Source organism: Rhipicephalus sanguineus, chromosome 9 (genome assembly GCF_013339695.2).
Source record: "Rhipicephalus sanguineus isolate Rsan-2018 chromosome 9, BIME_Rsan_1.4, whole genome shotgun sequence".
Taxonomy (NCBI): Eukaryota; Metazoa; Arthropoda; class Arachnida; order Ixodida; family Ixodidae; genus Rhipicephalus; species Rhipicephalus sanguineus.
Window position 1 is genome coordinate 6101069 of NC_051184.2, and position 142527 is coordinate 6243595.

At 48.2% G+C, this 142527-nt stretch overlaps 7 protein-coding genes and 1 non-coding gene across 8 annotated transcripts; 3 read left to right on the plus strand and 5 right to left on the minus strand.

Annotated features, from left to right (window-relative positions):
• Positions 1-15688: 15688 nt before the first annotated feature.
• Positions 15689-18224, plus strand: LOC119404064 (extracellular globin-E1-like). The gene is made up of 3 exons (XM_037670678.2): positions 15689-16024; positions 17010-17226; positions 17950-18224. Exons 1-3 carry the CDS (start codon positions 15747-15749, stop codon positions 18076-18078), a joined length of 624 nt encoding a protein of 207 aa, XP_037526606.1. The 5' UTR covers positions 15689-15746; the 3' UTR covers positions 18079-18224.
• Positions 18225-40735: 22511 nt separating this feature from the next.
• Positions 40736-52418, minus strand: LOC119404497 (metalloendopeptidase OMA1, mitochondrial). The gene is made up of 9 exons (XM_037671017.2): positions 51961-52418; positions 51531-51619; positions 51028-51167; positions 49599-49772; positions 48333-48440; positions 45940-46068; positions 42593-42667; positions 42341-42481; positions 40736-41310 (listed from the first exon to the last, which is right to left on the minus strand). The coding sequence occupies exons 1-9, from the start codon at positions 52164-52166 to the stop codon at positions 41170-41172; spliced, it is 1203 nt and encodes a 400-aa protein (XP_037526945.1). The 5' UTR covers positions 52167-52418; the 3' UTR covers positions 40736-41169.
• A 4136-nt stretch (positions 52419-56554) lies between these two features.
• LOC119404498 (kelch-like protein 10) lies at positions 56555-72750 on the plus strand. The gene is made up of 11 exons (XM_049419344.1): positions 56555-57085; positions 60189-60338; positions 60530-60708; positions 61569-61827; positions 61928-61959; positions 63985-64201; positions 66560-66778; positions 68686-68872; positions 69232-69351; positions 70073-70216; positions 72639-72750. The coding sequence occupies exons 1-11, from the start codon at positions 56636-56638 to the stop codon at positions 72737-72739; spliced, it is 2058 nt and encodes a 685-aa protein (XP_049275301.1). The 5' UTR covers positions 56555-56635; the 3' UTR covers positions 72740-72750.
• A 5831-nt stretch (positions 72751-78581) lies between these two features.
• On the minus strand, positions 78582-78654 carry Trnar-acg (transfer RNA arginine (anticodon ACG)). The gene has a single exon. It is a non-coding gene; the product is annotated as a tRNA-Arg (tRNA).
• Positions 78655-79846: 1192 nt separating this feature from the next.
• Positions 79847-88324, plus strand: LOC119404499 (uncharacterized). The gene is made up of 4 exons (XM_037671021.2): positions 79847-80020; positions 82029-82060; positions 85140-85382; positions 88164-88324. Exons 1-4 carry the CDS (start codon positions 80017-80019, stop codon positions 88266-88268), a joined length of 384 nt encoding a protein of 127 aa, XP_037526949.1. The 5' UTR covers positions 79847-80016; the 3' UTR covers positions 88269-88324.
• A 4227-nt stretch (positions 88325-92551) lies between these two features.
• On the minus strand, positions 92552-99030 carry LOC125759900 (uncharacterized). The gene is made up of 10 exons (XM_049419345.1): positions 98943-99030; positions 98372-98475; positions 97391-97449; positions 97254-97305; positions 97079-97146; positions 95949-96079; positions 95320-95370; positions 94465-94566; positions 94227-94291; positions 92552-92702 (listed from the first exon to the last, which is right to left on the minus strand). The coding sequence occupies exons 2-10, from the start codon at positions 98467-98469 to the stop codon at positions 92552-92554; spliced, it is 777 nt and encodes a 258-aa protein (XP_049275302.1). The 5' UTR covers positions 98470-98475; positions 98943-99030.
• A 43-nt stretch (positions 99031-99073) lies between these two features.
• Positions 99074-117001, minus strand: LOC119404500 (uncharacterized). Its single transcript, XM_049419346.1, has 12 exons — positions 116642-117001; positions 111946-116033; positions 111185-111309; positions 110709-110774; positions 110537-110599; positions 109883-110035; positions 105670-105732; positions 105017-105219; positions 103922-104149; positions 102917-103029; positions 100687-100891; positions 99074-99223 (listed from the first exon to the last, which is right to left on the minus strand). The coding sequence occupies exons 1-12, from the start codon at positions 116999-117001 to the stop codon at positions 99074-99076; spliced, it is 5817 nt and encodes a 1938-aa protein (XP_049275303.1).
• A 15396-nt stretch (positions 117002-132397) lies between these two features.
• Positions 132398-134827, minus strand: LOC119404501 (translation initiation factor IF-2). The gene is made up of 2 exons (XM_049419347.1): positions 134644-134827; positions 132398-134391 (listed from the first exon to the last, which is right to left on the minus strand). The coding sequence occupies exons 1-2, from the start codon at positions 134825-134827 to the stop codon at positions 132398-132400; spliced, it is 2178 nt and encodes a 725-aa protein (XP_049275304.1).
• Positions 134828-142527: the final 7700 nt, after the last annotated feature.

Consider the following 142527-nt stretch of genomic DNA (forward strand, 5'->3'; position numbering starts at 1 on the left):
GATACGCGCTTTTACCGGCGTCGTCGTGAGCACGCATCCGTTTTCTTTGTAGGCCGTCCAAGCAGCGGACAAGAATTTATTTGCGTTTTTCCTTCCTCGCTGAGGAGTGCAGCAACGTCATTGGGTGCTAATGCGTGTGCGCGTTGCGCGCGCATGTATGTATAGGGACCCAGGGAGAACGCACGAATCTCATTGACCCCGCATCGCACGTTGTTATGCCCACCGTGCCACGGTATAAGCAAGAAATGCGCGTTGTACCGCATTTGCTCGATTGTATGCCCCCCTCGATAACCTTCATAAGTTAGAAAAGCAGACTTTCTTTTTAATATTAGCCGAATAAAAAATAATAAAGTAATTCGTGTTACAGATACCCGCCACGGTGGTATAATGGTCATAGCGCTCAAATGCTGACCCGATGGTCGCGGGATCGAATCCCAGCCGCGGCGGCCGCATTTCGATGGAGGCGAGAATGCTTAAGGCCCGTGTACCCATAGATTTAGGTGCACGTTAAAGAACCCCAGTTGGTCAAAATTTCCGGAGCCCTCTACTATACGGCGAGCCTCATAATCATATATTGGTTTTTTGCACGTTAAAGCCCAACAATTATTATTATTATTACTTCGCACAGATGGTAAACCAAACAAGCTGAAGCATGCGGTCCCAGTGTTTTTCACGAGACTGGGATCTATCGGAGTTTCCTCTGTTGCAGCTTTTGATTTCTCCGTCACCACGTTTAAGAGATGCGTGCTTTCAACTTTGCGTTTGGCGACGTTAGCTTAAAGGATATTAAGAACACCTAAATGAATTTGTGTGTAGCGATTAATGCTGCGGCAGGTATCATCCCTATACCTATATATGCCGACAAAACCCGGAGAGAAATTAGTGCAAGCGCGAAGACCCTTCGAGGTAGCGCATGCTAGCATTATTTCTTCGTCATAGTTTCTGCGCACCTACGGACCGCCACATTTTTTCAATGCTTTTGCCGCAGTAACCTCCAGCAGTGGCTGTCGAGCGCAGCAGCAGGTCGTCGTCAGTTGTTGTTGATTACGACACTGCTGATGTTCTTCTTGTCTCTGACTCGGGCCTAGCCAATCGTCGTCTTTCCTTGGTGGTCATTGCTAGTGTGCGTAAGTGGAGCAGCAATTTGCTACCTCCCTAGCCTTGCACCTATCATTGTTACGACCCGACTCTTTTCGTGACCTGGTACCATTGAACTGAAGTAACGTAGAGTACTGGGCGAGTTGGTATAGATTCATGTCGAAACGAAACACGAGGAAAACTTACTGTGTCCTGTTTTCCTCGCGCTTCGCTTCGACATGAATCTGGTACCACTGGTAAACGTATTTTTCCCGACATCGAAGTGTCTGCCTTCTTGCGCAGTACAGTGACAGCCAACAGCTATGCAGTAGAGTTGCTAACTTCGTGACAGGTTGTTACTTCTTCGTTGTGGCCGCTGGGTGTCATCAAGTGTCTGGCTGCTCAAATTCTACATCTCGATTCTTAAGCAAGGCCCGACTATCATACCTTAGTCTTCTGAAATAAAGCATCGGCCTATATTTGAGTATATGCGGTAAGTGTTGGTAGTGCTCGCCGACGTTGCCCTGGCGCGCGCGCACGCTGAACTTTCCGTTGGCTGCCTTTGCTTCCATGTATACCCGTGGCTGGCGCATTTCGAGCGAGCGTTCTTGCGCTAGCCTTCGCCGATGTCCGACTCGTTTTCCTCGACATCACGCCGTTCATTTCTGTGCGTTCGTACAACATCCATGCTCGTGCTAGGAGAGAGCGCTTTGAAGAGTACGAAGTAGTGTAATGAGCGGGGTCATATGCCACCTTGCAGTACAGCGCCCCCTTCCCGCGAATTACACGAGACCTGCTCTCCTCTTCCCGCATATGAATGTTACAGCAGCACGCATTCGACCTTTCCCTCTCATTCTATAAAAAAAAAAGTAAGGCAGCACGACACACGCGGCCCGTTGACGTAACGGAGTTCGCTCTTGCATACCATTCCCCGGTTCTCCATAATACGGTGCAGTACTGTAGCAGCTGCGCATAGATGCGGCCTGGGCGATACAAACAACGAGGTTAGGTAACCGTGAACGTAAGAAGCCTTCACAACAATAAAAAACCGGAGGAAAAAAAGTCGCACGGTCCCTTATGAATTTAACTAAGACGACGACTCGAAGGCGAAAGCCATCGTTGTCTTTTTTTTCTCCTCAGTCGATGTATGCTTTCTGCACTTTCTGCACCTAACATGGTTTTGCACTGACTCCGGGATCGGAGGCATCGAAAGCATTCTGCACCTCACGTGGTGACTCCGAAATCGACCCACCCTTTACCGAGCGACGACGCCGTGTGATGACGTCAGGTGACGGCAGGTTGCGTGACGTCACAGTGACGTCATGATGAAGTCATGAATTTTGGCAACCCGCGACGTCATGGTGACGTCAGCACGTTGTGATTTTTTTGCATCCCTCGTGTTGACGCTGACGCCGCCGACGGTGACATCGCGTTTCATGAGGCATGTAAAACGAAAGACCAGATGAAGAAGACGACTTTAAATGCATCTCTTTTACTTTCGTCTTTCCAGCTGGTCTTTTATTTCAGTTTGAAATGTACCAACCGGTCCAATGTACAGTATTATTACTTAAGTAATGCTGCATCTTCGTGTTCAGTGACTGCTTCAGATGAAGACGCAGGTGCTGTCGTCATACGTTTACTCCGTGCATTTCTGACACCGGTGTTCAAGCGAAAGCGCTGCACACTCTAACCGGAACAACCATAGGCGCGTGCACTGGGGGGTGGGAGGGGTGAATCTTCGCCCCCCTTAATGGAGAACCATGCGCACTAATACTGAGCACTGCACGAAGTTAGAGAAACCCCACGTAGATATACGAGGACGGGCTAGGCCTTGAGGAAACTAAAGAGTGCAAGGGCCACATATAAGCGTGAGCTCCGTTAGAGACGTCGAATTTTTCCTCCCCTCCAGTCAGCACGTAGCGCGGACGACCATGGCATAGCTTTATTAATGAAATATGCGGTATGCAAGCCTCTAGATAGGACGCTGCTGCTGCTTCTATGCGAGCCGAGGGTATGAAAAATGAAGTGATTACAGGGAGGGTATAGGCGTAGCGACTCTTACGCACCATAATATGCGAGGCATGTATAGCGTTTGTGGCGCCCTCTATGGAGGGCTTCCCACTTGAGCATAATGGCTCGCAGTCGCACCGCAAGAGCCGCGCGGCATTTTAGGCCTCGAACGAGAACAGCGGACTTGTACGACTCCCATGCGAAACGAAGGGCTCGCAAAGTATAACAAATTTAGCCTCGCTAATCAGACGCCTATACCCTCGGGTTATGACGTGTGCTCGACGAGAAGGGGGGGGGGGGTGCAAATAGCGTTTAAGCGGGCGCTTTAATGTATGCCTCAGTGTCTCCTATCCATCGGTGTATACACTGTTATGATTTCGCATAGCTGGTAAAGAAACAGAGAGAGAAGCATAAAGCGTGCCCAATTTTTAATACCGTTATGACGGCCAGCGTGGCATCGATTCAAGCTGCGGTGCCGGCGAACTGAAACGTAGACGGCCTGGATCCTTTACTGCGCATGCTCCGCTTCTCTGTGGGTTAAGTCGGGTCAATGTTGTACATATTAAGTCTATTTGTATATAGCAGAGAGGAGCCAAAGATGCGGAGGTCACGACCGATCAGCCTCGGACGACCCCTTGAAATAAGTCAAACGCCCGCGGCTCGGGGACTTGACGACGCCCGAGTAATAAATTCATATCCATGACATTACCACTGTTGTGAAGGTCCACGAGTTCGCGTGATTTAGTGCACAGTATTAGTATTCTAAACTCTTGCTCTTGTAAACGCAGTAATGTGTTACGCAAGTCTCCGACTGTTGAAGGGCCCTTAAACCACTCCGAGTTCAAAGAGAGAGTGGTTTCTTTCTCGCCTTCACTACCCTTCCTACACCTCCTCGCCACTTATTTCACCATAAAACACGAGGACAATGCCAGCACCAAGCGTTGAGCCTTTTAGAATTTAGCGCTTTTCGGCTACAAGCGGTAATCTCCGCTTGCGCATCGAAAACGCACAAAACGAAGTAGAATCAAATCAGTTGATCGCTCGCGATAGTCATGCTAGGCAAGGTAGAACACGCGTGCGACTGACTGCATGGCAAATCATGACAGCGACCTGCTCATCGGCGCTCCCCCTACGGCGGCGCGCGGTCCTGAAAAGTTGCGGATAGGGACCGAAAGTGCCGTCAGGTGCCGCCAGCACTTACCCCCACAGCAGACGATGCGGCGGCTTCGATTGAGCGCACGCTGGTCTTGGGTTCCTGGCGCACTAGTGAGCGCGTTATTGTCGCATTTTTTCGAGTTTCTAGCGTCTAGACTGACTGATTCACAGAGTTTTACCGTCCGAAAGCAACACTATGGCTATGCGAAGCACCGTAAGTGGAGGGCTCCTTACTAATGTTGACCACCTGACCAAAATCTAAGCGCGCGAAGGCCTTTGCATTATATATCCGTCTACGTGCGAGCAGCGGGAACGTGTAGGCAACAAAAAAATCAAACATAATATACAAAGAATGGCCTGCAGAATGCAGTCCTTATATTCCTGGCGTTATTTCTTGCAATGGTGCCCTACCTTATCGTTCTTTATAGCTGTATGTGCAAAAATAATTCGTCTAAGGGCTGATGGTGGGTTCATCCTAAAGCCGAGTTTCTGCAGGACTACGGAACACTGTATTCGACGCTAGCGGTCACCCGAATATCAACTAGTATATCAGTTGCACATATTTTTTTATCTACTCTCCTGTCTTCCTATATTTTAGTTTTACCCAGGGCTGGGCAGAGATACACAGAAAAGTATTCCTAAATACAGATATCAAAATACATGTGCTGGGAGCCTCAAGCACAGGTTCTGAGATACATATGTGTTTTTGACATAACGGGATATTTCCGAAATGCTTTCGCAAAAAGACGAAAAAAAATATACTTTATGAGATGGGCCATTCTGCACGCGTGAGGATCCCTTCGCCGCCCGCACAGTGTCACAGACTGCCGGCGTGCCTTTGCTTGGATTAGGACAAAAAAAGTCTTCCTTTCCCCTTTTGAACACATTGAGTTCAGTTCCGGCAAAAAAAAAAAAAAGTCACGATGTATGATACCCGTGTCCTGCACTAGCTGTATCGCAATATGACCGATACGTACATCGTACAAGTATATTTCACTACTGAGATACAAATACCAGTTTGCAAATCCATCTCAACACAGAGATACAGATACTCAAAAGTATCTCTAAAATACTATTGAAATACACTTGCTGCCTAGCTTTGGTTTTGCTCCTATCATTTTTCCTTCCATTGCATGCGTGGTTCTTAACTTCTGTAGTTTCATTGTCACTCTCCAAGTTTCTTCATTGTATGTTAGAACTGGCAAACTGGAATAGTTAATGTACACTTTCCCATTCTGTGACAGTGGTATTGTCAGCCATGGGTTAAGAATGCACCCATTCTAATTCTTTGGTAAATCTGCTAGACATGAGTAGGATATCTAGAGTGCTCTTCTACAGATTCTCGTATCGAGTTGTCTGTCGCGAACACTCTTTCGCTGAACATGTAGTATTATTTTGTCTTCTGCATATTCATCTTCGACGCTACTTTAACGCGCTCTCGGTTTAGGTCTGCGATATATTTCTTTTGCAATTCGTCATTATCATTGCTGAAAGAGCGCTCGACACCCCGTTCTTCAGAAATGACGGCTTTCGTAGTATCTCGTACAAATGTATACATAGGAAAATCGGGATGTCGCCTATTGATGCGCCGGGAACTCGGCGTACATAGCTGGTACGAGTTAAAAAAAAACCATAAACCTTTGAAAACGCAGCAGCGCACCATTGGGGGAATGTACTGCTACCGTTGCCTATAACGTTGCTTCTGATTGCGCAGTCACTGCGAGGTTATCGCGCGTCACTGATGTCATGCAATAACTTCCGAATGTCGCAAAGGCGAGCGCCTACTATACGCGCCGAACAGGCAGACCCTGCAGAGGCAGCAACCGATAGCGAAGCCCGCAAGATGGGGGTCAGTTGTGGCGCCGCGGCGTGCGGTGGCAGTTTGGGGAACTAAAGAAAACTGGCGACACGGGGAGCGGCGGCATGAGCAGGTCGGAAGTTTATAGAGGAGGTCGTGGACAGGAGACAATCATGACAGGAGACAAATTTTGGGACGGTGGCGCCACCTAGCGAAGGGTGAATGCGTTAAAAAAAGTGAAAAGAACAAAACCGAGAATGCTTGCCTGTATCCCCGCACGCAGCAATATTACTCCTTTTTTTAGTGAAAATAAAAGTAAATAAATATGAACTAAGCACCAAAAGCAAAAATTTTCATGTTACAGACTTGTTTACACCGATCTTCTAGATAGGCCTAGGGACGTTCGAAATGGGAAGCGATCTCAAAAACTACGCTAAGTTATCCGTAATACCGTGTCGTCGAAGCTACCTGAAGGCAAGCGAAGCAATTTCGCACAGTCGTTCGCTACGAAAGAAGTGGATCCGTCCACATCAACGCTAAATTCAGTTCGAAGCGGGCGTCGAAAACCGCCGCCATGTTTTACGTACACTAAGTTAACCACGCAAACACGCTAACGCTAAATCTGCGTACGGTAAACGCTACGGGTCACATACGGTACTGCGCATGCGCATTTCGGTCCCGCTATTCCGGTAAGCCCGCTATTCCGTTAAGCCCGCTAAACTATAACTGTCTAAAGCGCTCGCTCTTTGTATTTTCAGAGGCTGCTTAGGGGCCCTTTAAGAAAACATATCACGCATGCGTAAGAAACAAGAAGTTATGGAGATAGTATCGCGGCAGCTAAAGCGTGTCTAAAGAGACCATAAAGTCGGGCAATAAATAATTTCCAACTGATGAGTTATTCTTTTAGAACCCCATTGCTGTTAATTCCGCGATCATGTAAGTTCGTTATTAGAAAAATGCACGTTGAGGTTTCATTCTTGAAATTTCTTGAAAAGCTGTGACGTCACGATGAGAAGCACCGCAATGTCAGAGTGATATTCCGAATTTCAGACGTTTTTTTTTTTTTTGTCATTCTACGCAAAGTGTCCCAAATTATGGCAGTCGACGAAATCCGTTTCCTTCGATAAATTACAAAAAATTACAAAATAATACACGTGTATAAGCACTAGTTGCACAGTATTTTCCCAAAACGTTCTCAATGGAACAATAATTTAGTCACGTAAGGGCCATTTGAATTTCTCGAAATGGTGGACAACCGGGAGTGAAAAAAGGTTTGCTAAAGATCGACCGTTTGGCGTATTCTTTCAAATAATGCGTACTTGCGTTGTCCGAACACTTCCACATTCAGAAAGACGCATTTTCACAAGATACTTTTAAATGCGAAGCATTTCTTAGCGAACCTCTCGCACTTCGAGCGTTTCTATCTATCTATCTATCTATCTATCTATCTAGCCGCCTACGTCTAGGTGCTCTCATGATCGCCTCCTTAACTTGGTGTAGACCAAAATTTGCATGGGAGGGTAAGAGGTTTTGACGAATATGGCTGCCGGGTCATGACATGAATAACGTTAAAATCCTGTCGCGTACGTCGTCAAACCCTTTCCACTAGACACGTGTGGCACATACCCGTTTACCATGGGCCACGGTGTACGGGTATGCGCCACAGGTGATTGACAGTTTATATCTACCCAGGAGCGGCGAGAACAGACATTGGTAACTTAAATGCTAGAGCGTTAAAGAAAACCAACATACGCAGCGTTGACTCAACGAATGGAAAGAATGAAAATTAGGATCCCAGCAGGAATCGAACCCAAGTATTCTGCGTGGCAATCAGGTATTCTGCCACTGAGCCACGCCAGGTCTATAAACTGGTTTGGAAAAACAGCCTACGCAGGCGTAATATCGGTGCAACATCAATTGTGGTTGTGGTGCTGGCTATCCAATTTTACAAGAAAGCAACAAACACTACATGATACTCCTACGATGTGTACTCCTACGATACAGGCGTCATATCAGATTAACGTCTGTAGTTCCAGTGTTGGCTCCACTTTTATAGCAGTCTAATAAACATTACGTTTGTATTCCTGTGATTCATCAAGCTATATTGAAGCGTTGCTCGGCCTTGGAGGAACACGTTAACGAAAGTTACAAATGATATCCACATCACCGCACCGTAAAGTGCACTTCGTCCACCAGAACGACGCAGTGTCCTCTTCATTTCTTACGAGGCTGGGCGATGGCCTCATGCTGACCGAAGATGATGACAGATTGATTGACAGCCGCTTTGTAGACTAGGCTACGTAGGTCAAATACGCCGAGGTAGTCTAGGAATAGGACAAACACCATCCGCTGATGTTGGTCTACGTAGCACTATCCAGGCCTACCAGCCTCGACGGCCTATACCTCACCAACGCGAAGAGTGGCTTATGCCGCCGGCTCTGTCGACAGACAATTTTTTGACGAAATGGCCGAGGCATCCACGAATTCCAACAGCTCTACTATACCACATACTTCACTAGACATGGACCCCTCGTCACCACGACCACGACCGGATCCTATAACAAGTCATTTCCAGCTGCTGCTGCTCACTGATCACGGTGATGATGCCCTTGTTAAAGAACTGTCGAGAACTTCTTGCAAACATGCACATGGGATCGTGAAACGTGCGTGCGTTCTCGGGACACGTATAAGCACTACATATCAGCTTTCCGCTTCTGGTGTTGGTAATACCGACCTTGCCATTGGCAGCGTTACCCAACAGTGATCAACTGGTTATATAACACATATGCGGCTCTTCAACATATATATGTGTGCGTATAAAATTTATACAAATCTCTAGCGTCATTTTGTAACGTGTCGCTCAGTAAAAAGCGTTACGCCAGTCACCTACCCGCCGCATGCTTCGCAAACATCGACTCCCACGGTACGTGGGATCTGCCGAATTTTTTTATGCTTTTAACGCTTAACATCGATGTAAAAACGCGCAAATTATTGCATTTCGGGAAACTTGTCACAAACACGCACACACAAAAATTGGACACGGGGGAAATCTGGATTTTCTTTTTCCATAAAACGTTTTTCAAGAGGTTTGGCACATACCTTCGAATCCTCCCCTCCTTGTCGCTGGCAGCGATGCCATTCCACGAGGATGCGAAGACGACGCATGGGAAGGACGCTTGTCACAATCTGCGGGCAAAGAAACAAATGCGCTGATTGCCGAAGCTCTCGATTATAGGTGTTGGCATGGCCCACTCATCTGAAAACCAATGCATAATGTCATAAACGTTATTGGTCTCTTGTGCGAGCAACCTCTGCAGTGATCGTCAACGACCGTGCACGCCAGTTCATTGCTAACGTTTCCCAAATGCGTAGCTCGTGCGTTTGCGTGCTTCTACCATCCACAGCTCGACTGCATAACACTGTAAAGCGAAACAAACAGCCTTAGACAATCCACACAAAGCTAGCCCAAACTGCTGCGCGCCTCAATGCGAACGCATCCATTTAACAGCGTAAATAAGAGAAAAAAAAAACGCACACACCAGAGAAGACACGTTGAATGGACGAGAGCTGGACCATCAACTGAGTTTGTTCCCACACACGCAGAAACGTAGTGATAAAGTGCGCATGCGCAAACAGTACACAGTACACAAGCGAGATCGATTACGCACGCTTCACGATATCACTACGTGGTGATGTCGCCATGGTATCATCAAGTTTTCTAGATTGACCTTCAGGTATTCGAGTTGAGGTGCCCCCCTATTCACCTAAGAGGGGGGGGGGGGCGCAAATTTAGCCCCACACATTGATATAATAGGGAGGGGGGCGCAATGTCAGCGCCATACATTGACATAATTGGGAGGGGGGCGCTGCGACGAACCTTCGCCCCCCCCCCCCTGAAGGGGGACCCTGCACACGCCTATGCTAACAGCTAAAGCTTATAAAATTTTCCGGGCTAACCGACCATTGCCAAGCTTGCGTAGCACACGTGCAGCGTCGAATGGCGGAGTAAAGACGCACCTGCGGCAATGCATGGTTCATTTAATGCCCCCCACTGTCTGCTCGTCTACTACCACGCGGTGCTCTCACAATCTGTCATTTTTTTAAATGCGAAGCATTTCTTAGCGAACCTCTCGCACTTCGAGCGTTTCTATCTATCTATCTATCTATCTATCTAGCCGCCTACGTCTAGGTGCTCTCATGATCGCCTCCTTAACTTGGTGTAGACCAAAATTTGCATGGGACGGTAAGAGGTTTTGACGAATATGGCTGCCGGGTCATGACATGAATAACGTTAAAATCCTGTCGCGTACGTCGTCAAACCCTTTCCACTAGACACGTGTGGCACATACCCGTTTACCATGGGCCACGGTGTACGGGTATGCGCCACAGGTGATTGACAGTTTATATCTACCCAGGAGCGGCGAGAACAGACATTGGTAACTTAAATGCTAGAGCGTTAAGGAAAACCAACATACGCAGCGTTGACTCAACGAATGGAAAGAATGAAAATTAGGATCCCAGCAGGAATCGAACCCAAGTATTCTGCGTGGCAATCAGGTATTCTGCCACTGAGCCACGCCAGGTCTATAAACTGGTTTGGAAAAACAGCCTACGCAGGCGTAATATCGGTGCAACATCAATTGTGGTTGTGGTGCTGGCTATCCAATTTTACAAGAAAGCAACAAACACTACATGATACTCCTACGATGTGTACTCCTACGATACAGGCGTCATATCAGATTAACGTCTGTAGTTCCAGTGTTGGCTCCACTTTTATAGCAGTCTAATAAACATTACGTTTGTATTCCTGTGATTCATCAAGCTATATTGAAGCGTTGCTCGGCCTTGGAGGAACACGTTAACGAAAGTTACAAATGATATCCACATCACCGCACCGTAAAGTGCACTTCGTCCACCAGAACGACGCAGTGTCCTCTTCATTTCTTACGAGGCTGGGCGATGGCCTCATGCTGACCGAAGATGATGACAGATTGATTGACAGCCGCTTTGTAGACTAGGCTACGTAGGTCAAATACGCCGAGGTAGTCTAGGAATAGGACAAACACCATCCGCTGATGTTGGTCTACGTAGCACTATCCAGGCCTACCAGCCTCGACGGCCTATACCTCACCAACGCGAAGAGTGGCTTATGTCGCCGGCTCTGTCGACAGACAATTTTTTGACGAAATGACCGAGGCATCCACGAATTCCAACAGCTCTACTATACCACATACTTCACTAGACATGGACCCCTCGTCACCACGACCACGACCGGATCCTATAACAAGTCATTTCCAGCTGCTGCTGCTCACTGATCACGGTGATGATGCCCTTGTTAAAGAACTGTCGAGAACTTCTTGCAAACATGCACATGGGATCGTGAAACGTGCGTGCGTTCTCGGGACACGTATAAGCACTACATATCAGCTTTCCGCTTCTGGTGTTGGTAATACCGACCTTGCCATTGGCAGCGTTACCCAACCGTGATCAACTGGTTATATAACACATATGCGGCTCTTCAACATATATATGTGTGCGTATAAAATTTATACAAATCTCTAGCGTCATTTTGTAACGTGTCGCTCAGTAAAAAGCGTTACGCCAGTCACCTACCCGCCGCATGCTTCGCAAACATCGACTCCCACGGTACGTGGGATCTGCCGAATTTTTTTATATATCACAAGTGCTTCAGCTGTCTTACAGAAAACCGGTAAAGCCAGGACTAAAGGCACTAGCATGCACCTTACTGAAGCCCTGATCCCTGTTAAATATGTGCTCCGACTAAGCAACACGTACTTGGGCAGCATAAAATAAGGAGAAAGGAAAAAGGAGGCGCATTCGTACGGCATAGGATTCTTCCAGCTAAATGAAGGAAAAAAAAAAATTGAAGATTGTAAGACTCAAGTCGAGCAAGCGCAACATCGTACAAATAAAAAAGAATAGCACGAGCACACACTTCAACATAATCGTTGTGGAGAATAGTAAAATATAAACTGGCTAGCATATAGCATGGCACGGAAACAACCGAGGACAAAGACGAAGTAACAGACAGACAAAAGCGCTAACTTTCAACAACGAAATTTTAATTTCCAGGATCGGTCATATATACGCACACAAAAGCACGTGACAATGATAACATAGCTTTTTTTGTTTTTCAACTCATTGCACATAGAAATGAACCGTCGATCTAATCCGACAACGCATTGAAGAAAACAGCTTACACGCTGCGAAGGAAAAACAATTTCTTAGGGCATGCGTAAATATTCCATTCCTTTAGCGGACAATGGCAGTGACGGCTTGCTTATAGTGGTCGCCGGCAGAAAGGTTGCGATCGGTTTTCAGGTTCAGTCTTACAGATTCCACTTCTTGCAAGAATGACAGTGTTGTCTAGTAGTGGGTGAAAGGCGCACGTTTTGCAGTGAAATGCTAAAAAAACCGCCACCTTGCACACTGTTCACTTTGTGTGTTCTCTCAGCCGGTCGTTCATGCACCTTCCCGTCTGACGTATGCAACAATTTCAGCGCGAGAGGGGAATGCGGTAAACAACGCAAACAGCGCATCCGACAAACTGATCCTTGTGTTGTTTATCACAGACCAACAGTTGTAGTCATTACTGGATTAGTGGATCTACACAGGATACTTAGCTTGTTCGGAGCTAAAAAAAAAAAAAACAACCCTTACGTTTTCCCGGCCTCCTATCTTTTTCAAACTGTGAGATAACTGGTGGATATAACTCGTGCTCCCGGCCGCGCCGCTAACTTCCCCGTTTGTCCGTTTGTCTAGGGGCATCTGTTCGAGCGTTCCTGCTTATGTTTGGATAGCCCAGCATAGGCGTAGCCAGGGGGGGGGGGGAGGAGGTTCTAACTTATTCCCACGTGTCTCAATTTTGCATGTGTATAACATACACACACACATACAAACCCACGCATGAACATACATAAAAGATAGTAGAACACCACCTTCCCCCCCCCCCAAAAAAAACATTATATATATATATATATATATATATATATATATATATATATATATATATATATATATATATATATATATATATATATATATATATATATATATATATATATATATATACATGTCTCTGACATGGAGGTAATCACCCACTTGAAGTCGAGGCAGTATAACGGCTTCTTCTATGGCAGACTTGCAGCGTGGGTCGCTTACTGGTTTCTTACCTCGTCCCATTTCAGCCTCCAAGTCTTCTGGTGGCTGCTCTAGTGAAGTGGTGTGCGTTCATGCGCGACGTCTTCATTTCTGGAGAATCACCCCCACATATCAACGGGCGCACGCGCGCCAGCGCCTATGCACGCTTCGGTACCGGGCACGGATCATCGCGGTCATGTGACCAGTCATGTGACCTACACTGATCGCCTGTATAAACCACAGAGATGAAAGAGCGAACTCACTGCTCATCTGCCGTCCGGTGTTGCGTGTTCAACGATGGCTGCCGCACCTAATCCGAAAACGTACCTTCTGAAAGGATTCGACGACGTTCTCGATGGCCGGTGCATCTTGCTTGTTCACGAACTGCCCTCTAGCGTGCCAGCGTGTTCGCTTTGCTCAACGGTGTCCTCTGAGCACTACTACTTGGCTTGCGGACACGTCTACTGCAGTCCATGCTTCTTCGACAGCGTGCAGAAGCATGCCGCTTTCCTGCAATGCCCACTGGACAGAAAACACTTCCGTCCCCGCGTGGCCGTGCCACCGGCCACCACAGGTCCGGAAGTGCTGTACGGCCTGGCGGTATACTGTTGGAACAGAGAGCACGGATGTACGCACGCGGCCACCTTGGAAGACATGCTGATCCACTACCGAAGCTGCTCATTCTGCAAGGTGACCTGCTGCATTTGTTTGTCCAAGTTACTACGATCGGACCTTGGTTCTCACGTACAGAGCGCTCACTTGAAGAGGAGGTCGTCAAGAAGGCACAGTGTCCCTGCAATATCAAGTGACGCTGCTGTGTATAAGGACGCGGACACGAACGCCGAGAAGTCTGAACACGTCGAGTCGTCGAAACAGTCAGCAGCATCGGTGCCGCGCGTGCTGTTCAAGCCTTTGTCGGAGGAACGGTTGCTGCCGTTCGTAGAAGGCATCGCGTGCGCGACCGCCGCAGACGTCAATCAGCACAGCAAAGCGCTCTCCTTGGATATCTTAAATGGACTGGCACTCATCAGTGACCGCTTAGCGACATTTGCGTTGACTGCGAGTGCAACGTTTCACAGGTCGCCGATTATTGAGCCCTGGTATGCGATCGAAAAAACAAATGCGCGCACTTCCACGAGTGAAGAATGAGAGACGAACGCTGCTTTCGCAGGCTGCGTCGAGAGCAGGCTGTTGGCGGTTGCGCAGGTTATATCGCAGGCACCTCGCTGTTTGCCCAGACTGTGAATCTGCAGTGAAGACATGGTGACATATGCCACCGGGAGCAGCAACGCGGTTGCTCCGTCTGGCATGATTTTCGCCCCGGCACATCACTTCCACGCATTACGTATCGACTTAATCGTGACTGGTTGTGGCGGCGAGAATGCCGAAAAGCACTGATAACTACAATTCGCGTACTTATGCCGTCTCACTTTTGATTTTAAATACAATTAAAGATGCACGTACCTTCGAAATGATTATACATAGTGTGTGTGTGTGTGTGTGTGTCATTGCAATGCAGCCTTTGCTGCGGCAACGTATAGTGTGCCTCGACGACGTCGAGCTCGTGTGCAGACACACCCGCCACGGTGGTCTAATAGTTTTGGTGCTGGACGGCTGACCCGACGGTCGTGGCATCGAATCCCGGCCACATTTTCGGCGGAGGCGAAAATGCTTGAGACCAGTGTACTCAGATTTTTGTGCACGTTAAACAACACCACGTCGTTGAAATTTTCGGAACCCGCCAGTGACGTGATCACGTGACATCGTCGCTTGGTCAAAGGTGGGCCGATCATGGAGGCAGTGCGAAACCACGTTAGGTGCAGAAAGCTTTCGGCGGGGCTGGGGAGGGTGGCAGGATCATCACATATCGACTGGGAAGAAAAAGAAGATGGCTTTCTCTTCGAGTCGTCTTAGGCAAATGCATAGGGGACCCTGTGAGTTAGTTTCTAAAACCTCCTGGGCCCATCCCCCTTAGTGGGTGCGCGCCATAGTGGAAAGATTCATCGCCGTCATAATTCCCGTTACAACGGGACAAAGAAAGAAAGGACAGGACACCGCTTATTCCTGTCCCTTCTTTCTTTCTCCCGTTGTAGCGCTGTTTACCCATGGTTCAGTATGTACCGACAAGCCCGCATCAACACTCTGTATCAGTTTATACTTTCCGTATAAGTTGGTATACACCCACCAGAAGGGGAAGACGAGGACGCGTGCCGCATTACTTCTAATATTCTATCCTTGGGAGCCTCCTCATTAGGTCACTGTCACCGGGATGTCTGTTCCGCTGTACAAAAATTCTTAATTGAATTAGGGCGGTTTTAATTCGGAATTTTAAAGTAGCATTATGCATTTTTTCTAACTATTCTATAATTCATTAGTCATGGAAATCATATGTGGTCACTTCTACCTAAAATTAATCGTTTCTTGGCCAATCCCCCAGAGTGGGTGTGAGCCATGCATCAAGGAAATCATCATCATCATCATCAGCGCTCCGACGCGGAGGGGAGCCACGTGTGCTCCTCGCCGGTGACAGCAGCAGCAGCGAGCCATGGGCAACTCGTCGAGCGTTGACGGCAACGTGCGGGACAGCGTGACCAGCCTGACGGGTCACGACAAGCAGGTCATCAGGGACACGTGGCTGGGCTTCAAGAAGCAGCTGCGCACGGGCAGCGTCACCATCTTCGTGGTGCTCTTCATGCGCCACCCGCAGTACCAGAAGCTGTTCACGATATTCGCCGACGAGCCGATCGGCGACCTGCCCAAGAACCCGCGCATGCTGGCGCACGCGCTCACCTTCGCGTACGCCATCACCGCCATCGTCGACAGGTTTGTCTACTACGTCACAGGTTTATAGTATACTACGCATACTCCGGCGTCTGGGAATGCATCCCGCAATTAACACAGTTAAGCGGTGCACGCTCAAGCGCGTGCAGCTTTATTCGGTCCCATGGTCAACAACAATGCAATTGGAAAGCGTATATACAACGCAGTGCAAAGCACGGAGGCGCAGGGACAAAAGGAAGAAAACGGACAACGCTGACGTCCCTGTGCTTGCGCTGTGCTGCACTCTTTACTATGAACTACATTCATCTAGCCCGATTTTCAGTCCTAACTGGCCGCAAGAACATGGTTTCGGTATCGCGGGGAACGTCATAAAAAGGGGCTGTCCTGGGGTGTTTTCCTGGCCATTATAAAATCCTGCAACGGCGGTATACACTGTAGGGCAATCAGTACTGAAGCGATGCCGAATCGAACAATACGGCGGTACTTGAGTTTTCTACACTGCCGACTTAAAGGGGCACTATAGGGTGGAACAGTGATTCGGTTTAGATTGATAAATTGTACTCTGAAAACTCTAACGACGTCAATTACACCATCATAGGTTTATTAAGAGAGGGTAAAATCAAGGTCAAAGTATAACTTTTAAATTTCGCGCCAAAATACTCGCGCGTGACATCACGAATTTCAAAGTGTACTTTTCGTGTTTTCGCGACATCGACTCAACGAAATTTTCTAAAACTTGGTATGTGAAGTCTCTCGCCCGCGCTAAAGACAATGTACTTCATTTTTACTGATCAGAAACTATGTAGGCCCTCGTGGACGCAGTCAAAATCCATGACGTCACGGTGATTGGCGCGGGATTTTCAAGGTGGCGTCTCCACCCGCACTTTCTTTTCGCGAGTTTTCTCGCTTTCCAAGTGTCTTCTCGCGGCAAGCGTGGCAATCTTGGTATTGTGATAGAGTAATTCACCAATACGAGAAAAATCGTTTTTGCATTTAGTGTCCCTTTAATGAGTGCAACCCGACGCAGCTTGGAAGAGCCGGAGACCACGAAGGAGATCGTGCGCAAGGTGGCCATCGCGCACGCGAACCGCGGCCCCGACATGAAGACGGCCTTCGAGCACATGGGCACCGCGGTTGTGGACACGCTCACTGAGAAGCTAGGCACCGCCATGACGCCTACAGCCATAGCTGCGTGGAAGCAGCTCTTCACATTCATCGTTGCTCTCAGTGAGAAGACGTTCGAGGTGGGCTGCACATTACAGCGATACGAACTTTAATGCGATTGGCTGCTTCCTCTGCGAACGTCATCCGTGTTGCGACATGAATCTGTGTCTAACCTCTCTTTAATGTTGCCTCCACAATGAAAAAAAAAATCAGGAGCCCTTCCCTTATCGCGAAAATGGAGGCATGCAAAGCTCGGCGTGTGCGCGCCTGACCTACTATGTCTCTTTTCTTCTTTCTATCATTGTTTCTTTATGTCTTTCTTCCTATTCTCGGCAGAAGCGAAACGGCCCTGATTGGTTGTGGGCGCGGTGTGAGGGCGCGCCTACGCAGTTGGCATCATGCCTAATGACTCACGTTCCGGCGCCGGCACGTGAGATCATGCGTTCATATCCGGGCAGCAATGAAATGTGGCTACGTGAAGTGACAAGTGATCAGGATACAAGATCAGATTGCCATATCAGAAACGGCTGATCACCGGCAAGCCGACGATCGTGATAGCATCGATTACTGGAAGATCGCGCATACACAGATACGCACGTGACCGGCACAACTTCCACGGGGCCGCATTTCCGTGTTTCCCGCGTACGAGACGCTGCCGCATACTTACAACAATAGGCAGAACCTAACCCGTATCACGCATGTTCCTCAATCACAGCACGTAGATGCTTTAGTACGCTTGCTTTTTAAGCTGATATCATTAAAGTTGCGACAATGGAACTCGGTGCTTGTCCTCGGTTTCGTAGGAAACCCGAAGACGCAACGACCAGGGACACCAGCCATCGTCGTCGGCATCCAAGGCGCCTTCCTCGTCTGCCGAAGTCTCGAAGCCCACGAGTCCAGATTCACAGCAGCCACCAGCAGCGAAGACGTAGCACAGCATGGCTGAGACGACGAGGGGGAGTCCAAGTGGTCCGAACTGTGTTTTACGGGTGCAGAACTGAGCGCTGTTTTCCAACGTTCAACGCGTTCCCAGTCGTTGCGCCTTACATTGTGCCCGATAAATAAAGCTGGTATACGTTGTATTAACAACATTGTGAACAAGAAAAAAAAAATTGGCCGCGTATCTACGTGCTTCGCTGCAAATGTCGTGTAAAGACGATAGAAGAGGCGCTGTGTGAGATATGGACGCCATCTGGCAATACGTCGGGAAACATGAGTGCTGTGTTGCGTGCTGGTAGTCCCGGCGCAGCAGCAGGCGAAGACCTTTGCAGAGAAACGTCCGCACTCAACAAGTACTCTCCACACACTCTTTTATTTACACGTCGCCTGGGTAAAACAGGAACGCCAGAGCGGCGCCCACAACCGGCAGCCTGAAGGCCGCCCACAACGCTGCTTTTTCATTTTTTAAATATTTCTTTTTCACCTTCTTGGCCTTCTCAAAACTAAAGTTTTTCAACACCAACCCATGGCATTCGTACAGTGCAATACAGAACCGAAACCGAAACACAACAATGAGCTCGTGCGAAGGGCACGGAGGAAGGCAAATTTCAGCGCAGTCGCATTTTCAGCTTTGTTGAAACAGCGCTCACTAGACGACGACAAAGTAAAAGAAGGCACAGGACAGGCAGCGCCTCTCCTGTGCCTTCTTTTACTTCGTCGTCGTCTAGTGAGCGCTGTTTCAACAAAGATGAACGCATACCAACTCGCTCAAGCTTCCATTCTTATGCATTTTCAGCGCAGCTTAAGAAACTAGGGTCCTTAAAATTACGTATGTATGCATTTTCTATTAAAGGAACACGCCACCTAATACTTACCTAGTGATGTTGCACCTCAGATATGCATGATATTTACTTTTTGATCGACAACGTTCACAAGTATGAACAGCCGTTTCAGTTCAAGACGGCTGGCCCTTGGGCAAGTGGTTCAACTTTGGCCGAGTGGCTGAATCGAGGGACGTGCCGACAAACAGAAAGACAGACAGACAGAAAGACAGACCAAAATTTCTGCGTTTAAGTTCCCCAAGAAAGACTATCGTCTTTAAAATGAAGCTGGGCAGGCAATATAACACGTAGGCCAGATAACCTGGTGGTGCATTGGTGAGAGAAAAAGAGAACGAAGGCAAAGGTGTTAACCAGATTAACAGCCCGGATGACCATCCCGTACTGGAGGATGGAACAAGGGCAGAAAATATGAGAAGAAAATGTATTCACACACACTAGTTTTTCACGAAACACAGTGGAGCGCTTTCGGAGCAGTTCGGGACGGGGATGGCTGGAACCAAGGCTTAAGGATTCTGGCGCCGAATTCACAAAACTTCTCTTTCGTATTTTCCCATTGGTGAGCCAGCTTCACTCTCGATATGTCCCGCATCGTGATTGGCTGAAATATTCTCTTGCGAACATTTTAAATGCGAAGCATTTCTTAGCGAACCTCTGGCACTTTGAGTGTTTCTATCTACGTATCTATCTATCTATCTATCTATCTATCTGGCCGCCTACGTCTGGGTACTCTCATGATCGCCTCCTTAACTTGGTGTAGACCAAAATTTGCATGGGAGGGTAAGAGGATTTGACGAATATGATTGCCGGGTCATGACATGAATAACGTTAAAATCCTGTTGCGTACGTCATCAAACCTTTTCCACTAGACACGTGTGGCACATACCCGTTTACCACGGGCCGCGTTGTACGGGTATGCGCCACAGGTGATTGACAGTTTATATCTACCCAGGAACGGTGAGAACAGACATTGGTAACCTAAATGCTAGAGCGTTAAGGAAAACCAACATCGGCAGCGTTGACTCAACGAATGGAAAGAATGAAAATTAGGATCCCAGCAGGAATCGAACCCAAGCATTCTGCGTGGCAATCAGGTATTCTACCACTGAGCCACGCCAGGTCTATAAACTGGTTTGGAAAAACAGCATACGCAGGCGTAATATCGGTGCAACATCAATTGTGGTTGTGGTGCTGGCTATCCAATTTTACAAGAAAGCAACAAACACTACATGATACTCCTACGATGTGTACTCCTACGATACAGGCGTCATATCAGATTAACGTCTGTAGTTCCAGTGTTGGCTCCACTTTTATAGCAGTCTAATAAACATTACGTTTGTATTCCTGTGATTCATCAAGCTATATTGAAGCGTTGCTCGGCCTTGGAGGAACACGTTAACGAAAGTTACATATGATATACACATCACCGCACCGTAAAGTGCACTTCGTCCACCCGAACGACGCAGTGTCCTCTTCATTTCTTACGAGGCTTGGTGATGGCCTCATGCTGACCGAGGATGATGCCAGATTGATTGACAGCCGCTTTGTAGACTAGGCTACGTAGGCCACATACGCCCAGCTAGTCTACGAATACGACAAACACCATCCACTGATGTTGGTCTACGTAGCACTATCCAGGCCTACCAGCCTCGACTGCCTATGCCTCACCAAAGCGAAGGGTGGCTTCAAGTTCCGACATGTCTCCGGCTCTGTTGACAGACAATTTGTCGACGAAATGATCGAAGCATCCACGACTTCCCACAGCTCTACTATACCACATATTTCACTACACATGGACCCCTCGTCACCACATTCACGCCCGGATCCTATAACAAGTCATGACCAGCTGCTGGTGCTCGCTAATCCCAGTGATGATGCCCTTTTTCAAGAACTGTCAAGGACTTCTTGCACACATGCACACGGGTTCGTGAAACGTGCGTGCGTTCTTGTGACACGTATAAGCACTACATATCAGGTTACCGCTTCTGGTATTGGTAATACGCACGCTGCCATTGGCAGCGATACCCAACCGTAAACAACTGCTTATATAAAATGCGTATAAAATATATACAAATCATTAGCGTCATTTTGTAACGTGTCGCTCAGTAAAAAAAGTTACGCCACAGTCGCCTACCCGCCGCATGCTTCGCATAAGATCGACTCCCACGGTACGTGGAACCTGCCGAATTTTTAGCGTAAGACGTTTTTGTGAATAAAGGCCTTGTTTAGGTATGGCCCGCGACGGTTTCGCCTTTTAGATGCGAAGCAGCTTTTGCGCTGGGCTGTGTCCGTAGTTCCATTGGCGACCGTCCCACCTAGCATAGCCATCTGAGCGCGCGCTCGCGCCAAGGAGAAGTCTTTTTCCTCTTGTTCTTCGACCGCCTTGATAATTATACGTGCAGAGCTGTCGTATGCTGTCCTAGCTTGGCGTAACGCAAACAAAACCATGTGTGCAGGCACGCGCTAGTGCGTTCGGGCCTGTGTAAGGGGCAGGGTAAAACGCTGTGGCCTCTCCCCCTCACACTCTCTCAGCAATCATGTGATGGCGTCGGGGAACGAAAGTCTGCATACGCGCGATGAACCAACGCGTTGTGTCCTACTCAGAACGCGCTGGCAGGCGCTAGCGCGCTCGGGCCTGTGTAAGGAGCTGGGTAAGACGCTGTGGCCTCTCCCCCTTACACTCTCTCAGCAATCACGTGATGGCGTCGGGGAACGAGATTCTGCAGACGCGCGATGAACTCGCGTGGCGTGCTCCAACAAGAGTTCGGGACGAGCAACAGCAACTACAGTGAATTCATGGTGTGCTCCCCTTGCAAGGACGCGTTAACATCGGGCAAGGCGCCCTTGATGAACGGACCCATGCGCTGCCTCGCATCCCCACATGGTTCCCTTTGGTGGGAGATGGTGTTTTTTTTTTTTCTCATTTTCCTGCGCTTCCATGCCGTCTGTCGTTATGGTAGGGGGGCGGAGCTTCGCGGAGTGATCCGGGACAACCGGGCTCGCCAGAACAAAAACCTCCGAGATCGCAAGGCATGCGAGACCCTACCACAGGGTTTCGCGACTTTGCCGCTAGGGGAGGGGCGCATGCGCCGTAGCACCGTGAAAAAAAGGCGGATTATGTCGAGGGTGGCTTTACTTAAGGATCTTTTCTTGTGAGGTGTGTGCACATCCTGCAAAGAAGTGCACATCCTGGTATGTGCATTGAAGTGACGTCAATCGCAAAGAAGGTGCACAATCATTTTCTTGCGTCCAGGTACTTCGAATTTAGACTTCTGGCCACTCCGATGACGTAGAAGCAGGCATTGAAGGAGGCTACACCAAGACGACTAATCAGAGTTGCCTCCCGTTGTATTAAAGTGACACTATGGTTGCTAACGGAAGGTAACTGTGGTCAAGGACAGCAGATAATTAGGTAATGCGATGAAATTAGCCAGTGTGAAAGTATGATAAACGTGAAATCGGCTCGCTCAAGACCACGCTAATCGGATATATTCGGGAGCCTCTGTGCTACAGTGTACTGAAGGGTCGACCTCGTTTAGAGAAAATATCTCATTTGTATTCAGGAGCTCGTAGCAGCGCTAACGTTCAGAATAAAAATTAAGAAAAAAAACTATTATTTAATTCATCGACATTACCCGTTATATAGGGCCTATTGGCTCCGCGGATAAGATGCATTTTTCCTAAATGAGGCATTTTTCCTAAATGTGGAAGCCTCTGTACATAAATAGCATGAGGGTAACGACGACAATGATGATGATGATGATTATCGTTTCGCTTTTTTTTGTAGCGGCCGTCAAGTGTAGCGGTTCACAGAGGTCTGAAATTAGGAAACGTATGGCAAATATATTTTTGTAAGACCCAGTGCACAGCTATATCTAAACATACATCTCACCTTCCTGTGTCTTATCTGTTTCCATTTCGTACTACCCTCTCCTTCTATCCTATCCACGAGGAAACTTCCCGCAACAAAAAAGGAACGAGCAAGTTATTTCAGCAAAAACAAAAATATTGTCGATCATAGTAGCCGTAAGCTTGCGCACGGTTCTGCGCTGGGGGTGGGTGGGGGGGGTGGGGGGGGAAGCAAAGTTGAACATGAATTCATGTTCCACTTTGCTTCTATTGCGACGCTTGTAGGCCGTTGTGAGAAGCGCATCATCTGGTCGGGGCTACCTTTGGTCCCCGACTTTCCGGGTCTAACTGTGGGAAGCAGCTCGTTCTTGGAAGGCAACACTAGGGGTCCTCGGCGGCCATTGCCGTCAAAAACATGCATGGTCATTACCCTGCACATTAAACAGTGACAGGAGAGGTCCTACTAAGTAAAGATATGGGGCTGACTTGGCGCCCCCTTTGGATGATTAGGGGGGGGGGGGTGGCGCCCCCTCCCCCTCTCGCGCGCGCCTATGATAGTAGCATCAATAAACCTACAGTTCTTTCACGGTTTTCACAAGGTTCACTCAATCCTCTGAAGGCGGTGTCCACTTACAAACGTATGCGTAATAAACACACATACACCCAGGAAACTAGTCGAGCGAAACGTATATAGTACGCACACAGGGGAGCGGCACTGCAGCGCTGACCGAATTCCGTCTGAAATTACCGGGACCGAATTAAGCTTCGAGTTTCGAGAAACGCGTTCCCGCTTCCGACGAAGGAAAACAGCGCCCGAAGGAAGGCGCCGACGACGATTAAAAAGGAGGGGAGCGGACGTAACGAGTCGCACAGAGACTGCCGAACGACCTGACGACCATACTATGCACGACAAACGGAACTCTCATTCCTGTACCTATTGAAGAAGGAGGAGAGAGAGAGGCCCTCGACAAGAACTTATGTAAGTTGGTCGCAAAACAAGGGCACATATCGACGCACTAATGTACTGCAAGCGAAATGATCACGGCACCGACAGACCGACTCAGGGGAGAACGAAATAAGAAATAACCAAAAATGTTGGGAGATGCCGGGAGAGGCCCGGATCGAGAACGCGTGGCGCCTCGCTTGTGTGTATAGGATGACGGGGTGTGTCCTACGAGGAAGTGTATAACGTTACGCCTTCACGGCGATGCGGGAAAAGGCATCAAAACGTATACGCGGCGTTTTATGCCTCGCGGTGCCGCACACCGACGCTGCCGGCGCGCTAGGGGGATCGCTGTAACACCAAAAAAAATGTGACACCGATTCCTGCTGTTGTGCGTTTTCATTACGGCTGCCTGGTTTTCTCTCCCGTCGTTTGCTGTCTCGAAAAAAGCGTTATCTGGGCTCAACTCATTTCTTAATGGGTCACTAAAAAAGCGAGCATTGAACTAGACTGGGACGATCGGTTGTCCCAACAGCCGCGGCTTTCGCGTTTTACGGCCCTACGGTATAAACCAAGGGCGTTTTCGAATCGCGAGGATATTTTGTTGCAGCCGATTGCATCAGTGCTTGATGTAATGTCTCGTAGTATTAAAGCGAAGCTTTGCCGTGAAGCTCACACATTCTTTTTGTGTTGTCATCGCCTTATAATGAGCTATTCACGAATACACAGGGCAAATACTCGTGACAAAGAGGCGCGAATCTGCCGTTTTAAGGATTAGCGCACTACATAGCAGCGGGCTCGGAAAAGACAACGGAGTGGCTGTAAAGTGCGCAGGTTTCTGGCTATTCCTGCTTTCTTCGCAAAAGTAGCAACATTTCTTTCCTCTCCATTTGAGCCAAAGCGAAGAACTATAGATCAAACAGAGGACCTGAACTTAGATCTGTGCGGGATACATAAAATGTGCGCCACTATGCATGCGAAGAGGAACACCGCGGTTTTGCCAACCCGTTGCCTCGCAGGCACGTCAATTTTCCTTAGATCGCAGCACGGGCTGAATTAAGCGCGAATTCCCTTAAAATGTAAATTAACGCGTTTATAAACATCACACACGGTGCCTCCACTTAAATTCAAGTTACGCACATTAATTTGCAGTCAATCGGTGGCTTTCCCAGCTCTCTTGTTTCTTCACATCTCGTACATGTATGCGTGTCTGAATTAATCGAGATTATTTATTCCACGTGACCAAAGTTTTGCTGTAAAGCGTCGATCGCGATCACTGGTACCATTCTAAAAAGAGACAGGGCGTGCAAACACGGACACAAGAAAGAGATCAGGACACCACAAACGAATGAATACGTACCAACTAGCTCAGCTCTCTGTTATTCTAAGCTTCACTGGTACCATCTCTCGCGACTTTCCCCGCCGATCTAAGGTGTAATTGGCAAGTTGAACCCGCAATTACGTCGCTATAAGTTACGGCTATTTCAAGCCCACCGAAAATACCGTATCACATTACGGGCGGTCGCCGGCCATGCCATTGGGGAATTTCGCGCATTATTTCGAACACGGCCAGAACAAGTCACGAGTTATGAGCTATATTCGATATAGCGCCCGAAACGCAAGTAGAAGTCACACCGATGTGAGCCCCAGCTGTTTCCGGGCGTAGTACGCGTATACGACCATGCATAGGCGTGCGCAAGGGGGGGGGGGGGGGGTGTCAGATGGGGCGCCCCCCCCCCCTCCACCCCATGTCACCCTACTGAGTCGGACCTGTCCCGCCATTGTTTAAAGACAGGGTTCTGGCCACGCAAGTTTTTGACGATAATGGCAAACGAAGGCCCCTGATGCTGCATTCAAAGAACTGTTTACTTCCCACCTTTTTAAGCACGTCATCGCTCAATTTGCAGATTTGCATCCATGGCGGAGCTTGTTTCCTTTCGAACTCGACCAAGGGTGTGTGTGTGTGGGGGGGGGGGGGCGAGTTGCGATACCCCACTCTCCCCCCCCCCCCCCCCCCCCCCCGCTCTAATGGTAAACCCTGCGCACGCCTATGCGACCATGCGAATCAGTCTTCAGATGCGGATAGCACGCCTCAGCTCTGATCGCCACGCGCGACGTGCTTACGGGAACGGGGTGTGCCCCACGAGGAAGTGCATTCCACGTCGTCGTGTACACATATGCAGAAAAAAACGCGCGCGAACCTATTTCAGCCCCGAGCGAAGCGATCCGGACGCTAAACGCTCAATCTGCAACACCTTCTCGAAACTGTGGCTGCCGCGATCGCTGTCGCATTAATGCGACCGTTTCCGTATTCGTCGACCTCATCGAACCACGACTTAGCCTAAATCCCGAGTTTCACTTTGCTGTGTTACTTGTGTGCGCCGTAAGGAGTGTGCAGCGATCGCCCTGCCACTACCTCTCAATCTCATTTAACCTACACGTGTTCGCGCTCTACCCCATAAACTGACTCTCGAATGAATGGCTCGCATTCGATAGCCACAGGCGGCACCACTATATGCATATATACACCAAACAGCACTGCTAGCTGGAACGTTATGTCCCGTTAGAAGCGTGCAGCGAGCCGAAAGCTGTAATAAGTGCATAGGCAATCCCTACACTGAGCTCTCATAATATAGGCAGAAACTAAGCAATGAAACAGCTTGTACTGAGAACTCACTTTAAAAAAAGAGAATATGAAATAATCACTGAAGCACTCCGTACAGATTAACCAACCTCCGCTGGTTAGCCCGCTCCGCTGGTTAACCAACGAGCGAAGCTGAAACAAGACCCCGGCCTTTATCACGAACTGGGATCTATCGAACTGTCTTCTGGTTTAGTTTTTGGTTTCTCTGTCACCACATTTTGCAGTTGCGTGCTTCAAACTTCGCGTTTGGTGACGTTAAAAATTTTAAGAACACCCGAGGGATTTTATGGGTAGCAATTCATGCTGCGAAGAGTATCAACTTTAGGAATGTGTATATGCTGAGAAAACCTGCAGAGGCACTAGTGCAAGCGCGGAGACCCTTCGAGGTATACCTTATGCTACCATTGCTTCTTTATAGTTTCTGCGCACTCACGGACCGACACATTTCCCACCTCCTAGCCATATACAACCTGGCTGTAAAATACCACTAAAGATAAAAACAGTTTCGTATTACTAAGGTACCATTTCACAATGCCAAAGCACCACTCTCGCCGCGACGTGACGCTCGATAAGACAGAAAACGTACAAACAGAAAATACGGGTGGCGACGCCACCGTGAGTTCCGCGCACTAACCGACGCTTCGGATTTCAACGGCGTTTACCGGGGCCTGTTTAAGTCTTTGAAGCAAAAAACGAACTGCACTGTGTTCTACGGAAGCAAGGGACATAACACGGCAAATTTCAGGATGGAAATTGAGTTGATCCAATGTTGGCAAAATACGAACAAAGGCTCTGGATCTATGACACGTACACGTCGCTTTAACGATATTCGAAACTGAAACTTATTCACCTCACTTTTTTTTTCTCTTCTAATATTATACCTGCGATCACGATATTAACGACAACAGAGCCCTTATATAACAAAATCATCAGGGTAGACTGACTTGGTGTTTTACTTTACTCTCCCCTTTAAGCACAGAACGAGACGGTTAAGGCTGTTAAGACTACGGTTAAGCGAAATGCATGTTCGGCCAGTCAATCAGCGGTCTTATATGTCTGCTCATCGCTACATAGATCGGATGCAAGTAATAGCCAAACGTGCCTGAACAGATTTCTTGGACATGGCCGCCGTCGCGCAGCGGTTTAAAGCGGCCCTGCAACACTTTTCTAAGTAATCATCGAATGGCTTCATAAAGGAGTTCATTGCCTCGCGAATCGACTGCCGCAATATTTTTTTACAATACTTCAAGTACAAGCGGAGTTACAGGGATTTAGCAAAACGTTTTCTTGGGCTTGCTGGTTCATGACTTCTGTAGAAAAAGTATACGGCATAACAACACAAGGGCCGACAAAGGACACGGAACACAGTCCTGTGTTCTTTGTCGGCCCTTGTGTTGTTTTGCTCTATAATTTTTCTACAGAAATTACAGATATTTGTCGCACGCTTTCTGCGCTTTCTCTCTCCTTCGTACCAGTGAGCGCGCCGAAAGCTACGCAGCTAGGCTGGGGGGTATGACAAGTAGGCAGGAAGCTACGTCTGTCCGTCAGCGGGCGTCACGACCTTGAGAATATTCTTTTCTTCTTTTTCTTCGAACGTGTGGCTTACTTTCAGTGCGATCGCGAGCGAGCGCGCGGGCAAGTCGCGGCATCCCGCGGCGGCCGCGGTAACCATGCAGCTCGCGATGCTCAAATCAGGCAATGGCCGTGGACTTAGTGTTTATGGCATCATTTTTCGAGAGAACAGCCACCGATTTCTAGCTGACTTTGAGAATTCATTGTAAATTACACACCGCGCGCCTGGCTCCAATGTTTGGCTCACGTGTTCTCGGGAGCCTCGACTACCGATTCGCAGCGTTTTCTGACCGTGCTGAAACAGTTTTGAACGGCCCCTTTAAATCATCACAACGGCGCTAAGATTTCTCGTATCATCGAGGCAGCGCCACGTTGCTGGCTGTAGTTCCGTAGTGCGTGCAGCGAGTGCTCATATATAGCCTAGCAAAGTGGTGGGAAAGCACGGAACCACGCGCAGTTAAGTCACTCCACTATCACTGAGCAAAGGGCGCTACCGTCGTCAAGAACAGTGTGACCACTTCCGCTTGTTATGCAAAAAAAAATCCGCTTTTTCTTTTTTTGTTTTCTTTTAACCGAGACATGTGCAATGACATTGCCGTCGATTATTAAATTTTTTTGTTTTTTAGTTTTTCTGGTGATCACAAATAACGCTGCGCACCAGGCATCTCCAGATAAAAAACACGGCCTGCGCGCTGTCGGCTTGACTTAGCGCTATTGAGACGAGATTAGCGGGGGCAGAGCTTTTTCTTTTTCAAGAGTGGGCGCGGAAACGCAGGAAAAACAGATGACGACTATTGTTTGAGGACGAGATCAACTCTCAGAACTGTAACGAGCTGAATTTCAAACGAATTCTTCGCAACACACATTCCGCTGCTTTCGGAGCTATTTTTAGAGACGCGCACCATCTATTACGAGGCTCGTTATTACAGCGCCATCGGGGACTCGCTGTCCCAGATTCGTTTGGTCACCCACCCTGCACAGAAGCACGTGGCTTGCGGGCACACTGCAGGCAGCGGCTCACGATTGGCTAAGAGATCGAGCCGTGTACGTAGTGCCGTAAACGTTGCACGCTTCTACCGAGCACACTTGTGCGCGTGTTCAATTCTAGTCAACGCTGCGCTTCCGGTGTTCGCTTTCAGACGACCATAATTCTTCACGATCCCTCCCTCGCATAAAACGTCGCTAGAGGGCGCACCCTGCCTACGTGTTCCAGAAGGGTATGGGTGCCACGCGGAAATGAATTAGCGGGACGCGAGCGAAAATAAATAAAATAAATAAGCGCGCGAGCTATTGCATGTACTGCCACCTGCCTGCCTGAACGATGATGAATCGAGCGTATTAAACGCTGATATGTCTGAGCAATTAGGAGCTAATGCGGTCTTGTGAAGTCATGTAAACGTTAATTGTTTATATTGTGTTTCTTCTATGTGTTATGTGTATGTCACATCTGGTAAGTTCGTTTTATTTTCCGGTGGCACGAATACCGCGACACACCCTTTTTTATCTTCCAGACACCCCTGTTTAGACCCTGAAAACCTAGATTTTTATCTGAAAACCTAGATAAAAATTTTAAAATATACAAAAGTGATGGAGTGTTTTTAAGCTAAGGGTTGTATATGATAGAGTGGACATTTAGGTTTGTCATAAAAATGAAATTAGTAGAAATTAGTATACACAGCAATTAGTGTAAATGCTTCAGCAAACTGGAACGAAATTGATGGTTGTGGTTCAAGGGACTTTAAGGCGAGAACCTTAGATGCCTCATCGAACGAGAAAAGTGACCATCGGCGGCGCGTCAACACGAACTATGCAAAAAGTCACGTGATCAGAGATTACGGCTTGACGACGTCACATAAGATGAGTTCAAGTGATGACGTCAGCACACGAAATCGTCGCATGGTCCAAGGTGTGCCGATCCCGGAGGCAGTACAGTATCAGGTGAAGTGCTGAAAGCATGCAATGCTTCCGATCCCGAAGGCGTTGCAAAACCTGATTAGCTTGAAGAAAAACAAGATGGCTCACAGTTAGCCACAAGCTTACCAACACAGTCAGTGCGGGTACCACTCTCAGACCCCTATGCCATGCATTAGGGTCGCTTAACTTTTTCTTTAATTTTGCTTGTAGAAAGTATCGATGCACCAACGTGTTGTTCACATGTCTCGCGATAGTTGTTTTCGTACTCTTGCATTTCTAGTGTTTACATTTTCCCGCAACGCTGCAAGTCGACATCGCTGTATGGAATTTCTGCACTCAGTGTTAAGAAATTCGATGCTGCCAAATTTTCAACCCGAGCAGGACGCTCTGTCAGGCCTCGATGCTTTTTCCTCTTGCTGCCGCTTTTGTAACCGATACAGAACAAGTAAAATTTTCTGCTTCTATTTAGCTAATGCCACAGCCAACACCAGTCAAGATAAGCAACTACCTAGTAGTATTCGAGAAAATGCGGTAGGCAAAGACACGAACGCTCACCGTTTACAAATCGCGGCGATAAGGGTACGCAATCCAGGCTTCTTCAGTCATGCCGATTGTCAAACGCCCATGCTAAAATCCGGACATGTCCATCAACAAATCTGCTGAGTTTAGCGGACCGACTCGCCATCTGGGCGCAAGCCACGCTGTCTTCAGGAGTTAGGTTCTAAATCCCTTAAATATATGGAAGCTGCGATGAGCAAGCAGTTTCTTTGGGATCGCTTTGGTCACAGAGGCCATACACTGCAATATATCTCGATCTTGGCTATACACTGCCAAAATTTGTGACGTCATGGCCACGTGCATTCCAAGGTGACGTCACCACTCTTTCTTCGTTTATTTATTTTCTTGTTTCAAGGGATCTCACACGCCCCATGACCACTAAAACCAGCACACAATCAGGCCCCATGCGGACAATGCTCCCCATGGGGCCTAATTGCTCGCCATCGTTCGCTCCTTTTTTTTTTTCTAGAATCGTCAACAGCGAACTCAACAGCCGCGATTTATGGACAACCGTTGGCAAAAGGGGCAGTTAGTCTCTTACATTGTTGACTCTATAGCGTACACAACATGGGAAGATATATATAGCTCGTGGGCTGACAGGAACTGTCACGACGGTGACGCGAAGAAATAACTTTCCACACAAACGGGGCAGCAGCTCTTGAATACGCCTGCGGCAGGTGCAAGAGATATCCCGCCGCCATTCATAAATTTGAGCGAAATACTACGTGGAAAGTCGAAGAAACCCTGCGCACTTGGGGCTCAGTAGAGTGCCTACAACTCGCGCGACCGACCAGACGCTAAAGCCTTCCAGTCGAAAACGGAAAAGGAGAAACTCCCGATACTCCTACCTCGGCGTGAACCCTGGGGTTATCAAACTGTTCACGATCATCGTCAAAGAGACGCTAAACCTTCCAGCTGAGAAAAAAAGAAACCTATGCCCTGTTTTACAGTTTAGTCTTCAAACTCGGCGCAAACTAACATGTCTCGCAAGAACCGCAAGTCATCCAAGCGCCGAAGCAGCAAGAGCAAGAATTCACGCAGCGACGCCAACCCACAGACCAAGCCTTCAGAAAAGCCGACCGCCCAAGTGAAGCCATGCGTTGCCGAATCCAAGGCCCCTCCCCTCGTAGAGGTTAACGACAACGTCGCCCAAGCCCTCGTGAAGAACGAAGACACGCCAGCGGTTCCCGCTAAAGCTACGGCTTACAAGTCCCCGTTTGATGGAGACCCAGACGAGACATCCAACGACAGTTCGCGCTGGCCTCACCAGCGTGCCGCTTGGGACGCTAGGCAGACAAGCGGCGAAAACCGACAGTTGAACGGTGCTGAGGAGTCCTTGGCAGACAGAATGCAACGTCTGGCGGCGAGTCAGGACGTATCGCCCAGCTACTTGGGTCCCTGCTACCATCGCCACAACGACCAGCACTTCCAGAAGGGCCTCCCGACCCGCTGGGAGGAGGACGACGACGGCTTCTTGCCGTCGCTTCGATTCGGTTCGGCTCGTACCGCTGTGGGTACCACGGCTCTCATCGTGCCCATCGACGGTATCACGCAGGTCAGTTCTCGTGTTTCCTTGGTACTAGTGTGACGTTTACGTGAATGCAACAAGTGGCGCGTTGAATCGACATTCTAGTGCATGCAGTAATTGTCGGGCTTTTAAGTCCCAAAACCTCGATATCATTATGAGAGACCGTAGTGTAGGGCTCTCGCCGTAGTGTAGGGCTCCGGAAATTTCGCCCACCTCCGTGGGGTTCCTCTACGTGCACCTAAATTAAGAGTCTGGTGTTGGGCCTGTTGGTACGTAGCTTGAAAACGAGGAACCCAGCCTTCAACAGACACGTACACAAGAAAAGAAGAAAGACGACCACACGCGCTGGGTCGTCTCTCCCAGCGTGTGTGGTCGTCTTTCTTCCCTTCTTGTGTACGTGTCTGTTGAAGGCTGGGTTCCTCGTTTTCAAGTGCACCTAGATCTAATCACACGGGCCACCAACGTTTCGCCTGCATCGAAATGCGGCCGCCGCGGTCGGCATTCTATCCCGCGACCTTCGTATCAGCAGTCAAGCACCATAACCCCAAGACAACAGCGGCGGGTACGTCGGATACAGCTTAAATCGGCCCTGAAACACTTTCTCAGCATGGTCAGAAAGCGCTGCCGATCGGTAGTTGAGGCTCCTGAGAACACGCGAGCCAAAAATTACAACGCAGCACTCAACCTGGAATTTACAATTAATTATCAAAGTCAGCTAGAAATCGCTCCCTCCTCTCTACAAGTGATACCATATACCCAAACTACTCAAAGTCCACGGCCGTTGGCGGATCTGAGCATTGTGAGCTGCAGTTACCATGGCTGCCGCGGGATGCCACCACGTGCCCGCGCGCTCGCTCGCGATCACACTGAAAGTAAAGCCCGAACCGCACGTACGCTCCCAAACGCGCACGGGGCGCGCGTCAGCGCGCGCAGCCCGGGCGTCTCCGGCGAGTTATGGCGGTTTCCACCCACACACTACGCGCGAAGGCGCACGCGAAGCGCGCGCTTCCTCATACGTGCAAGACATCGCTTCGTACAAAATTACTGATAGTTCATCAGAATACTTACAAAACCTCCTTCTGTTACCTTTTTTATTGTTAAATGGATGCAAAAGTAAATAAGAACTAAAATTTTTCACATGATGTGTATCATCACCCGTCGGTCAAGCCGGTGCTGGTAACAGCCATGCCACAGTTGGGCTCCAAGCGCTTCCAAGCGCGCGCCGTCTCAAGGTCGATATCAGTCGCCGCAAACACTCGCGTACCGCGCGCGTTTTGCCGCGCTTGCTTCGTCTGCGCATGCGCGGCCTCCGGAGCGCGTACAGCCAACGTACAGCGCGCGCTCGGCCAGCGTACGTGTGGTTCGGGCTTAAGCCGCGAGTTCGAAGAAAAAATAGAAAGTGCTCAAGGTCCTGACGTGCGCTTACGAAGGAACGCATCTCCTTGCCCCCTTGTCATCCACCTCCCTGCGTAGCTTTCAGGGCGCTCGCTGGTACGAAAGGAGAGAGAAAGTGCTTAAAGCGTGCGGCAAATCCCTGTAACTCCGCTCGTACTTGACGGATCCTAAAAATTTTTGCGGAAGTCGATTCGTGAGGCAATAAACTCCTTTAATGAGGCCATTAGACGATTACTTGGAAAAGTGTTGCAGGACCCCTTTAAGAAGTCTGCGGCATTTCCTCCTCAAGGGCGGATGCACACACGCCTGTACCAATGGCTGCGCACTCTAGACCGACCTCATGAGCCGGACGGCCGGTGACGCGCCCTTCAGAAAACATAGCCGAGTGCGTGAGCGAGAGTATTTCTTTAGTTGCGAAAGCGATCGGCTGCCGCGCTTCTGTCGTCTGGGCGGGGCTTCTCCGGACTTAAATTGTACCCGACTATAGTGCATCAACGTAAACAGCGTCAATGTATGACATTCTCTAGGTGTCAGTGCCCGTTTAAGTTTTCCCGAATTGCAGTATCTCTGCCCGAACACAGGTGAGAAGCCTCAATTGCATCAGAGTCTCCAAGGAGCTCGAGACCATCGTTCCCGACGGCATACGGAGGGTGCGTCTCAACACGCACCTCAACCTCCTGGCCGTGGACACCCTGAGGACCGAGGTGACGGCCGCGCTCATGGGACTCCGGCGGCTGTGCGGCGTGGCCGTCGAGGTGCACGAGCCGCGCAGCTCGTTCAAGGCCGTCGGCGTCGTGTACGGCATACCGCCCGGCATGACGGCCACGGACATTGAAGCCGCCGTACGGTCACCCGTACCGGTGCTCAACGTACGCATACCACACCCACCGAGCCCGGCCATCATGACGTTCGCCTCGACGCAGCTGCCGGAGCACGTAGACATCGGGTTCGTCCAGCACAAGGTCCACATGTACGTCGACCGGCCGCCCCGGTGCAAGCTGTGCGGCCGCATCGGACACGTCATGGCTGTGTGCCCGAATCCGTCTCCAACCTTCTCTAAAGGGTGCGGGTTAATGTTACTCACCATCAATTTGTTGCATGTCCCACTGCAGAACGAAAGAATACGTCTCGGTGATGCGCAAGTAGCGCTGGCGTAGCCAAGGGGCTCAACCCTTCCTTCCCTCCCGAGCAAGGGTTTCGGGGACCAACTTGTCCTGCAAACTCTTCTTTTTGCAGCCTGGCCATGCTAGCTGATATCGAGTGGTCAAGCATACGTGCACACCAGGGGTGTAGCCAGAAATTTTTTTCGGGGGGAAGGAGGGCGGCATTTGCCTACACTTTACGTATGTTCGTGCGTGTGTTTGTACGTGTGCGTATACAGGGTGTTTCAAGAAACGTGTCCAACCTTCTCAAAAAATCAGGAAAATGCGATATTTGCTCGGGGCTTTCAGAATTGCTTTTTCTGTAGCGGCACGAATCTTAAGGTAGTTAAGGGCATCATTTAGTGCAGTAATTAAGAAAGTTACATTAATTAACTTTTATATTAGTGGAGTTAGGTGATTGTGTCAAATGGGAGAATGCAAGTTCTTCATGCGAGGAAACTATCCGAGCTTTGAGAATTCGAAAAACCGCCCTCTAGTAATTGTTGTGGCGTAATGAAATTCAACGAAATGCAACAGCTTTCAACAGCGAAAGCCATCGAATTCGGTTGAATTTCATTACTTCGCAATTATTACTAGAGGCCGCTTTTTCGAAATCTCAATGTTGGGATGGGTTTCTGGCACGAAGAACTTCAATTCCCCAATTTGACACAGTCACCTAACTCCACTAATTAAAAAGTTAATTAATGTAACTTTCTTAATTACTGTCTCAAGTCATGTCTCTAACCATCTTAAGATGACTAGCGCTACAGAAAACGTCATTCACTCATTTTGGACGTCTCAGAAGAATATGGCAGTTGCGTTCTTCCATGTTTCTGTTTAGGTTTCGCCATTGAATTTGGTTGAATTTCATTACTTCGTAATTATTACTAGATGCCACTTTTTCGAAATCTCAAAGTTGGGTTGGGTTTCTGGCATGAAAAACTTCAATTCTCCCATTTGACACAACCACCTAACTCCACTAATTAAAAAGTTAATTAATTTAACTTTTTTAATTACAGTCCCAAATAATTTCTTCAACCATCTTAAAATCCCTGCCACTACAGAAAAACCAATTCTGAAGGCAGTAACCAAATATCGCATTTTCCTGATTTTTTGAGAAGGTTGGACACATTTCTTGAAACACCCTGTATATATACGCATGGAAAATTGTAAAACTTCAGAGGGGAAATGAGCCCCCCCCCCCCCTGGCCACGCCAATGGCGCACACGTTCGACCAATGCAACTTATTGAAACAATTATACGCAGTGGAGGAACTGTGCTAGAACTTGTTTTTCCCTGGTACCATGGTCCACAAACTCGCTCGTGAGTGCTCACAGTTTCCTGCATTTTCTTCCGTCGTCATTGTCCTCTCATTGTCCACACGGTTGTCCGTCTTCCAGGACCTCCGGAGCGTCCAACGGGGACAACAACTCAAATGCGCATGCGACGGGGCGGCAGCGCTGTCTCAACTGCGGCCAGGAGGGCCACGACACCCGGTCGAAGACGTGCCCGCGCTGGCTCGAGCTGATCGAGGTGTCCCGATACAGGCGCGCCAACGACGTCGACACGCGGACGGCGAGGACAGCCGTGGCCAAGTCCCTGGAGGCCCGTAGCAGGGGCGTCATGGACGAGAGACATCACGTGATCAAATGCATCAACTCCATGCTGGCCAACCCGACGAGCGCGGACGGCGCATCGGCAACACCCAGAAACTCAGCACAGCAGGGACGGAGAGTCTACACCGTGGAAGAACTCTTGCGAATCGGTCTCCGCACACCCGTGCACAGAAGGCCCCAAAATTCTTCAATGGGTAGCCGTGGCTTGCTGGTACTGCGCACAGCCAGGAGCGCGGCCAGCGTGTTCCTACAGAGGACCTTCACTGCGTTGGTGAGAATTTTTGTCGAGCCAGTCAGAAGTTTCGTGACGACTTACTACGAACGATTCACCAAACCGGTCGGAAGCGGACTGTTCAGACCCTGGGAAAATCAAAGCACGGCCGACTTGCCCTTTGTGGTCAAACAGCAAAAGGAGACAACGGACTTAAGCGGCTAACCAGCACACGCATATCAGTACGGAAACCGAGCCGGCTTCTGGATGTCTTGCACTTGGATGCACGTCTTTTTGCACTGGTTTCAATAAATCACAGCAAATGTCACAACTTTGACGGCTACAACTTTTGAAAGAATGAGGAGTCGTGCTGCAAATGACAAACCGCATGGTTTTTCTTGAAGAGCAACAAGTTGGATGGAAAGATTCTCCACGGCGGTTGGAATTGAAACATAGAAGCACCGGTTACAGTGAATGGAAGACTTCCTCTCTGTGAATCATTCAGCTTGTGGATTTCTGCAGAACTAATTTGTGTAAGTGCAACATCTAACTAGCAGACTGTAGTTGAGGGATATAAAATAAAGGTTTTCTGGAGTGGATAATAAAATGTGATAGAACTAAATGCAATACACCCAAGCGTCATTGTTGTCATACCATGGGGAGTGTAATCTCCTGCAGTGTTCGCATTTATGGACTGCACAGGCACAAAGTCATGCATTTTTTTGTGCATTACAGCCCTTATAGGCTATGCCAAAATACAAGCAGCTCATGCAGATGCGCATAGTGAGATGTTGACACGGCAACGCCAGGAGCACGAAAATGATGTTTATGAAAGAATGAATGGTGAGAAGAGGTGTAAGCAAAAGAACGGTCAAGAGATGGTGGCAACATTGATCGCTGCATGTTTCATCATTTCACCATTTCATCGCTGCATGTTTCAGTGAATCTAGTAGCAGAAGCTTCCAAAAAGCTGATGGCTTGCAGCAAATAAGCTGTCAGAAAAGCCTGGGAGTGTTACAGTGACAATGTAGCTAGATCAAAACTGCACCCCACTTGAGAAAAACATTGCAGAATAGAGACGCAGGAACACATTCTATTCGAATCAACTGTTAGTAGGTGGCACCACTCATGTCAGCCCAAGTTGTGTCCAAGAAGGCAGGACCATAACCACAGCTCACGGAAAAATACCACGGCTTGTGGTTACGTTTAACCACTTGTAGTTCCTTTAATGCAGTGGCTGGTTAAGCTATTATGAGAACACATCCTGTAAGAGATGTGTCTAGGCGTTACTGTTAAGCACAGCAAAAATCATTTCATCTGTTCACTTTACTCAACTGTGAACACTCGGTAAACTATCAACTCTACAGCATCTAGTCTGATGAGCTCTGCTTCAGGAACCATCATAGCTATAAGAATTCGCTGGTTAATAAATGGACATTCACAGCAACCAACTCTTTCTTTTCTTTTTCTGCACCATGACAAGCAGTCAATGGTGCCCCACCTTAAACAGGTCGAAGGTTTGCTATCACAATGGATTTAAAATGTTGCTCGATTCCTTTCCCGTTTCCTCGCAGTGTCATTGACAAAAACATATTCAACAGTCAATTCAATAGCCAAAGCCGCTTTTTTTTTTTACAGAATGCCCATATTCGATCAATTCACAACATTTCACCATTCACACAGCTCTGCGATATGCCCGAATGGCTGATACAGTGAGTATATCCAGCTGGTACTGTGAGTGTTAGAGACAGCCACAGAGTCAATCAATGTATTCTGCTGTAACTAAAGTGTTGCAGTCGGGGGTTTGCCCAGCAGCTGCTACAACCTCCTTTACTTGGTACCGCTAAAGCCACCATGGGCACGATGCTCACTGCGCAAGCTGTCTGCAACGGGGCTATAGTAATGCTGTGGGAGTTTCAGATATTGTCGATGCCACGACACGCGCAGCTATCACTTTGAGCGACCTGTGACGTCAAATACCAGTAAGGTAGATAGTTTATCAGGGATTACTGGTTAAAAACCCACACTGAATGAGTGTAGTAACACAGTTACCAAGGCACAAGCTATTGTACATTGCTATTGGCTTGACAATCTCACAAACTGAACTGACATGTTTGCATCATGGGTCGATAATGCAGAGAGTAAAATGGTGGCCAGCTCAAAAAAGATTCCCAGGGTTGTGAACCAAGCAAAGCACTGATGGTCATCATGTGCATTGTAGAAGAAACCAAGGCAAGCGTGTATCATCACTTGAAACACATGCATAGACAGGCCACCAAAAGTCAAGTTTTTCTCGTGCGAGTACCAACAAGTAACAGGTCTATTGCTTTATTTGTCGAAGAAAGTATTAGATAATATGTAGACCTGAACTTAGTGGACCATTCAGAGTGATGTACACTTTTCTAATACAAACACAGTGAAGAACACCTGTCATGCTTACTTTAAACACACCCTGTGGCCCACACATCTGGAGGTCAGAAACACGCGCTATGGCCAATCTCCACCTTTTTGTCATTAAAATTTCACACGTTTGAATTTGCAATGCTGGAGACATTTATGCCTGACCTGCACCCCAGAGCATATCATGCAGTTATGAATGGCTTGCATGCAAATAAACTTGCCCATGCAGTAAGAGCGAGACTTGGAGCCTTGCTCACAATATATGTGATGGGCGCATTCTAGAAGCTTCTTTCAAAGCTGGAAAGCATAGCAGACAGCGCGTCATCAATCCTACAGCAAAAGAAAAATGGCACATTGTGCACGATTCCAGAAGGCTCTCACAGCTGCAAAGTCAGTTCGCAATTTGTGCTGCTGCAAAATAACCTATTGTTGTATCGTAAACTACGGAGCGCTCTTTCGCAGAACGGACCATCACTACTAGCCAGCCTGGTCCCATTTTGACACATCGAAACTTCCACGCAAGCAGAAGAGACAACACAGCAAAGCATGCCGATATGCAAAGTAGCCACGACTCAACAACACTGGCAGCCAAGAAAACATAGAAAGGCCAAACACGGAAGCAAGAAGTCGGACAAACAGAGGAACATTCCAAATTGGCAAAATGGGAATTCGCCCACGACAACAAAAGGCAAATCGCGAGACGACCAAGATGAAAATCGCCATACGAAACGATGGAGAAGCAAATATTCACAGAACAGGTATTTTCAGATGAAGGAAGATATTGAGCAACACACATTCGTTCTTCAAGAGGACGCCACTAAAGAAAATTCTGGAGTCGTGGCCAATACAGGTCCACAGACATCACTTCTTCAGGAGGACTCTGTTGAAGATGACTCCACAGCTGGGCCTAAAGAAAGGTTTGTCAAAGTTCATAACCAAGAGAAAGAAACAGCAAGATCTCATCTTCCGGCCAGTTATGACATCAAACAAGCAGGTGTGGTGCATAACGTGGGTACGTCAAGTGGCAAAAATGACACTGTCACAATCGGAACTTGCAAACCACAATCTGAAGCTTTTCTTGGCAGTGACGGTTTCAATAATGATGATTTTATCAGCCCGAAATGCCCTGCAGAGCCTGAAGAACAAGTGACCACTGTCCAAATGCAGCCGGACCAACAAGGACCGAAACCTACTTCCCGTTACTGGAGCGTTCCTGAATGGAGCTCACCAGTTAGTGCACTTCCTGAATCTCAACTGCCAAATGACAGTTACACTTGCTTGAATGAAGTGGATCAAAGCAAAACTGTTGTCTCCAGTGATGATGCACAGCCACAAAGTAGGACCCGCAAAAGCAGGCATAATTCCAAGGACTCATTCTTCAAGCAACAGAATCACAGACAACGCAACATTGGTGAGAGCCACGAAGTGAATGAACCGTGCATCAGCTGTGACCTGCCTCACAACCCGGATCTAAGCATGTGTCCTCCTTGGCTTGAAGCCCTCGAAACGGCACGATTTCGTCGCGTCAATGGCCTCGATCAAATGAACGGACCATCCTCGGAGATCTTACCAGTCAGTATCGAAGACTTTGAATGGCCAACCTTCCCTGGTGTTGGGTTTCCAAGAGCACGAAAATCGCCTAAACAAAGCAGCAGTGTCAGTTCTGCAGCGCAAACTCTCATGAATGCAATCTTGAAGCACATGAAGGCTTTTTCGCATCCTCGCACATACACGGAGACAGTCATGATTCCTCACAGTTATGCACCAGCCAAGTTAGACAATGGCAGCACATATGAAGATCAAATTGAGTCTCGCAGAGAACGCCCAACCAGCATGGCAGGTGCGTTACTTCATTATGTAGTAATGTCCTTTACCTGCATTTGCTATGCACTTGCATGCAAGCTGGGCTGGTATACTAAAAAGAAATGTTGAAAGTTAGCACTGTACCGAAAGCTACATAATCCCCAGGACGCATCAGCGGGTAGCAGCAATGCTGAACCCAGAAGGTTTTCTTTGTCACTGTAAACAGTACTCATTGGCACGTGACTTTATTAGATGACATACTTTTATTTTTCTTTTGCATTGATTCCTCTTGTACTCTGTTTGAATGCTTGGCCTCAAAGCTTAAATAAATTAGAAACGATGTGCACTGCTTCATATTTCCAAAACTTCAGTGAAGGCAAAACCCCTACAACCTCAACAAACAAAGAAATAGACAGCCAAACTGATACCAGGAGCTTGCCCAGGCATGCACCACAGCTAAATGCTGCTGCAGAAAGAGTACACACGTTAAGTGTGACTCTATGTAAACATCCGAGTTAGACTCAACTAGCATAACTAAAACTAGTGGTGCAGAGCAACATAAGAATAGCGGCTACGACTGTAGGGGCTTCGACGATAAAAGTGTAAAATCTGCCGAAACACCGAAAGAAGACAAAGATGTACCCGAAGACAATAGGACTGTCATAGCTCTTCAGAGAGGTGGCTGCAAGACAACGATTCCTTGCTTGCCAAGGCTCTCTTGCTTGACTTCTTCCTTCAACATGGACATGAGCACCCGGGGATCCTGGGGTGGCAACCTTGGGCAATGGCACTGCCTCCTGAGTTCAATAGCCTGCATCACAGGAAACAACTGCGTGTTAGGATTGCAGAATTACAGCTTCTGTAAACAGCAAATAAAGATGCTACTGCTACATAAGGCTACTGTCTTGACATTTTAGGGATTTTAGAAGGGCGTTCATAAAGTTTGTTCTACGGGTAGCATAACCTTGGACAACACACATACGACAGCTGTCAAAAGGAGCGTGCATCTCTTTCATTTTAGCTGAATATTAAAATAGCACTCTATATAACACCACAGACCACCACTATGGCATCAAAACAGAAATAGGAACTTCAGAAGGGGAAGTTGGCTGAAACATAAGCACTGATCTATTTACATTCTGTATTTCAAAGAACGAAATGCCAAACAGATTTTGATGGGCTGGTGGAGGTGTACCTAATACTGTACTATAAGACTGCCAGCTTTTGCAGAAATACAGAAAGTGAATCACTGCTCATTCCACACCAAACTTTCCTGATGGTCGCTGCTGTGTTTTGATGCCCTAGCGGATACCAACACAAAACAAGATTTTCACCTTTCACTAAAACTGGAGAGACAGGATTTCATTTTGATGGCTATCGTGTACACACACCTGTTCCGAATTGATGGTACTGGTAATAAGAACTCTGCGAGCGCTTCTCGTATGCTCGTTGGATTGCTTTTATGTAGGTAAAGGCCAGAAAGTTGGTACAGCAGTGAAATGCAATGACCTATCTATAATTGAAATCTTGCTTCAGTGCATCAAAAATGGTACTACAGCCATACCCGGACGTATCGAATCTGAAGGGGATCACAAAAGTGTTCTACCTATAGGTGATTCGATATATAAATTATTTTACCTAATATTTCAAGGGGACTTTTCAACTGTTTGATATACACAAGAACTCATTATACATATGTGGTTTCGACTGTAGTACAAGTTTTACATTACATTAATATATGTTGATGATCGGCAGTTCATTTAAGGAAAAAATCATGTGTTGGGTTTTGTAGCTGCCTCATACAAACATCATCAATTTTTACAGTGATGAAAAGAACATACTTTGTTCATGAGGTTGTCTAGGTGCTCTGAACGGTGTTCGTGGCTAGGGTGAGTAGAAATGAATTCTACATCATCCAAGGCATTTCCCATGAGGCTCATCTTTGTCCAGAATGCGCTAGCTTCCCGCACATCGAAGCATGCCTGGAAATAAAAGAAAAGACCAAAAATGGCTGCACGCAGTTCACCTGCTGCAACATTGTCAAGGTAGAATACAAATTCAACTAAATTGTGAATTACAGGACAAGTGCTCACCTTTGCTGCTAGCTGAAGACCAACTTCATCGGCCTCAAGCTCGAGCTTCCTGCTGTAAGGAAGCCTTAGCAGAAGCTAAGAAAGCAGCAAGATTAGAGACAACCACTCCCTGAACTCTGTGTAGTAAGAGCTTGCTTTTGCGCTACTATAAGAAAAATCACCTCTTCCATAAACTTAGCATCTGCGTATAAACAAGTTAGCAGAGAGGTGTACCAGATGCTAACAATGACATAGGATGATGCAAAGTCTAACAAAAGGCACTGAAAACAATAATACTGCAGTGGCTTATACATTCTTCTTTAACTGCTCATGTAAAGCGTAGGCAAGTGACATAATTGTTAACTTGTGGTACATTTATCAGTTTCCTTCATGGGAGCATTGAGGTGATGAAAATATTTCAAGCACACTGTAGCTGGACAAAACACCACTGAGTGCTACTACCAGTTCTGCTAGTGTCGTGCACAACTCCACTAACCCAGTAATCCGAAAACGGTAGGAAGTTTACGAACAAGCCATAACTCTCAATTGCTGAATGAGGTCAACAATGCATAAATGCAAACGAAGCAATAAAAATCTTGCAAGTAATCACTTACAACCTGTCGTGGTGGGTCTTAAACTGGTGGGATCGGTGCTGCTCCCTGTTGTTCAGGGGCTGTAGTCGCTAAGTCGTGCACTGCGGCCAAATAGTGACGACGTCTGCCTCGAAACACCGTGGTGGGAAAGCACGGCCCCATTCCTTCCTTTTCTTTTTAACGTTATCCTATGGATGCAGCACACAAATATAGTTCCGCGACTGTATACCAGTCACCATTCCCGTGGATCAATGGTCAAGATGCCTACCACCGCGGGGATGGGAGGTGGACAGGCCTACGGCCTCGGTGGTTATGTGAAAGCGTTACCCGTTGTCGTGGCTCTTAAACCGGTGGGATCGGTGCTGGCCCCTGTTGTTCAGGGGCTGTAGTCGCTAAGTCGTGCACTGCGGCCAAATAGTGACGACGCCTGCCTCGAAACACCGTGATGGGAAAGCACGGTCCCATTCCTTCCTTTTCTTTTTAACGTTATCCTATGGATGCAGCACACATATATAGTTCCGTGACTGTATACCAGTCACCATTCCTGTGGATCAATGGTCAAGATGCCTACCACCGCGGGGATGGGAGGTGGACAGGCCTACGGCCTCGGTGCTTATGCGAAAGCGTTACCCGTTGTCGTGGCTCTTAAACTGGTGGGATCGGTGCTGGCCCCTGTTGTTCAGGGGCTGCAGTTGCTAAGCCGTGCACTGCGGCCAAATAGTGACGACACCTGCCTCGAAACACCGTGGTGGGAAAGCATGATCTCATTCCTTTCTTCTTTTTTCACTATATACTCGTGATATAGTGGCTTTTACAGCTTCATCATCATTGGCCTATTCCCATTCATTGTAAGATGAGAGCCTCTCCCGCCAATCGCAAATTACTTGTTTCATTACAGTTGACCACACGTTGTGCCTGCAAATTTTCTCCTATCACACCACCTTCAAGCTTTGCAGTCCTCATTCCCACTACTTCCCCTTTATTAGCAGCTATTATAAAGTCCTAATGAGTAACCATATTAATGCGAACTATTGTGAACTAATATGAGAACTAATAAGAACTAATACTGTGTCCAACAAAGAAAAAACGAGCCCATAGAAGTCATCTTCTTTCGTTCATTAATGGGTAACCAGTTATACAACTTAAGCTTAACGTGGACAGCAATCTATCCCCATAGTGTCAACAAGGATATTGGCTACTCCTGTCTGTTCTGCAAACCACGCAGCTGTCTTCCTAACTCTCAATGTTACGCATGACATTCTTTGTTCAATCACAAACTTCAATATCCGTAATTTCTATTCAAGACTTATTAACCCAAGCATCTGCCCCTATGTTAGTGTCAGTGAATAGCAATGACTGTGCACATCTTTCTTTTAGAGCGCAGCTTTTAGGCGCCTGTTTCTGCGTCGAGCGGTGTCGCCGTCGCTGTTGCCGTCGGTGGCGTAACCAAATGACATGAAAAAATAAAATGAGAAAATAAATTACCCAAGATTGAATGGGATTTGAACTTGCACCCTCTGCGTGGCAGTCGAGTATTGCACCACAGAGCCATGCTGATGCTTGAAACTAATTTGCAAAAAGACCCTATATACAGGTGCTATGTCGGGCAAGAAATCGCATTAACCTGTGTAATATAGTGTGGCAGAAGAGTAAAATAACAACCAGTCATCACACAATGCTAATTGAGCAACGAGTGCGTGGTTTAATGCTTCCCACCCACTGCAAAATGCTCAGCCGTAATCCTTCATCGTCATCAGCCACATCCAGCATCAACAAAATACACATAATACCTTAAAGATGTGTAGCAGGTACCTTGCTTATCCGCAGAAAGACAAATAATGGCATAGTGGGTGCTGTCCTACATCACAAAAATTATGATTTATGGCGCAGTCGATACCTTGCGGAAAGCCCAAACTTCAAACGCAGTTAGTTAGCCTTGCCTCAACACGAAGCTGCGCTCAGAATTCACATTAGGCAGTATTGCGATCGTCGGTGAATTTTTTTTTAAAGGATAGTGGTAAAGACAGTGCATCACTGTTTACTATGTTCCAAATACTGATGAATAAAGTACAACAGTGGCTGTAGGTCTGCAGATACTTGCCCTATGTGATCTCAATGCAATTAACACTAACAGAAGCAGCCTTGTATTGAAAAAAAGAAAACATTTAAAGCTTAATATAAAAACAAAAAGGAAGCACTCTCTAAGTAAGACGACAGAGTTTGAGCCCAGTCAGAGAATACTATGACAGAACTGCGAAGTAAGATAGGAAACTTCGCCTTCGCTCACGTGGCCAAGTTCTGTCACAGATGAACCACACCCGGTGTTCCGCAGAAAAATGTTTTCAATGCACAGTACATCACCGGCAGTTAAAGCTGCCCCAGATAGTAGCAGTCGCATGTTGGTTCCACATAGTTCTGCCAACTCATGAACTGTGGCTGCGATTTGAAATCCCGTGTAACCAAGTTACTGGGTGAGTAGGTGACATTTAACACTGCATTCCATTCCCATGGAACCCACGTCGTGTCAGCCAACTATGGCCGATTAAAGCAAATGACACTCCCGCACAGCTATCTCTCGCATGCATGACAATGCACTTTTCCTCCTCATCATGTGCAACTCGATATAGACCACCAGTGCTGGCCACACTATTCCTCTCGCATAATCAGCATCTTGCTTCGTGGACAGGACTTTAAAAAAATAATACGAGTGCCTGAATGGGATCTCCCTGTAAATCTTTGTCACACTGTACAGAAAGCAATGAAAAAGCAACTTACACTGACAACCTTTTCAAAGAACCAGTGCGTTACAACAGCAATGCCATCAGTCGGCATGATGGCCCAAATAGCTGCCAGAAAACCGACCAAGGCAAAATCGATGAGATGAGCATAGCTCACTTGTTCTGCCTATGTGAAGAGAACATTGAACATCCATTTAAGTTATCAGAGCTTTCTTTTTTTTCACCAAAAGATAGCAACATCAGCAAATGAAGAGTACCAAGTAGATAATGTGAGACATGCAATAAGTGCAAGAAAAATATTTCATGAAGTAAGTTTTAAACTGTTGTGCCAAATTACAGATTTATGCTGCTATTTCGAAAACATAGCATCTTAGTAAGCATCTACAAGGCACAGCATTCAAAGTGACACAAAAGCAAACGTTCACAGTGCTGTCCATTTAAAAGCAACCACTTTCATTTTGCAGAGGTATAAATGTAACAATCTGTCAGCTTCACCCAAATGTGAAGGAGCAAGGGCAATAGAAAGTTTTACTGCTGTGCTTAATGGGGTACTGACACAAAGTTTCGCGGCCGAGATGGCCTGTGGGATCGATTCCCGTGAGCATGCGTATATCATCTGCAAAATATCAACAGCGAACATAGCTTGGAAGGTATTTTACATGAATTTTGAAGTCTGCGTGCGCGATCAAGCAACACCCCCTCAAAAGTGACCCACGGTGACCCCCCTACTTCCATCACGTCACCGCGCTGCAGTCGATACAACAAGTTATGAGGACATCATAGCAGTCATTTTTCTTTCTGCCGTGTTTGCTCCAGCAGACTACTATGCGGCGTCCGCTCGCGAGTCCGTGGCTGCAGCGCACACGTTGAAAGTTTTGTATTTGGCGACACTGCTGTCCTATTTCCTGTTCGAACGGACTTCTTGATGCGTACCTTGCGGAAGTGTGTCACAGTTCTGTGTGCTGACGTGTTCAAGGCGTTGCACATGCTAGGTGGCGATAGTTGCACCCGGCGGTTTGTCGTTTTTGTAGCTCTCTCAAACCGAAATGAAGACTTGTCGGTAATGACGAGTCTATAATTAATTACCTGTCGCGTGTGGCAGCAAACTATGTGCCGTGTTATGACTAACAGTCCCCAAGCAACACACTGCAGCAAAAAAACGCAGGGTCAGAATTTTTGTGTCAGTGCCCCTTCAACCTCTTCACATGGTGTTTTAGCAAAACTAGGAAGTGACAAGCTGTGACGCAGCATGCAAAACAACTTGTCACGACTTGTCATAATGTTGCTGCTGCTGTGCAGCAGTAACACTGCCGTGGCAGATACTGGACATGTCACAACACCGGTGTGATGAGGAACTATTGCAGCGATGTTATGAGCATCACACCTTGACGGTGCATGGCATGGCAACACTAATGGAAAACTGTTGGTGAAAAATGGATAGATTAGCCAACATGAAAAATTGGCTAAGAGCAAAAGAAAGGATTAAACTATAGATCTGGCTGACATTTACTGTCATTTCTGGTTAGATTAGTCTGCTATTTCAACCAGTGTGGCTTGCTCATAGCTGCTCAGCAGGAACACTTGTGTGTGTGTACACAATGCTCCTGCAAGCATGGAAGCCAGAATATTGCTCTGGCAGAACAACTCGCATGTCATGAAACTCTAAATTTGCTTGGCTTTGCTCTCTGTGTGTGTGTGTGTGTGTGTGTGTGTGTGTGTGTGTGTGTGTGTGTGTGTGTGTGTGTGTGTGTGTGTGTGTGTGTGTGTGTGTGTGCGCGTGCGTGCATGCGTGTGTGTGTGTGTGTGTGTGCGCGCGCGTGCGTGCGTGCGTGTGTGTGTGTGTGTGTGTGGGGGGGGAGGTCTCTCTTCAGGCTCCTTTACAAATTTCGGTTACACACTGGAAGTTGTAAGGCACTGCCTAGGGAGGGTTTTAGTAGAATTATTTTTCAAACCAGTTCATTACTTTGACGAGTAACAAGGAACATAAAAGTTCTGCTGCCAGCCTCCGGGGCCAAGCTTGGCTAAAAAAGTAAACGACCTCCTTTCCTGCCTCGATTAAAGAATGCCAGCCAAGGCAGAAAGCTTTCCTGTGTTTTATCAAGTGCTGTAGGCAAAGGAGTCCAAATATGTTCCTTTCATGTTGCAGCACCACACGCTCTGCATGAGGTAAACAACCAAAGTCCCGTGCGATGGTCAGTGATGCTTTGAAGAGCACCTCTTGCATAGGGCCACAAACACTTTGCCTATATTTGTAACCGTAAAATAAAAATGCATAAAGCTGCTTCTGTTTTCTTTCCAAATGGAGAATGAAAATTATCATAGGCAGTGTTGTGCAATAAGCACAAGTTCACTAACTGCTCTCTCTCTCTCTCTCTCACACACACACACACACACAACTGTGATGAAAGTACAGTTGGAAGTGTTCCTTACACCGTGACCCAAGACACAGTGGGCCATTTCATGAGCAAGCACGTTTCCCAGCTGTTCGTCGTTTCCACAGATCTCCAGCATGCCGGCAAACACAAAAATCTGTCCATTCTGCAAAGGACAATAGACAGGTATTTCAATGCAGTGAACAATGCAGTGAACAATGCAGTAATGTATCCACAGTGCATTCCGGCAGCTGGTGAAAGTGAGCAGTACTTGTATAAAGACAAGCTATAATCCTGCACTTTGAGCAACAAAAGTGGTGATGAAAACAGCACAAGTCTGTGTGTTTATGAGTCTATGATTCAATGTACAACTTAGGTCTGAGGTAAACCAAGAGGAGGATTTAACTCAAAACCAACTAAAAACCAACTTCACTGCCAATTCTGAATGCTGCCAACGTAGCACAAAGATCAATTTTATTTGAACACCGGAGTGGGTTTACCATTCTGGCCGCTGTATAAAACATTCGAAGTGATTACTGCGGGTATTCGGTGTCATGGCACAAATCTTTATCTTTTTCTTTCTATGTTTTTTTTCATTTTTGCTACCTTCAAAAAGTAGCTATGAATCTATACCTTCACGCTATATAAATGAGCAACATAAAATATATTTCCTATATTTGATTCATGCAATCAGGTATATGTCCTGAACCTGAATATCACTAAGGGGACAACTTGAGTTTGACGGTGATTCGTTATGAGCAGTAGAGGGAGCATGTTGTAAATGCGGGTAAAAGAAGCATCACTGCACTCCACATCAGAACCGAAGTGCTGTTCATTAAAGGCACCATTGAAACAGTAGAAACATACGAGGAGTTGATTCTGGTAGTGGCGGGTGCAAGTAAACGCAGTTTAACCGGACGAGACTGCATCCAAGCCTGACTTATTTTTTGCTAGCCGACATAACTTCCAGTGTTTTATGCCAACTAGCCACCTGGGTGAAATTTATTGCACAGGTGGAAACATAACAATCAAAAAATGTTTTTAAAATATTTGCATGTGTGATGACTGAACCTTGGACACCCTTAAAATTGACGAATTGACATACACACATGCACACGTGAACAATCTGCCTCAGAGCAGCATGTCTGACCATTAAATTCAGAGATAGAATGGAGTCTAGCTACAAGTCTGACCAGCTAAATGATTCATGTCTCTTTCTGAAAACTAATGCTTCATTCAACAAGTGAAAAATCAAGATGTCTGTACCAGAGACGACAAACAGCAGAGAGAAGTGAAGAAATAAAAAAATAAAGATGGTGCTCACAGGCATGACAAAGGCATTCTTCATGGGACTGTCAATGACTGACACTGACCATGTGACATCGTGAATCTCGGGAATGTCTTTGTTTCCATGGAGCAGTTGATTGGCCACGCGTACGACACGGTGGTACACTGGGTGCACAGCCGGCAGAAGGTGTGGTTTGAAGAGCTCGTATTGCTGCAGAAGAAATTGTCCAGTTTTACATCTTAAAACTGTGCTGTGGGTTGTGAGGAGCATTGTATGATGGGTGTCTACAGATTAACCTTGTTTGTCTGGGGTTTTTTAATGTGCAAATAAACCTACGTGCATGCACATTTTAATGTAACTAGCATTCTTAGCCCACTAACTCCCATGCTGCTGTCAAACTGTTACAGCGTGACTTCTTACATTGTTGGGGTTTTATTTGCCAAAACCACAATATGCCTATGAGACACACCTTAGTGGAAGGCTCCGGAAATATTGTCACGTGGTCGTGACGCTGACGAAGGCAGCAGTCGGCGTGTCCAAAATGAAACATTTTATTTGGCCACCTGGGGTTCTTTAACGTGCGCCTAAATCTAAGCACACAGGCCTCCAGCACATCGCCTTTGTCGAAATGGGGCCGCCAGAGCCGGCATTCGATCCCGCGACCTTTGGATCAGCAGTCAAGCACCATAACCACTAGACCACCATGGTGGTTTAGAGCATGACCTTTTACTAAACTTCTTCAATGGTTTGTTTCAGGAACAGTTACTGCAGCACACCAGTTCACTGTCTAACCGAAATCCCTAAGGAAGTACACCAACAAATTCCATACTATATCCTTACTGGCTTTAACTGTGCAAGCCTGACACGCAAGTCATATTGCATGGCAGCAAGTTACTGATAAAATTGTGTACTGTTCTAGTTGACAAGAGAAAAGCTTTAACCCTGAAAGAAGCCTCTGAAATTATGTCACAGTTAATTCACTGTGAGATACGCTGAACCCAAACTCCACATTGCTAGGAGAAAATTGGTCACAGTTGGGAGGCCGTATTTCGTGAAGTTTTCTTTCTGGTATCCAGATGTGTCACACACAAATGCAAGGTCATCCAGCAAAAATACTACTTGCATGTTGCCCCCACCGTGACGTTAATTCCAAATACTTACAAAACCTGTTAAAAAGCATCCCTTCCAGTTATGACATGCAACCTAAGCAGGCCTTTTTAGATGACAAGCTAGAAGAATGGACATCTCAGACATGGAAATCCGAGACACGGTGACAGACCCAAAGCAATGGAAATTTTAGAGTGGCCATTACATTGAGCATGTCTTGATACGGGGTGTAACTACCTGAAAGGTAATTGCATTAGTATTGACTGTTATGTGGTACATTCTGCCAGATTTGTTTGCATTTTGCCTCCATATTAGTGAAATATTGATAACACTTCAAATATTTACTTCAAACGCTTACCATTTCAAACTCAAAGTCTGATATCTTCCTAAACTGGTCACGAGTGAAGGCAACGAAGCGGCGTCTGTGCGTGATGGGCGTTTCTTGAATGTGACTGAAGTAATAGATTCCCCCAATGCCCCATGCAACGCCAAAGTAACCTGGAATTGAAAACTGAAGTGTTAGGAGTTGTGTTTTTCACAGTTTCTACTAGCTACTGCAGAAAAATGTATTCCAAGAAAATATACACATGCCACAAGGTTTAGAAACAATCATCGCGCAGCATTGTGATCTGTATCGGATCGTTATGTATGGTTGTTTTCTACTCGCTACAGCTGAATCATACTTAATTTCTCTGGCATGGATGGTACGATCAGGAAAGTATGGTGCAAAGCTATGAATTGTTCACAACAATGTGCTTGTGCATGATTAACAACCCTGAAATGTGTATCATAGATGGTGTAAGAGTCGGTGTGTAAATGTTGTCTCGCATGCATTAAAGCATAAGTGAATTCGCAACTTGCCTGCGATTTTCCATTTGTTCTTGACAGCAACCGATATGAAATAAGCTTTCTTGTCTGCCGGTAACGCCTTCCACCATTTTCGAAATCCCCTGAAAATATTCGTTGCGCTTTACTACAGAAGAGAGTAGAAACGGTGAAAATATGTGGAGGTAGTAGACACGACATAGGTAGGAGTCCTAAACAAAGACATGCAAACATGCACTCAGTTCTTGTGATACTTCGTCCTTCGTATCACCGTTATATATCCAAACCCCGCAATACCATTTCAAAGAAGCAGTGTTTATAAGTCATGTTCGCAGGTTGCACGCGTAAAACGATTGTGCGAATGCACGATCCCCATTAAAGTGTTGTAAGAGGCCGAAAATCCTAACAAAACATGCCGACACAACAGCATAGCGTGAAACAGTGTAGCCTAAGAAAACAAACTCACCTCCCAGTAATTATTGCCAGTCCCTTGGTTATTTGCTTTGCAGCTATGAGAAATATGGGATGAATACAGCGTTGCGGAGACGTGTGGAAGTTGACCGTTCTGGTCATTTGCTGACGTTGCAGCGGCTGCCAACATATTGCGGCTTTCCTCGGCGGTGCCGAAGCTGCAAGCCTGGCGGTACAGAGGAGTGTCCTAGCGGCCCACATGCTTTTTGGTTGCGGTGCTTTAGATGCAACGTTATGATGCAAGCCCACCGAAGAAAAGTGGTCGTCACTGAGTCGCCTCTGGGAAAGAATCGTATGTGGCACTCATCGAAAGCCCTTGCGCCCCTTCCAGAACGTGTCAAAATGTTCGCTAATAGCGGCGAAGACGCTGTGTGGCAGAAATAAAGCTGGCAATACGAACACAGACTGAACGAAACGTGCGAACATAAAAGCGTCTGCAACCGATTGATGGATCGCGTTGGATTGACTTGGCTAGAGGTGCACTTTCATTGTGGCCAACTCGTTTGTGATCTTTGCTAAAATTAATTTAAAAATAAATGAATGCATGGCATCAATGACGTTACCTTCGCTCCGCATGCAGCTTGCAAAAGCATAGCCTTTGAGAGCTAGTTTTTATAAGCAAGAGCAAGCAGTCTTTGAGTTGTGGACTTCAACAACACACTTTTCAGCGCTTACAATCACTTCTGCCACTTAGTTACAGTGTTCAAAGGAGCGGCTTTCAAGGTTAATTGTGAAAAGGCAGTTAATGTAAATCTCGAAGGCTATGCTTCTGCAGGCTGTACATATGCCTCAGAATTACAGAAACAAATTTACGAGGACGTGCTTTTGCTCGGTGCATAGGCCATAATGCCAAAAGCGCTCCAAAATCGGTGGTAGCCATCAAGAAAGCAATGTGCAATATCGGACTCGGAAGTGCAAGACCCAGGCACATAAATGCGCAGCAGTGTTATTGAATACAATGCTTGTATGGCGTCTAACCTGTATTACTAACCTGCATTACTAATTTGAGCCGCATGACGCAGCGCGGACAATCGAAATAAAAGAAAGCAGCAGAGAAGCCATATCTTATTTTTAGTCCCAACCAAGGGGGCGTAGCCAGACATTTATTTCGGGGGGGGGGGGGGGGGGATTCCGACCCGTCTTTATAGATGTTCGTAATAATGCAAAAATTTCTAGGTGGCCGGAATCGAACCAAGACCCCCCCCCCCCCCCCCCGGCTACTCTCAAGTCCCAATCATGTGAAGAAAGCAAAGGGAAATTACCTTATGTGTTTTAATCTATGTATAGATAGCTCAGTGTTTCTGATAGTACAGTGGCCCCGCCACGGTGGTCTAGTGGTTATGGCACTCGACTGCTGACCCGAAGGTCGCGGGATCGAATCCCGGCCGCGGCGGCTGCATTTTCGGTGGAGGCGAAAATGTTTGAGGCCCGTGTACTTAGATTTAGGTGCACGTTAAAGAACCCCAGGTGGTCGAAATTTCCGAAGCCCTCCACTACGGCGTCTCTCATAATCATATGGTGGTTTTGGGACGTTAAACCCCAGATATTATTATTATTACTGATAGTACAGTGATAGTACAGACAGTACAGTGTATGGCTGGCTTTCCCACACAAACGCATGTTCCTTTCACTGGTTTCAGGTCGGAAACGAACGTCCTAGTGAATTTCGTCAGGGATTCTGACATCGCTGCTTATTGCCTCACGAATCGAACGCCGCAAAAAAATTTTAGAATTCGTCAAGTACGAGCGGAGTTATATAGAGATTTGTCGCACGCTGTGATTGCTTTATCTCTTCTCTCGTCCCGACGAACGCGCTGGAAGCTAAGCAGGTAGCAGGGGCGTAGCCAGGAATATTTTTCGGGGGGGGGGGGGGGGGGTTCAACCATACTTTATGTATGTTCGTGCGTGCGTTTGTATGTGTGCGTGTATATATACGCAAGCAAAACTGAAAAATTTCGGGGGGGGGGGGTTTGAACCCCCCCCCCCCCTTGGCTACGCCCCTGGCAGGTAGGGATGGCACGGGGCAAAAGAACCCGCAAGTCACGCGCACGTCATGTCCTTGAGCACTTTTTCTTTTTTTTTTCTTTGAATGCGCGGCTAACTTTCAGTGAGATCGCGACCGAACGCACGGGCCCGTGGCGGACTCCCGCGGCGGACGCAGTAACTATGCAGCCAATGATGCTCAAATCAGCCAATGATGCTCAAATCAGCCAATGGCCGTGAATTTGGGTATATGGCGCGGTCATTTTAGTATATGCCATCATTTGCGGAAAGAACAGTGAGCGATTTTTAGCTGATTTGGATAATCAATTGTAAATTCCATGCTGCGCTATAACGCTGGGCTCACATGTTATCAGGAAGGAGCCTCGACTACCTATGGGCAGCGTTTTCTGACCATGCTGAAAAAGTGTTGCAGGGCCCCTTTAACTCTCAATAAGCGTAGCATTTACATTACCCGAGAAAACATACTTACGATTCAAGCGGAAACCAGCTAGCACGACTGTCTTTCAAGGTTGAAGGGCAGGCGCTTCGTGGTTGTGTATGCGGAGCCTAGATTTTTTCTTAGCTTCAAGGTTGCAACCGAGTATAGCGAATCTTCAAATATCTAGAACTACTATAGAACGTGCCGTTTCTTAGCTGCATGATGGAAACAGTTCACCCTAGGCGTGCGCAGGGTTCCCATTAGGGGGCCAAGGCACCTCGCATTGCCATGGAGCACTGCGAGATGCTTGGGTGATAGGGCAACCGCACAATGCCCTCAAGCATCCATTTCTTTCCTTCCGATCATCACTCATCCCAAAACTCTCATCTCCACTTACCAGTGAGCGGACCCCATAGTAGCGCACCGCAGCTATGCCGCCTTCTCACGAGTCCTGTAAGTAAAATAGCTCTAGGTTCCAACTGGAACCACTTGCTTCCAGTTCGGCTGGTTATAGGTACCAACTGGTACCGGCTGCTTCCAGTTCAAATTTCCATGGTTCCAGTTGGTGTTCAGTTAGCTCGTAATTGGAACCAGCTGCTTCCCAATTGATCCAACTGGGACCACTTTGTTTGCTTTGCCAGCAACTGGGACCAGTTGATCCCAGTTAATACCAGTTGAAACCAGTTGTGTTCCCAGTTAGACATTTTCACCTGGGTAATGTTTCTTTCTCTCTTCAATTTCGGTGTTCTATAAAAAAACAGAGTTGCTAAACGGCTGTAGTTATACGCGTGCATGTGTGGTATAGTTGGCACAGGACCGCGGCGCCTCTTTACCTTACCACAGGCCTTCTTACTAAGTTGAGTATGGGAGGAGTTCAAGCCTCCTGGGTAAGGATGAGGGTACCGTGCGTGCTACCAAAGCGCAAGAAAATCGAAAGCCTTAAATGGCTCATGAGGCGAAATATCTGACGTCCGTCATCACGGCACAGTCTGTCACGTGACGACGGCGCGGTACGCGTCGTGGAAAAAATTTCACCAGAGGCGGCGGCGCCGGCGTGTGCATAAAAAAAAAGGGGGGTGGGTGGGGCTACGTGTATGGCCATCAGCAGGAGCCCGATGGGGCGACGGGATAATGAAAAGCGGTTCTTATAAGGAGGACGCATGTAGCCGTGCCTATAGTATAGTAGTTTTAATACATCGGCGCTAAGGCTTTAGCCAGTTAGTCTTCTTATCGATAGTGTAGGAGAACCTGGATATTTTCCGAAGCACGGACAAATAATCTCGAATCTTTTTCGCCTGATTTTTTGTTTCCGCCCAGGTGAAAAACGTTCCATTTCCAGCTGGATTGTTGAGCTTTTCCAGCCGGAAAAATTTCCGGTTCTATGATTCAACTATATTGCACTATTATTCAGCCTCAAAGCCGATGAATCTCCAGCTGGAATATGGACAAATTCCTGTCGGTTACTGACATATGCGACAGCTGCATATTCATCTACTTCAAGCTGAATTATCAAACCGTAAGTCTTTCCCGCTGAAAAGATTTCCGGTTCAATAATCCAGCTGGAAATCGAACTTTTTCGTCTGGGCGTCAATTACCGCTGTCGAAGAACGACTGGAGTACAGAGGAGGGAAGCTCCATGACCGCCAGCAACACCATGATGTCCTCGTGTCGTGTGCCAGGCTTTAGGTTGGTTGGTTGGTTCCTCAGTACCTTGGCTCAACCCACTGCGGGGGATAGGCCATGAAGCGGACGGTGCTTTGCTTAGGAAACTAATTCACGTAGTGAAGGAAAAAGTTGAAATGAAATTTTAGCCTTTACATATAAACTCGCAAAATTTAAAGAGAAAAAAAAAGAAAAAAAAAACGCCTATATGGAAACAACAAGAACAATAAAAATATATATATACAGTTGCATATAAGACAACTGAGGCTACACTCAACATTCAATTCTTTTGGAGTCTCGTAAAAAATTAGAGACAGCGTTGAAAACGCTCCTGTGGCTCCGTGCGAGACATTCCGACGACGAAGATGAGGATGTCCGCGGGGGGCGGCACATTTCGACGAGCCAAAAGACGAAAAGAACGAAGCAACAGCGGCGGCCAGAAGGGGCAAAACGACCACCAGGGGCAGCGCGCGCGAGGAACCGTGGCCCCAGCGAAGGCCTCGGTGGGTCGGTTCCCCGGGGGCGTGTTCCAGCGGGCCATGACGACGTCCTAGCGGCAGCGACGTCGTGGCAGAGCCTGCATGGGATGGCCGACGTGTACTCGCAGGGCATGGTCAGCGTGCTGAACGACCTCCGGCGGCGACGGGTGTTCACCGACGCCGAAGTCGTATGCACCGACGATGGCAGCCAATTCCCGGTGCACCAGGTGCTCCTGTACGCCGCCTGCCCGCTGTTCCGTGAGCCGTCCCCGGGAGGAAACCAACCGGGCCCGGCCAACACAATCAACGTCGCCGCCGTCACACCAGGGGCGGCAGCGGCGCTCGCGCCCGCAGATGATGTGGGCGCCGCCATAGCGACGACGAAGCAGGGGCCCGCTGCGCCGACAGAGGCCGGCGGCGGCGAGATGCGCAACGTCCCCGTGGCCGGGGTGCGCGGTGACGTCATGGCCGCCCTGCTCGAGTACGTCTACACCAACAAGGTGACGGTGAACAGCGACAACGTGCTCAGCATGCTCCTGGCGGCGCAGCGGTTCCAGGTACAACTTCAGGGTTGGGAAGTGTTGTTGGGGGGTGTACTCAATGTGCCTGTCCTCAAACGGCGGCACCGCGTCTATACTATAGATGGCATGCAATGAAGTCGCTGAAATCGCCATGTTGGAGCACCAACATGGCGGGACGGGGAGTTTGTGATGTCACGTTAACGTCATCAGTACACTGTATGTACGTTCCTTGATTGTTCATGCACAGAGGCCAAAAACGTTCTCTACGGCGTAATCACGTTGAAGCAGGTTAAGCGCCTCGTGATTATGCTGCTTTGACGTCATCAAAGCCGCCATGTTGATGTGCAAGTACGTTACGAACCTACGTCTATGACGTCACGTGCAAGCTACCAATGGGCATACAACGCAAAACACACATCATATATTGCACATTAAGTTACGCTTTATTCAGAGAGAAAAAATACAACATGCAATATAATTATTGCTTATTGCGATTTGTAACCACAACGCTATAATACAGAATGGTGACGCGTGACAAACAGATAAAGCAGCGTGGAAAACAGAACAAATGTAGGACCAACTTGTTCCACGTTCACAAAGTAGTACGTTCCAATTTGCTTCCATGTGAAACTGCTAAGTGGTTATATTGTACCACGGCCGCTCGATGAAAAACACACGGTGTGTTCTTCATTAAGCGGCCGTGATTGTACATTTCGGTGTTAAGGTGATGTGCATATCAGCACGAGGTTAATTCTGTCAAGCGGTTCAGCATGATTTAAATACTTTTATACAAAATCAGGTGTTTTTTTTCTTTGAGCTATAGCTGGTTCGTAGCAAAAATAAGCTGCATTGATGGCTACAGTTGTAAAAAGAACATTCATCCTCGTGTTTTCGAATTCATCCTTGTTGAATTGAAATTTAGCTGGCTTGCAGAAAATGCAATTTGATTGTTTGTAGTGTACGTCACGGTCAACGAGAACACTCTGTGCTGAGCTATAGGACAACGCCAAGGCACATCGGAGTTCCACGTAATATCTCTTTGTGCAACTCTGCCTTGCGTTTGACGAAACTTGGCTGGTAACGCAGCCGGTGTGACACAGTGCACGTAGTGCGCATATAGTGCATAGTACTATTGATGTGCATTGTACACCGCTGCCATTTTTAACAGTATCGCGGGAGCGCTGAGCGCGGGATATGGCAGCGTCTAATATTCTCGAAAGGTAACGAGATCTACCGACGATGCGCAAGCGCACAAAGCACACTGAACAGCGAGTGTCGACTGCTACGCTGATGCTAAAAAAAATTCAACCAGCTCCACTTCGCGGACACTGATGAAACTGGTGGCCTTCCCTTCGTCAGGCTATCGCATTTCTACGTTTTGCAAGTCTTTCAGATATGTTGTATCACTGCTCTTTATTAAGCACTCTTTGTGAATCCTTGAGGTGGAAGTATAGTTCTATTGCATCTTGACCATAACACACTCACACACAGCTTTACAAAGAAGTCTTCGCTTAAGATGCACGTCAATGGCAACGTCATCAGGAATGTTTCTGGGAGGGCAATCTACAGTTGTCTGAACGTCAATCGGCACATTCGCCACCTGTCCTCTAATCCCATACTGGTCACTGCCGTGCGTTAGCCCGTTCCCGCGTCAGTTCTCGCTGACGCTCACGTCGGGAGGCTTCTTCATCGAGAGAACGAGGAGGCCTGACCATTCTGAAAGCGCAAATGTCGCAGAAACGCGAGGAGACCCCTGAGGTCTAGGCGAACGAAATCAATGTTCTTCTTTTTGTTATTCTGTTTATTACTACTGCGCGCGCCTTCGGTGCCCGCAGTCTTCTCCTTCCTCTTGTTGCGTCCTATGAGTTTCAACAGCTTCCGGCCCGCAAAAAGTGTTCTTCATTTTTAGTGGACCAGCTAGTGGTGATTAGTGGGATTTGCCCACTTTCTGTAGCACATACCATTATAAAATGAACCGTGTTTCTTCATTTTTAGTGGACCAGTGGTGAGTAGTGGGATTTACCCAATTGCTGTGGCACATACCCGTAAAATGACCATCTGCGTTACGCTAACATCGACACGAAAGACTCTCGACTAAGAAGTGCTTCGCTGTCAAAAGAACGACATCGGTGGACGTGTCTCGGCTTCCTCGACGCTCACGCTTTCCAAGCGGATGTGTCTGAGACTGATAACTCAGCAGAAAGCATCGGTATCGAGGGCGCCCAGCAGTACAGCACAGCCGAGTAAACTTGCACCTTGCTGCGCATAGCGCGCGCATGCGCATACTCTTGACCATTTCTCCGATGTGCTCCGCTGTACGGCTCTGTTCACTTAACGATTACTTAAAGGCATATATATTGTCACGTGGTCGTGACGTCGACGAAGACAGCAGTCGGCGCGCTCAAGATGAAACTGCTTATTTGGCCGAACATGTGGCCGGGAAATGAAAACTCAAAACTACAGCAATACACACTGTACACTGATAGCGGCGAACAGGGCGTCGGCCGTCGATAAAGTGCTCATGGCTGGGACGCGCCTATACATCACACATCGAACTTTCCAGTCTTAGCAGTGGTGGTCGCGCCAAGCTCTGGAATAATCTAGACTATTGGCGTCCTGCGCGCAATCTTAACAAGGCGATCTATACTACAATCGCGAAGCTTCTCGAACACTGCAGCGTGGTCAGCGTCGAGCGTTTCTAACCGTCCTTGCTGGCCAGCCAAACCCGAATACATCAAAATGAAGCAAGAAGCGGGCGCGGCAATATATATATATATATATATATATATATATATATATATACTGAAGTAAACAGCGTAGCAGATAGCGCTCGCAATTCAGTGTACTTTGTGCGCTTGCGCATTGTCGGCAAATCTGATTACTTTTTACAGAATATTAGACGCTACCATATCCCACGCTCAGATCTCCCGCGATACGGCTACATAGTTCAAGGGTGTGCATATTGTTCTATGTGTATATGCACAAAGTACATAGTCCACATATTCCTTGTGTGAAGACAAGCCGAGATTCCCATTGACGTACTTTTACTTCTGACGCGTAATGTTCTGGTGGAAGCATCGGAAGTGCTGATAAAAGCCGTTTACTGTTGCCTTTAATTTTTCTCTTTCCTCCGTTGCAGATTGAGAGAATCGTTCAAAAATGTCACGAGTTCCTTACCAAAGACATCAGCGTAGCCAACTGCGTCCGCATATTGGAGTTCGCAAGGGAACAGAAGCACCCCAGCCTCGTCGACATGGCTGTAAATTTTATTTCCGGAAATTTTAACGAGGTATGCCTCAAACTTGAACGAGAAAATTATCAGCTATCTTGTCCCCTCGAGGGTTCTTGGTTTTATCAGGCGTAAATGCATTTTCCCATACTTAAATTTCCGTTTTTATTTCTTCTTGTTTCTTTAGGATTTATTAATATCGACACACCTAACTCTCAAACATATTCAGCTGGACGTATTTTGTTCAACAGGTCACCAAAACGAACCAAGATTTCGTCCGTATCTCCTACGATGATCTCAAGGCTCTGCTAAGCTCTGACGAGCTCAACGTTGCCGACGAAGGCAAAGCGTTTTCAGCGGCTATAAAGTGGACCTCAGCTGATGCGCCAAACAGGCATCGCTTCCTACCAAGTCTTCTCAGTGCTATAAGGTAACATGGCGGTTTTTGTTTTGCACGCGTCCACTTTCAATCACGTCAGGGATGGTGCCAGGTGGGCACGGGGGGAGCCCCCCCCCCCTAATTTCCGCACCCCTTTTACCCCATTCCTAGATAAAACATAAACAAAACAGAACGCTTAAGTCCCCCCCCCCCCTTAAGTAAAGAAATCTTCCTGGCACTGCCGCTGAATCACGTCCTCATAATCGGAGCCTGTATGCACAATAAATACTCACGGTATATAATTATTTTTAGGAGAATTGTACAGCCAAACCTGACGCATATGATTAGCGAAGGCTGCCCAGCCAATGGAAAGGAACTCTTAAGCACGAAAAGTCTTGTAGAACCTGAACGTGAAGTTGTGCGATACGTGTGACGAATTAAATGTGAGGTCTTCGTTTATAACGGTCACTAACAAGTGCACATTTGACGATGAATTACGAGTAGCATTTCCTTTACTCAATATTGTAACAAGGATTGCTAACGAATTATTCGCCAACTGGGAAGCTAATATTTATGAGAAATCCGTACGGATTTCCTACGCAGCTTCGGCTGACAATTTTTGTCTTTTTTTGTCTTTGAGAAACTTGCAGTAACATCTCGTTTGTTTCTCTTCTACAACCGATTAAGATTTTTCAAGCTCTCGCATGAGAGAGAACAAAAGTTCTGTTCACATATATTTACGCATTTCTTCATCAGCAAGCGTCTTTGGTGTCTACGCGCTGCGTTATCGGGAAATTCTGGGCAGCGATCTTACGAAACGTTCTTCAATATTCCTTGAACTTACACGTATACAAAAATTGCAGACACTGTTACTTGGGCTTGACGCTTTCCCCGCTCGCTTTACGAAACAGATTCGGGCTCTGCAAGGTGTCGTTCCTCCAAGAGGAAGTCTTTCCGCATCCCATGCTCGATGACGTTGACTGCCGCGCCGTACTTGAGCCAGTACACGGACTTCTGGAACAGCTGGAGATCCACGAAGGTCCCAGGATGATCAACCTTACGCATCCCATGCTAAGGCCCAGGATACCAAGGCAAGTAAGACCTTGGCAGCGACGTAGGATGGCACGAGCAAAAGTTACAGCTCCTGGACCGTATTTTGGTCCAGGAGCTGTAACTTCTCGTCCTGGTCCTTTACTAAAACGACGTCGTTTTAGTAAATGTGAGTTTTCCCAGGCTGTTCGATGACCTAAAGATATCTTGTTTGATGTAGCGGCACAAAGATCACGTTCATGAACCGGTATCGTGAGATGATTTTACAGTGAGGCGATAGTATCCGCATTCAAACCCGTAGGAATGTTGGGAGAGCGGTAGTGCCGCTTCGATTAGCGAATGCAACATCTTCGTGATTAGATTCAGTCATGCACGATCTCGGATGCAATCGAGTCTGATTGGTACGAGTGTATAGTTGATGTCCGTCCAGCACATAAAACCGGTAGGAAGCTGCAATTCCTTGAAAGCGCAACAGAACTTACTTGGACTTGAAATAGTGCCAGGAATACCACTGCCTCTTCCGGAACCAATAATTGTACTGTTCCAAGGGACCTGCACACGAGAGCGATGCATTTTAAATGCGAAGCATTTCTTAGCGAACCTCTGGCACTTTGAGCGTTTCTATCTACGTATCTATCTATCTATCTATCTGGCCGCCTACGTCTGGGAGCTCTCAAGATCACCTCCTTAACTTGGTGTAGACCAAACTTTGCATGGGAGGGTAAGAGGATTTGATGAATATGATTGCCGGGTCATGACATCAATAACGTTAAAATCCTGTCGCGTACGTCGTCAAACCCTTTCCACTAGACACCTGTGGCACATACCCGTTTACCACGGGCCGCGGTGTACGGGTATGCGCCACAGGTGATTGACAGTTTATATCTACCCAGGAACGGCGAGAACAGACATTGGTAACTTAAATGCTAGAGCGTTAAGGAAAACCAACATCGGCAGCGTTGACTCAACGAATGGAAAGAATAAAAATTAGGATCCCAGCAGGAATCGAACCCAAGCATTCTGCGTGGCAATCACGTATTCTACCACTGAGCCACGCCAGGTCTATAATCTGGTTTGGAAAAACAGCCTACGCAGGCGTGCCATCGGTGCAACGTCACCTGTGGTTGTGGTGCTGGCTATCCAATTTTACAAGACAGCAATAAACACTACATGATACTCCTACGATGTGTACTCCTACGATAGAGGCCTCATAGCAGATGAACGTCTGTAGTTCCAGTGCTGGCTTCTCTTTTATAGCAGTCTAATGAACATTACATTTGTATTCCTATGATTCAGGAAGCTATATTGAAGCATTGCTCGACCCCGGAGGAATACATTACCGAAAGGTACATATGATATCCACATAACCGCACCGTAAAGTGCACTTCGTCCACCAGAACGACGCAGTGTCCTCTTCATTTCTTACGAGGCTGGGCGATGGCCTCATGCTGATCGAGGATGATGCCAGATTAATTGACAGCCGCTTTGTAGACTGGGCTACGTAGACCACATACGCCCAGGTGGTCTACGAATACTACAAACACCATCCACTGAAGTTGGTCTACGTAGCACTATCCAGGCCTACCAGCCTCGAGGGCCAACACGAAGGGTGGCTTCAGGTTCGGACATGTCGCCGGCTACGTCGACAGATAATTTGTCGACGAAATGACCGAGGCATCCACAAGTTCCATCAGCTCTACTATACCACATACCTCACTACACATGGCCCCTCGTCACCAAGATCACGACCGGATCCTTTAACAAGTCATGACCAGCTGCTGGTGCTCACTGATCATGGTGATGATGCCCTTGATCAAGAACTGTCAAGAACTTCTTGCACACATGCACACGGGTTCGTGAAACGTGCGTGCGTTCTCGGGACACGTATAAGCACTACATATCAGCTTACCGCTTCTGGTTTTGGTAATACCCACGTTGCCATTGGCAGCGTTACCCAACCGTAAACAACTGGTTATATAACACATATGCGCCTCTCCAACATATACATATATGTGCGTATAAAATACATACAGATCTTTAGCGTCATTTTGTAACGTGTCGCTCAGTAAAAAAAGTTACGTCACAGTCACCTACCCGCCACATGCTTCGCATAACATCGACTCCCACGTACGTGGGATCTGCCGAATTTTTTTGTTTAACTTCTGTTTCCCGCTAATTCTTAGAATGCGAACTAATACTATCCTGGAGCCTACCGTTGCAGGTGTATTGGCACATCCTCTCTTGCCAGTGAATGTTGTGAAATGGAATATGTTACAGGGACGTTCTGTTCGTGATCGGTGGCTGGAGTAATGGCAGCGCTACGAACCTCGTCGAGTCGTACGACTGCCGCGCCAACCGGTGGCTGATATTTCCCAACGACAGGGACATCATGCCTCGGGCATACCACGGACTCGTCGCGCTGGACGGCCTCATCTACATGATTGGCGGCTTCGATGGATCCCAGTGCTTCAACTGCGTCCGTTGTTTCAACCCAGTACGTGTTAGATGGGTCGTTTCACGAGCACTAAATATCATTCACGCAAGACGACGAGGTAGACTGGCTGGAATGTAAGCGTGTATTTCAAATGGTCGGCAGTGCAAGGAGTGCTCTTATAGAGGGTGCCTCACTGCACGAACTTCTTGAAGTACACCCACAAGAGTTTTCAAAGCAGAAATGTGGGCTAGTTGGTTGTTAAATTGTGCACCTTAACGAGCGGAAAGCAACGATCACAGAAGGGAGGGACACGTAAACAATACGTGCGCTAGACATCAACTGAAAGTTTACTGACGCAAAACGATGGTAATGTACATACATGCGCAGAATTAACCCACAAAGAGTTGCAGACGGCGCTGCTAACACAGATACCTGCAATGTCGCTTCCGATAAGCTTTTTCTTGGCACGCAAAGCCGGTGAAGGTGTGCTCACGCATTTATCTGGTTCTAGGCTAATACACAAAGCCTCACAGATTTCGAGAGCCTTCCGAGCAGCAAAGCTGCGCAAGATACGGGTCGAAGGAGCTTGATGTGGGCGAGCTGGTGTAGAATATTGGAAAATTTAACGCTGCGCAAAACACACGAGGACTAGAAAGGAACACATAAAACCAGACAAGCGCAAGTGTTCCTTTCTTGTCCTCGTGTGTCTTGCGCAGCGTTAAATTTTCCAACAAGATACGGGTGCCCTTAAAAAGTCAGGCATGCAGCCATAAGAGTTTAGTACCTAAACCCAGACTACGTGGAAGTGTACCCTACTGCGCTACAAGGTAATGAGTGTATCTAACACTGGGCCTTTATATCTTGCACAACAAGTTAAGCAGCAATACAGTTTGAGCGTCCCTGGCATGGTAGACAGTTCCTCGCGGTCGCGTGCGTGAATATATAGCATAATCAAAGTGACGTCACCGGCGTCATACGTTGTTACCCCGTTCACAATGATAGATATAAGCGGATCAAGCTTTGTTGGCTGTAAAACACTATGAAGGCTTTAGTGACGCTGCTGCATATGCACGTATTCAATCCGCCTTTTTTTCATTTTCATGTGCATCCCTCTGCCGTTTTGGTAGGGTTTTGGTACGGGCCTGGACAACCGGCATCGCCAGAATGAAAGCCTCCGAGATCAAGAGGCGTTTCCGCCAGGGGAAGGACGCATATGCGCCGTGGAATCGTGAAAGAAAGGCGGATTGGCGCTTATAGGTGGCTTCATTGTCATCCTGTTATTGTTTGAGCTGCTTGGAACAATGTTCCGCTTGCTTGTCTTGTCATTTCTTTTGCTGTTGTACACCTTTCATGTGTCAAGTGGTTTGTAACTACAACAGTTGTCTCGTGCAACATCTCGCTGAGCACAACGTATCGATGGACCTCAGAGCAGGGACGCTAATTCGGCGGCATCACTTCTATGCTGAGTCAGCGACGGACAGCGCTAGAATACGAAAGCCACATAAATCTTATCGTGGCGAGGAACGCAGGCACAAAATGTAGTGCACGAGCTTCCCGTCGACAATAGGGGACATGATCCCCGCAAGTTCACGGGATCTTGTTCCACGCATTACGTCTCGTCTCTTTGTTGACATAAAAGTCACGGCTGTTGGAACCCGTCATGGGAGACAGCGTGCCCACGATGCATCCCCGAAGCTGTACTGCGGCTCACTATTGGCGTTACACGTTGTCGGGCTCGCGATGTTGCACGGCACACAGGTTGTTCGATTCCGTCGCTCGACTCGGCATAACACTCTAAAGAAAAAAAAAATCGGCACTTTTTTATGTGTGCTCTGGCCACGCGACAACGATCGTCAGAATTTAAGTGCACAACATCATTCTTAAACATGTGTACCGGCTGCTTTCCTGCCAGTAATAGCAACTGCGCCTGAAGAACAACGTTACTTCGCTGTTCTGATTGGCTGCAAGGAAGCAGCATGATAAAGCTAGTCAGCAGCGAAGTCACGCGTCCAAGGGTGTTTTATAGCGGTTCTCAAAGCGAACCATTCGCTTGCTCTCCTGACTGGCCAGAATCGCCGTGTTTTTGAAGCCAGCGCAATTTTGGCCAATCACGCGAGAGCGATCGAACGAGTTAGCCTTTCCGAACCATTATAGAATAGCACCCCAAAACAAAGCATCGCCATGATGCATCTTCATATAGAAAAGGAAAGCAACTTGTACAACAAACCCTTAAAAGCAAGTGCACTGTAATACGGCGACGATTATTGTCGACGGACAAAGAGGACACCCGCAAAAAAGTACGCCTTTTTTTTAGAGTGCGTAAGTGAGAGAAGGCGAAAAACCGAGCCGCATTGGCGTCCCTGTTCTGCAGGCGTGGTGTGTCAGCGAAGAAGGGTGACAGAAGGACTGTCGCTGCAGCTCCTGCACCGCTGGACGGAGCGCGCGTGCATGCACGTGGCCAGGTGCTACGTCAGCGTGGCGGTGCTCGAGGGCAAAATCTACGCGCTGGGCGGCTACGACGGCGACCGGCGCACCAACACGGCCGAGCGATACGACCCGGCCTCCAACACGTGGTCGCTCATCGCCGATATGAACGACCAGCGATCGGACGCCTGTGCCACGGTCGTCGACTCGAAGGTGCGCACTGGGACACAATGCCGGAGGGGCTCGTTTGCGGCGATACGTTAAAGGCTCATTCACACCTGCGACTAGCACCGGTCGCGCGACCATTTGCGACTGGCGACCAGTAAGCGACTCGACGCGACCGACGTTCACACCTGCGTGCCACTTATAGCCGTCGGCATATCGAATTCATGTCTGCTGGCACTGCTATTGCCCCGCAAAATATGCAGACGTCCTGTTCCTGCGCATCTGATTGTTTCAGAGGTTTGCGACTGCAGTCGCGCAACTGAAAAATCGAGCAACAAATTTCTGAGCCAAAGCAGTCGCTTTGCGACCAAAGCGGCCATTTAATTGCGGCCGTTTGCGACCGGTCGCTTTGCGACTAACTTGGTCGTGCGACTGGTGCTAGTCGCAGGTGTGAATGATCCTTTATTCACAAAGTCCAACGCCATCGACGCGCATCCGTCAATGGAACAACGTCGAGAGTTTGGCCAGTTATTACACGACTGAAGAGGAAAAACAGCAAAGAAAACAACGGACACGGAAAAAGAATGCGACAGGACAAAGCTGGGCTCCAGCCTTGTCTCGTCGCCTTCTTTTTCTGTTTTCTTGCTGGTTTTCAACATCACTCTGTCGGTGAAAAAGTGGGACAAGGAGACGCACTAGATAATCCCTTGACGTAGGAGCGCATTTGTAGATTACGAGTTTCATCGGCAGCGGGTGCTAGAAAACGTCACGTGGCGTCGACGAGCAGATGTCATTGGAGAAGTCGGTAGATCCATCCTACAGTATAGGGCACGCATTTGGACTGGTTGGTTCATGATTAAGTGTAGAAAGCCTTGTGCGCCTTGCACTAAGGCGCACAAGGCTTGAAACAGAGAAGCTAGACGATTCTGAAGTCTAATCTGGCTGCTTCTAGGTTGTTGCTAGGCTTTACATAGGTGATGTTAGGTTATTTCTAGGTTGCTTCTCAGCGCAGAGAGGTTCGAGTTAAACTACAGAAAGTCAGACACGACACGGATGTCCATACTCCAGAGACAGAAACTCGCGCTGATACCGAGCGTTCGCACTTATAGACCTACGGGCGCGTCGTCGTTCGCGTAAGCCTTCCATCGCTTCGGGGTCTTCTTGCAGCCGCCGTTGCCTTTCCCGTTCCCTAGTATTCCCTCCTTGTACGTACCGCGGAAGCACTCTGTACAGATGCTTCAGCGAAGTTGAAACGTGCGGCCACGGTGTTTATCACTGAGTTAATCCCAACAGTTTATTAAAACTTTTCTCAATTACTGGTTTCGTCTGTTCAGAAACCTTAATTGGTGTTTGCTGCCCGTCTGTTGCCTTCATTTTTAGTCGACTAGCGGTGAGTAGCAGGATTTGCCCAATTTCTGTGGCATATACCCGTTCATGATGATGATAGTTCTTTGTACACACCAAAGTTATTACGACCTTCGCAATTTAAACAGCGCTAAAGCAACAGGATGGAAAAAGAACCACATCACCGTGGTCGGTGTCCTTTCTTTGCCCTGTCGTTTTAGCGCTGTTTTTTCTACTCGTTGCCTTCCTATTCGCTATTCACAGCATTCCTGTTTCCTGGATAAACGTATTAAGATAACAGGCAGATTTTCACCGTGCCGGTAGTGCTAGAATACGGCACTCTCGACAACATTAGTGTATAGGCGTCTCTTATAGGGCCAGAAGCGTATCCAAGAAACAACTGCCCCTCTCCACCCTCTCCATTCCCGAAATTTTTGTGTACCACAGCCTACCTTGCATAGTTCCAAGATAATTATAGCTTAAATTCCGGTAAACCACATGTTGTTAATGCGAGAAAAGCAGCGCTTAGTAGCGAGGAGTCTAGGCAAAGCTAGGTTTCCAAGACGTTGTAGGTCACGTGCCTCAACACACGCTCATTTTCGCTCCCACAGGTGTACATCGTAGGAGGTTTTACCGGGCAGCAAGTGCTGAACACGGCCGAGTTCTACGACCCCAAGGTGAACGTGTGGACCTACATCCGGGCCATGACCGTGCCTCGCAGCGGAGTCCGGGTCATCAACTACCAGGACACCGTCTACGTGCTCGGCGGCTTCAACGGAACCAACAGGCTTTCCACGGGTACACCACACTCAGATTGGAACTCTGTGTATATTGGGAACATCTGCTGCAATAAGCATTCGGATACGCGGCTGTATTAAGCTGAAAGTAGATGCTCAAGCCGTTTGCGAAGAGCCAGCAAACTCGATGTTCAAATCAACTAACTGTTAAGGACGTGACCTATAAGGAACGCGCCAGAGCTTTACCGTGAGTGTGCCTGATGAAACACTCTTGACTTTAGTGCAAACAGTCGCATGATGTTGCCAGTAAATATCAGTAGTAAGTGTCGAAGTTTAGAGCAGGCGGTATAACGCAGACAGCAAAACAAGCGTACTCGATTGATACGAAGCTCATGCCCGCTGTGCTCAAATTCGCCGCAGGTGAAAAGTACGACCTTCTGAGAGACCGCTGGCTCGAGCTGCCCAACATGCACACGCCGAGGAGCAACTTCGCAGTCGCCGTGCTCGACGACCTGCTCTTCGCCATTGGCGGATTCAACGGTCAGTTTGCTGTTGCTGGACAATCTCTGTACTTGTGGAACTGCAAATCGGCTCATACCTCCCCCCAACGCCACCCCCCGCTTCTTATATAGAGGTCAATGTACGATTTCTCTCTCTCTCTCTCTCTCTTTTTTTTTTTTGAAAGGTCTTGCAGGAAGTCTATAAATATAGGCTAGGTACACCAACTTTATGCTAACTGCCAAGAACGCAAAAACATGAAGCATAAGAAGCCAAGAAACCTTACTGTTTGGTTTTTAGTTTGTTTCGACTATAGCGCAGAAGAAACAAAATATCGATTTCACAAACATGCCTGCTGGCGGAGTTTGCTTCAGAAGCGTTCACTAACGGGCCTCTGTGCATTATCTTAAGTATCAAGTTTAACCACTCAACCTACATTTCCACGTAAACTGCGCCTAAGATGTCCTCGCACGCGTAGTAGCGCGCTACCAAAAAAAAAGAAAAGAAAAAGAGAAAAACCACTTTGTAGAGCTGGCTTTGCCACACTATGAGCTATTGTAAGGTGGAGCCAACTTCTGTGAGACATTCAGTGGTTTAAGTGGTAGATTCTATACCCGTTTCGAAGGTGCTGATTGATTGATTGATTGATTTATTGATTGATTGATTGATTGATTGATTGATTGATTGATTGATTGATTGATTGATTGATTGATTGATTGATTGATTGATTGATTGATTGATTGATTGATTGATTGATTTACAGGAACGACGACCGTGCCGTTCGTGGAATGCTACGACTCCAAAACCAATAGCTGGCGACGGGTCACCGACATGAACATCAACAGGAGCGCCCTCGGAGCCTGCGTGGCTGTTAACCTTCCAAACTCCAGGGAGTTCTCTGTTGTGGGTGAGATTCGAGATTACTCCGTAAAGCGCGAGTGATAGAGCACGCTGGTTCTTCCCATCCCATCGCGAAATCTAAAGGCGTAGCGATGGAATAGTAATATAGTGCATCTTAAAAAAACACAACGCGGTTGAGGTTTCCTCTGCGTGTAACGGGGCCAAACGTTATCACTCTTCGTAATGCATGTAATAAAGCTCGTTTCACGCACTGCAAATACTTTGCCGCCCACTGCAACGATTGCAAAATAAAGCAGCTATTCGCAACAACACACACTGTCGTAATGTTAGATCAAATTGAGAAGACTGTTACAGTCTGTCAAAAACAGCGAAAGTATGGCTACAGTTTTAAGCTAGTTTGTAAGCTCCTTTTCGAGCGACGGAGCCTACTAAGAAAAAAAAAAATCACAGCATATCCACGGAGTGAATGATGATGAGTGGGCGAAGCTGCGGAGGTTCATCGGTAAACCGTGAATCTTCCGTGAATTCTGCCCAGTACATCATCACCGACGTGAGATCGGGCGCGTTTATACTAAAGGTTCGATGAGTTATGACGACTTGCAGCTCACTTTAATTTTACATGCACGCTGTGAATTTTCATTGTTTAGAAAACCATTGCTTTAGAAAACATCTGGCGTCTTTCGTTAAGCAGCTGGCGTCTTTTCGTTTTGCTTTAGAAACATCTGGCGTTCTTTCGTTCTGCTTTTGCAAAACATCTGGCGTCTTTCGTTGGTTTATTTCATCAATCAACGGCGTTTTGAACAAAATTTTTATTGTTTAATCACGCACAGGAGAAATCTAACCAGGCACTACCTTGGAGGTAAACAATGGCTGCTAATGGGAATGAGAGACAGAAGAAGTCGGCTTTTAGCTAACACTTACACTTCTACTTCTACTAACGTTTCCTACTGGAACATGCCAATGGCTGCTAATGGGGAATGAGAGAAGAATTCGGCTTTTAGTTAACGCGCACGCTGCGAATTTTTTATTGTTCAACAACGCACAGGAACAATCTCCCACCGGCACCACCTTGGAGGTCAAGATCTGGTACTAGCGTTAGGACTGGTTACGCACTACTACGACTACGACTACGAGGGACGAACGGGTGCCGCTTTAAGGAGCTTCGCCCCTAAAACCTAAACTGAGCGATCAGAGAAATTTGCTGGCAGCAGCACCCTTACTACTGCGCGTGGTATCTTGAAGCTTACTATTATTGCCATCCGCCGTACTTACGTCACTCTTCTAGTGCACGTTTGATATGCTGTCAGAATACGCGTCGTCCTGTTTGATTGTACCAATGAATATGGATAAGTTGAAGCCTAATGTTTGAAACGGCTTTGTATATGTAAGGAGTGAATAGAGAATGGTCAAGAGTTGTTGCTACACTACTAAGCCTCCTCCCCCTCCCACTCTGGAGCATGCTGCTGACCAGTGTTAAGGACTGATTGGCCAGAAAAGTCGAATGTCAACAAACATGCTGTCCTTGTTAGCACAGCACTACGCTGCTTTGAAGGCCGTGGTAGAGACAGGGGGCGCGCCGATGACGATTACGCTTCCTCTGTCAGCAGGTGGGGAGGGGGAGAGGTCGATGCCACTTATTACGCGTACTGATGCTAGTACTTGACGTTGCATTCATTTCGCAGATACACTTGCGAAGACCGGACGGGAAAAAGTGTTTCTTACCACGGTCTTTAAGCAGATTTTTTTTTTAATTTCAAGCACAGATCAGAGCTCTATGGATGCAAAGCTCGCTGGTATATTCGGCAACACGAGTGGATAGAGGCGAAAAAGTTTGAGGCCCGTGTACTCAGATTTAGGTGCACGTTAAAGAACCCCAGGCGGTCTAAATTTCCGGAGCCCTCCACTACGGCATCCCTCATAATCATATCGTGGTTTTGGGACGTTAAACCCCAGATATTATTATTAACACGAGTGCCGCCATCTGTTGACCGTGTCGTGGAGCCATCACCTTGGGCTGACAAGGCCATGCAGTGCGGCAAGGTTACGCCGATAAATCGTAGTGTTCTCATCTGTCGTTGCAAGGGCCGTTTTTTCAATTATTCTATCACGCGGCACAACAGACAGATGCTTCTCTTCATCGACACAGATCGTCACCTCGCGCCACCCGCCATAAATGGCGCCACTGAAATTTTCGAATCTGGTAGCGGCACGCTCTGGTCGGCAGCGGCTAGGTGAGCACGAAAACAAACCGGGCAAAAAAGGAGGCCACACATTGGACAGGCGATACGAATTGAAAAATCTGGACGACGACCTCAAGGGGGCTTTTGCCTTTCCATACATCTCGGTAGCTTATCGGAAACAGCGTTATCAAAACAAAAAAAAAAAGCATTTGAGGACGGAGGAGGAGGCACGGTGGTCGTACTACCGCTGACGACCCTCCTTGATCTTGACTGTGCCCGCTTTTTTAGCCCGGTTCTCCCGCAAATCGGTCCGGCTGCTTGACAGCTTCCTGCCCGCCTCCATTCGCAAGAGGAGACAAATTTCCATAGCTAGGCGGAGACGGCTCTGACACACGAGTAAGGCTCCCGCTATAATCGATTTGCAGTGCCTTCGTCGCCTAACCTAACCTAGCCTAAGCTAACCTAAGCTAACCGTGGCGCCCTTGCGTTTGACACACTACCAATACGCATCCGCGTTTGCACGTTCGCTCTGGCAGCTGAGAAAAGCATGGCTCACGGTCTCCCAAGGCCTATGTCGGTAGCAACGTTGGTGGGTAGGGCATCTAAACAACAACAAAAAAAGACTCAATAGGCTTTACGTACTGTTTGCGTATACTCAAGCCGCTTACAAGGACACTAAAGGAAATTATGAAGTCGAGCTAGATTGAAAGATTATGCTTGTGTAATAACCAATTCACCACTCCTTGGGAGAAGAGCATTTGTAAGCAATAAAACGACGAAATTGAGAAAATGTAGTGGCGCCCTCTGTCACGATCGGTGGGTACCTCACTAAAATGACGGCAGGTCTTCTATTTTGATTACTCACTACGGCTTATAATGAACATTGCTGACATAAGTCCTCCTATATGCGCGGGCGATTCAAATTGAGTCATGGCACTAGGGACTTTCGGTGGCTGTTCTTGAAGCAAAAAAAAAAAAGATTGTTTATTGGCGCGCGGAAGTGGTGGTCTCCAAGGCAGGTAAAATATCAATATAACCAAACTTAATAGTATCGTTTAGTGTCTCTTGAAGTACCAACTAAACACCATGCAGACTTGATCTCTCAGGCAAACGCAAAATATAGCGTTTAGTGCTCGAATCTTAAGATAAAGAAACAGCGAAACAGCGGACAACAGGCGCTTGCTGTCCTTGTTCGCTTTCTTGTACGTTGTGGCCTGCTGCGTCATTTCTTGAAGATGGATTACTAACTAGCCCAGTCTCACACTTAGCCTTAAAGCACTTTATAAAGCACTCAAAGCACATTGTAAATGGAGCGCAAAAACGGAAGCGTCAACAAACGAGAAGTTTGGGACACGTACAAGCACTGCTTATATTCCTGTGTGTTTGCGTCTCCGTTTTTGCGCTGTACCTACACTGGATTCATGCTGACTGGCCCAAATTATTATACACTCAAAACACACTTAAGTGTAGTTATCATGCGTCCGCGCGTCTATTTTACTAATTTGGCTCTACCGTTCGCTCATATGCGGTGTTATTACAAGCGTTTATTGTTGCTTTTTCTTTTTCTTGCAGGTAATTCAGAGCGCGAGAACTGAGCGCAAACAGCGTCGCCTCAATAAAGGGATCGCTCTTCTTGCAAAGCACCTTCGCCTCTTCTGAAGAGGCCAAACTCAATCTCTGTCTGGTGCAGTCTCTCCTGATTCCACTACAGGGTGGACTCCAAAGTGGCGCTTTCGGGTAGACACAAACACCACCAGCGCGTGCTTGAGTGTCTAGTATGTCATGAAAAGCTCCAATAACTAAGCATGTTCTTAAGTACAGCTATTGAAACATACACAAGATCGAAGAAAGGAGGCACACGCCAAGCACTACAGCTTTCAACTACAGCCTATTAAGGCGAAGGCCTTTGATGCCTCATCAAACGCGAAAATTGAGTCGGCGTCGGCGTCCCGCATCGGCGGCGCAAACACGAGTGATGCACATATCGCTTGATGACGTCATCTCGTGACGTCGTCGCGTTGTCAAAAGTGGGCCCGATCACGGAGGCAGTGCAAAACAAGGCGAACTGCAGAAAGCTTGTAACGCCCTCGACGCCGGAGGCAGTGCAAAACCACGTTAGGTGCGGAAAGCTTTCAGTAGGTGGTAGGGCAGTATCAACACATCGACCGAGAAGAAAAGGAAGATAGCTTTCGCCTTCGAGTCGCCTTGGGTCATGCATCGGAGACCCTGCGAGTTTTTAAGAGCGGAGCTTTTCAAGCTTTTCGTTGCGCCGGGTAGTGCGAACGGAAACGATCATCATCATGAATCGGCACGCGCTCTCTTCGTTCTCTGCTTCCACCCAGTCCTCTTCTTCATCTTCTGCTTCGCTTCTAAAACACGTGTGCCGAATTTTTCTGATGGTTGAGAGAACAAGCACAGAGAGAGAGAAACAGGGCGAGAGGAAAAGAAAGAGAAAGTCTTGGCGAGGTGGGATTCGAACCCGCGTACCCACGATCCGAAGGCGAGCGTCCTAACCACTCGTCTATCCAGGCACGCTAACAGAGCGTAGCATGATAGCACAGTATAGTATAGTATAGTATAGTATAGTATAGTATAGTATAGTATAGTATAGTATAGTATAGTATAGCATAGCATAGCATAGCATAGCATAGCATAGCATAGCATAGCACAGCACAGCACAGCATAGCATAGCATAGCATAGCATAGCAAGGTGGCGAGAAAGAGAAGTGAGGGTAGAGAGTCAAGCACAGCATCGAAAGGAAGAGAAGGAGAGAAATAGAGAGGGGGAAAGACAGAAATTGGGCAATGACGTCAGGCAGCTAGCTCGGCAAGGCAACGCCGACGCCGCCCACTTATTATTTCGTTCGCATTCTACCTGCGTTTTGGGAAATGGAGCCCACGAGGTCACCGGTACCATTAATTGCACTAGTTCAATTCGCTTGCGGTAGACTTTAGCGACGCCGTCGTTATGCTTTGTCACGATCGGCCGTACAGCCAAATGGCAACAAAAATACCTACTTGCCCATCCCGTGATGGGATGGGCAAGTCCCACGACCGTTTGTAGATGTAGATGTAGATCCTGTACTGCTGGCTCACACCCTCCCAGGCATAGGTCGGCAAACTCACTCATGAGTCGACTCACTCAGACTCACTCAGACTCATATTGAGACGTGAGTCTGAGTCTGAGTGAGTCCGGGTGAATTATATTTTGGTGAGTCTGAGTCCGAGTGAATCCGGTTGAGAAAAATTATAGTGAGTCTGAGTCCGAGTGAGTCCGGGTGAGTAAAGTTTTTGTGAGTCTGAGTCCGAGTGAGTTCGGTTAGGAAAAATTTTGGTGGGTCTGAGTCCGAGTGAGTCCGGTTGATTAAAATTTTGGTGAGTCTGAGTCCGAGTGAGCCCTAAGGGCAAAATATATTGCATGAGTGAGCCTGAGTGAGCTCCACATTTTTTGCCGACCTATGGTCCTGTCTACTCAACTTCAGCATTACTATCAGCCTTATGTCGGCTCACATTTATACTCACGTGTAGCCCCGCATATGTCAACGCGCTACCGTTCATACGTCAGCCCAATATTTATTGATCAGAGGCGTGAGATGAGGAGGGAGAGGGGGAGGAGGTGCCTTGACCTCCCCCCGCAAACTTCTTCATGGGAAGTTTCTGATAAAAATATCTCGTGTGAGTCATCTCTTTCAATAAAACGGTCCCTATTGAACTACAAAGTCAGATAACTCGTATTTGAAGGTACGAGATCAAAAGGTGCTAAGTAGTGCACCGATTATGCGAGATACTGGCGTTAAAGAGCATTGACATTACGGTAGAAAAAGGCTAGCGGACTCATGAGTCGACTCACTCAGACTCAGATCGAGCCGTGAGTCTGAGTCTGAGTGAGTTCGAGTGAATTATATTTTGGTGAGTCTGAGTCCGAGTGAATCCGGTTGAGAAAAATTATAGTGAGTCTGAGTCCGAGTGAGTCCGGATGAGGAAAAGTTGGGCGATTCTGAGTCCGAGTGAGCTCTAAGGGTAAGATATGTTTCGTGAGTGAGTCTGAGTGAGTTCCACATTTTTTGCCGACCTATGCTCCCAAGGGGATTGGCCAAGATTCGGGTAGCTTAGAAAAAATTATTTAAAAACTAGTAATGAGAATAATTTTCTATTTTGTATAACAAAAAGATTTTTTACAAGTTGAGTTTGTGAGAATAATAATTTAAAAAAAAAGGAAAAAGGTGGGTGGAATTAATTTTCATCAAATAAGAAATACATAAATATAGAAACGAATGTTGCTGTACTTTGCTTCTGGTTACCTATGGAACTTTTGAACTGTGGTTATTGTTTAAATCTCTTTGACTGTTTTATGAAATCTTGCATGGCCTCGCATACTTTCCCGCTGCTGTGCCCAAGGGTAAGTGCACCTAGAGATAATAAATTTGAGGTTCTCAACTCTAATGCCATGATGCGTAACGGCGTTTCTAGAGATGTCTTTCGTAATGTAGAAAACTTCTGACCTGAGATCAGAAAGTGTTCTATTGTTTCCTCTTCCCTACAATAAGAACAAAGGGGTGATGGTGCCATACCGGCTCTATATAAATAAAAATTTAATGATGGAATACGGCAACCCAACTTCGTAATTATAACTTCCAGATCTCTGTTATGACATGTTGAACTTTTCCAGGGTGTCATTAGATGATTAAAGTCCGGGGAATTTCTTAGAGATGGTATACTGAGTTCTCGCATCATCACTTGCCTCCGAGATCTAGCCGCTACTATAAAAGCTGATGTAGGGGTAATATTAATAGCTGGTCCGTCTAACGCTGCTTTCGCTCATGTAACAGCTGTTTCATTTAGAAATAGACCTCTATGCCCAGGTACCCATACTAAACGAACATACGTTAAGTGATCAGGTGTTAGGGATTTGAACTCTTTCAATGTTTTCATATCACCGGATGCCGTGAGCGCACTGCACACTGATAAATAGTCCGTTATTATTACTGCGGAATTTATTGATGTGGGCAGTTTACGAAGGGCCAAGACTATCGCTAAAAATTCTGCAATAAAGATGGGTGTGTAATCTGGAATTTGGAGCGAAAAGGAGTAGTCGAGAAAAGGGCAGTATATACCGATGCCACACTTTTCCTCTCTCTGCGACGCGTCCGTCGCAATGACTACGTTTGCTTGCATTCTGACCAGGTAGTCCTGTAGGGTAGCTCTTAACATGTTACTCGGTAGGTGTTTTGCAGTGTTATGGAAAGTGTCATCAAAGTAGAAATGTCATCAAAGGGAAAATGCCATCAAAGAGAGTAATGCGACAAATTCTCAAAGAGAATTTGTCGCATTACTAATCGGAATAACCTCCCTTATTTGGACGGACAGTGGATCGAGAAGAGATTGTACAAAGTGACAAGTGAGGGCATTCTAGCTTTCATATACAAAACGTTATTCGCTACAAATTTAGGTAGCCTTAAGCACATGCGCAGTGCTTGCTTTTCCAGAAGAACAAGGGGACGAAGCTTCACAATGCTTTGTTGACTGCACCAGCTCGAGAATCGTCACGTGCTGTTACCTCGTTTTGATTTTCTCCATGGACCCACGACGTTCAAAATGTGCCGCCAAATTTTTTATTAGAACTTGTGGCGCCATCTCTCCGAGACTTCACAAGTTGTGTTCTACCGCTCATGGCCCCCGAGATTGCGCTCTGGCGCAATCTCGGGGGCTATGTACCGCTTGGCTCACTGTCGCAGAAACATTCGTCAATGAGCATTGGTAAGCGAATAACAGTAATTACTACGATTATACGACTGGTTCGCTAATTACAGTTAACTCATGCGAGTCACAAATACTACAGGGTTGCCGACCAAGACTTGAAACACCGCTCGCGGTAGCGAGATATGCCTTGTGTTTAAGCGGGCTTTTCAAAAGGAAACATACGGGGCATTCCTCTCAATGGCGCATTACATAACTTGTACGTCGCAGTCATTAAGCTAATATAGCTTTGTTAAAACAGCGTTACTGTTCCAATTCACATTATAAGAGTTCAATATCGCCGGAGAGTTCATTCAGCTCAAAACTTCGTTTCCGAACGTTGCGGAGCAGCAAGAATCACGTCTTTGTTTTTTCCCGCACATCGCATAATAAGTAGTCGAATGAAAACGTAGAGGCAGGTCAAAAAAATTCAAAAGTAATAAAATAAAATGTGTTAACACCAATCTTCTTAAAAAGGAAAAAAAAAAAAAGAAACGAGCCTGCCAGGATTCGAACCTGGAATCTTCTGATCCGTAGTCAGACGCGTTATCCGTTGCGCCACAGGCCCACGTGGCAGAAAGTTGCGTACAGGGCCTTATACCGTTTCAAAAGTAATTAAAAAAGGATTTTTTAAATATTATTATGCTCCTTTTAAGAACAAATTGCGTCACACTAATGTGAATATTTAGCTGACGTCAAAGAAGCAGCGCTACATATGTACTGCATGCAACTTTAGGTATGCAACTGATTCAAGATTTTCACGGGCTCTCGAGCCAGTTACACAAATACTACTACTACTACTACTACTACTACTACTACTACTACTACTACTACTACTACTACTACTACTACTACTACTGCACATACCACCACCACCACCACCAATAATAATAATAATAATAATAATAATAATAATAATAATAATAATAATAATAATAATAATAATAATAATAATAATAATAATAATAATAATAATAATAATAATAATAATAATACATCTTACACACATACACTTCTGAACCGAGCAATTTAATTTAAGTGCAGCTACACATAAACTGCGACAACACAACAGCTAACGGTATTTTTAGGATACGCAAAAAACGAATTCACTACTGCTTTATTTTCAGTGGACAGCTGGCTTAACTCGAATGCACTCTTGGATTGAGACGCAACCCCCCCCCCATCCCCCTTATTATCCATTCACCACAATGAAATGGTAGAAGATATATCTCCTTTTTGACAAGTGACGACCCGTACGGAAACAAGGAAGTTACACAAGACGCCTCCGCTGTCTTCCTCGTAACACGCATACGCGGTCAAAGACAACACGTAAATCGAGCAAAAAAAGAAATAATAAAAAATAAGGACTAAAGAAACGCAGCGAACAGCATAGCGGAAACATGCAAGCGGGATACGGCAACAACAACAAAAATACTGGTTGTTGCACTCTCTTGTCCGCTCGGCGATGAGACAAGATGCCAACGAAGACTGCGAGTTCAGAGATGCGATCACGTTCAGAGGGACGCGTTGCAGTGAGCGACTGCGAACACTACCGCTACACGCCAGTAACGCCAGGAAGTATGCAACAACCAGCGAGAGACTGAATCGCGACGCAACCTGCAAGCCACAGCCTCTCAACTCTTTTCGTTTCCTGCTGGGCATTCCGCAAGGAGACCTCCTCCCTCGACTCTCAAACAGGTTTCGGGCAAGGAGGGTTTCGAACCCCCCTCCTTCGGACGGCTCACCCAGGCGCGACGGGCCAGCCAGCTAGCCCGTTTGTCGGGGCCCACAACATATACGTCAGCGGCGGTAGAGCGACCAGCGCAAAGCCTTTTTCGGATTGTGCCCCCTCCGGACAGAGAGAGCCGTTGAAACGAGATTCGTCAATTCAAAGGATTGATACAACGACGCCTCTGCGCCAGGATACAAGATGAGTGAGTGAAAAACGATTCTTCGGTTAGTGATAGCGAGGTTTTGAAGTTTGTACACACGAATGCTGAAGGACCTACTCCGCGAAGAGCGCCTATCGATGTCAAAGCTTCTCGTCGTCCTAGTGTTTCTTTCGTCGGCTGATACAAACGTCGTCACTAGGGTTCGAAAGATGGTTTGACTGGAGTTACCCGCACTAATCTGATGTCGAGACGGAAGATGCGCTTAGCGAAGCTCACGGAATGGTCCGCGGTGATTCCAGTAGCGTTTTGCTTTTACGTGTTCCATCACTGGCCCTTTGTGCCTTAAACGCAAGGTGCTGACGATATCGTTGCATAGGCCTAAAAGCTACCTGTTATGAGTGAATCGTGGGCGAACGCTTGACTGCTGGCAAAACGGGCAACAAGATTTGTATGTGGCTAGCGCCACAGTGCTACTTGCGACGCTGCATGGCTGCCTGAAACTTGAGCCAGAAACGATACGTGAATGTACCAGCTAAACAAATACGTGAATTCTCTACGAAACGTGGCTCTTACTACATGTTTACTACAATCAACATAAAACACGTTTGAACTTGGCGAGTGGTGCAGAACGGACCCTTGGGAGCAGGTCAACCGTAAACGTTGCGTCTGTAACGTGCCGCTCGTTACGCTATAAATATTCGACGTGGCCTTGACACGATTCGACACTACAGCGTGGGCACGATCAAAGCGTGTAATTACGTGGTGCTTAGATTTCATTTTGACGTGACCTGCGTATACGCGAAGTAAAACAACAAACAGGGAAATGATTGCTTCAAGGAGAGCTGTAGCACAAAGCGAAAAGAGGAAGGGAGTGTCTAGCGTTACGTCTAGACGTAACGGTGCGAGCCGTTGCAGTTACGTCTGGACGTAAGAATAACGAGTCTTAAAAGTTACGTCCAGCGTGGCAATACAAATGCAGCCCGTTAGACCTACCGAACCGATTGGCCTCAGTGGCGCAGCGGCTAGCGTGTCGTGCTCGGAACTGCGAGGACGTTGGTTCGAACCTCGCTGCAGCCTTTTTTTTTCTTTTTTTTTTTGTCTCAGGTGTTGCTGAAGTCTGTTGCCAGAGAAGCGCGACGCGGCTCTTGGGTTACGTACGCCTCCGCCTGCCCCGAAGGGGCAGGCTGCGCGGGCTAAACAGCGCGTGGCCGCGACAGCGGCCAGTAGCGCGTGACCGTGATCCTGCCAACCGGCCATTGAGCGTTAGCGAAATGGCCGCACTCGCGAAGCGAGGGCGAAGCCACGATTAGGTTGCCGCGCCCGAAGGGCGCAGAGGGCCTTCACTGAGCAACAGGAAAATAATGTACTCACGTTTGTGGAAAGCCACATGACTAGAGTCCCTAGATTTTCCCTGCTCTTCAACAGGGAAAAATCTAGGGACTTTAGTCTGGACGTAACGATAGCGGTGACTACAGTTACGTCTGGACGTAACCCTAGCAACAGCCAAAGAGGAATCGAGGACTCATAGTCTCGCTCAAGTCAATCTCTGGCTTTCTCCTACTGATCACGAAGTCGTAAGTTCGAATTCCGCTCCAGCCGGGTTCGACGCAAATTGATAAAGCGGCCAAACGGTTCAACTTTAGCGCCGAGTGACGAAACTGCAGATCAAAATAAACTTTTGGGGACATTAAAGCACAAAAATAAAGATTCACATGACACGTAGATCGAGAGACGTAGGACAGGCGCTATGCAAATGTCTATTTTTGCATTTTAACATTCCCAAAAGTTTTGCACTATCTCGCCGAATATCAAGTATTATTAAACTTTAAAAATAAACATGGCGGCCTGAGAGGCAGGGCTCCTAGCGTCTACAAATGTGATTTGGAAATATAATCACCAGATTTTCGTCAATCAATAGTAATAATGCATATAAAATGGAATGATAGCTTATTTTTCAACGTAGCTCTGTCAGAGTATAGTTGGAGAGTTTCACTTTAAAAAATCTTCCATGCTAAGCTTTCTATGCTTGTCTTTTTTTTTTTTTTTTCAGATAAACTGCTTGTGATAGCCACCCTGTCAATGGTGAGTAGCGTGCAATATTTCTTGGTGATAACAAAGGAAGTGTTTGGTCACTTTTTTTTACCCTAATTGTAATTCGAACTCAAAACACGAATCAAGACGCAGTCTAACTCAATATATAAACTTGCTAACAACCTGCCGGACATCGAATTAGGTGCATGCACATGACTAATTTCACCACCGTGCACATTTCCATTTCCTCAACTAGTTGCGTTGCTTAATGGTTCATGTCCCTCCTCAGACTCTGCGAACATTTAGCGCATAAGCGGCTGTAGCGCTTGCACGTGTTTGTTGTTAATTGATAGCAGTTATAAAGACACCCAAGGCCTGATCACGCCCTCATGTTGTCCTGATATCGACGGCGCATGCGCGTCCCACACTTGGAGTGTTACAAGTCTCCCAGAGGCGCGCAGTGCGTTTGGCTACAAAAAAAAAAAAAAAAAACGCGAAACCAGGTGGTCGCGAGGTCACAGTCAGAGGAATGGTTCAGGTTTCTGCCGATAGCATGGGCGTTGTGAGCAATGGGAAGGCACAGTGTATACGCTCCCTACGTTTTTTTTTCTTCGTTTTTTTTTTCTTTTTTTAGCGTTTACCCTCCTTGGATGCATCATGTACAGCTCGTTTTTTTCCTTAGTCGGAAATGGCGACGGGCTTAGGCGGGTTTTTGCCAGATGGGCCACGCATGACTTCCAAACTGATCTCCGCTGAGCGTGGCTCGTTTGGATTCATGGTTCAGATTCGATACGTCGCCAAATCGCGACAACAGTTGAGACGAGGCTATCTTATACACAGCTGGCAGGCATTGCTCAACCCCCACAACCGCCCCCCCCCCTCATTTGGCAGTTGCCAGGAGTCCCATCTTTCTGCTCTCGGTGGTCGTTTCTAAGCACGCGAACTTTAAAAATAATAATTCTGGTGTCCGTTATGGAGACACTTCTGCGAAAGATAAGCGGCTGGCTTTATAGCGAAGTCACACCGCTCGCTGTCTTGTGCAATCGACACAAACGTGCCGAAGGAAAGTGGTGGACGCGCGCGTTGGCTGTCCAGCTGGAAAACAGCAATACTATACACGGAGAAACGTGATGGCGTGCTCAGTGGAGTGCTGCCAAGATCCGTGAGTGGGAACAACGCCCAGCCTCTTTACAGAGGATGCGGCACTATCGCAAGAGATGCAAAAATGGTTATAGATTAGCTCATGCAAGCGTGAGGAGTTTATGCAATTGAAGACGGTAATGGACTATACATTACTTATTACTGCTCAAACTCCGTCGATAAGCCACAACATTCTCCATTTCAAAGCTTCAAGGAGTCAAGCATTGCTTCATACCTACTTTGCCTTCAAACGGCCTATACAGACGACTATTTTTTGTCCCTCCTTTTTTATTTTTTTTCACGCAAAATTCAAGTTAACGCACTTGCAAGAAATATTCGCTGGATGATTATGTTTCCCAGCTTTCAGGGTAGAAAGTTGTTCCAGCAAACGTGGCGACAAGCCAGACACGTATGCACTGAAACGCGTTGAAATAGAGTAGATTAAGATTCAAGAGCAGCCGACTAAGTTACATTAAGTGATGTAACGCATGCAGCACACGTTTTACGCGAGTTATCCGCTATAGCGTCTAAGCGGCGCAGCTGTTTCTCGATTTCTACAAACGGCCTCAGGTATGGGCGTTAGCGCAACACGACAACGCAACGCGATACGGCCTTGAAAGAATTCATCTATCTACTTATTAACGCGATAGCGTTAAAGAGCTCTCTGTTTTGCAGAAACTCCGGTGTTGGCGTCGGTGTCGTTGGCTGAGAGCGAAAAATCAGCGTTGTCCGTGAGCGAAAGTCCGAGGTCAATGCAAATGAATAAATAATAAAAAGTTCGGTTCGAGTGGGAATCGAACCCAAGCCTTCTGCGTGGTAAGCAGGCGTTCTACCACAGAACAACGTCATTGCTTGGAATTGCTTCCGAAAAAAAGAAACCCACACGAATGTCATGCAACGCGTGGAGCCTCATGAACTGATGTAATGTTGCGTGGCAGAATCGCGCCAAGCGTCAAGACATGTGAATTGCACAACGAGTGAGGGGTTTATAGGCCCACCCATTACAAAGCCATTAAAGGGGGAGGCGGGGGGGAGGGGGGCCCATGTGCGTATATCTCACACTCTCTCCTCACAGTACATAATCCTATAAAGTAACGTATATGATCTCGTACGATAACCTACACGTTCCAGCATGAACATAAATGAATCATATGATCATAAACGATTATGGTACTTGGTCATATGGGTCTTTACTAATTCGGTTTCCCGCTGAAAGCACAGTGAATCTTTCAGTAGCCAGCCAGCTGCTGATGTTGCTATACCGATACAGCCCGCAGAAAACTCCAGTGACAGTGTCACGTGGTATTGACGGTGAAGGAGGCGGCAGTCACACTGCTCGAGACGAAACTCTTTATTGGGCGAACCTGTGCCCAGAAAACTAAGTAACTCAGTGTACAAGCGATGTACGTGGTGATCGATACTATCAGCTGATAGCGGCAATCACAGTCGTCGGCAGTCGGTAATATGATCATCGGCGGAACGCTTCGTCTCTTATACATGGGTTGTCGGAAATTCCAGCGTTATCACCTTCCCCACCTATTTCCAAACTGCGGCCGAGAGCCTTCCTCTCCTGCGAAATAAAGGTTCGATTCATTCTTTCATCGCAGGTGTTCGCGTTAGCTCCAGAATAAACTAGGTTACTCGTGTCGTGCGCGCAGCCTCATCGGAATGGTAAGATCTTATCAGAGTAGTCTAAAACAACCCAGAAGCTTCCCATACATTGTGGTGCGGCCTGCGCAGGGGGTTGGTTACAGTTTTTGTGGGTGAAACCCGATCACCTCAAGATAACGAAGTAAACGCGCATGGAAATAGCAACGTAGACATCGCACCGCGATTGTTTTGAAACATGCCCTGATTACACCTGTACATTAATCTGTATCGTAAAGAAAAAGTTACCTAACGAAAGTTTCGAAGAAAGTAGCTTTTCCTTACTACAATACGTATAGATCGAGTGTATAACTATAGCGAAGACCCCGCTTTTGAAACGCAGGTGGCGTGCGTCACACTGGGCGACATGATGCGCAAGAGCATCGTGTTCGACGCCAGCACGCCCAAGGTGTTCTACTGCCCGCAAGAGAAGCCGCGCGCCCTGGACAAGATGATCGTCAAGGCAAGGCCCGTCGAGAAGCTGTGCGAGTTCGAGGGCAAGGGTCTGCCCAAGGGGTACAAGTCGGACTGCTACAACGACGTCGACGAGTCCGAGTACGCGTGCGCCGAGAAGCAGCGCATCCTGGTGAGCATACTCAGTTTGTTTGCGGCACAAGAGTTTCCTACGATATTTACCAGATACAACTGTGGCGCTGTGACCGTTCAACCACCGTGGTAACGATGGGTAGTACGTGGACTTTCCTAGACTTCGTGCTTGCGGCTTCGAACGCACTTGCAGCTTTGTCTATTGTTGTGTTTTGGCTTTCGTTTCGGATAGAAGAATGGATCCTTGTGAATCTCGTAAGCTGATTTGATTTGGTCGGCCTAAAAAGGGTCAAGGTGGCGAAGTGGGACTGCTGAACGTTTACTGAACTTCGCCTTGCGCCAAAGCTGCTGCAGGCCACACGGAGCCGAAACAACGAATCTTAGGCAAATCCACGTACTACCCATCATTCTCATGCTGCCTGAAGGGCCATGCGTTGCAGCTCCCATAGACACTAGCACCACATTTCCCTATAAGTATGAAACTCTATGACTGGCCCCGCAGTGACCAGGGCCAGCCACTGACACTCAAAACATGGATAGTTATTCAACTCCTCGCAGAGCATTGCCTTTCAATCAAATTGTACGACGGTGGTATGACGTCAACAGCTCGGGTTCACGTGACCCCGAGCTGTTGAGGTGCGAGTAGACTACCCGCAACGTAAATAGGCTAGTACGCGAAAGACGACAAACGATGAAAAAAAGTTTACTAGAAAAGACAGTTGGGAGAGTTGGTTGTAGGATTCTTCTTAAACGGGACAGCGCCTGTCCCGTCTCGTTTGGTCTTCATTCTTCTTTGTGTTGCGTGCGCTTTTTTTTTTTTAAAGATGAAACGGTGAAAAAACGGAACTGCGTATTTGGGCCGGGGGAGGAGGAATAAACGTTCATTCGAAACAGTACATCGAGCACTTTTTTTTTGTCTTTCGAAGAAAAAGAAAGAAAGAAGGAAGACTGGCTATCGCTGTAAGACGCCCCCATTTATAAAAGAGGTTATCGTATTTTCCACATCAATGGGTGGCAGTTGGAGAACTTACAACGCATGGATCTCACGCAATCTAGGGGAGACTCCGCCAATACTCGTGCGAGAAAAAAAAAGATAAACATAAACTCCACACAACGCCGTGTCTTGCAGAAGCGGAAGCGGTGGCAAATGGCGATACGACGCGCAAAGAACAAAAAATAAGCAGCTGCTTACAAACGAGAGACTTCCGGAGCATTTCTCTGTCTATAGATAGCGCGCTAAGTCTAAGACAGGCGAGATAAAGCACAGGATGTCTAAGGTTGCGCGACCAAGAGCTGTTGAGGTTCAGGTAACTAAGCCGCGTCAAGAATAAAGTTCGCAGAGCCTTAGCCCCGTCTTGAATGTCACGTGTTCTCGTATGAAAGAAGGGCATTGTTCGACGGACTCGTTTTCGTTGTTAGACACAACCTACGCAACGAACAGACACTTAACCGAAGAAAAGCATAGGAGACGTTATTAAAGACGATAGTCTTTCTTGGGGAACTTAAACGCAGAAATTTTGGTCTGTCTTTCTGTCTGTCTGTCTGTCTGTCTTTCTGTTTGTCGGCACGTCCCTCGATTCAGCCACTCGGCCAAAGTTGAACCACTTGCCCAAGGGTCAGCCGTCTTGAACTGGTACGGCTGTTCATACTTGTGAACGTTGTCGATCAAAAAGTAAATATCATGCATATCTGAGATGCAACATCACTAGGTAAGTATTAGGTGGCGTGTTCCTTTAATAGAAAATGCATACATACGTAATTTTAAGGACCCTAGTTTCTTAAGCTGCGCTGAAAATGCATAAGAATGGAAGCTTGAGCGAGTTGGTATGCGTTCATCTTGGTTGAAACAGCGCTCACTAGACGACGACGAAGTAAAAGAAGGCACAGGACAGGCGCTGCCTGTCCTGTGCCTTCTTTTGCTTCGTCGTCGTCTAGTGAGCGCTGTTTCAACAAAGCTGAAAATGCGACTGCGCTGAAATTTGCCTTCCTCCGTGCCCTTCGCACGAGCTCATTGTTGTGTTTCGGTTTCGGTTCTGTATTGCACTGTACGAATGCCATGGGTTGGTGTTGAAAAACTTTAGTTTTGAGAAGGCCAAGAAGGTGAAAAAAAATATTAAAAAATGAAAAAGCAGCGTTGTGGGCGGCCTTCAGGCTGCCGGTTGTGGGCGCCGCTCTGGCGTTCCTGTTTTACCCAGGCGACGTGTAAATAAAAGAGTGTGTGGAGAGTACTCGTTGAGTGCGGACGTTTCTCTGCAAAGGTCTTCGCCTGCTGCTGCGCCGGGACTACCAGCACGCAACACAGCACTCATGTTTCCCGACGTATTGCCAGATGGCGTCCATATCTCACACAGCGCCTCTTCTATCGTCTTTACACGACATTTGCAGCGAAGCACGCAGATACGCGGCCAATTTTTACATTTATTTGTTGTTGTTGTTTTAACTGCAGTGTCATGATTATCACCTTAACTGAAACAAATTAAAGTGGACGAAAAAGCACCCTTTCCGTCGGTGGAATCCAAACCCACAACCTTCGAATTGGCTAATATTTACAGGAATTAAACAGGCATATATACACAACAAAGTGGACGAGGGATCGAGTGCCGTCCGTCGTAGAGCATCGGACGCGTAATTCGAAGGTTGTGGGTTCGGATCCCACCGACGGAAAGGGTGCTGTTTCGTCCACTTTAATTTGTTTCAGTTAAGGTGATAATCATTACACTACAGTTAAAAAACAACAACAAATAATGCCCCCTATGCTTTCCTTGATCTGTTGGTTTCACGTGTTCCCGTAAGAGCGTAACTTTTATTCTCGTTTTCTCAGCTCCGGATCAACCCTCCCAACGAAACGGACACCACCACCACGGAGGCCGCAACCACGGCTAAGCCTTCCAAGAAGAGCAAGTCCTTCAAGGTGCCCAAGAACTGAGCGCCACCTCGAAACCGGAAGCCGCAACGGAACCGGAAGAACGCTTCAATGGCAGCTATTTTGAACATGTTGATAGCGTTTTCAGTACGGGCTGTTTTCAGCGCGGAAGTCGCTGAAGATAACCAGCTTGTTTTTATTTTTATTTTTTATTATTATACATTACGGTATACGTCAGTGTGCTTGTTGACGAGCAGATATTGTCTCCAATAAAGATTAAGGTGACGGCGTCGCGAAGCAGACCGCTATCGCAAACAACTATCACTGCCACTCACTAGAATCAGAATACGCGGTTCTCATTCGCCAACACACTTTCGATTTCAGTAGGTAGTGTAGAAATATTCACAAGCTTAGCGAGCGCGGCCGCGGCATTCACGTTTCGATGGAGGCGAAATGCTAGAGGTTCGTGTACTGTGCGATTTCAGTGCACGTTAAACAACACCAGATGGTCGAAATTTTCGAAGTCCTCCACTACGGCGTGCCTTAATCATATCGTGGTGTTAGAAATTATTAAGTTTAGTGAGTCGTTTTCCAGATCTGTAAAAAACAAACGTGCCTACAGGAATGTGAATGAACAAGCTATAACTCCAGCACAACTTCCAAACGAACTAAGTTTGCCCTCACTACGGATGTCTACAAGGGCTGCCCAGACGGCACTGCAAAAACTGTGTCACAATTTAGATTTCGCATTATGGCGCCGCTTCGGAATCGAGCAGCCATTGCGCAATAAAGATTCTTTTTGTAAAATATTGTCTCGTGTTCTTGCATCGCTACCAGAAACTGAGTGGACCCTTTCCCGTAAAGCCTGCTATTAGAAGCGAAATACTCTAATAAGTACTTGCTGTTAAGCTATAGTCAGTGCATCTTTAGTACACCAACAGTAGACCAAGGCGTCAGGAACACGATCAATTAAGAAAGCATACAAAAGACGGGTGCACATCCTGGGTCATTGTTCTTGTGCGGTCGTGTTTTCTGGCGCTAATAAGTCTGCTACTGGAAGCGGCTGAACAAGCAAAGCGAAGCAACGCAAAACAAAGCAAGCTGACTAGGAAGCAGCATATAGCAGGCGACACACGCACAACCTCGCCGACTGGAGTTACCGCTGTGTCACGAGAACTTGCAGCAAATACGATGAAGAGTTAGAGAGAGGATGATAAGAAAGAAGAGAGGTTAACCAGACGTCGCCTTAACAAAAAAAAAAATATTCATCAAAGACTGCGACATCTTGAAGTACTGCATGGGGCTCTGTTTCGCTCAGAGACGCCATCTCAGCTAGCATAAATCTATTTACCTCCACATTATTCTTATATATCGTCTCCTCTGTCCATTTATTTTTTTGCTGTTCGCTATTATACCATAGTATTATAGCCTTAATATCTCGTCAGTGACATGACAATTCTAAAACTGCTAGCTTAATCCCGCGTAGTGGGTACCAGCCAGTATAAGAAGCAAGAACTACTTAGTCGGTGAACTAAACGCTGCCTTTCAAGAAAGTTCCGTTATCTCCGAAAGGTAAACTATCACCTCGTGCTTACCACGGTAATAAGCGCCAAGTAACCTGCGTGTTTACTGGCGCTGGCGGTACATGCGCCAATGCACTATTAAAACGTAACAGCTGGTAAAAAGAAAGTTGTCGATCGCCTTTGGCATTGGAGTCTCCGCAGCCCGCGCGTTGCTTTGGCACATTAAGTGCGATCAACTATCCCCATCAGCGTAGTTTTGGGAACAGTGGTACGGATGTAGTACATACTGAAGGCGGGATCAGTCAAAGTAATGGCGGCGCGAGAGCTGAGCCCGCTACAGTCATTTCGTAGTTTACGTTCCAGCACTTGTCCTGCGCATGCGCGGTCAGAATGGAGAGTCAGTGCTAACGAATTAACAATTCTATCCAGTTCTATGACACGTACTCTTATTTCACTTCCAGTGCCTTGTCCTGTGCAGACGGGTTTGAGCCTTCAAACGGATATAGCATTCAACGACTTGAATAATACTTTTGCTTCAACTTAAAAAATTCATGTCTCGTTCATGTACACTTGTAAGGTAATAAATGCGGGTTGATTAAGTGATTTGGCATTCCATGGCCACTAAGGTTGTGCTGGCTGTACTGCACGAGCCAGAATTACGCCGATATGAGACGAAATGAAGGCGGTGGAAACAAAAGTAGATGCATTACTTAGGCCTAAATTGGCGCGCTTCATCCCGTGAGCACTATACACAATAATAATGAAATAGTTTTCACATTCACGTATGCGCAATATACGTGTCTCCAATTAGCATAAGCTTCTTTTGCTTCATGGTAAAACAGCGCAAAAAGACGGCAACACGGGAAGAAGTACGACAAGGGCAGTCCTTCTCGTGTTGCCGTCTTTTTGCGCTGCTTTTAACAGTTTTGCACGCTATTGCCTTTCTTTTGCTGCACGGTAATTTCTCGGGCCTCACGAGAAAATGAAATGCGACATGCAGCGAATTCAAAACAAGGAACAATACTCGTAAGTGGCCGGCATCTGAAAAAAAAAATTTATATAACAGAACACTGTGGTCGGCACGGCACTTTGGTTGATGTCCAGGCACAATGGAAAGGGGTCCCATTTTCAGAAAAACAACTTTGTGGAGATTTCGCTTCGAATCCCGGCTTCATTTCTGTTTGCCTCGTGCGGCGTCTGTCGTCGGCGGTTCGGATGCGGAGAAAAGTTGGTGGTGATCATGATGCCGAGGTGTTGTTCAGGAGGTGTGCCACACTTGGCATCGATGCTCGGGGTTCATGGCGCGCTTCGAAGGGCACCGGAACGCGGCGTGGAACTCGGGGCTGTTCTTCAGTGCAGTGTTCACCCTGTAACGCCGGCGAAGGGACCTCGTTTCAAAAATGACGTGAAAAACTGGGAGGACGCTTGAGCTTCGTCTTCAAGAGTAGAACGCGATAGCGTAATCGGACCGTGTTCGTATCGCCTTCCCAATCGCTAGCCTAGCATTGCTTCTCGGTCGAGACCTAAACCGTGCCGCAAGGAAAGCCGAAGAGCGACATCACGGTTCCTACATCCATGCATGCGGGGTGGCAGAACACGGAAAGCGCGCCCGTGGGCCCTTTGCGCCATCTCGCGGGTTCTCTGTCATGCCGCTGAAGAACCTCCGAGATGTGCGTACCACCAAGGCTAAACGGCGTATATAAAAAGCTCACCGAGTGGCTAAACGCATCGCGCCACCGAGCGAGTCGAATCCCAGATCACACTCGAAGCGAAGATTTTTATTATTTCTTTATTTGCGTCTATCTCGAATTTTCGCTCACAACCAAAGACGCCGACACCGCCGACACCGAAATTTCTGCGAAACGAGCTGTCTAACGCTCTCGCGTTAATAAGACCAGCAGAAGCCTTTACTTCGGTAATTCGCGCTAACCACTGGAGAGTGTCCCAGTCAGGCCCGTAGCCAGGAGAGGGGGGTGGGGCTCGGCCTCCCCCCCCCCCAAAATTTTGGTGAAGTAGGTGTTTTTACCAAAAAATAAATAATGAAAGAAGGTGTTTTCTCAAATAGTCAAGGTTTTCAGCAAGTGCCCCACCCCCGAAAAAAATTCCTGGCTGCGGGCCTGGTCCCAGTGGTACGAAAACGTTAAAGCAACACTGAACAGACTCACCGTTTTTTTTTTTCTCGGTTTAGTAACTCGCGAAATGAGGGTATTGAAACGATTCGAACATTTGGTGCGCGTACTTAGAAGTCTGTAGTCCCTATGTGGCTTCCTAAAGCTGAAGCTCCCAATGTACATTTTATATTCTCAATTAATCCACTCCTACAAAAGCAATCTGTATACGGAAGAACGCACCGAAATTTGTTCGCAATTGAGTTTACGCCGGTAGTGTACACCTCGTAGGCTGAATTTGGCTACAAATACAAATTCCGATGAACAGAGTTTGCTGCAAACGACGTTTTAACTGCACCCGCTATGTGAACTATGCCATTTATAACCAAGCTATTGTGATAATCCGCATCAGGTTTCAATGAAAGTTTTAGCCAACAAAAATGTAGTAGGCCTATAAAAGGTTCAACGAAAGCTCCATCCGGTCACGCGTGGAGGAAGGAAAAAAATACGAGAGAGCATACCGCAACAGGGATGAAGAAAAAAAAAAGCATTAGGCATAACACGTGATCACCAGGTCAGAGCACGCGGGAAGTGCAGCAGAACTATTCTCGACCAATACGCAGTCTCCCCCAGGTCACGTGTTAGGCCTGTATTAAGGGCAAAACTTATTCAAAACCAATGAAAATGGTTTGTTCGATTGCGGGAGGCGGCGACGTTAGTCGGCCAGGAGCTCCTGCTCTTTAGCGGCTGCCTCTGGCCGCCTCGTGATCCAGATCTGCTCGACAGGGTCGGAGCTGAGCAGTGTGGCCCTCCACTGCTGCGTCGTGATAATATGCAAGCCCTGTGGGCTACCGTGGATACGTATACTGGGACACCCCGAAAGTATGTGAAAGAGGTCGGCCCGGGAGCTCGCCACAGCTAGCACTGAGGTGTACATGTAGTGGAATATATATGCAGGAGTAAAGAATTGGTGTTGGGAAGGAGCCCGTCTGGAGTTGTCTCCAAACAAGCTCCTGCCGTTTAGTTAGAGATTCGTACCCCGGGGATAGCGAAGTCTGGCCAACCTATAATGTTGCGTAATTACGTGATACGTCACCAAACGGTCGCGTGTCAACCGCCTAATTTCCTCTGCCTCATTCCCCGTTCCGACCTGGGTTGGGCCGTGGGGCTCGGGAGGCGAAAGCTCGAGCCTGATGGTGGTGATGTACGTTTCGGCCGTGTTGGCTATGGCCAGGCGATGGCCGCCTCCTCTGCCTCCTCTGGATTAGTTGTTTTGATTCATCTTCCCGATATGACTTGCCCTGCATAGTTCACCACGGCGACCGAAAAACCCAGGCGTCTGTGGACCTCGGCCGCGTCAACATACGCTGTTTTTTTTTTTTTACTAGTTTCAAAGCGGATGTACAGGACCTCGGCCCGTTCCATCCGCCTTTCAGTGTGAGAGGTGGGGTTCCTATTCCGAGGCATGGGGAGAAATTTGAAATGTGCTCTCTGAACGGAAGGGATGTTGGTTTTAGGAGATAAGGTAGGGGTGTAACGGATACGGGCTTCTGCAAGAGTATAGCGACCGGCTGGAGTTCGCGATAATCTCTCGTACTGCGCGGTGAAATGGGCCTCCACCATCTCCACTAACGTATTGTTGAGTCCCAGGGCGAAAAATTTCTCCGTGGAGGAGCGTACCGGTAGGCCGAGAGCCACCTTGTACACCTTCCGTAGGAGTGTGTCCACCCTGGACTAGTTCGTTTGCAAAGGCTGGATGCGTGACGTAACACTCCCACCTGATCAGGTAGGATGGCGAAAAATCACGGTCGCTTACGAAGTCAAGGAGAAAAAAACAAGCTATCAGACAAGCTATCAGGGACCGGTACGATTTTCCAAAAAATCTGTGTAGATCCCGAAACTTCTCCTTGTAATTTTTCAAGCGAAGCTCGTTATTTCGGTGACGGCTTAGTGCGCGAAAAACCCGGCGCCGGTGACCACACAGAAATGCGGTCCTCGAAGGTGGGCCGGACACATGCGTATTTGCATGCGCTGTTTTCAAATAATTAATCTCTCTCGACCGTGGGCTTGTCCGCGGTCAGCAGTTTCTGATAAGTTGATCTGATCTTTTATCAAGTTCACTTGTCATTTCACGTTGCCACATTTAATTGTTGACTGGATATGAATGCATAACCTCACGTTCCGGCGCCGGCGCAGGAACGTAATAAGGCCCGATACCAACTGCATAGGCGCGCCCTCAAGCCACGCCCGCAATCAATCAGCCACTTCGCTTCCGGCGGAAACTTCTCCCGGAATTTTTCACCTTAGCTTGGTTAGATGTGTGCCCACGAGTGACATCAGTATCAAGAAAAGAATGCATAGATAGAAAAAAGATTAGAGAAAACACATGCCTGTCCCGGGTGGTCAGCTCGCTGTGCTGGGAAGGCTTCACGGCCGGAGAGCTCCCGCAGTAGCTCTGACACGAAAGAAAATATCAACATTGCAAAATTAGCGCCTGCTAGCTGCGAAATCATTTGACTTGAACTTCTGTTTAGTTAAATGCATTCACGTTTTCTTGCCCTTCGCCTTCGTTCGCAACTGTATCACACATAACCGCGTCCGCTGCTGCCCCGCCGTGACGTCACTCACCGATGCGTAGGAAACGAAGAAAAACTGGTCCACGTTCATGTTGAAAACCTTCACGAAGCTCTTGCCGTCAATGTTCTTCTGGCTCACAAACTGCTTGTAGATCTGTCGCAAGAGAACAGTGGGGCGCTGTAAAACGTGCTCCGAACCGCAATTGATTTCAGAACGTAGAAACAGCGAAGAAACTGCGTTTTTTTTTTTTTTTTTTCGCGGGGGTTCACCCATTTTTAAGGACAGAATTCGCGGATCGAATTCGCTAATATCGCGAGATTTGTGTACGAAAGTGTACTTTCTCGCACAAATATAGGTACGTCGTCGGGACTGGCTACAGGAATTTACTCTTGCGAGGAACTTCAGCGTTACATCTTTGTCGAAACGAACCCACGCCACAACAGCACTACAAAGCGTGCGCAAGACCGCAAGATTACAGGAACGAAGCGACTGCTGCAACGCCCCTTGATGTTGAAACTTTGAAACTATTTCCAGCATTCGGGATGTTGTGAACCTCCAATGGGCTTGACTAGGACCGCGACCCCTTACGTATTGGCGGCGTAGGCAACATGTTTATTACAATTAATACGCACTAATCGAGCAAAACAGCTTTAATGACATAGTTACCACAAATCTAATAAAGCATAAAGAGTAAAAAAGAATAAAATGAAAAGTTCAAACTGAGATAAACAAACGATCTTAACGACTCCCTTAGTACTACATACGAAGCAAAGCCTTCAGACAGTACGACAATGCTAGAAATACAAGATTAGCTCAAAAACTTTTGCGAGCTCGAGGCTCAGAAAAGTTTTGTAGCAGGTATAGTTCTCCCAGAAATCCCGCGGTATTGCTGTACGATTGAAATACCTTGAAACTCGGGCTGATTGCAGCAGATTCTGCGACCACTGAGAGTATTTCCTGCGTGTTGCAAAAAAAAAAAAAGAAAAACAGAGTAAGTTATGAAAGACCAATCACTCTAGCCGCCAAATTGGACGCAACCCATTAGGACATTGCGCTGCTTTTATCCCATCATGCAGGACCGTTTTGAAAATTGTTTCCTCGCCCCACGGAGATGTTAGGGAAAGAATCAACGGCCCACTGAGCAATCTGATAAATGACATACTCAAGCGAATCTCGTTATGAGTTACACATATCGATGACGGCGTTGTACGCAAAAAGTCCGGCGCTGGCCGGTTACAAAAATGGGGCCCTCGCGCCGGTCTCATACCGTTTCCCAATAACTGACGCTCTCTTGATCGTTGGCTGGTCGGCGATCAGCCGTTTCCAATATGGCAATCTGACCTTGTGTTAAGGTGACTTGTCATATCACGCTGCCACATTTCATCGTTGCCTGGATATGAACGCATTACCTCACGTTCCGGCGCCGGAACCTGAGTTGCCATTAATATACGCGGTCAGGTCAGTTTCGTTAGGTTAGGTTAATCTAGGCTAGACTAGGCTAGGTTTGGGTAAGTTAGAAGACTGCAACACGATACCGTCTTTGAAGCGTTCTGGCTAGCGGTCTCGGAGAGCTGCTTGGCGAAGCACTGGCGCGTGTTCTTGAAGTGCTTCTTGGTGACGTCAGACCAGGTGGGCTGCGAGTAAGGGCTCGCGAGGTCGCCGGCTCCTGTCGATTCGGGAGGGTAAGAGGGGTGTAACAAAGCTAAAAAAGCCCTAAAATGGTGTAAAAAAACAAAACAAAACAAATATGCTGAACACACAACGACGTGTGACGGGCTGAAGAGAAACGACAGAATCCCACGCTCAAAATTTCGTTTCACGACGATATACACTTCTCAAAGGGTAATTTATTGCTCTAAATGAATTTAGGTCTTTGCTCAGCCACGGTGGTCTGGTGGTTATGGCGCTCGACTGCTGACCCGAAGGTCGCGGGATCGAATCCCGGCTTTGGCGGCAGCATTTTCGCTGGAGGCGAAAATGTTTGAGGACTGTGTACTTAGATCTAGGTGGACGTTAAAAAACCCCAGGTGGTCGAAATTTCCGGAGCCCTCCACTACGGCTCTCTATGATCATAATCATATCGTGGTTTTGGGACGTTAAACCCCAGATATTATTGATTTATCTTTTAAAGGGCCCCTAAACCACTACGAGTTCAAAAGAAAGTGGTTTCTTTCGCGCCTTCACTAACCTTCCTACAGGCGCGGTCTCCTCCTCGCCACTTATTTCCTCATAAAACACGTGGACACGGTCCCCGCGAAGCGTTCAGCCTATCAGGATTTCGCACTTTTCGGCTACACGCTGTCATCTGCGCTTGCGCAGTCGATAACGCACAAAGCGAAGTGAAACTTCGCTTTGTGCGTTTGTGCAGTCGTGCGAGACGAGGCAGAACGGGCGTGCGACTGCGCGGCAAAGCAGGGTGGGAGACAGTTCACAACCGATATCATTCGTATGTGAACCAATCGAGAGCTTATTTCCTCATGACGTCACGTGAACAGACTGGTGGCGTTACCAATTGTGCGGAAAAGACGGAAATCCCCAGGAGAGAATAACGCACTCGTTCTTTGCATTTTCAGAGGTTGTTAGGGGCTCCTTTAGCATTAGCGTCTTTCTTTTGTTTAATTGCGAGTAAATCTATGCGAAAGCTTCAATCGAAATACACCCGTACCTTCTCGCAGAACCTGAGACACCAGGCAACGAGAGATCTTGGGCAGAGTGTCCGGCATGTGCATCATGCTACAACATGAAAATAAAAAAAAACATTTAGTTACATTTGATAAATACGGTAGCTAGATAAATTAGTTAGCGTAAACGATGCTGCGCAACGCGAAAAAAATACGCACAGGAAGTTGTCGTGGGAGGGATGAGAGACGTTCCAGAAGGACACCGGAGCATCTGCGGAACAAAAAAACAAACACAAAAAAAAACATATACCATCCGCGCTGAAAGGGGGAACAAGAATGTTCACGCGTGAACTCACAGATGTTTGTTCCTTGGGCGTCGACAGAACACTCCGGATCGAGGATGGTACCCAGCCACCTGCGACGTCGCGGATAAGCATTTGTAATCCATCGGCTTAGCAACGAAGGTTATCCTCGCTCGCATCTATTCAGAACCGGCGCAATTCTACATGCACTACAGATTGACCTGTAGCTTCAGCTACCGAAAGCTGCGATAGGCGGTAAATCCGATACGCGGTCATCAACGAAGCGGCAAAACCGAACACGTTTCGTTATCTCGATTAATTGCACACCGCCGCTGAAGTTACAAGCAGTTCGCGTTGTTATTACTATATGCGTGACCACTTCTGTTTTTCGCAGAACACCAAGTTCTAATACTACGAGACAGTGGTTAAAAGAAGGAACTGTAAGAAAACGCTAATTAGACGACAACGTTGATAATTATTGGAAGTCACCCCTCGATCGAGGGTCGTAAACCGCGACCACGCGAAGCCAACAAATAATGAAGCCAAGCAATGCTTAGAAGTGTTGAAAAGACCATGGCAAGCGAAAGTGGACACAAAAGCAACTTGATGTCGGCTGAACCCACAGTCTTCACTACAGATTACCGCTGACCCGCAGGTCGCGGGATCGAATCCCGGCCGCGGCGGCCGCATTTTCGATGAAGGCGAAAATGCCTGAGGCCCGTGTGCTTAGATTTAGGTGCACGTTACAGAACCCAGGTGGTCGAAATTTCCGGAGCCCTCCACTACGCCGTCTCTCAATCATATCGTGGTTCTGGGACGTTAAACCCCCAAAAATTGTTATTACTACAGATTGACTACGAGCTATAAACAATACGCTATTATTCCTTTATTATAGGCATAGGTGTTTTACACGTAACGGTGTCACTATTACTCCTGCACCTATTTAATTTTTGCCTGCTTCGTACCCAAGACGTGCCAACTCGATTAACCATCATGATGATTGTCATCGTCATCGGCATTGTGTCCCGGCCTTACCTTTCATCGATGTGGGCTGCTTCCGTTTTGAGCGTGTTCTCGAAGAGCGTCTTCCGAATGGTCGCGTAAGAACGGAGACCTTCGTTCTCAGTCACCATCGGCACCTGATCAAAAGTAATAAGATTACAACAGAGAGAGTGACTGGTGTCAGTTACGATCAATGCGAGTAGCATTCGGGTGATCGTCAAAGTCTGGAGTAGCTCGCGTCCCAAACTATTTCACGTGCAATTAAAATATCGCAAGACTTTACTGTAAAACAGAGGCCAGGGGGTGTCACACAGAGCACCTGTCCTCCCCCCAGCCCCGGTCTTACGAAACAGAAAAAATTCCTGGCTACGTCACTGCTGTAAGACTTCATGTTTCTTTATGGTTAAAAGAAACGAACCATTCATTAACATACGCAGGCTCGTTAGAGTGATAGTAAATGCTCATCTTCGTCTCGAGGACATAATTTCAACTTGATCTAGCTCAACGCGTGTTGAAACGATGTTGAAGCGAGACTTTCCCGTCTATCAACGGACGGAGAAGTCTCGATTAAGAACAGCTTTGCTGTTAAGAGCAATGCACTTACGTTTTCGTGTTGGGCGAACACCTTGAACTTGTCCGATATCCAGGCGGGATGGAAGGTTCTTATGCGGCTACTCAGCACCTCGAATGCAGAACGATGATTCACACACACACAAAAGAAAATTAACGACGTTGCTAGTATCTCCCAATGCGCCGCTCGAGATAAAAAAAGATTACGCTTCTTACCATCTTCGCCGCCTTGGCCTTGGTCGCGTCATCCATCCAGCTTGTCTTCTTCACGAAGGAAGACACGGCGTCTTTCGTGGCTCCGGTGACGTTTGCAGCCTGATCGAAGAAGCGATCAACGATCAGTCAGACTCGAGTATAGGGCTTTTTGCTGGGTCAGTTGGTTGACATCTTACAGGTTAGTGCAAACTATAAACAGACTTGAGAAATAAAGAGTATGAAGCAGTCGACATTTTGCTTCCTACTCTATTCTTCAAGTCTTTGTTACTTTGTTTGCGCTAGCATGGTATTCCTCAAAATCGCGTCATTAGACTAGTCACGTCATAATTTTGACGTGACCCCTAATTTTTGCACCAACAATGAACGAAGACGGACTTTCCCAAGTCAGATGTTTATACATACATATGTCCACACCTGAAACAACGACAAGCTTGGTCGTTAGGCAGAAATTTTTTTCAGGGGGGGGGGGGGGGCACCTCCTTGATCTGAAGGGGGCCGGGTAGGCAGACGTGGTCGAGTGTGATTTTTTGTTCTGTGTGTCATGGCAAAAAAAAAAAAAGATTTGGGGGGAGCGGGGGGGGGGGGGGCACGGGCCCGGTGTGCCACCTCCTGGCTACGCCATTGTTACAGCATGAACAGGTTAATTATTAGAAGAGGAAATGAAGGTAAATATTTCACGTTTGAATATCGCACCGAAGCTTCAGTACGTGAACATCAGTGTGACGTCACAAATTTCAAAGTCTTTTGAGGTTTTTCGGCCACATCGGTTCAATTAAATTTTCTTAAAATTGCTATGTTACAACTTATAAAGCTGGTTCCCTTAGAACACAATGGAAATAATTTTTAGCCCCAAACAATAACGTAGGCCCTCGCAGACGCCATCAAAATCTATGACGTCATGGCGAGCAGGTGCGGGAACTTCAAGGCGACGTCGCCACCCGTGTTTTCGTTTTGCGCGCTTTCTCGTTTGCCAAACGTCTTCTCGCGGTAAGAGTGGCGCTCTCTGTATTGTGAAATTGTAATTGATTAATACGGGAAAAATCATGGTGCCAAGCCTGAAGAGCTTCGCTCTTCATGAACCGCCACGCGCTCTCTTCATTCCCTTTACAGTGAAACTGTTTAAGCTATCGGTAACTCGTGCTCCGTCGTGCAAACTCCACGGGTGGCTATGCGCCACAGGAATTGGGCAAGCCCCTCTACCGTGTACAGCAGGTGCGAGTGTCAAACGAAAACGAACACGTGAAAAAGAAAGCAAGAAAGAAAGAAATAGATAAAAATTAGAGAGACAGAGATAGGAAGAGAAAATTAGAGAGGAATAAAGGGAATAAAGACAAAAAGATATAAGGACAGAGAAAGACATAGGAGAGACAAAGAAAGAAATAGAAAGAAAAAAAACAAGAAACAGAGAGAAAGAGAAAGAAATAGAAAAATAAAGAGGAACATGGAAGGTCACCCAGCTGCGCTCTTCCTTCAGGCTTGGCACCCCTAGTGCGAAGCTAACTGCAGCTGCCGTAATTTATTTCCTCTTTAATGCCAATTTAAAGGCATCGCGTGACACGGACCTTGAAGTCGTGCAGCCCCTGTTTGAAGGCGTTGAATCCGGCGTAGAGCGACATGACGGGGAGTGATTCGGCGACGACGCCCAGGCAGATCTCCTTGCGCAGGGCCGGGGACCTGCCCAACGCGCTCAGCGCCTGCAGCTTGGAAGGCAGGAAAGGCGACGCCACCACCACTTCCCGGAAGCCCAGGTAGTTGAGCACGATGTGCCTGCGACGTCCGGTCACGTTGACAGCGAGGGCCCTACGTTACTGGCTAGACTAGTCGTTAAGTTTTAGTTGCTATACTGTACTGTTATGCTGAGGGATATATATCCGACCATCCCGCGTGTTTGGTTCCGTTCCTAGCTATAAAACTTGCGCAGTTAAGCTTCTTGCACAGTAACCGAATATCCCAAACATACGCCACTCTGGACAGCGTCGCCCAGTGCTCTTCAATCTAACGCAGTGGTCTCACACTCACTTCAGCTAGCCGGCCGCAGTCACGAAATTCAGTCCAACAAGGGCCGGGACAGAGGAAACCGGGAAGGGGGGGGGGGGGAGGAGTTTGAACACAATGTCCCCTAACATTGCCATTCGAAAGAAAGCCTTTCCCATATCTCATATATGGATCATATCTGAAGGGCATTTGACGCCAGGTTTCGAGAAAGATATCGATACTTCTCCAGAATGACAAATGCTGAAATCGAAGTTTTTGTTCTACGGTGATGTTTCGACACATAGTGAACGCATAAATTCCCCCAGGAAAAAAAACATTGGAGGACACCTGAGCCTGAGATGTAGAGTCGCGAAACGTCTCCATCTCGGAGGCTTCGCTTCTGGCAATACCGGCTGTCCCGGCCCCTACCAAACCCCTACCAAAACGGCAGAGAGCAGCACTGGAAAATGAAAGAGGCGGAGCCTGGCTTCGGTTCTCGGCGCATGCCTCAACCGTGCCGTAAGAAAACAAACGACTGTGCGCGTAACATTGTCCGTTTCAAGCTATCCTAGAATGCCTACTGCAAGTGCAGTTGTTAAGTGCCCACTACACCACAATTCTTCCTTTTGCGGATCAGGGAAGGGCCCACTACGCGTACGCAGCTGCCCACTTTGTTGATGCTTTTGCAGCTGATGAATAAATGAGCGCTTTGTAATGGGTGGGCCTTTAAAACACCCACTCGTGCCGCAATTCGCAAGTTTGGACGCCTGGCGCGATTATACTTATCTGCCACGCAATATTACAAACGTTAAAGAGACTCCTTCCACTACATGACATTCACATAGGTTTTTCTTTTTTTTTTTCGAAGTAGTCTTAAGCAATGGCGTGGCTCTGTCGTAGAGAACCTGCTTGCCATGCAGACGGTCTGGGTTCGATTCGCACTCGAACCTAAGATTTTTATTATTTATTTTATTTGCATCTTGATTTTTCGGTCACGGAAGAGATGATTTTTCGCTCACAACCAACGATGCCGACACCGGAATTTCTGCGAAACGAGCTCTTTAAGGCTATCGCGTTAAAAAATGCTCGAGACCAATCCCGTTCCTCAAGCTTACCCAAGGAAAGGATTATTAATCGCAATAGTCGAGAAAATAATGCGAATACCATTTAGCAATGCTCGAGACCAATCCCGTTCCTCAAGCTTACCCAAGGAAAGGATTATTAATCGCAATAGTCGAGAAAATAATGCGAATACCATTTAGCAAAGTCAGACAAAAGTTTATTCTTTGTGAACCCACGGGCCGCGTCTTTCACACCCCCTGATCTAACGGCATAGAAAGGGCGCGAGAATTACATAGGTCACGTCAATGTCAAAATACTAGAACAGTTCATTCAGCTGTTAGCTGGCCGTCTATATATACGTGCCACAGCATCCCGGAAACGCGGGCATTATTTGTGACCTATAATACGTGCGTAGTGCTCACAAAGTGCAATGCCTCCACATTAATTCACGTACTTTGCCCACCACAAGCGGATAACCCTGCGCAGGCCTATGCAGCCATAGATGTCGTTACCATGCTACACGGAGGCGTTAACATGTAATAACCGACGTAACGTGTGGCTATCTGGGGCAGCTCTCGACTACGTATGGGTCACGGGACTGGAACTTCCGGTACCATTCCGTTCTCATCCACTGCTCCAGATAGGCTGAGTTTGGTGACAGCGAAGGCAGGAAGGTGCGAAAAATCCTTGACCTGAACAAGGGATTGTTAACATTACTCCCGTTGAATGCTGACGCCAGAGTATAGAGTGACTCACGGAGCCGTCTCCTTGATGGCGCTCAGGAGGTCGTTGACGAAATCGACGTCCTTGACCAGGAACTCGGTGGACTTGGTCACGTGCGTGATGTTCTCGAGGGCGATGTTGAGAAACTGCGCGAAAGAAGTTGGTGAATCTCGAAGTTAACGCACACAAGTGTATCAAGAAAAGCCGAGGTGTCCAACCTAAATGCTCCTAATGCTGTCGAAAGCGCCACATTTGCGGAGCTTCCACATAAAGAATTTTGCCGTAGTCGTCGTATCGTAACAAAATAAACTTCGGGAGCCATACATCTTTCAACTTTTCGACGACTACTCGGCTATGTGACCGTCTGTGATTGCGCGGTGAACGCTGTCGCGTGCGCGCATTTTGATCAAACGCGAAAAGTGACCGTCGGCGTGATCACGGACTATGCAGAAAACCATGTGATGACGTCCCCGTAAGAGGCAATGATGACGTCACAAATCGCCAGAATTTGTGACGTCATCGCATGAAATCGTCGCTTGGTCAAATGTGGGGCGATCCCGGAGCCAGTGCAAAACCACATTAGATACAGAAAGCTTACGGAGTGGGGGGGGGGGGGAGGTTGAGGGATACAAAGCTCGACTGAGAAGGAAAAGAAAATGGCTTTCGCCTTCCAGTCATCTTGGGCGAATGCATTCCTCAGTGTGGGGATCTTTCTTCTTTCTTTTCTCCCTTTATTCATTTTATGCCCGGCTCTCCCTCTGTGTAGGGTAGCAAACCTGGTTAACCTCCCTGCCTTTTCTTTGCCTTCTCTCTCCCTCTCTCACTGTCGCAAGATTTCTCTAACGATGTGCAACAGAACAGATCGACTCAACGGCTTCGTTTAGCGTCCCAGCAGGTTTGCCGTGGGAGCCAATCGGACCCTGTGGAGAAGACGGCGAACGCCACAGCGCTCGCAACAGCACGGTTACTGTGGCCGCCATCCATTCGTCGAATATATACGCGAAAAGGGACATTTAGACGGGACATTGGAAGTGGAACACTCGCCTCGGTCAGCTCGGGGTGGTCGTCGAGCTTCTTAACGGCCATCTTGGGCTGGGCGCGCAGCATGTTGGCCAGCCGGCTCTCGAAGGTGGAAACCTCGACGGCGAACACTGGGATGACGAGGCGCTCGCGGAACGGAGACAGGGCGTGCATCACCGCACCGTAGTACCACTTCACCGACCGGTTGCCCACACGCGGAGGCAGCAGCAGTTCGGGATGGCCGATCTGAAACAGTGAACGATTGGGCTCGGTGAATTATTGTATTTTAAGTGTCAACTGACGGGCAGGCAGAGCGCCAATGTGCAAAATAATGAGGGGGGGGGGGTTCAATGGTGGGGACAATACAGACTTTTTAAATCGTGTGCGAGCCGACTAATCAATGTTATGTTCCTTCATCGCGGCCCAATAATCTTTTGCAGTTGTTTTTTTTTTCGGAGATATCTTTTCCAACATAATTAATCAGTCATAATTAATGAAAATGTTTCACATAGAAACGCAAACAGAACGGGCGCCATGTTTGTACTTCTGTACCATCGTTTAGTATGAACTGTATGAACTGACAAGTTTTTCTACACTATGAATGTAGGCGTGCTCAGAGCTCTGCATCAGGGGGGGAGGGGACTACAGCGAGACCCTCCCCCCCCTCCTTGTTGGTCGAGTCGGAAAGGAAAGCTTCTCAATGGATGCAAAAATGAAAATGGGGGGGTGGACGTGCTTCTCGGAAAGGCCTGCCTTTGGTCTCGGGCTTTCCAGGGATAAAGGTGTGGAGTAAACAGTTCTTGGAATGCAACCCCGTTATGGGGCGCACGCCCATTGCTATACCTCAATACCAACTCGCTGAAACCAAGATTCTGCATGGCCTTTCAATTGATAGTCCGACTCCGTGTTTTTAGCTTAGGTTAAGTTAGGTCATTGCGTCTGTTCAGCGTGCCTCATTTTCATCAACGATGCAGTTCTTCAAGCTCGCCCAGGCGTTAGTCTGTGGCCGTCAAGGCACTTTCGAAGCCGGGCTGTAGTTTACGAGTGAAATGTTCACCGCATAGTGAAATGTGCTATAGATCGAATATAGCCAGGAGTGCCGCCATATCTGACCGAGAGTATGCTGGCGCCTTGCTTGTGCGGGTGTTTCTCCACTCCGATGGAGAGGAGCGCGGGCAGGTTGAATCGGCGCAGCAGTCGAGCGGCGGCTCGCCAGATGAGCGGCTGCTGCACGGGGTCCGTGAAGGGCCAGCCCGACAGTTCCGTCGACTCTTGCAGCTCGGCAAGGGGGTCCCAGCCTCGCTCGCTGATCGCCTCTGAATGAATGAATGAATGAATGAATGAATGAATGAATGAATGAATGAATGAATGAATGAATGAATGAATGAGTTATTTTAACTAGCATGACGGCTTCAACTTCAAGGAGAAAAATGCAGCGAAGGAAATTTCAGTGACTAGAACAATGTGAGAATTTTATGGAAAGCTTCAGGTGCCTCATCAAGCACGATAAGAGATCGTAGGCATCCGTTTTTTTTCAGCATCATAAGATGACGTCGTCATGACGTCACATTCGCCAAAATTTGTAACGTCATCGTGACGTAACTATGATGTCACATAACATTACTATAAGGACACGTAATTGATGTTTTATAATTCGTTTGCGCGCCTACACGTACACATACAAACACACGCGCGAACATACATAAAGGTTGGTTGACGCCCCCCTGAAAAATTTGTCGCCCCTGGCACTGAAGAACTAAGCTTACCTTTATTCAAGCACTCCTTGTACAGGTGCCTAGCAGTCATCAGCTCCGGGTACTTATCCTGGGCTTTGAGCGGAAAGAAATGCGCACATTTAGGTATACCGCACCAATGCCGCAAAGCTGTAAGCTGCAGTAATTCTAGATGCGAATCAAGCGACAGAAAAAAATTGGCCGCGCATCTGCGCGATTCGCTGCAAATGTCGTCGAAAGACGATAGTCTTCTGCCGGCCGTACTCTGTCTCATCCGCGGCCACCCGTGATGCTGTTCTCGTAGCAATTTTTTCATCAAGCGGCCATTTATGTCTTGCCTTGCCTCAGACAGCGCCTCCTCTATTTTGAATCGGCCGCATCTGGCTGTCATTGATAAAAATAGAGGAGGCGCTGCGTGAGATATGGACGCCATCTGGCAGTGGCATCGGGAAACATGAGCTTGTGCAGAACCCAGGGCCACTGCCAGGTGGCAGCACCATATCGTCGGCAGAGGGCTTTTTTTTCGTGCATAGCGTCGCATTTTCGGCGCAGCCTAAGAAACGCTAGGGTCTTTAGAATTACGTATCTATGTATTTTCTAGTAAAGGAGCACACTACCTAATACTTACGTATTGATGTTGCGCCTCAGATATGCGTAATATTTGCTTTTTGATCGACAATGTTCACTAGTATGAACGCAGCTACCAGTTCAAGATGGCTGGGCGTTCAGCAAGAGCTTAAACTGTGGCCGGGAGGCTGAGTCGTGTGACAGACAGACCAAAATTTCTGTGTTCAAGTATCCCGAGAAAGAATATCGTCTTCAAAAAATCGATGTGATTCAGTAATAATAACGACTAGTAGCGCTCGCAAGTTCCGAAGTGCCGGCGGCTTAACACGCTTAGCGGGCAAACAAAGGTTTGTGTAGTGGACACCAACGGCAATATTTACACGAAAAATCGTACTCCGATGTCATCGAAGAGCATGTGCCCATATCGATTTACGAAAATCGATATGGGCGACATTTCCTCATTTACCGCTTAGACTCTTCGGCACCTTAAACACTCCCAATGCGAAGGTCATGAAGAACTGTACGGCCGTTAGGCTTGCAAGGAAAACCAATGGCAACGTTTTTATTAGGAGGCTACTGTGGTTTATAGACTAGTTGCGACCAGGCTCTTCGAACAAGCAGGCAAGGCAGCGGTTGAAATTAAGGGGGGCACACTGCTGTGTAAAACTTTTGAAAATTCTGGATCAATTTTGACGAAAACTTGCTGCGTTTATGTATATTTATGTGCCCAATTTCAATCATGTAATTATTGTTCTAGTACAATATGTCGCTTTTGAAATAAAGCATCTGATGTGCCTTTCTCGGTACCATTTTTCTGAAACTGAGGAAGTTAAAGTAAATCGTCATATCGCAATAATCTCTAATGAGAATTGTACGCAATAAAACAAGAATGTATGTTCTAAATCCATATGAACAAAAGTTATGGCATTTCGAACATTCGCGAGTTAGATGTTGTCACCTTGGAATTTCGCTCACGAAAGTTCAACCTAATATAACTTTTGTTAAAATGGGTTTACAAAATCCATTTTTGTTTCATCGCATACAGTTCTCGTTCTAAATTATCTCTATATGTTGATTTACATTAATTCTCTCTTTTTAAGAAAAAAGAATAGCCCCCCCCCCCAAAAAAAAAACGAGAAAAAAAAAAACCGCCAGGCCTCCGCGCCACGCGCAGCAGTCACAGCGAAAGCTCGAAGAGCGGCCTTTCTAGAGCCCGTCCCAAACTCTCTTGGGGCATCTAATACAAGAACACACGCGAGGCATCCACTACGCCATAAATCATAATTTTTGTCAAGTACGGACGCACCCAGTATGCCACTGTTCGTCTGTCTGCGGATAAGCGAGGTACCAGCTACACATCTGTGAGGCATTATGTGCCCTTTGTTGATGCTGAATGTGGCTGATGACAATGAAGAATTATGGCTGAGCACTTTGTAGTGGGTGGGAAGCTTTAAACCACACACGCGTTGCGCAACTAGCATTTTGTGACGCCCGTTTGTTATTTTATTCGGCCACGCTATATTAATAATATTACACATGTTAACACGATTCCTTGCTCGACATGACGCCTGTGTAGGGTCTTTTTACAAATGAGTTTCAAGCACATGCGTGGCTCTGTGGTGGAATACGCAACTGCAACGCCGAGGGTCTGGGTTCACATCCTATCCTGAATGTTTGTTTTATTAAATGCGAAGCATTTCTTAGCGAACCTCTGGCACTTTGAGCGTTTCTATCTACGTATCTATCTATCTATCTATCTATCTATCTATCTATCTAGCCGCCTACGTCTGGGTGCTCTCATGATCGCCTCCTTAACTTGGTGTAGACCAAAATTTGCATGGGAGGGTAAGAGTATTTGACGAATATGATTGCCGGTTCAGGACATGAATAACATTAAAATCCTGTCGCGTACGTCGTCAAACCCTTTCCACTAGACACGTGTGGCACATACCCGTTTACCACAGGCCGCGGTGTACGGGTATGCGCCACAGGTGATTGACAGTTTATATCTACCCAGGAACAGCGAGAACAGACATTAGTAACTTAAATGCTAGAGCGTTAAGGAAAACCAACATCGGCAGCGTTGACTCAACGAATGGAAAGAATGAAAATTAGGATCCCAGCCGGAATCGAACCCAAGCATTCTGCGTGGCAATCAGGTATTCTACCACTGAGCCACGCTAGGTCTATAACCTGGTTTGGAAATACAGCATACGCAGGCGTTATATCGGTGCAACGTCAATTGTGGTTGTGGTGCTGGCTGTCTAATTTTAAAAGAACGCAATAAACACTACATGATACTCCTACGATGTGTACTCCTACGATGCAGGCGTCATATCAGATTAACGTCTGTAGTTCCAGTGTTGGCTGCGCTTTTATAGCAGTCTAATAAAGATTAAATTTGTATACCTATGATTGAGCAAGATATATTGAAGCATTCCTCGACCCTAGAGGAATACATTGACGAAAGTTACATATGATATCCACATCACCGCACCGTAAAGTGCACTTCGTCCGCCAGAACGACGCAGTCTCCTCTTCATTTCTTACGAGGCTGGGCGATGGCCTCATGCTCACCGAGGATGATGCCAGATTGATTGACAGTCGCTTTGTGGACTAGGCTACGTAGGCCACACACGCCCAGGTACTCTACGAATACGACAAACACCAGCCACTGATGTTGGTCTACGTAGCACTATCCAGGCCTACCAGCCTCGACGGCCTATACCTCACCAACGCGAAGGGTGGCTTCAGGTTCCGACATGTCGCCGGCTCTGTCGACAGACAATTTGTCGACGAAATGACCGAGGCATCCACGAATTCCAACAGCTCTACTATACCACATACTTCACTACACATGGACCCCTCGTCACCACGATCACGACCGGATATTATAACAAGTCATGACCAGCTGCTGGTGCTCACTGATCACGGTGATGACGCCCTTGTTCAAGAACTGTCAAGAACTTCTTCCACACATGCACACGGGTTCGTGAAACGTGCGTGTGTTCTCGGGACACGTATAAGCACTACATATCACCTTACCGCTTCTGGTATTGGTAATACCCACGTTGCCATTGGCAGCGTTACCCAACCGTAAACAACATGCTATATAACACATATGCGGCTCTTCAGCACATATATGTGTGCGTATAAAATTTGTACAAATCTTTAGCATCATTTTGTAACGTGCCGCTCACTAAAAAAAGTTACGCCAGTCACCTACCCGCCGCATGCTTCGCATAACATCGACTCCCACGGTACGTGGGATCTGCCGAATTTTTTTATTTCATTTTTTTTATTTCGCGCGATAGCGGTAACGGACACTGGCGGCGGCGGCGGTGGACAACTACGGCACTGTTATTGTGATCTCATAACAGCTTTCGCTGTAAAACGCACATGAAATGTGTGTTTAAAAACTAAACATGCTACTTGTATTTGTATAATTGTATATTTGTAATCAGCAAGCAAATATACATAAACTCAGCATGTTTTACCAGGAATTCAAAAAAAATTTTAAACCCCATTGTCACCCTTAATAGAGAATCAAGTTAACCAATCAAATTAACCAATCAAGTTAAAGTTAACCGCAGCTACAGCGTTCACGTATAACCGTATAACTAGGAGTAGAATAAAGCCCGTTTCCGTGCCAGCGAGGGCACGTGTTCCTCGGGGATACCTTTGATGACGTTCAGCACGCCGTCCTCGAGGGCGCGGTAGGCGATGACGCGAGGCGAGTCGGTCACGTTCTGCTGGGCGCACACGAACTGGTAGAAATCTGAGCAGGCCGACTTCAGGTAGTCCTTGGACAAGTGCTTCACGGCCGCAGATCCTAAAGCAGGGTGAAAGGAGCAAGTGGCGACACGGCTAAAGCGATTAAAAGACGACGGTTCGGTCCACGATTCCAATCGTGAGCCCGGGGTAGCTGACACTAATTACTCCACTTAAGGTTAAAAAAAGTAAATTATGCCATTTGAGGCGTAAACAGAGTTTTTATATTATATAAGGTGTAGAGTATATACAGCATTCACGATGTAAACATAGTTTTACACCATTTAAAGTGTAAATAGAGTGCACGCAGTCCCTGGGGTAATTCGAATGTAAAGACACACACAATTGTCATCAAGAGCATTCCTTACACTTCAAAAGCGTACGCCTGAAATTGAGCTTGTTGGTGCGTGATCATAGTCAGCTTTTCGTCAATATAAGGGCTTTAGACTGCAGGGAATTTTGCCGATACAGAGCGCTAAGTGGCCACCCTGGTGCGCCGTTTAGCCGTTTTTTCTAGGCAATTCTACCGACTTTTGCCCTAGAGTTGGAATGCATTGCTTACCTCTAGTCAAGCACCGAGCGTCTTTGCATACGGGGGGAGCTGCATTCCAGAAGCCAGCATTGGCTGGAAAGAACAAGACAAACAAAAATAGGGCGGGGAGTTAGGTCGACAAAAGTGTATAGCGCGTCTTTTTACAAGCCATTGTTCGTGACAGTAGCTTCAAGGCGCTCACCTGGTCCAGCCTGGACTGCCTTGAACTTGGAAGCATTTAGGACGAGGTGGCGATCGAGTCCGAAAGCTGAAACGCGAAACCATGCCGTAGTGTGAAAAGAGCAAAATCAAAGGCAACAACAACAACAACAACAACAACAAAACATGTATTAAGCCGTTATAGGTTGCATGGTGAAGAAAGCCGTTATGGAGAATAAATTTCTTGACCATAGACTCTGTAGACATCTACGAACGGGCACGTTTGCAAACGTGCGCATTTAAAAACAACATATTTTGGCGTGTTAGTGGTATCACCTCGTCTCTTCATGCTCACCCTTAGATTTCTCTTTCCCTTTTTTCGTGCACATGACACATCACACAAGCAGCGTGTCGTGTTTCTACATTCTACGTAACCTCCTATGTTAGAAACTTTTCTACGCGTCGTAAGTAATGTGCCGTGGAATGTGCCGCTATTTAAGGATATATCGAATTACTTACGCTGCCTAGACTGACTCCTGTGGCCGTTCATGGTGATGAGCAGTGCGAGGCCAACCAGAGCGGCGAGAACCACCATGGAGTACGCCATCAGTTCCTTGTTCGGCATGCCGCGCACCTTGCGGCCCCTGAAGGAGGGAAACGACGTACGTAGCCGGTGTTCAGAATTAAGCTTTACGGTTTTCTTAAAATTCTGCACTGGCAAATGCGTGAATACCACCTTTGCAGATAAGTCATGTATCCAGAGGGACACAAAGTGAGACAGCGATTACGGCTGTAAGCCACCCAATTCACTAAGATTCAATAATGAACTTTTTACCGACCGCAGTAAGTGGGCCTGTTTGTACTGAAAAGTTCGAGGCAGTCGTACTTCTGCACAGTTCCAATTGGAAGAATTCTGGAACGTCCGTGCGCCGAGATAGTTAATTGCAGTTCCGGTGATTACGCATGCGAGACAGTGAGGACTGGCGCAAAGCTCCTCCCTGATGTGCCGCGACCGTTGCGTTTTGTTTTAGATGCGTACTATACCGCTGGAGTGATATATATAAATAAACCTCCACAATTTATCACCAGAACAATGACATATTTATGTTGTTGTGAGCCTCCCTGTATGCACAGTTAAGCTTCCAACCTCCTTTCATCCCATAATACTGCAGGTGCTTTGCTGGACAGTGAAGGTACAGGACCATAAGTTATAGGATTCGCCTCAGTCGCGCATACTGTAGTCTAAATAAATGATAGAAGAATTGAGGAGAGGCTCTTACCTCCTGATGAGCTTTTTGGTGGACCCGTGACCTCCATAGACTTGTCCGGAAGGCAACATGTCGTCGTCATCGTCATCGTCCACCAGGTTCTTGTCATCGAAGTTCTTGTGCGCGTACGAGACCACCATGTCGGCGGGCTGCCACGAAGCGGTCCCGACCGCCGAAGCTCCGCTGGACTTGGTCTTCGACTCGAGCGAGCTGCTGTTGTCCGAGGTGTCGCCGAAGTCCAGCCGAATCTGAACGTCGGGCACGAAGTCGTCATTGTTCCCACCACGTTCCGCGACGCGTGCCCTGGAACGGGTGGTGACGCGTCGCTGCTGCGGTGTCGACACGGACCGCACTGACGGCTGCTCTCTGTCGCGCCTGTGGAACGTCTCTCGCGATTCCCTCATGGGCATCATCGGGGCCCCGCGAGCGCTATTGGGTATGGGACGAACCTCACGCTGCCAAAACTCCTGTCCGTTGACCTCCATTCGAGTGGTAGTGGTCTCGAAGGCCACGGGCTCCTTGGATGGCTGGCCATCTGGAAACCTCAGCGGGCCCTTTACGGGACCTTGGTCGTCGGGAAACTTGGGCGCTCCGCCCAGACCTTTGTAGCGGTATGTACCGACGCGGGAACCGTCAGGCTTGATCTGTTCCTCGTACTCGTACTCGTGTCCCTGCCAAGGTAGGTTCACCGGAATCGGAGGACCGGGAGGATCTTTTTTCTTCTCTTCTTGCTTGTCCTTTTCCTCGCCTTTCTCGCCCTTTTCGCTCGCCTCTGGCGACTTTCCCTTGGCCTCGGCTTCAGACTCGCTACCGATGCCTTTTCTTTCGTCTTTCTTAGCGTCCTCCGATTTGCCCCCGGCGTCTTTCTTAGCGTCCTCCGACTTGCCCCCGGCATCTTTCTTAGCGTCCTCCGACTTGCCCCCGGCGTCTTTCTTGGCGCCCTTTTTGCCTTTCTTGCTGGAGCGTTTCCTGTCCTCGGTAAGCTCCTCGGCGTCCGTCATTAGGCTCACGTCCTCAGTCTGCTTCGTGTCCGGGTAAATCCAGTTCATGAATCTTTCGTACAGAGACAAGCACTGCACGCCCACAGCGGCGCCCAGGGGCTCTTGGTCCTCGTAGCGGTCTTGGGCCTGGACGGACCTGTCCCTTCTGACGTCGCCGCTCTTCGGGAGCAAGTACGCGATCTTGAAATTCTTCTGCCCGTCGTGATAGTGGTGGTGGTGCTGATGCGTGTGCACGGTTGTCGTCGATATGATCTCCGACAGCTGCGGTGGAGGCGGCTGGAACATGGAACCCATCGGAAACGGATATCCGGGTGGTGGGGCGTCGTAGTTGGGGTTTCTCGTAAAGTTAACGTGAGGGATTTCTTCGATCTCCGCCTGAGCTTCGGCGTTCTTCATGGACCCTGCGTCATGCGTCGCCGCCGCCGATGCGCGGGTCTTGACGCGCGCGTTGGTCGCCTTGGACAGCTTTTTCTCTTCGACCTGTATCTCCACGCTGCTCACGATTCGCTCTACAGAGGGCTCCTTCGACGTCTCGATGATCTCGTCTTTGGTTTTCTTGTCTCCGTCGTCCGCTTGGTGCTGCCTGCTTTCGTTCTGAATCTGATACTTGAACACGACGCCTTCTGCGCCCTCTACCTGCGCCTGCACGGGCATTACGGTGGTGGCGCTGCGGCGCTTGCCTCCTCCCTTCTGCTGGGTGAGTATCTGGTGGATCCTGCGATCCATGCGCATCGGAACGCGCCCAGATTGAGGGTCGTACTGCACGGGCATTCCCTGCATGGCCATGGGCTGCATGGCCATGGGCTGCATCGGCATTCCCATCATTGGCATTCCCTGCATGGGCATTCCTTGCATGGACATTCCTTGCATCGGTTGCATGGGTACCCCCTGCATCTGCATCCCCTGCATTCCTCCCATCTGCATTCCCTGCATCTGCATGGGGAGCATCTCCGGTGACGCGACGCGCTGCGGGCTTCTGTAACCGACAGCGGTCGGGGACAGCCTACGGTTCATAGAGTACATCCTTCCCGGATCTCCGGGACGTCTCGACATGCGCACCTGCGCGTACTGCTGGCCATTGGGGCCTTCCATCTCTAAGCTCGTCACTTGATACGTATCGGCGTTCTCGTCGTCGTACGCCTTGCGCCTGTTCGGAGAAATGCGCGGAGATGCGGACCTCGCCAGCCCACGGCGGCCCCTCACGGACCTGCTCCGGGACGCGGGCCTTAAAGTGCCATCATATCCGGCCGCTGCGCGGCTCCACCACTCGGTCTTGAGCTGCGGAGTATCTTCCACGTGTTCGTAGCGCTCTCCCTTCGGCCGACTAGGAGTTCTGCGAGGCATAGTCTGCATAGCGAAGACTTCGTCGCTGGTGGATGACTTAGGTCTGCTAGGCATGGCCTGCATAGAGAAGACTTCGTCCTTGGGGGGTGGCTTAGGCGGCGGGTTAGCCAACGCTTGGACAGTAAATCCGTGGTACTCTTCCGTGCTCTTGACCGGCTGAGGTTGCGGCTTCGCCTGCACTGTGAATGATTGGTAGCCGGCGGGAGGGTGTCTGTCTTCGGCAGAACCAGAAGCAACAGGCTTGACAACTTTCGCGATGCCCTTATTGGCAGCCACAAGAAATTCGTAGTCTTTAGGAGGGGGATGGGGGGTGTTCGTGCCCAGGATGAACTTGTGGTACTTGCCAACCTCGGCAGCCATTGCGCCGGCAGAGGTGCCCTCTGGGAGGACGCTGCAAAGGAAGTCCTGGTACCTGCCAAGTTCCTGAGCAACATTCGAAGGCGTCGCACGAGCAGGGTAACCCTGTCGTTTCTTGCCAGCCCGAACGTCTAGAAGGAAGTCCTGATACTGGTCTGGCGACAAGAATCTCGCTGGCTGAGCCGCGTCATCGGGGTTCTTCGGAGCACCCCCGTCCTGTGCTGGGGCAACCTCCTCTTTATTGACGACATCTCCCTTAACAAGCATTAACGGCTGGTTCTCGTACCGGTACAGCATTCCCGCTTCTATGAAGTTGCGGTCTGCCGTGGGCCGAGGCTGAAACATATCGTCGTCCCACCCTTGTCCCATCTGGCGGGAGCGAGGCCTGTCTTCGTCGTCGTCCCTTCTCTTCGACCGCGTCCGGCTGCGCCGCCGTGAACCGCTGCGCTTGCGGCCGTGGTCACTCGAATCGTGCCGCTTCTTGCGTCGGCGGTCTTCGGATGATGAAGACGATGAGGAGGAAGAGGACGATCGGTCCCTGCGCGACCTGCGGCGGCGCGGCATGTCATCGCCGTCGTCATACCGCGTCTTCGATCTTTGCCTTCTGTCACGCCGGTCGTAGTCGTCGCTGTCTCTGCGCCTTGCGTCCGTGTCATCTTCGTAGTCGTCCGTCGCCCTTATCATTGCGCGCATGGGCGCCGTTCGCGGTCTCCTTTCCATGCTGCCGCTGGGCTTGCTACTCGGAGCGTTCGTAGCGTCCCCCGGAGCGCCGTCATCTTTGTCGAATGCCTCGATGTCCTGTCGAATCTTCTGGATGATCCGTTCGGCTCGACTCTCCGATTCCTTCGTTACGGGTAACTTGGTCTCGGACGGTGCTCCTCTGGGAAGCTCGTCATAGTAGTAATCATCGTCCTTACGGCCGCGGGACCGTTCCCGCATTGGATAACGATCCTGGTCTGGTGAAGGGTACCTGCCCCGATCCGGGAAGTATCTGTCCCTGGGAGGAGGTCCGTACATATCAGGTGGTCTGTCATAACCGCCTCCATAGCCGCCTCCATAACCACCTCCGTAGCCACCTCCGTAGCCACCACCGTAGCCACCTCCCATGGGCGGCCTGTCGTAACCACCGTAGCCACCGCCTCCACCCATCGGCGGCCTATCGTAGCCTCCCATCATCTGGGGATACCCGCCTCCCATGGGTTGTCCTCCGAAGCCGCCTCCCATTCCACCGCCCATTCCACCGAATCCTACACCACCCATGGGTCCCGCCTCGTACTGCGGCTTACTCTCCAGGTACATCTTGCCGCGAACCAAGTTGCCGTCGACAAGTTCCTCGTACGACTTGACGGCCGCCACGTACTCCTTCTTGGCACCATCCTGCTTTGGCCCGAGCATCACCTATAAAAATGGACCGAATTGAATTTGCACCTGAGTTTCCAGGATGACCAGGTAAAAAAGCTGTAAGCGGGTTGAAGTGAACCTGACCACCTCATACACAGGGAAGCTTCATAGCAGGTAAACAAGACTGTCTGTAACGCACTGGAATATACAGGTTGTCTTTTTTGTTTTTTTACAATACAGACTTCTTTTACTATGGCAGTCAGACACCTGTTGTCTTTGCACACGAACTCTACGTCGAGGCCGAAATACTTCGCTGTGCACAAACTACGACAAGTTAACGAAATGTGTAAAAGCTAGCGCATTTCTAATTGTTCACACCAGCAGCTAACTAGATTATACATGTGGTTGGTCATTGCAGTAAAAGCTCTGTACTCTACGGTTGGCATCTATAAAGCAAGACGGTGCCATCAACGTTGACGGACCACAGCTAAAACTACTGTAATAAGAGAGTTTTAGTGCCGGGTTCCCAAAGCGTCCTGCGTACGCAAGCCCTCGCGTTCTTTCGTATTCTCCTCAGGTGCGGCTTGGAGTAGAAAGGAACACAAGAGCACGAGTACGCAAGCCGCTTGGGGCCCCCGGCATTGAAACTATCGTAAAAGCACTACCTGCGCCGCTGGCGCGTCCGCCGCCGTGGTTGTCACAAACGTGCCCGGCGCTGGCTGAATGGCAGCGCCGGCAGCTGCCGCATTAGCAGCTGGGGCCTCGGCCGTACCGGCGATAGGCGGTGGTGGCGGAGGTAAGTTGTCGGCTTCAGGTGCAGGCGCAGCTCCGGGTGCAGCACCAGGTGCAGGTGCGGCCGCTTCTGGCGAAGGTGCAGCCGAGGGCGTAGGTGCGGCTGCGGGCGCGGACGCCGGTGGTGGATGGGCCGGCATAGCCTCGCCAGGATGCATGGCGCTGGCGGTAGATGCACCACCGGTTGAAAGCCCCTTTCCCGGCGAGGCTCCAGGAGGTAGGGCCGCGGCCATGGTCTCTGCCGCGGGAGCAAATGAAGCAGCGAAGGAAAAAAAGAAAACCCGGGGATCACTTCAGGTGTGACTGCTGCTGCTGCTGCTGAGGGGTGGCCCTCATTCTAGGCAAGAGCGGCGCTCGGTTGGTTGAAGTGAACGCGGGCACGCGCGCGAAACCGCTCCGAACGGAATGGGTGTCGACCTGCGAGCAAGTCGGGCAAGGTTCGTGGTCAGAAGCACAGTGGGAAGAGACAGGGCACACGAAGGCACAGAAGGGAGAGAGCAAGGAAATGCACAAGTTCTGATAATAAACTTTCAGCGTTGTCATTTGCTGCCTAGTAGTATTGTGCCTTCGCGCCTTTTTCATATGTACTTTTCTTATTAAATGCTATACGTTGGATGTCGCTTCCTCTCCATGAGCATGTGCCGCCTAAACTGAACCAATGGTACTTTTGACTAATTGCATTGAAATAAGCATGACTGTCACCACTTAGGAGAAAACAAAGCTCAGACTCCGTTTAGTAATATTTTCCGTAGGTATCCGGCCCACTACTCTGCTCTAACTTTTCTACACCACGCTATCCTACACACCAAAAAAGAGTCGCCAAAGAAAGAAGAAAGCGCTTGTACCAGAAACGATTCCAGCTTGTACGTTACAGATGATAAAGGGATAAGGCAAGCACCTTTAATAAGCTTAAATTGGTGTTAGGATGTTCAGTATGCACTGCTGCTTGATAGCTCTTGATACAGATGGGCACAGGGACCAGCAAGATCAAAGATATTTAGCATTGGAAACCTTCTCATTGCACGCACACGAAGGCACATAAATGTCAGCCACGTTCTTCGCAATCCCTAATAAAAATAAGCGGAAGACCTCATTGGACATCGCCGATCGCCCGAGCGATGGCCGATGGCCGTTGGGTCTTCGGCCACTTCGGTGGTCCCGATCCCCAGTTGATGGACGGTTGCTCAAATGCGCGATCGCTCGCGTACTCGTCGTTAATGGAAGAGTGCCGACGGTGGCTTACCCTTTCGAGAAGAGCGCAATTTTTCCTCGGGATGCCGCAGTCAGGGAGGGCCCATTGGTCTCCGAACAGCTGCGGGCCTCGCCACGCGCGATGGTAGCACACGCCAATGGCGCGCAGGCCCGCCCAGTCCTTGTCGTCTTCGCCGCGCGAACTGCCTCCATCGCGCGCCCGCTGCGACGTCGTCTTCTTCGCCTGTCCCTCTTTTCGACTTGGCTGGGACCTGGTGGATCGGCGCCCTGGCGGATCGGCTCAACCAACTGAAAGAGATAAAGGTGCGCGTATGTGCATTGCTATTTGCAAGTGCAGTGCCATCTTCTTTTTCTTTATTCACTGTCCGTAAGCCCCCAGAGCCAGAAATGGCGCCTTTTCCTCACTTCGTCTAAAAAAAAAGTCACAGTTTCTCCGCAAGGGTGAAGCAATGAATGCGATCGCAACAAATTGGAATGTTATGCAAAGTAAAGTTGGCAGCTAACTCTTTTGGATACGATCTCGCGGAACTCGACGAAACGCTGGTTTAAGCAAATACGGCCGCCCCAAGGAGCAAAGCGGTTTACGTGCTGTCTGTCGTCTCAACGCGAAGTAAGCACTGAGATCACAGCACGTATACGAGCCGTCTACTGATGCCTGTCGAGCTGCTGCTGCTGAAAAACATTTATTTACAGATGTTATTTACAGGAAGGGTGGGAGCGGTCCTTAAGGGGCCGCCCCGTACAAACACTAGGTGGGCTCCCTCTTACGGGAGCCCATTGGCGATGGCCGCGGCCCGGGCCCGCTCGACCAAGGCCCGTTGGGCCGCCGCTTGCACGGGAAAGTGCCCGCATTGTGAGGAAAATTCCTGTGACATTTTCCACATGGTGTGGGCATGCCAAAAAACCCCAAACCTTACCCCACTACCCAACCCTTCGCGGGAGGACTGGGAGGCAGCCCTGCTCGGCTGCCTGTCGAGATAGCGCGCGCGCCAGCTCTCGCGACTGCACCTCTAAGATAAATGTTCGCAGTTGCTGCTCGAGCGACGCAGCGCCCAAGGGCGTAGCCAAGGGGGGGGGGGGGGGGTTGGGGGGGTTCAAACCCCCCCCGAAATTTTTCAGTTTTGCTTGCGTATATAGGCACGCACACATACAAACGCACGCACGAACATACGTATGGTTGAACCCCCCCCGAAAAAAATTTCTGGCTACGCCCCTGGCACACTGTAAAAAATTTTTCTTGAAAAAAACAGAAATTGTCTGGCAGCTGGCCTGCCAGAAAATTTCTGTTCTCTTTCTGTTTTCTGTTTTTCTGTTTTTGTAATTTTACATGTCTCTTCTGTTCCCGCTAACAGAAAATTTCTGTAATTTCCATCGGTTTTTCCGTTTTCAGTAACAGAAAATGTCTGTAATATTACATGTATTTTTTGTTCTCAGCAACAGTAAATTTCTGTAATTTCGAATGTATTTTCTGTTGGCAGTAACAGAAAACTTCTGTACCTTGACATAGATTTTCGGTTCGCACTAACAGCGAATTTCTGTAATTTTACTACTCTTGGTTTTTTAGTACAAAAATCCTGTGATTGGACAAGTATTTTTTTTCATTCGTTCAGTACAGGAAGTTTCCGTAATTAAAATGGGCTTTCTGCTTTAAGTAACAAGAAATTCTGAAATTGTATTCTTTCTCATGGCAGCAACGTCAGTTGACGAAAATTCGGCAACTTGACAGGTTATGCAATATTAAATGTATGTGGTGCAAGAACAGAAAATCTCAGACAGAAAGCACCACGATTTTTTGCATCTGCATTGTCCCTTTTATAGCACGCATCCTCTCACACAAATTCGTTACTTCAGTACACCATAGAGTGAAATGCGAACAAGTTTATTGACATGGAATATAAAAGTTCAGGCAGTTGCCAACATGTGCATCTTGAAATACGAGAGATGCCCACACTATCACAAACGGCCACTATGCGTTATTTGAAGGTCGCAGGTTCGCTCCCTGCCAGCTCGATGTTATCTTTTCATCCACTTTGCTTTCTTCACATTTACTTCGTAATGACTACAAATAACATCCCCTGTACTTGCATTGGCTTTCTTGTCTGTTAGTTGTACAATTCCCGTTTCGTTCACTACGCCCAGTATCACAAGGGGTCCAGATTCAGGAATCTCTCGGGGATATTGTTCGAGTTGGCCGGCACATATGTTTAAACGTCAAGTCCTTCAGGGAGCTACTCAATGACGGCACTTTCGGGTTCAGGTTGTGCTGTTTCCCACGTGTATGGTCAGTCGTTGTGCCCTTTCCGGGACTGACAGTGGCAATTGACCTAAAAAGAAGAGGCAATTCCGTTTAGCAGTGCACAAGAACCTAAATATTCTTAGATACAGTGTAACTACAAAGGCACCTACTTGCTCTTCATTAAGAATATGCTTTTCTGCATGCATCCATCTCAACATAAATTACCATCACTTTAAATACAATATTGCCACATAAGTCTAAAATGAAACTCCTAACCTTTATAACACTAAAATTAGAATCTGGACCTTCTAATCAGGGGCGTAGCCAAGGGGGGGTTTGGGGGGTTCAAACACCCCCCCCCCCCCCCCGAAATTTTTCAGTTTTGCTTGTGTGTATATACACTCACACATACAAACGCACGCACGAACATGCGTAAAGTATGGTTGACCCCCCCCCCCCCCCCGAAAAAAATTTCTGGCTACGCCCCTGCTTCTAATGGCTAAGTACTGACAGCCAGTTTGCTTGTGGATACTCGCGAGCAGTATACCATAAAACAGGTAGCTTCTCATTGAAGGCATTATGGTTTAGTTTTAGTACTTTTGTTTCAAAACGCTTTCTTTTCATGTTACCTAAATGAGGCCATCTCAATAAATAAAGGTATTCTATGTGAGCAATATACCACACATTTTTTTAATGTTACCGGAAAGCTAAAATTATTGGCCAAAGTATTGTGTCCAAGATTTATTTTCAATCTCACCTCTGAGTGAACTCCAGGATAAGACTTGCCTCTTTTGGGTGGGCAAAGTTGACGCAAAGTGTGCCAGGAATAATATCTTGAACGCCTCTCTAGGACTGCATGCTTGCATGAGAGGAACGTTGTCAATGCAAGGTGTGAAGGACTTCCCTGTCAGGAAACCACCACCTGGAAGTTGAAAATTTGGGTTCAAGATTTACTATATTTAGAAGGGGAGAATAACATACCTTTAGCAAATATGAAAGGCCAACTTCATCATCACAGGTGGTATCCTTGAATAAAAAAAAAAAGAGCATTGATCGAATAAGTAGACACGAGGTAAAATAGAATTTGTTAATAACAGGAAACCGCGCGGGCAAACGGGACAAGAAAGGCTGATAGGACTTTCTTGTCCCGTTTGCCCGCGCTGTTTCCTGTTATGAAGTCAAACCAACAAGCTCAAGCTCATACCCTTTCAAACAATTTGTTAAGCTGAATGCTTGCACGTATTTTAACACTGCGTACTCTCAAACACTTTGAGCGCCCGAACGATGCTTATCAAAAAGCACAATGCAAGAAAGAAGATAAAAAATCAACAAGTGATTTTCAGGCTGCATTAGCACCGAATCTCTTGCCCTAAGTGGAAGTGAAATGACGCATTCTGAAGATGCTGGTCTGCACCTGCGATGGTTCGCTCTATTTTCGGTGTACAATCGAGCCCGGATATATCGAATTCAATGGAGATTGTGAAATAGTTCGATGTGTAAATAATTCGATATTCGAAATTGTGCTCATAATAACAACATAGCACATCTCTGACAAATATCTAAACTTGCAGAAAGACGGGAGATTACCGATTGGCGTATCCAAAAGCAGCAACCTCGACAGGCACACGATGGTGATAAATGATTTATTTGATGCCCAAAAAGCCGAACAGGTCGACGGGGCTCAACTGGCAGCACACGTGAAATGCGCAAGAAGGAAGTAGTGCTGAATAAAAAAAAGACAGTTAAGTGCAGAGAAAGACATGCCCTGTAGTCACAAGCAAGCGCTTACACCACACTCAAAATCCAGCGCCAAATCACGGCGCCGATACCTTCGACGAAGCGCGAATTCATCAAAAGCCGCCACTTCTTCAAAGCATCCACCCTACCCCCACGCCAGCTAAACGCGTGCGAGAACAACCACCGTGTTTCGAACAAGTAAGCGCTTACACCACATTCCAGATCCAGCGTCAAGTCACAGCGCCGATACCTACGACGGAGCGCAAGTTCATCAAAAGCCGCCTCTTCTTCAAAGCACCCACCCTCCCCCCATGCCAGAGAAATGCGTGCAAGAGTAGCCAGCGTGTTTCGAACAAGTAAGCGCTTACATCACATTCCAGATACAGCGTCAAATCACAGCGCCGATACTTTCGACGGAGTGCAAATTCATCAAAAGCCGCCTCTTCAAAGCACCCACCGTCCCCCCATGCCAGAGAAACGCGTGCAAGAACAGCCAGCGTGTTTCGAACAAGTAAGCGCTTACACCACATTCCAGATCGAGCGTCAAATCACGGCGCCGATACCTTCAACGGAACGGAAATTCATCAAAGGCCGCCACTTCTTCAAAGCACCCACCCTTCCCCAGCGCCGGAAAAACGCGTACAAGAACAGCCAGCGGGCTTCGAACAAAGCCGCTTGTGCATAGCGTCGAAAGTTCGAGAACCTTAGGCCCCCGTGACGCCGTCTCAAACGACACTGCTTTCACCGTTGCGTCTACCGACGACGCCGAACTGGCTCAACATCTTTACCGAGCCGCTGCTGCACTGTGAACAGATGAGTCATATCCAACTCTCCCGAACCCAGGCGCGAACCAATAAGCGCGCAGAGGCGTGTGTTTCGGCCAGTCAACGAAGAAGCCAGTGAGCCAGAAGTGAGGAAAGACACTATCACACTGTGGCACTGAAAATAACTTATATGTCGCCACGCATACATATCTTGTAGTAACGCGAAAAGTTCGAAAAAAAAAAGGAAAGGAAGCAGAAAAAAGGAGAGGAACAAAAGACAGGCGCTACGCACACTACGCTACGCGTGCGCGGATTTCCTGCACGTGTGGTGCAGTCCACTTTGAGGCCTTGGGCGTGGCGTCGCGTTCGATATATCAGATGTGCAGCGAAGAGGAGCACTATATTTGCGTGCACAAGCCCAAGATATTTGCATGGAATTCTACCTCTGTTTCACAGGCACAACAATTCGTGTGGTTCGATATATGCGTGCTCGACTGCATTTTTTCGATAAGTGCTGTTCATGTAGAGGGCACAGAACCGTTGCGGTAATATGAAACCGGTTGAGGCGTTGCTCAAAAGGGACACTGCGTCGCGTCACTTTTTAAGTGATTATATTATTGAACAGAATCTCGAGCGATAAAATTCACTAAGGCAGACACATTAGCGCTGCGGTGTCAAAGACCCTTTATAGTTCGAGGTAACGTCGACGCGTGCGCACGCTCGGCATAGCGACGCTACGCTATTCAAACGTATACAGCACAAAGGCCGGCGCGACCGCGCGTCCGGCGTCCGTGGCGCGCCGCGCCCCTGTTGCAGCCGGCGCGAGACTCGACATGCTGCAATCCGCGCCGGCGACGTTACCCAAAGAACAGTGTACCCAAAGACCCTGGCTGCACGGTGTCCGCGTTTCTTCGTTCTTCGTTACGAAGGGACGCCGGGCGTGCTCAAATGCGTATGCGTCAAGTCGACGTAGCGCGGCCGGCGGGGCGCGCAAGTGGGAGTATGAGTGCTCGGTTTTCGCGTCAACGTAACGTGACGAACCAACGAACCTGGCGCCGCCAACCTCTGCTGGTTGACGCGAACGCTGCGCTGGACTATAAAGGGCCCTTTATAACGAGGCGATTACGCTGGCAAAGCAGAACAAGAAATCACGCATCATAGCAAGCTAAGCACGCACACGATCCGCATAAATGGGACTGCTCCACCAACGCCACATGACACAAACACATTCTTAGATCGCAACATTAGCGGAGCACCCGCTTCGGTGCGCCTAAACTAGCGGATCACAGAGGAGACAACGGTCGAACACATTGAAGTGTGACGCAATCTCTCGCAATCGCGTGCACGATAGTACGTTCTGCGCGGTAACAACGAAGCACACTGCGCAGACCGCGGCAGCCGCTTGGCACATTTGAAATGGCAGCACTGCTCTGCTTACACCTCCTGCCGCACGGCTAAGCGCAGCAGCACAGCTAAATACGACGTGCACTAGCAATCAACGTTTCCAGAACCATTCGTTCAAAAAACGTTGCTAACTGTGCATGGCTACGCGAGCCACTGTCATCGAGCGCTATAGCAACAACATTATCAAGTAATATCACTTCAGTAATAGAGAATAGAGTTCAGTAATCACATAAAGCAGCAAGGGAACTTTCACTCACCTGATGGACGAACTGTAACAAAGCGCAGTGGTTCAATGGCAGCAGACCGTCGACGAGCTAACAACGAGGAGCGTCAGTCGGTCCAGTCCACAAAGAAGAAACTATAGGCCTATGCAGCATGAAATTTGAATCTGTGCATCGAAGCGCGCCGAAAGCAAGGACCGCAACATGTACGAATGCGCATATTACTTGAGACAAAATTAATTGCTACAGTTGGCTTGCTTCCTAAAATATAAGCAATTTATTACTCGGTGGAGTGTATTTTTATAGCTGTTTTTCAATTACTAAGAGGCACGTGATCAATGGTCTGTAAAGCACCGGCTATAAAGACAGAAATTTTCTGTTTTTTTCAGGTACGTATTTCTGTTAAAGACGAATAACAGAAATTTTCTGTGTGTCCACAGACATTGTCTGTAAAGATGTCTGTACTTTTACACAGATTTTTTACAGTGCAGCGCCCCTTCATGCTCCTTCCTTCGACGAAAGACAGGCAGGGCGTTTCCTCTCTGCTTGAGGAGCCATAGATGGCATGCCTCGCACGCGAGCGATGTTATCGCATGCGCCCTCCGTGCGACGGAGATGGCCGGCCCGTTTCACCTGTGCCTCAGCCGCGTTCGTCCCCAACGCTCGCGCTCTCTTACAAGCGCGTAGAATATACGATGCGCGGGGCGATGTTATCGATTTGTACTTTATGGGGAACATGCCGGCTACGGCAAAACGCCGCCGAAAGTGTCCACATAATTGCTATAGCAATAACAATGCCCTACATCTACGAGAACCCCCAGCAAATTCAGGGGACGAAGACCATGAAGCAGAAGCAAGAACCAAGGTTTAGTGCACATTGGAATAACCCACCAATTTCTTGTCCAGCTAAACTTGATTACTATAGTGCAGTTATTATTGGTGGATTTAAATTTAAATTATTTCACTCATTTTCTCGCAACTACCGCGTTAACCTTAAGAGCTTTCCAAAAGATATAAAGGAAATTTGATATCTGTATATTCGTTAAGCACCATTCATCCGAGTCTTGGCCAATCCCCCACAGTGGGCATGAGCCATCTGAACAAGGATAACAAACAACCAATCTATCAATAAATCGTTACTACTAATGAAGGAAAGATGACTTTTTAAGGGCTCGTTTTTCTTGGTTAGACACACTATTAATGAGAACTAACAGACAATAACAGACAATTTACTACTGCTATTCTGCTTTTCCAAATTGCTTTTTTTTTTTTGTTCAAATTCACCGCTTCATTACTTCTATTCGTACTTTTCTACTCATCTATTCATGATATTTTTCATTTTTGTTTCATTTTTACTTGTTTAATCTTTTAATAGACGAAATCTAACTTTAAGAACTTTCTTTTAAAGGGACACTAAAGAGAAAAACGATTTTTCTCGTATTAGTAAATTTCGCGATATCCAAAATCACCAAGCTTACCGTGAGAAGACGCTTGGTAAGCGAGTAAACGCGGAAAAAGAAAATGCGAGTGGCGACGCCACCTTGAAATTTCCGCACCAATCACCGTGACGTCATGGATTTTGACGGCGTCTACTAGGACATACGCCGTTCCTAATCGGTAAAAATGAAGTACGCCGTCCTCTGAGGAGACCAGAGACTTAACATACCACTCTGCTTGCTTGAAATACGAGCGCGTAACGTAACGTAGACGAGGACTTAATAACACACGGACAAGCGCTTGTCCGAGTGTTATTACGTCATCGTCTACGTCACGCGCTCGTATTTCAAGCAAGCAGAATGAATCACCAACTAGTCCAGTCAGCCATTTTAACATACCACGTTTCGGGAAATTTGGTTGTGTCGCCACGTCAAGCGCGGAGATTTTGACGCGGAATTCATAAGTTAAACTTCGACTGATTTTCTCCTCTATTAAGACATATATGATGGTGAAATTCGCCTTCCTACATGCAAGCCGCCTCGTTTCGCCTTCAGAATCGAGCCCTGTACAGCTCCCAAGGGTAGGGCATATTCTTGTAAGGCGCACAGTAAAGTTTTATAGATTACGAGTTGCAATAGATTGCCATGGCGACGCGCAGTGACGTCATCGCTAGGCGAGGTTTTTCCAGTCCACGAATCGCACCTTACGCCCGGCTTTAGCAGCTCTATTGTTAAAAGTTATCGCAGCCTCCACTAAGTCGCGAAAGGCTGGATCACATCAGAGCTGGTGGATACCTAGCTGGGCCTGGATTGGCTAAGCTTTTACACTCTTTTTTATTTTAAAAAACCCAAAAAACCCTCATGACGAAGGTATTACATTGGGGGGGGGGGGGGTCATGCATTGGTTACATGATAGCATTTCAACAGTTGAAACAAAAGACAAAAGTGCAAAGTGAATGGTGTGAACAATGTACAAAATTCATTTTGAAACAGATAACAAACATGAAACAGCTGCCGAAATCACCAGAAAAGCACCGCAAAGAACAGAGAGAGAGAGAAATGAACTTTATTTTTGACCAGCCTCTTTGTACTTCAGCCCTAAGGTGGGTGGCCTCCTCAGTCCAGGTAGCCATGGCTCGCTGCCGCCGCCCTAGCCCTGTTCACCAATCGTAGCTGGTTGGCAGGCCTTGCGTCACCAACAGAGCCTCCCACTGGTCTTCTAATTCTTGCTCTGCATTCGCTCCTTCTTCTTCGTTTTCGCTTGGGGGTGACAGTGGTGGTACGTCCAGATTGTTCGTGCACTCCAACACCATGTGGTGCAGGGTGTTGCGCGTGTCCGGTGGGCAAAACTTGCAGTCCCGCCTGTAGGTCCCTGGATACATTGCGTGCATCAATGTTCCGTGCGGGTAAGTTCCGGCCTGGAGTCTTCTCCAGGTCACCGCTTGCTCCCTACTCAGACTCTTGTGTGCCGGCGGGTACCGCTTCCTCTGCTTCCTGTAATGCGCCAAAATGTCTGAATACTTCTTGGGTATGCGTTCATCCTCGTTGCGACAGCTGTCGGTACGTGTTCTCTGCGTGTCGGAGATGGCTCGGCGTGCATGATCTCGAGCCGCAGCGTGTGCCGCCTGGTTCCCCGCGAGAGACTCGTGTCCCGGTGTCCAGAGGATGGTGGTTTCTTCCACGTTCGTGCTCTTTAATACATGGAGTGCTGCCTTTCCGATCCTTCCGTTCATGTACCTTCTGCACGCTTCTTGCGAATCCGTGGTCACGGTAACCCTTGTCTTCTTGCATGTAGCGATGGCTGTACTTGTATCCTTGGCACGTATGGATGTTGCTGTCAGTTCTCTTTACCGTTTTCGTCGACCACGCTGATTGCAAAACGGTCATTCGTAATGTAAGCCGCTGCGTCCGTGTACCTCACGTCTTCTTCATTGGCGTTGGTGCGTTTTAGTGTTTCCTTTAGCAGTTGTATCCTAGCGTGTCTTCTTCCCTTGTCGTACTCAGGATGCATGTTTCTTGGTATATTGCTTACGGGTAGGTTGTTTCTGATCTCGTGCGGGATACGGTGAGGAACGTGCATGCAATCTTCGACTTGATAACCCTGATCTTGAAGTAGGGCTCTACCCGTATTCGTCAGCTGCAGTCTTTCCAGCTGGTTGACATTGTGCACTTCCACGAGCTCTTCCCATGTGTTGTGCACTCCCATCTTAAGCAACTTTTCCGTGGATGTGGAGGGCGACAGGCCCATGGCAACCTTGTGGGCTTTTCTGATTTGAGTGTTTATTTTAATCCGTTGACTGTTCTTCATGTCTACGTATGGGGTCCCGTAAGAACAAGAAAAAAATTACACATCATCTCCCCCTACGGGCAACCATGGTGGGATGCGAAAGCATCGCGGGGGGTGCGCATCGAGTTTCCGTTTCTCTTATGTGACTTATGAGACGGTGGTTGTCGAGGCGTTGGAATTACCACTTGCCGACGCTGACGTTTGCGTTCGGCTTCCCGAGCCTTCCTCTGCTCCGCGGCGGAGGCGCTGCCGCTGCCGCTGCAACTAGCGCCGACGCTGACGTTGTTCATGGCGTTTCGCACACCATTGCACAGAAAGAGAATGACGGAAGCACAGTGAACGCGCGCTTTTGCAGCCTCGCAGCTTCGAGATTCGCTTGCGGCGTTGCCGTTCACGTTCAGCTTCGCGAGCGTCCATAGCACCGTTGCGAAGGAGAGCGCAACGCTTGCCGGCGTTGCCGTTTACGTTCAGCTTCGCGAGCGTCCACAGCTGCCATAGCGCCGCTGCGAAGGAGTGTGCAACGGGAGCGAGCGCGCGCCGCATTATATACGAGCGCACAGCTGTGGCGGAGAGAGAAACGGGAGAGGTGGAACGAAACAGAGGCAGCGCTCACGCCACCTCCTCGCGCTCACGAGAGGATAGGAGAGAGTTGGCGCATGCGCAGTATGGGTGCAGACGCCGCAGAATGGACATTGCCCCGAGCATAACATGCTTTCTTATCTAAAAGAAAATACTAAGATTAGGCGGCAAGTTGCGTGTGAATTAGATCTTGAAATTTGCTAAGGTTGTGTTCCGTGGCAATGAGTGATGGTAATGCGTTCCATTCGGTTATTGTGCGCGGCAAAAATGAATGTGCATAAAGGGAAGACTGAACTAGCGGTGACTGTAAGAATTAATCGTGAAGTGAAGTATGATGATAAAGTTTATGGAACATTCATAACAGGGAAGCTCTACGGCGAAGTTCTATGTTGTCTAACTCGGCTTTCTTTTCTTTAACAATAAGCTGAAGCTATTGTAAAGTGAACAATCAGAAAAGATGAATCACACAGCACGGTTCTGCAAGGTTCTCACCTCTGTCTTTCCCACCCCTTGCTATATGGTAAGCTACTTGCAAACATATCTCCACATCTTCTATTAGGTCTTGAATACTAATGAGGTGTTCGCCTTCGATGTGGACGACTCTGTGCATTGACCATTGCGCCTTACCGTTCTCGTCCGGTGTGCCGCTTTGTCGTGGCTCGTACTCGACACACAAGGGGCATGAACGTAACACCAAAGCGCCCGTTTTCTCGTACAAGATAGGGTTATCTCGAAGCGTCCCCCATTTGTTGGCCGTAACGGTCCCGGCGGACGTCCGCCACTATTGTGGACCCGTCCCCTCAAGAACTCGAGCACTACTTGCTAGGTGGGCAAATGAGCTAGAAACCTTGCTCGGACGAGATCTAACATGCGTGCCCAGAGCAGCCTGGACATTTGAGACATTCCACAGGCTTACCCGATTGATTGATTGATTGATTGATTGATTGATTGATTGATTGATTGATTGATTGATTGATTGATTGATTGATTGATTGATTGATTGATTGATTGAAATAACTTTAATGAGGTCCTGCAGGACGCGCCCTAGCGCGCAGTGGGCGACTCCGAGCCCTGTATTTTATTCTCTCGTTCCCATATATGCCTGCATATATGCCGAGGTGATGTGTGGCCGCATCGCGATGATGCTCCCCTCGCGGGGCTAGAATAGACGTCCACCGGATAAACAAATAAAGTATTTTAACTAACTAATGCTTGGAAATCGGCAATAGTGCACCATCACCATCACGATATTCCCTCGTTCCCATATAGGCATGCAAGCCATTGCTACTGCAAATCGGCAATAGTGCACTATCGCCACCACGACAAAGCGACTTTGCCCCATGACACTTCATCGCCGCAGGTGTCATAAAGGTCCTCTCACCAGGCCTCACAGGAAAGCTTTTAACCACTGGAAGCTGCAAGGTGCCTTCACATCACCAAAGTATTCTTGAAACTAAGAATTTTTAAAGTGCCGCCGCTGCGCGTGAACGCTGAACGCGAGCGTGATCGACGACGGTGAGAAACGGCAGCATTCTGCAATTTGCACATCTCCCCGTGCACGTTAGGCGACAGAGATGAGCAAGTGGCAAGATACTGAAGCATGCTTAGGATTCTTAGCCCCAAAATCCAATGTTAATAATAATGATAATAATAATCCAATGTTAATAGGGAGTTTTCTAACAAGGGCCCCAGTAGTTTCGGGACCCCAATGAAATCGCGTCCCCAACGCAAAACTAAAACGCTGTTTGGGTCTTGTGCATGCGCAGTGGCCTCGACGCTATTTCTCGAATTTAGCGGGAGTCCCAAAGTCATCACCAAAGGTTTTGATCAAACAAACCTGACGGCACCCACTGAAGCGACGGCTCTTGGCCAATACTAGACCCTATTTCGCAGACCCTATTCCGCAGACCGCGCCGCAGACCCTATTCGAAAACGGCTCCTGCTGGACCCAAAGCGAGCACCCGCAAAAGGCTTTGGGGCACCAAACCTTTGGGGCCCCTATTCGAATACTCCCTAATGTCAGGAGCATAGGCGTGCGCAAAAAAAAGGGGGGAGGGGGTTCCGCATTTACCCCAGGAAAGCCGGGGACCAAAGTCGGGCAGTTTTTGCGTTCATTGCAGAGTGAGTTTTCTTTCGGTATTGACCAATATGGAGACGGAGGACGGGGAGGGGGGGCCACGGCGATACTTTGACCCCCCAAATGGAGAAACGTGCACACGCCTATGGTCAGGAAAATTCCATTTTTGCGGAAACTCCAGCCTTGTATGAGGAATATAGCGTAGAGAGCGATCTTTGTCGCGACGACGCGACCTTTGCCCGAGGAGAGGTACTCATACTGCCCATAGCTCAGAAAACATGCGAAAATTTTGTATTTTTTTTTCTTCAACGGGCAGCCTCCCGTGAGCTGCATGCGCCGGAACATCGCCGATGCCGAAGTGGGCGCGATTCTTAAGGTGTATGGGCGCCGGTATCCACCGTCTCAATTGCATGGCTTCGGCTCCGGTGCGCTGCCTCCTCACTCTGCTGCTGACCCGGCTCTTGTCCTACGACGAACCAAATTGAGGCAGTTGAGAGCAGGGTTGATTTCCACTACTACTCGCTACTAAGCCTTAGCACTACTGAGGCCGAGGATGTCAATCCAGCGAGAACGCCGCCCTTTGACTCTCTTTTGAGAGTTCTGGCTTGTCAACTCCCTTTGTAGGTCATTATACTCTTTGGAGAGTCGTGTGAACAGTGTGGCCCACAAGAGGGTTAACGTGTCTTAAAGAGAGTCAAATTATACACGTGGCAAGTCAGGACTCACCAAAAGGAGTCACACATGCTTTTTCTTAGAGTGTGCTCGGTTTCAATGTGATCTAACACTTTCAGCGTGAGGTCACGGGATCGAATCCCGGCCGCGACGGCCGCATTACGATGGAGGCGACATGCTCGAGGCTAGTTTACCTAGATTTTAAAGAACACCAGATGGTAAAAACTTCAGGAGCCCTGCACTACGGCATCCTTCATTATCATGGTCTTGGGACGTAAAACCCCAACAATTACTATTACTTTCAGCGCGGCATCTGTATATAGATCTGTAACTACTATTTTCGTGGTAAATTTCATGTGGTAGTTAATGAAGGTTATAAGGGTACAATCCCACTGTATATATTTTCCGGTCGTATGTGTTTAAACTTCGTTGCGAGTCAGCGCCTGTCCCGTTTTCGTTTCAACCGTCCCTTCTCAATTGCGCTGTTCAACATCGTGGTTAAATTACGTTATATTGAGGACAAATTAAACATATTCAATATGCCTTTATAGTAAATTAAAATACATACCATGGTGCATACCACAGTATACATACGACGGTGCTGAGTTACATTTCGCTTTGCCGGGTTTCATAAATTATGAACCTCCCCCCTTTGAACTATGCCTTACCTCCACGAAACCGTCGTTATACTATCCTTACCAATTTTGCCATATCTTGAAATGCATACTGAACCACGAATAGGCACCGCAGCAGCCCTATTCGCCAATCAATGTCGACTTCACTGAAATTGAACAATGACCCGGATAACGTCGCAGCAAAGTAAATACGAAGCGTTTAGTAACACGTGCGCACGGAGCTCCATCTTGAAGCATCCGTTTCCCTTTATCAAAACGAATTCTTAATTGCACATACTAAATTTGCGATAAATACTCGCCTGTTAATTTGTTCTTGCATTCTGTTGCCAAATCGGCTCAAATGTGCAGGATCGTGCGAGGGCCAAAGCTTTACTCCTGCTTGAAACCGGTCGGCTTGCTCTCGTACCGGTACAACGCGCCGCCCGCTGACATCGATGACGGCTGTCTATCTGTCCCGTACTTGTACACGCTGCCTCCTAAGGCCCTCGACTGCGTCCGCATCGCGGCTTGCTCCCTGGAGCCTACACCGAACGCGTTGAGGACGGGACAGCCCGACCTGCGGACCCCGGGCTCGTTCATCGTGACGCGGCTGCCTGGTCGCGCGATAAGCAAGTACTTCTGTTGGAAATTGTCCATGGCTGACGCGGGGTCTTCGTCACCGGGCGACTCTGAGCTGAACCGTTCGGTGACCTTCCTGACGAACTCGATGGACCTGCCGCCTTTGTTCCTTGGCGAGCGACGTCCCGACGAGGAAGAGGACGAAGAGGACGATGACGAGCCGTTCTTTGCGGGCGCAGATCCCCTCCTCTTCTTTCCTTTCGACTTGCGGCGTTTGCTCTTGCTGTCTTTGGACTTGCGCGAACGCTTTTTGTGAGAAGAGGAAGATGAAGATGATGAAGACGATGAGGACTTGCGGTGTCGCGAGGGTCGTCGTCTCGGTCTCGGCGACCGCCTCTCCTCGTACTCCTGGTCGTCGTACGGTCTGCGGAGGGTGCGCGACGACGTCCTGCCCCTCTCCGGTGGTAGACTGTTCCTCCTGGCTGTAGGCGCACGGCCTACGTCATCGTCGGCGTCCATCGTCATGTCTCTGCGAATCTTCTCCAGCACTGTCTCGGCGCGTTGTTCGGCGCAATGCTCATCGATGCCCTCCTTTATCTTCTGTAGTAGGTCTGAAGCCCTGCTCATAGAGTTCTTGGCCGGCAGCCTGCTGTCGTCGGTGTAGTCGTCCCTCGGAGGCCTGGCGTTCTCCCTCGACATTGTTCGCCTTCCGTGTTCCCTCGGACCGTCTCTCGGCCAGCCGGCGGAACCGGACATCCGGGGATCCATATCAGGCCTTCCGTATCCCCCCGGGAAACGTTCTGCGCTATAAGCGCTCGCCATGCCAGGCATTGGAGCGCCGTAAGGTGGCATCATAGGTCCACCGTAGCCGCCTGACATCGGCATGTCGAAACCACCGCCCGCCATCATTGGTGGTGGCCCTCCGAAGCCCGTCGCGGGACCGCCATACCCTCCGGCGGAATCCGGTCCCATGATTATCGAAGACCCCTCGGCCCTCCGGGTCATGTCCATTATCTGGTCAATCTGGCTTCCCATATCCAGCAGCCTCCGAACTTGGGGTCCCATATCGGCCATCCGGGCGAAATCCACACCTCCGCCAGAGTTCATCATATTCCTGAAGTCCTCGCGGCTTCGCTGGATGCCCAACGGAGAGGCGCCGTAGCCACCACCCATAGGCATCTGTTGGCCGTATCCGCAAGGCCCACCGGCTCCCACGCCCGTCCCCATATTGTAGCCGCACGCCATTCCTGGCGGTGCCATTCCCGGAGCCATCCCGGGTAGCATTCCCGTGGGCAAACTCTCGATGAACATCTTGCCACGCACGATGTTGGCGCCCACTTGCTGCTCGTACGCCTTCACTGCTGTAACATACTCTCTCTTGAACGGCTCGGAAGGCGCGCCCTTGACCGTTGCTACCGCGCACGTCCCGGGCATCTGGCCAGCTGTCTGCGCTGTGTACTGCTTTGGCGCCGCAGGTGTTCGCGGTGCGACAGGTTGAGGTGCAGGAGGCGGCGGTGCGGCAGCTGGAGGCGGTGGTGCGGCAGCAGGGGGTGGTGGTGCGGCAGCAGGGGGCGGTGGTGCGGCAGCAGGGGGCGGTGGTGCGGCAGCAGGGGGCGGTGGTGCGGCAGCAGGGGGCGTCGGTGCAGTTGGCGGCGCTGGTGCGGCAGTCGAAGGTGCTTCTGGGTGACCTGGTGCTACGGAGCCTTCGGGCGGAGTTTCGGGAGGTGAAGGCGCACCTGGGTGGCCTGGTGGAGCAGCCGGAGGCGCTCCCGGGTGACCTGGTGGTAAAGGAGCAGGAGGCGCTCCTGGGTGACCTGGTGGCAAAGGAGCAGGAGGTGCACCCGGGTGACCTGGTGGTAAAGGAGCAGGAGGTGCACCCGGGTGACCTGGTGGCAAAGGAGCAGGAGGTGCACCCGGGTGACCTGGTGGCAAAGGCGCAGGAGGTGCACCCGGGTGACCTGGTGGCAAAGGAGCAAGAGGTGCACCCGGGTGACCTTGTGGCAAAGGAGCAGGAGGTGCACCTGGGTGACCTGGTGGCAAAGGAGTACGAGGTGCACCTGGGTGACCTGGTGGCAAAGGAGCAGGAGGTGCACCTGGATGACCTGGCGGTAAAGGAGCAGGAGGTGCACCTGGGTGACCTGGTGGTAAAGGAGTACGAGGTGCACCTGGACGAACTGGTGGCGGAGCAGGAGGCGCGCCCGCGGGGGGAGCGGCCCCGGGATGCGGCGGTGGGGCGGCCATCTTGACTGATGCGGGGTGGTCGAAAGAGCGGCGGGTTGATTTTGTGCTCAATTATAGAGCGGCGCCTGTAGCGAGCTCAAGTCGTTTGTGCTCCTCCTGTGCCGACAAATGGAACCCCAGGATGCTTGCACCGACAGATCTAGGAGATCAAATGAAAGATCAACGGACGTTCAGCGGAGGAATAAAAGTTGGAAATATTCAAGTGGTAGTATCCGTTAGGAACGCGTCTCTATATCTGCGAGCTACAACCACACAGCTTTGGAGAGCCGCATAAGGCTAATCAGCATTTTCGTTTACATACTAATGTCCGCGATTGCACTCTATCCTGCGTTTAATAAAGCGAATCTGTACCATAGTATCTATACGCTACCGATCGGTAGTTGAGGCTCCTGAGAACACTTGAGCCAAACGTTATAGCGCAGCACGCAGCCTGTAATTTACAATTAATCCCCAAAGTCAGCTAGAAATCGCTCAACAAATGATGCCACAAACCCAAATGGCCGCGCCATAAACCCTAAGTCCACGGCCATTGGCTGCTTTGAGCATCGTGGGCTGCATAGTTACCGCCGCCGCCTGCGAGATGCGGCCATGTGCATGTGCGCGCGCGATCACACAGAAAGTAAGTCGCGTATTCGAGGAAAAATCAGCAGTTGTTCCGTGTAGGAATACAACCGATGAGCGAAGCTCCTTAGAAATGGGACGCAAAAGACTATGCGCCTGATTTCGCTGCCGGCTTTCATGAAAGCGGTAGGGTGGGGGGGCGTAAGGGGAGAGCGTTTGCTGCGCTCGGTGGCGGGAACGACTGAGCGAGCCAGTGCGGCGCGCGCAGCGCAGGGAGAGGGACACAGGTGGGAGAGGAGTGCGAGCGGCGATGCGGCGGGGACCTTCGACGGCACGGCGGAACGCCGCGCACGGCGTTCGGCGCGCGCTGCGTTTCACTGTCTATATGCGCCGGCGCCGGGTGGGGAGACAGTCTGCTGCTACCTTCGACAAAGCGCCCGTAGTGCGCTAGAATGGTGGTTGTGATTTCACAATCCACGATAAAGGTGGTGAAAGTGAAGAGGACCATTACAATCAGTTGTGCACAGACCTTATTTCGCTTAACCTCGAATGTCTGGTGCGCTAGAACCAAACCACTTAAGGCCTAAACATTTCCTCCTAAATCACCGACCACTGCAACCTAAAGCAATGCTTAAGAGAGCTTCGACGGCGCGGAGGAGTGCGGGCCTAAGGAGCTTCGCTCCTAAAGAAAAAAGAAAATAAAATGTTCAAGGTCATGGCCCACGCTTGGAAAAGTGTTGCGCGGCCCCTTTAAGGTTGGAGCAGAATCTGTGCCGTTAGCAGAATGTACCATGGTAGAATCTATACCGTTAAGGTTGGAGCTTATGTCGACGTATAAGCAGAGGAAGTCCCGTAGGTGGTGTGGGAATCGAACGCGCCCTCTCCTTTGGCGCCTCATTCCCCAGCTAGCGCGTGCACGTGTTGGCCCCACGCGGCTCGAGCGCCGGGAACCGCCGCTAATCGGCAGTATGGCGGCCACGGCAGTGGCGCCAGGCCTTTTGTCTGGTGCGAACCATGTGCCAGCTTCCCGGCAAGCGTCCCGTCATGTCTGAACAAGCCACCGCGCTAGCTTACATCACTGCGCAACGCCTGTCCTCATTGGGCGCTAGTGACAACCCCCTTCCCCCATGAGCTCGCTTCTGTCTGGCGCTGGCTCGCCGCGTCAGTTGCTCTCAGGCATCTCAGGCCTGCACGAGAGGTTGACGCGCTGCTCTGGCAGGTGGCTTCTCGTTCGTGTGCTCGACTGCTGCCCTTTGTGTGATAGTCGTAGCGCCGCTGGCAAGCGTACTCGATCGGTCTTGCGGAGTTACCCCGATGGCCCGCAAACCCGTGATTGTCACACTGTGCTGCATATTGGGTTAATAAACCCGTGTTTGTTGACATCCTGCCTCGAGTGCCAGGGGCGTAGCCAAGGGGGGGGGGGTTCAAACCCCCCCCGAAATTTTTCAGTTTTGCTTGCGTATATAGGCACGCACACATACAAACGCACGCACGAACATACATAAAGTATGGTTGAACCCCCCCCCCCCCGAAAAAAATTTCTGGCTACGCCCCTGTCGAGTGCCTTTTTTGCGCCGTGCCGGAGAGTCGACGAACCCGGCCGTAGCGTCTCTGTTCGCTGCGGCAGTGGAGAACGTCGCGTCCCTTGCCGGTCGCCTCGTAGGGTAAGCGTCTCGCAAACCCATCTCCACAGTGGAAACTGAACCTTCTATGTGTGTCGAGAAGTCAACTTGTAAAATTTCGCACAAGGTTTGCCGTCCGTTATCCTGAGACCTAAACTATCGTTTTTGCTTAATGTGACCGAATGTGAACTCGTTTTCGAGTCGCAGTATAAATTCTCCTGCCGCTTTGGCGGGTCCGCCCAAAGTTTTGTTTCATCTTTATTTCTGGGAAATTCTGAAAAGTTTTTAAGTCAGGTCATGTATTGTGATCTGGGCGCGTAATTGGGATAAGTACATCACGTCGTGCCAGTGGCGTAGCCAAGGGGTGGCACACCGGGCCCGTGCACCCCCCCCCCCCCCCGATCTTTTTGTCATGACATACAGAGCACAAAATGACACTCGACCACATCTACCTGCCCGGTCCCCACTTCAGATCAAGGAGGTGTCCCGCCCCTCCGAAAAAAAATTTGCCTACGCCCCTGCGGTGTGCCTTATGCCAATTCCAGAAAATGAGTGGCAGAAATGTATAAGATAATGTACAACTGTTGTCGGGATCTCTTTTCACAACTTCGAGACCGCCATGGTGGTCGTAGGCGTGCGCCAAGGGGGGAAGGGGAGGCAAAGCGTTCGCCCCCCTAATCAAGGGGGGGGGGGGCAAAGTCACCTCCGGATATCCAGGGACGACAGGCGTTGTGAAAAGCACGTCATTACTTCATTGTCATTTTTACATCCATTGCCACACTTATTTTCTTTCAAAACGGGGGAGGGGGGGAAGTGTCGCATGTGACGAATTTCGAACCCCCCCCCCCCCCCCCCAATGGCAAACCGTGCGCACGCCTATGATGGTGGTTACACGAAAGGACAGGTCAAAGCTTTCATGAAGAAATATGCATAGCTAAGAGCGATTCTCGGTTCCTTCTACGCAAAAAAAGAAAATGTAACCAAGCGCACTTGGTTATACATCGGCCAAACAAGACGTAAGTGAACACGCAGTCAAAAACGGGATGTCTCTGGGGGCAACGTCCCATGAAAAGGTACTTTTGTCGAAACGTTTCCTCCAAATACATTCCTTGTTCGGCCGCTGTTGATTACATAGTAGGGGTGTGCTAATATTCGAAAATTTCGAATAACGAATGTAATAGTGTAATGTTCAATTCTGTACTCGAATCGAATATCACATGATCGAAATACCAGATATTTATCGAATACTTTTCGAATAATAAGCACGGGCGGAACAACACATTTGAACATCGAGGGAGCACTTGATTTAATTATTGGGTTACCAAGATACATGCAGCCAAACATTTTACGGGAATATCGCCAAGCCTTTTACGCCTTTTAGATGTGAAGCATCTTATAGCGGAGTTCAATCCGGTGGTGGTGGTGTGCGGCATGACCACCCTTACTGACAGGGGCGTAGCCAAGGGGGGGGGGGGTTGGGGGGGTTCGAACCCCCCCCCCCCCGAAATTTTTCAGTTTTGCTTGTGTATATATACACTCACACACACAAACGCACGCACGAACATACATAAAGTATGGTTGAACCCCCCCCCCCGAAAAAAATTTCTGGCTACGCCCCTGCTTACTGAGCATGCGCAAGCCATCTGCACACACCTCTCTCCACACCCCCTTTCCTCTCCCATTCCCCCTCCCCTTTCTCTCTCTCCTCCCCCTCTCCACTCCCCCTCTGAAACGCGGGCTACATGCCGAAACGCTGCTTCGCATAGCCTCATGGTCCCCTTTAGCGGGAGATGGTGTGATTTTTTAAAAGCCAAACCTTTTACGGGACTACTAGCAATGCTCAGACAAGGCTCGAGAAAAATAAGCCAGACTATAGTGCTTGAAACGGTTTTGACGATTGTGCACGAACCCACTACACCTGTAGCGTCAACTCCTTCGTTGACTAACAAATCGGTAGGAGCGCTCTGCGTGAAGTGCAATTATTTGTGGGGTTTTAAATATGCTCATCGCTACCGATCATAGCGGCAACGCCACAATGAGTTTTCAGCCGTCCGTGCGTTTGGGACGAGCCACAGGTGAGCGACGTCACTAAGGCGACCGATCCGGTTGGCCGCCTCAACGACGTCACGGGCAATTTTTCAAGCTTAAAACGTGAACGAGTGACGCAGCTCTAAATGACCTCTAGAGATCATCTAGAGCTGATGTGTTTGGTTGACCTATAGAGATCAACCAAACACGGAACTTAGACCCCGTGATTTTTCACGCGCCGGCGGGCAAACGCTTGGAACCTAGCCCTGGCCACTCGGGCGAAGTTCAGGAAAAACGCGGCATAGGCAAAGGGTAACCTCTAATCACCCGCAGCTCCGCTGATACAAATGCATCGCTTAAATTATGGTGCGAATGTTTCACTATTGAAGCCTAGCTGCTTACATAATTTTAGAAAACCGGATCGAGGACCCTTTAAAGGGGCCCTACCACATTTTTCCGAGTAACCATCGAATGGCTTCATTAAAGGAGTTTATTCCCACACGAATCGACCGCTGCAATTTTTTTAGAATCCGTCGAGTACGAGCGGAGTGCGAGATTTGCCGCACTATGTAATTGCTTTCTCTCTCCTCTCGCCCCGACGAGAGCGCTGGAAGCCAAGCAGGGAGGGACGGCACGTGGGAACGAAGTTACGTAACGCGCGCGCGTCACGACCTTGAACATTTTTTTTTCTTTGAACGCACGGCTTTCGGTGTGATCGCGAGTGCGCGCGCGCGGGCACATGGCGACCTCCCGCGGCAGCCTCGGTAACAATGCAGCTCACGGTGCTCAAATCGTCCAATGGCCGTCAATTTGGGTATATAGCATCATTTGTAGAAAAAACAAAAAGAGGGAACGATGAGAATTAATCGTCAATTCCAGGCCGCGTGCTGCGCTATAATGTTTGGCTCGCGTGTTCTCGGGAGCCTCGACTACAGATCAGCAGCGTTCTCTGAACATGCTGAAAAAGTTTTGCAGGGCGCCTTTAAAGCCGAGGATGAGAAGACCTATCCAAAGAGTTTCTTGCGCAACTTACGAAGACGGAACAAGACGAAGGGGGACACGCCTTAGCGCGTGTGTGCGCCCCCGTTCGTCTTCTCCCCTCTTTATAAGGGTCTGCGCTAAACCCTTGGGATATGTCGTACGAACAAGGTCAGAAGTGAGCCCTAGCTGAAGAGAAGACGACTCACTCTCGCGTCCGGCGATTTGGGCGGCCCTCTCGCCGTCCTGGCTTGCTGATGCGGGGGCGACAGCTGCGGGCGTCGCCTCCCACGGGCCAACTCGGACACCAGCGGAGACGAACGTCAGGCCCGCCCAGTCTCCACCCGGCGAACAGAACCCGCGACGCGCGAGCCACACGCGCGATCCCCCCCGGCCAGTTTCGTTCTTTTCGGAAACATCGACGCGCGCACCAGAAAAAAAAAAAAACTATAATTTGGGTCACCACGATTTACTTATATGGTAGCATGTTCAGTCAAGGCTCAGTTAATATAATTAGACATTACTGCATTTCATTTGCATAATTAAGCGTGCGCAAGGTTCTCCATTAATGTAGCGCCCCTTCCACCCTACACCCCGTATGGTCGAGTCCGAGAGAAAACAATGCAGAAATGAAAACGAAGCGATGACATGCTAATTATTGCACTCTTTCCTTTATATGCTTGCTCTTCTGTTTAATCGTTCGTTAATACTCCAACTATCTAAATTTCATATGAACAATTCTCGGCCACTCCCCCAGTGTGGGTATGAGCCATATGAGAAGGAACATCGTCATCATATTCTTCTTCTTCTCACAATGGGCTCCTTTAATAGCGGATCTGTTTAAAGGGACACTAAAGAGCAAAACGATTTTTCTCATATTAGTAAAGTACTCTTTCACGATACCAAAAACACCACGCTTGCTGCGAGAAGACGCTTAGTAAGGGAGAAAACGCGCAAAAAGAAAATGTGGGTGGCGACGCCACCTTGAAGTTTCCGCACCATTCGCCGTGACGTCACATGTTTTGACGGCGCTTACTATGTAGTTCCTAATCGGTATAAATGAAGTACATTGTCCTCTGAGGGGGCCATAGACTTAACATACCAAGTTTGGGGTAATTTAGTTGAGCCAATCGTGCCAAAATACAATACACTTTGAAATCCCTGACGTTACGCGGGAGATTTCGGCGCGAAATTTAAAAATGAAACTTTGAACTTGATTTTCTCCTCTATTAATAAACCTATGATGGCGAAATTAACGACGTTAGAGTTCTCAGACCACAATTTATCAATCTAAACCGATTTATTGTTTCTCTTTAGTATCCCTTTAAAGCCGAGGTAAATCCCTGGCGATCATCTTCCGCACTTTCTAGCCCAGCTGCGAGAGTGAAGTCTGACGAGAGGGAGAGCACGGGTAAATTAAGCTAAGTGGGTGAGAGGGAAGCCTATAGCTAGCTGAGCCGGGTAGAGAAAGGTTAGCGACGAAGAGAGGGAGAAAATGGGTAGAGAGGGGGAGATCAAAGGCGAAGCTATGGCGGCAGTGAAGCAGGTGGTGTGGAGAGGAGGAGGGAGGGGAGCGCCATTGGCTGTGTCGGTGAAAGGAGTCGACCAATGGTAGCGCCCGCTCCAGCATAGGTGGGCCTGGTGACAGATGAAGAAGGGCGCGTTGATAATTTTTGTCCCCGGCTTTCCAGGGGTAAAGGCGGGAAGCAAACAGTTATTGGAATGCAACATCAGGGGTCCTCGGCCATCAGGGTCGTCAAACATCTGCGCGACCAAAAGCCTGCGGTTGAAACAATGATGTGACAGGTACGACTGAGTAGCAGTGTTGCCAACCAATTTTTGGAAAATACTCTACGTCACGGTCAAAATGACCCTAGTTTACCCTATGCATATTTTGTTATTACCCTACATTTCACCCTACGCCGAAACTAGCGCAGTCTGATAATAATGGGGCACAGACTTCACTGTACGACATGCAGACATGTGGTGGAACTTAAGTCTGTAACGACTTCAGTGGTTTGAAAATTAGTTTCAAAAAGCGACTAAGGAACATGAAAGCCAGCAGGTGGGAAGAGAAAGCGTTTGGGTATTTGTATGAGAAGACTGTTGACTCACAGTTGAGAAAAAAAAACAGGAGACTCATCAGCAAGTATATGGGTAGCAGTGTAAGCGATATGGTAACAAACAGCGATAAGCGACAAGTCAGAGAGGTGGAAAAGATTTCTTGGATAGCAGCGATGGAAAAAAAACAAGCTCTGAGTAACTACCAAAAGGGTAAAGATGAAATAAGCAAGGATACGTTTTATGATAACTCAAGAGGAAGTGCATTGCACTCGCGTTGATGCTGACGGTCACTTTTCGTGTTTGATGAGGATATAAGGCTTTCGCCTTAATACAGTAAAACACCACTTGAACGAACGTCTGTTAAACGAACTATTCAGTTAGAAGAACTTTCTTTAAATCCCCCGCCGAAGGGCCATTGGACCCAATGTCAGTGCATTCCACTTCTAT

What these genes read in the sequence shown, in the direction of transcription:
- LOC125759900 (XM_049419345.1), bottom strand. Translation starts at nt 98,469, where the DNA reads ATGGTGACTGAGAACGAAGGTCTCCGTTCTTACGCGACCATTCGGAAG. An exon ending in GTCTCAGGTTCTGCGAGAAG is followed by an intron (nt 96,080 to 97,078) that starts GTACGGGTGTAT and finishes CCGAATCGACAG; the next exon opens with GAGCCGGCGACCTCGCGAGC. An exon ending in TCTTCGTTTCCTACGCATCG is followed by an intron (nt 94,292 to 94,464) that starts GTGAGTGACGTC and finishes CTTTCGTGTCAG; the next exon opens with AGCTACTGCGGGAGCTCTCC.
- LOC119404500 (XM_049419346.1), bottom strand. Translation starts at nt 117,001, where the DNA reads ATGGCCGCGGCCCTACCTCCTGGAGCCTCGCCGGGAAAGGGGCTTTCA. An exon ending in GGCAGTCCAGGCTGGACCAG is followed by an intron (nt 110,600 to 110,708) that starts GTGAGCGCCTTG and finishes TGTTCTTTCCAG; the next exon opens with CCAATGCTGGCTTCTGGAAT. An exon ending in GCCATCAAGGAGACGGCTCC is followed by an intron (nt 100,892 to 102,916) that starts GTGAGTCACTCT and finishes CGGACGTCGCAG; the next exon opens with GCACATCGTGCTCAACTACC.
- LOC119404499 (XM_037671021.2), top strand. An exon ending in TGATAGCCACCCTGTCAATG is followed by an intron (nt 82,061 to 85,139) that starts GTGAGTAGCGTG and finishes TTTGAAACGCAG; the next exon opens with GTGGCGTGCGTCACACTGGG. An exon ending in CCGAGAAGCAGCGCATCCTG is followed by an intron (nt 85,383 to 88,163) that starts GTGAGCATACTC and finishes TCGTTTTCTCAG; the next exon opens with CTCCGGATCAACCCTCCCAA.
- LOC119404497 (XM_037671017.2), bottom strand. Translation starts at nt 52,166, where the DNA reads ATGTGGGCCGCTAGGACACTCCTCTGTACCGCCAGGCTTGCAGCTTCG. An exon ending in CAGACTTTGAGTTTGAAATG is followed by an intron (nt 49,773 to 51,027) that starts GTAAGCGTTTGA and finishes TTTCTTCTGCAG; the next exon opens with CAATACGAGCTCTTCAAACC. An exon ending in GTCTTCAGCTAGCAGCAAAG is followed by an intron (nt 42,482 to 42,592) that starts GTGAGCACTTGT and finishes TTTTATTTCCAG; the next exon opens with GCATGCTTCGATGTGCGGGA.
- LOC119404064 (XM_037670678.2), top strand. Translation starts at nt 15,747, where the DNA reads ATGGGCAACTCGTCGAGCGTTGACGGCAACGTGCGGGACAGCGTGACC. An exon ending in ATCACCGCCATCGTCGACAG is followed by an intron (nt 16,025 to 17,009) that starts GTTTGTCTACTA and finishes AACCCGACGCAG; the next exon opens with CTTGGAAGAGCCGGAGACCA. An exon ending in TCAGTGAGAAGACGTTCGAG is followed by an intron (nt 17,227 to 17,949) that starts GTGGGCTGCACA and finishes TCGGTTTCGTAG; the next exon opens with GAAACCCGAAGACGCAACGA.
- LOC119404498 (XM_049419344.1), top strand. Translation starts at nt 56,636, where the DNA reads ATGGCCGACGTGTACTCGCAGGGCATGGTCAGCGTGCTGAACGACCTC. An exon ending in TTTCCGGAAATTTTAACGAG is followed by an intron (nt 60,339 to 60,529) that starts GTATGCCTCAAA and finishes TTTGTTCAACAG; the next exon opens with GTCACCAAAACGAACCAAGA. An exon ending in CGTATTTTGGTCCAGGAGCT is followed by an intron (nt 61,828 to 61,927) that starts GTAACTTCTCGT and finishes TGTTTGATGTAG; the next exon opens with CGGCACAAAGATCACGTTCA.
- LOC119404501 (XM_049419347.1), bottom strand. Translation starts at nt 134,827, where the DNA reads ATGGCCGCCCCACCGCCGCATCCCGGGGCCGCTCCCCCCGCGGGCGCG. An exon ending in TTTGCCACCAGGTCACCCAG is followed by an intron (nt 134,392 to 134,643) that starts GTGCACCTCGTA and finishes CAGGTCACCCAG; the next exon opens with GAGCGCCTCCTGCTCCTTTA.